The 144,179-nt window shown below is 37.2% G+C and overlaps 4 protein-coding genes and 1 long non-coding RNA gene across 6 annotated transcripts in view; 1 reads left to right on the forward strand and 4 right to left on the reverse strand.

The window, feature by feature from the left end:
• The first annotated feature begins 6,329 nt into the window (after nt 1–6,329).
• LOC133531183 (uncharacterized) lies at nt 6,330–117,404 on the forward strand. Its single transcript, XR_009801491.1, has 2 exons — nt 6,330–6,378; nt 117,259–117,404. It is a non-coding gene; the product is annotated as an uncharacterized LOC133531183 (long non-coding RNA).
• LOC133530996 (collagen alpha-1(I) chain-like) lies at nt 28,093–58,303 on the reverse strand. The gene is made up of 21 exons (XM_061869067.1): nt 58,006–58,303; nt 57,861–57,902; nt 53,993–54,022; nt 51,953–51,997; nt 50,212–51,153; nt 48,309–48,356; nt 46,416–46,481; nt 46,002–46,043; nt 44,171–44,212; nt 42,548–42,580; nt 41,029–41,067; nt 37,507–37,656; nt 37,016–37,042; nt 36,017–36,043; nt 33,552–33,578; nt 32,577–32,603; nt 31,491–31,517; nt 30,979–31,005; nt 29,912–29,938; nt 29,411–29,437; nt 28,093–28,298 (listed from the first exon to the last, which is right to left on the reverse strand). Exons 1-21 carry the CDS (start codon nt 58,060–58,062, stop codon nt 28,140–28,142), a joined length of 1,911 nt encoding a protein of 636 aa, XP_061725051.1. The 5' UTR covers nt 58,063–58,303; the 3' UTR covers nt 28,093–28,139.
• Nucleotides 64,481–92,103, reverse strand: LOC133531121 (uncharacterized). Of its 2 annotated transcripts, XM_061869237.1 has the most exons (13): nt 91,627–92,103; nt 80,031–80,102; nt 78,964–79,011; nt 74,942–74,968; nt 73,266–73,301; nt 72,791–72,826; nt 71,802–71,828; nt 71,624–71,683; nt 69,976–70,011; nt 68,892–68,942; nt 67,406–67,468; nt 66,558–66,602; nt 64,481–65,466 (listed from the first exon to the last, which is right to left on the reverse strand). In XM_061869237.1, the coding sequence occupies exons 1-13, from the start codon at nt 91,756–91,758 to the stop codon at nt 65,344–65,346; spliced, it is 756 nt and encodes a 251-aa protein (XP_061725221.1). In that variant the 5' UTR covers nt 91,759–92,103; the 3' UTR covers nt 64,481–65,343. The 2 variants fall into 2 exon arrangements, with proteins under 2 accessions (XP_061725221.1, XP_061725222.1); XM_061869238.1 differs by lacking the exon at nt 69,976–70,011.
• Nucleotides 117,405–133,845: 16,441 nt separating the features above from the next.
• Nucleotides 133,846–135,383, reverse strand: LOC133531002 (beclin-1-like protein). The gene has a single exon (XM_061869078.1). The coding sequence runs from the start codon at nt 135,193–135,195 to the stop codon at nt 133,912–133,914; it is 1,284 nt and encodes a 427-aa protein (XP_061725062.1). The 5' UTR covers nt 135,196–135,383; the 3' UTR covers nt 133,846–133,911.
• Nucleotides 135,384–137,092: 1,709 nt separating this feature from the next.
• The window catches only part of LOC133531097 (homeobox protein SIX6-like), a 15,841-nt gene continuing 8,754 nt past the window's right edge, over nt 137,093–144,179 (reverse strand). Inside the window, exon 7 of the mRNA XM_061869203.1 lies at nt 137,093–139,194. Within this exon, the coding sequence (XP_061725187.1) occupies nt 139,074–139,194 (121 nt within the window). The 3' untranslated portion in view covers nt 137,093–139,073. The remainder of the gene's footprint in view (nt 139,195–144,179) is intronic.

Below are 144,179 nucleotides of genomic sequence, written 5' to 3' on the forward strand. Positions count from 1 at the left end.
ATGAAAAATCTAAAAAAAATATATGATATACATTGCCATGTAAACTTCCACCGAAAATTGGTTCGAACGAGGTCTATTAAGTAGTTTTTTTTTTAATACGCCATAAAAATTAAAAAAAAAAATTTTTTTTCATCAAACCCATACGTGTGGGGTATCTAAGGATAGGTCTTCAAAAATGATATTTAGGTTTCTAATATCATTTTTTTCTAAACTGAATAGTTTGCACGAGAGACACTTCCAAAGTGAAAAAAAGTGTGTCCCCCCCCCCCTGTAACTTCTAAAATAACGGAATGAAAAATCTAAAAAAAATATATGATATACATTACCATGCAAACTTCCAACGAAAATTGGTTTGAACCAGATCTAGTAAGTAGTTTTTTTAATACGTCATAAATGGTACGGAACCCTTCATGGGCGAGTCCGACTCGCACTTGGCCGCTTTTTTAAATAAAAGATCAATTTTTGAAATCGGTTCACATGATAGAGAATTATATTACATAGCGCAAATTAGTTAGACAATTTCCCGATAGATGGCGCTGTACACAAATATACTTAGTATTGGTACTTGTGTTAAAGTCTTTCGCCTTTATAGTTACACGAGATAATGCAAAGTTTGTACGGAACCCTCGGTGCGCGAGTAATACGAACTCGCACTTGACTGATTTTTTATTTTAACTTTATTGCACAAAATATAAACAACAATGTGCAAATGGTGGACTTAATGCCAAATGGCATTCTCTACCAGTCAACTGGTGCAGAGATAAAATAAGTCAATGAATTAAAAAAGCAAACTAATATACTTATAAACTACATATATCACATAAATACAAACATACATACACTATAACTATAAGACATTCGTACATACATAATTACATACTATAGATATAATATTGATAAATGTTTTTGAACTCTTGCAAATGCATATATATTATCTTTATTTATCTTTTATCTTAGGTAAGATTTTTTTATACAATATGGATATAAATGTAACATATAAAAACACATAAATATATAATTATAACTATAGCTATTATATTATTCCCTTTATCAAAGTTAAGGTGAGACGCACTTCCGATTTAGAATTCTTAGTGAAAGTCGGGCTGCTGAGGTCCCCTTTGTGAACCGCGCGAAACTGTTCCGACCGCAAGGACGCCGGTATGCAGAAAGGCACTACTTATTAAAAAAAATATATACTAGGTATACCAATTTTGTATGTCACACCTTTCACCAAAGTCAATCACTTTTCATCAGCTATCTTGAGCATTTATTTTTAAATAAATATATGAACTTTTTAATAATTTTTCTTTTTTACTACTACTACTAGTACTGCTATTACTTTTACCTTTTTGGACGATAATTCTTAATCCAGGTTAGCACTATTTAGGCTTTCTCATAAATATAATTACTAATGATTGGTTGACTGATGGTAGAGAATGCCTTAAGGCATCAAGTCCGCCATTTGTTCCCTTATGTATTGTGCAATAGATTAAATAAATAATCAATTAAGTACATTTTAGTTGTAAGATATTATATAAAAGGAACGCCGATTTTTTTTAAAGTTACATACACGTAACATTTCACCGCGCAATTTGTCATGTTGGGTGCATAATTAAATTGCAACCCGAAGTAAACAATAGAAAAAATAAGGGTAAAAGAAAATGGCTCTTTTCAGCATAGAGTCGTCAAAACACCAGTTCTCAAATAGCGCCATTCAGGAAAAATTGGCGAGCTGTGACAGATATTCAAACCAGGCGACTGTTCCAATTCCAAGTGGCGTGTGCGTATATGCCCACTGTTGATTTGTGACACTGACAAAAGAAAAATATATTAATTTTGCGTGAAATTAATGCAACATAAATAAAAACTTGAACAAAAGTAATACAACAATATTACTTATTATATGCAGAGAGCCAGGATTTGAACAGTGATCTACGGTTTGGAAGCCACACGATTTACTGTCAGACTACAAGTACTTGGAAACTAAGAGCTAGGCCCGGAAAAAGAATACAATTTGTATTCAACGAAACCACACAATCGAGAAAAACTGGCTCCTTACCGCATAAAGTCGTCCAAACATCAGTCCTCAAACAGCGCCGTTCCGGAAAATTGGCGAGATGTGACAGATATTCAAACCCGGCGACTGTTCCAAGTGGCATGTGCTATATGCCCACTGTTGATTTGTGACACTGACAATATAAAAATATATTAATTTGGCGTGAAATTAATACAACATAAATAAAAATTTGAACAAAAGTAATACAACAATATTACTTATTATATGCAATGAGCCAGGATTTGAACAGTGATCTACGGTTTGGAAGCCACACGATTTACAGTCTGACTACAAGTACTTGTAAACTAAGAGCCCGGAAAAAGTATACAATTTGTATTCAACGAAACCACACAATCGAGAAAAACTGGCTCCTTACCGCATAAAGTCGTCCAAACATCAGTTCTCAAACTGTGCCATTCAAGAGAAATTGGCGAGCTGTGACAAATATTCAAACCCGGCGACTGGTGCAAGTGGCGTGTGCTATATGTTAACTGTTGATTTGTGACATTGTGTTACATTGCAGGGACCTTTCAGAAGTTCCAAAGTAAATTTAAACCGTGTTCTGGCAGGTATTTATCGGTGTAAGGCAGTATCCGTTTCTTGCCCCGTCCAATTGGATACCAAAACTGTGTTACTCGGGAGTCCATGTATTTAAAAGTACACGTGATGATATGGGAATAGCAGTAAAAAACAAAAATCTGAACTTCAAAAAATTATTATAAATATATAAATAAATGGAAAATAAACAAAATACAACAAATATTGAAGTGTATATGCAGAGCAAGTTTTGCCCTTTGTATGGGGGACAAGGATGCAGCATCATCTGGGCCTTTGAAGCAAATCGATTTGTACTTTTTTTTTTTTATACTACGTCGGTGGCAAGCAAGCTTACGGCCCGCCTGATGGTAAGCAGTCTCCATAGCCTATGTACGCCTGCAACTCCGGAGGAGTTACATGCGCGTTGCCGACCCTAAATCCGCCCCCCCCCCCCCTCGATGAGGTCTGGCAACCTTACTCACCGGCAGGAACACAACACTAGGAGTTAGGGTCTAGTGTTATTTGGCTGCTGTTTTCTGTAAGGTGGAGGTACTTCCCCAGTTGCTCTAGATCTGGAATGACATCCACTGGCACTTTATTTTATTTATTTAACCTTTATTGCACAAAAGAAAAAAAAACAGTACAAAAGGCGGACATAATGCCACTAGGCATTCTGTACTAATTTAACCAATATACAGTATAAACATACAATTTTCACCTCAGCAGCTCGAACAAGCCTATTTTCATCACTCCAGGGTGTGGGACAAAGTAACTTTTTAATATAGTGAAGGCCATGAATACAGGAATATTTCTAGAAGGTTTCGTCATAATGATGATGCTTTTCCTTTCATTCATGAATGTAAATAAGTGTGGTTAACCTTACTTGATTTTGAATTTAAGGTTATGTGTCACATGAGAGCAAAGTTATTTTACATCTCGTGTTTTTGAGTCCCTCGCTACGTTCAAGATTCTAACTTAGAATCTTTCACTTACTCGGGACTCAAAATCAACACTCGCAAGAAAAACCAACTTTTCTGTCTTGTTGCATAAATAACTATCGTATCGATGTGGGGGCAGTTACAATTGGTGTTATACTAAAAAGAAATATTCTTAGCATATTATAATTTTTTATTAAGTATATCTGCAAATGGGAAAATATAAGCGAAAAGCCAGTAACCATTAAGATTCGTTACTGAAAAAAAATTAGAGTTTTGTGATACAAAGTGTATAGTGTGTATACTCTAAAGGACTCGGTATCGGAAATAATCGAGTCTATTTGCAAGCCAGTTTGAAAGAGTAGTTATTTTTGCTCATTTCTACCATTTCAGCATTATCCAGTTAAATTTCTAATACCTTGGCTTTTTGCCAGACAACGTTATAACTACGACAGGTCTTTTACACCTCCCGATTCCAGATCAAATTACTTAGTTAATTGGCCCCGCGTATGTCCTTAAACTACGTCCAAAAGAGAGGTATGAGCGCTGTGAATGTCATCTCGCTTTGTGTGGTAGGGCACAGCCAGATGATGTCATTCCAGATCTAGAGCAGAGCCCAACTGGGGAAGTACCTCCACCTTACAGAAAACCGCAGCCAAATAACACTAGACCCTACTCGTAGCGTTGTGTTCCTGCCGGTGAGTAAGGTTACCAGAGCTCAACGAGGGTGCGGAGTTTTAGGGTCAGCAACGCGCATGTAACTCCTCTGGAGTTGCAGACGTACATAGGTTACGGATACTGCTCACCATCAGGCTAGCCGTATGCTTGTTTGCCACCGACCTTGTATAAAAGAAATTGGTATATACAAAACATATTACAAAGTTTTATGTAAAGGTAGATTGAGCATAGTCTTACATATAAATAAATAAAAAAATCCTGTAACATTTTTTAATTTTTTTCACTATTGAGTATCACCTATTTGTTTTTTTTTAGTATATTTTCGGGTAAAACACATTTTATAAATGGGTCACTTCTGTGTATAATAAATTAAAAATTAACGACTCTGGTACATAGATATCCCGTTTTTATTGTTTGAGCCTCAAGTACTAAAAAGATGTATCCCGCCTGTAAAGGTGCCGCGTAAAAATTAGCCTTAGATTCCTTTAAATTTACTATGAGAGTAAAGACGCGAACGAGTTTGCTATAATTATATGTCGACCCTTTTTTATTATTTTCTAAAATATATGAGTTTCCTTGAGTTAAAGACAATGTTGTTCCTTCTCTTGTAGTATTAGCGTAACTGCTTTTCGCAATAAAGTTAATTTGGTAACAGTGAGTGTGGGTAGCCTTCACATTGAGACCTCTTAATTATTGATTATTGTTTCCCCGAGGGGCTACAGTATGGGGTTCTTCAAAAAAGGAGTGTACAGGTTTTTAAAGGGTCGGCAACGCGCATGTAATACCTCTGGTGTTGCAGGCGTCCATAGGCTATGGTGTCTGCTTACCATCAGGTGGGCCGTATACTTGTTTGCCACCGAAGTTGTATAAAAAAAAGTTTTTATTGCGCGTTTATACATTTGCTACTTGCGTTTAATGGCAAATGTATAAACTCGTATTAAACACTTATCCATGTGTAAACAAACAGGCCCTAATTTGAAGGCGAAACTAATTTTCAATTTTTGGTCGTGTCGGCTCCGTGTTGTGAAGTGTATATTGGCCCTAATCCCATGGCTCAGCGGTTCAGTACTAACCCCATCTTTTGGTATTAACATAACTTCAAAAACTCATACCGAAATAGTTTTCGCTTTATATAAATTGAAAACATGAATGTTTATTTAAACGTTCACTGCGGTTTTCAGGGTTTCGTTTTTAAGATACATATTGCATTATTTACGTTTATTAGCTTTTGGATGGTTTCATGCAATAAGTATATAATTTTAGTAACCGCACCAATTATGAGACATTTAAGATTTATTTTATTTTATATTTCTATGGTTGACTGGTAGAGAATGCCTTAAGGCATCAAATCCGCCATTTGTACTTATTTTTATTGTGCAATAAAGTTTAAAATAAATAAATAAATATATTTTACCGGTACCTTAACCGGCGGCATCCACTCCTCATTAAAGTGCTTATAGACTAGAGAGTGTACTTAACACATATTATAGTATAAAATATTACTTTTCTACGGAAAAATAAGCTTTCAATTAAGGATCAAAACAATTCAGCCGAAGATAACTTTATCAAGGGATAATCATCTCACGTTCAGAATGAACAATAAATGAATCTATTTCAGAACATATCAATCCTTTAAACCAAATCTCAATAAAAACACTATCCATTGCTTCCAATGAACCATCTCTACGTATGAAGTTTTAAAGACAAGAAGCAATGTATGTAAAGTGCAGTGAAATCGTCGATAGCGTGTGAGAATGTAGGTAAGAGGACCAGCAAAATCATTACGAGAATTCCAAAATGTCTTGAGACAAGTAAAGTTGTATGAAAGTTAGTCTTTTTTGTGTTTAATGATAAATTTTCCCTTTCATCCGATTAGTCAAGTAATTGTACGAAAGGAATTGTCAAGGCAGGGTATTGATGGTTATCGTTTATTAATGATATTGTCGAAATGGGGATCGTAACGACTAAATATTGTGTTTCCTTAAATACTCGGAGTCCCATAGGCGGTTCAATTTATTGATCAATATCAGCCCTTTTGAATGTTGAAATAGGTATTATAAGGAAAGGATTAGCAATGTTTCTCGTGTATTGGCATTGTGACAAAAGTAGGTATTGGAGATAAGGAATGGAATCTCCATATACCAAAAAGTATCATCAAAAAACCTTAAATAGGTGGCGCTACAATACCTAGAATACTTGAAAAAAAAAAACATAGACAGCGCACTTCACTCCGTCAATAACGCCTAGGTACTCTAGCGCTACTCTGGAGAGATTTGGAACTATTATTTATAGCTGACCACTGGACACTTTTGCATAAGTTCTGCCTTTGGAGATTGCGTTCCTTAACTCTACCTTCCATAATGCAAGATTCATAGATGAGATTATAAAGATGAAGCGAAAGCCAGCTGTCACCGTAACCATTTGGTTTTTATGTACGATTAACAATGTGTAACCAGGTTGCCATGTCGATAAAATCATATCGATAAACTATCGATAATTCTTATTTTAATTTTACTTGAAAGTATTAACGATACCTAAAATGAACAGAAAACGCTTTTATTCTTCATCGTGGTTATCTGTAGGTACCCCCAGTGTAAATAAATTCGATTTCGAAACTTGACGTACGCGTTTGCGTTCAGTCTCATTTTGTATTGGATTTAGAAAGAGCGCGCCAAGCGGGACGTTTTGGAAACTCAAAATCCTATACAAAATGAGACTTAACGCAAACGCGTTCGTCGCGTTATGATGTCGATCAAATTTACACTAGGGGTACTGGTTAGGATTTTAACGTGACGACACAGGTTGAAAGTAAGGGAAAATTCGGATTTTTTATTACAATACATAAATAACTACATTTAGTAGTTATTGTGGCAACCTCAAGAATTGCGTTATTTTATTACAATATTATATTTATTATCCATTAGCATATCTATGATGTTCATTTTTAGTGAGGATATGGAAGCTTGAATTAATAATTTAATTCTGAAATAAATTTTATATTATTATTAATCACAATTCCGTTCCGCTGTTTACCATTTATCGATATTATATTTAACATAATTAAAATCGATCAGTCCACATCCCTAAAAACCCACACATACACATTTTTACGCACCCATACCACCACAATAGCTACGGCTTGAGTATTCAATTTTGTATTGAGAACAGACAACGTTGGGGCCTTGGCAAGATTGTAGTTTTCTTATATTGATTTTTTACACTTTTTAATCAAGAGGAAATGTCATAAAAACTGTCACACGGAAAATAGACTATACTTTCAAGAAAAAAACACAAAAAAATTAATAAATTTCATATTTTTATATCGTTACCCTGCGTAGCAATATAATACGGAATATTACGCAAAACTCTGTGCAGAGAGCGCCATTAGCACATACTGAGGGCCTACTGCGAAACACATGAATCGAAATTTCGTTACCTGCCCCTGACTTTTGCATGTTAGAGCGATAGACAAGCACATTTTTGCCTATCGCGATAGGCTCTCTGTAAACAAACCTTTTTTTTATATTATTTATATTTATAAATTATTAATTAGTAAATTTTGACATTGCTGCATTCTTTTTTGTCACTATTATTGTATTATTTAAATCTTTGACTTTGTGACATTACCTAGGTTGTCCGAGCTGTATTTTTTATTTTTATATTCTTAATTATTTTGTCAAATATTTCTATTTATATAAAGTGTTTTTATATTTTTTTTTTACTGTTTTATTTTATTATTGCTATTAATTAAGTTGTCTTATTATTTCTATTTTAAGATTATTATTCTTTATTTATTCCGATCCGTAGTTATTATTATTGTTGTTATTGTGTTGTGACGATCTTTTTGTGAATGCATTTTATTTTGACATGTAAAATATAATGTACATTTCCAGTAAGAAATAAATGAATCTAGTCTAATCTAAAAACTGCCTTGAAGCATCTATGTCATAGTGAAAACTTCTCAATAAACTGTTTAAGGCATAGGTTACTCTATGGTTTACAATATGTGCGAGTGCTGCACTCTAGCGGCAGGACATTGTACTATAAAATATTTAATGATTACCGAGATATCTGTCTAGCAAAATTTTTAACAGAAGTGTATTTAAGAGTAATTGAAGTAAAAGGTAAAATACCGCGTGATGGACATATTTTCTTACATAATTTCCTGACTTTACGCCCCTCTTAAGGATCTTATCTAGGAAGAGGTCTATCGTTCTTGAACAAACATAATATATTATATGTATAAATGCTCAAACTTCGTATTTAATTATAATTAAAGCAGACACATCCACAGCCTTTCGAACAATAGGCTGAGGTTCCTTCGATCCTAAGTGAAATTGTTCATTTCGGGTGCCAATCTATGGAACTAAAGTAGTAAGATTATTACAACAAAGGTTTCTATAGAAATCAAAGGGTAACTAAGGGTTACCGCCATCTACATTTAACGACAATAAACCGTAACAAGAATAGCCATGGACGAATAAAACAAAAAGACTGACAACGTCTATACAAGATTTAGGAGCAGGAGAAGGTTTAGGAGCGAAAAACAAATTCCATACACATTTTTAAGCACCTGTAAGTAGCATAAGTAGATGTGGTTAATATAAAAATCAAATTGATATTGTGTCAAAATATTTTCAATTTGATAATGTTAATATGCAGAGAGAAAAATGAAGACTGCTTTTGTATGTAAAGGCGGTTTCGGAGCGGTCGTCCACTTTCGTCTTAATTTCAATAAAATGAGTCTGAATATTGGAGAAACGCGATTTTATATAGAAGTTGTCAGTCTTCATGTTTTATTCGTCCAAGCTATTAATACCATACGGATATTGAAGTCCTGTCAAATGTCGAATATTCAATTAGATTAACATTGTACTATCATTCTATTGACGCCTGATGTCATTCATGCCTCCGTGTGAGTTAATATCATAACCCATAACACAGTAAGGGCATGGTTTCAGTTGGTAAAACATTGAAGATGCCAACTTTTGAATCAATGTCTATGGACAACCGGTCTGGCCTAGTGGGTTTTATTTTATTTGTGTGATGAACACAGATAATTGTTCCTGAGTCATGGATGTTTCCTATGTATTTAAGTATTTGTATATTATATATATCGTTGTCCGAGTACTCACAACATAAGCCTTCTTTAGCTTACCGTGAGACTTAGTCAATTTGTGTAAGAATATCCCTATAATATTTATTAATTTGTTTCTCCGTTTTAAAACTCTCGGGTCTTTCTAGCCCGGTCACTTATAAGGCGTGCGTGGGGATATAGATTCAACACGTAGACGCCATTTCGAGAGATTTAATGTCATGTAGAACGCCTGTTGAAACCCATTCACGGGTACATCATCAATTAATTTATAATAAAAATACGGTAAAAGCAAATTTATTCAATTATAGTTTAAAGTAAGCCTAACCATAACGTACTTAACGGAATTGTCATTCGATTCGAGAGGCACAATTTCTAGGAACTCTATAAATCACATCAAGTCACAAACGTTTTGTGAAAATATCGAAAAACATGTTTCTCTGAACTTACGTGGAAATATCATTTGTTTCTATTATGCGCTTTGCGAAAACACCATTAGGAAACCAGAATTTATTTTCCTAGGAACTCATGCGTGTTAAAAATCTCCAGTTCTCATTTTATACTATTTTTACGCAGCTCTTGTGAATTCAATCTTAATTTATTGATAAAATTGTCATTATGCTTGGGCAAATTTGGGCCTCGACGGTGAAGTCAGGGTTCCCTACGGAAGATACTTATGCCTGATTTGCGAATCAATTCAATTCAATTCAATTCAAATATACTTGATTTGCGAATCCTGATTTTTAATGAATTGTTATAATTATACCAGGGGATACTAAGGTTAATATTCTGTGGGTGGTTCGAAAGCCTTCCAGCCGGCGATCGGCGAGGATTTAGACCTTCATAAATACAATGCGCTGGTTCAGGTGCCGCTAATACTTTTGTTGGCGCCTCGGACATTCAACACCCGTTTCTTGGTGAAAAAAGATGGAAACTAAAAATAAAATAGATAAAATAAAGGCCCTACACTCACCCCCGTGGCGCTTGTGCAGGTCTTGGCTTGTTTTTCACTATGTAATTATTCCGCTTTCAATATTGAGTCCGTCTTCTAAATATTAATATATAAAATTCACCGCAAAATCTTTCTTGTTAAATAAATTTCCGTGTTCACAAATCAACGGCAAAATCAAGTCTCTCTGACATTTTCTTCTTTTCGTTTTATTTCCAATTTCAAAATCTTGTCTCCAAAACGCATGCCCGAACTTTCCCCGAACGAGATATATATATGATAAAAATGGTGTTAATGAAAAGGATGACAAATGTGTCGAACGAAACAATTTTGAGGATGCGTTCCGAAATATGATATTAAAAACTAAACAGTGGGGTCATGCCAAATTTCGTCTACAATGGTTTCGGGTTCGAATCCCGGTAAGGGCATTTATTTGTATGATGAACACAGATATTTGTTCCTGAGTCATGGGTATTTTCTATGTATACAAAGTATAATTATATTTATCTGTATACGTATGTATATCGTCGCCTAGTACCCATAGTACAAGCTTTGCTTAATTTGGTACTAGGTAGATGTGAAAGCGGGGCATTACTCTATTTAAAAGAGAAACTATACTCAAGATTAACATTTGATCGTAATTGTCAGTATCAATGGAAACAGGACAATAGCGCGAGGTGCCGGTATACTGGCGTGGTCTAAGTCATAAACTTATATGAAGTCCGCGAAAAAACGCTCTCTTCACATTTTACCAGCGACGCGCTCTCTATTTGTAGACGCTTTTTCGCTACATATGGAATTTCCCGTGTCGTCGGCTACGCTCGTAGCGCGTAGCTCACGCAGGTACTGAATGCGTTAATAGCCAATGTATTTTAAAGAACAAAATGACTAAAAAACATTATTTATCAACTGATTCTTGAAATTTTTGTAAAGAGGTTCGATAATTATATGGGTTTTTTTTTTGTTCGCTTACTTTAGTTAGAAATTGTTCAAATTGTGAGGATTCTCGAGGTTTGCAGCTTATATAGCCACAAGGAAAGGTGTATGATTCGAGTAAATTAATTCTAAATTAAATGAATCACTGAACGAAGGGAGGAAGGAAGTAAGTTTACATTCACACCAAACATTTTAGACTTACCGCCCTCACAGGTGTCATCTTTCCCCCTAAAGCATGTATCCCACTTCTACCCTATTTTGTTTTTGCAGAAAACTATTATATTTATGTGATTTTAAAATAAATATTCTAAGTGACTTCTAAATGTTAGATAGTTTTGAAAATGGATATTTCTATTCTCGGTGCGGAAAGCGTCAACTTTCGGCACGCTGCGCTAAACCATGCTAAACGAAGTTGCTGCTTTCGGGGTCCGTCGAACAGAAAAATAGAATACACACCTCGGCCGGTAAGTCATTTCTATGTAATAAACTTATGGTACCTATGTGTTAGGGTCCTACTGGACGTAGAAATAACAATGCGGACTGTATAAAAATAGGCTGGTTTATTCCTCCTTAATTATACATAAATCCCGGCCAAACAATTATTAAAACTAATTCATTATTCGTCCGTTGCCGGTGGAGTAGGTGAAGCCGAATGTATGCCGCCGCGATGACGTCACGCTCTGTGCACCGCCCGCGCGTTTCCTCCCATGCCTATGTCCAATAGATTACAGTATGTAATAAACTAATGACACAGTATGATTTTAACACCATTCTATAGTATGATTCAGAACTACCTGAATACCTATATTTGATTTCAAGTCATTATTTCATGTCTTAGACCACAAACAGGCTTTTATAGTAAACATAGAATTAATCTGCAGGATTGCCGTGGATTTCAATTTAGCATCAAGCGATGTATAAACGAGATATCAGCTGTAAGCTAATCCTTGGTGACTTAACTATGAGATGCATAACAATAGGCTTCTAGGATATAGGATAAATTAAATTGTTTCAGAGATATCTTGGAATACTATTTACGGAAATATCACTATGTTGTATTGTATTGTATTCGGGCGATTTTTCCGCAACTCGACGACTTGCGCCTATTTTGCGTGATATGTTGGGGGTGGGCTAGTCCTGCCAGCCCAGCTCCTCGAGGAATCCTATCAAACCTTTGATGTTGAGTAGGACCTCGGGGAGGTCTCTCGGAGATTCGAGATGTTTAGCCCTGTATGGAGTCACTCCGCTGCATTCCAGCACCACGTGAGAGGCTGTTTCTTCTGTCTCCATGCAGCCTCGGCACAGGGGACTGTCTGTGACACCTGTTGTGAAAAGATGTTTGTTAAATAGTCCATGACCTGTTATGACACTGGTTACCATACTCAGTCGGACCTTCCCTAGTTGCAGGAGCGCCCTTGTGAGTTTTCCGTTGATGCCAGGCATGGCTTCTTTTGCCTGTCTGCATCCAGTCTGGTTCAGCCAGTGTTCTGTGTGTAGTTTCCCTGTACGTGCCAGCAGCATTGAGCGTACCTTGCTAAATGGTATCGGAAGAATCGGTTCCGGACCAATCGCCCCCGCATTCGATCCTTGCCTGGCAAGCTCGTCCGCAGCATCGTTACCTCGGGATCCACTGTGTCCCTTGATCCATTGTAGGGTGATCTTGTTATTATGACATACCTCCATTAGTCGTTCGTGGCATTCGTGTATAAGTTTGGATGTAACTATATGGCTATTTAGAGCCATTAAGACTGCTCTACTGTCGGAGAGTATGCGGATGGAGGATCCTACTACCTTCCTTGCAGTGATGGCAGCCGCCGCGTTTATGATGCCCATGCACTCAGCTTGGAATACCGAGTTATGGGCTCCTAGCGGAGTGGTGATTGACATGTTCAGGTCTTCTGAGAAGGTTCCAGAGCCCGATCCGCTGTCTGTTTTGGACCCATCAGTGAAGATTCTCAGCTCCCGGGGATTGAGTCCTTCATGATTGTCGTCCTCATATAACTGTATTTTGTACCTTTTATCGAAGATAGCTTGTTTGTGAATCCGGTCCGTGCCTGACCTAAGCACTGGAAATTCGTCATACACCTTTTCCAGGCATTTTGTGTGAAGAGCTCCTGTGATGTTAGACCATATCTTGAGGGTTCGCAACCTGTAATGCTGTATGTGTAGGTGTAGCGGTGGAAGGTTTAGCATGACCTCCATGGCTGCAGTCGGGGTAGACCTCGTGCAGCCAGTGGTGGCCGCGCATGCGAGCCTTTGAAGTCTTTGTAGTTTGTCTCGTACGTTGCCTAGGTTTGTTCTTGGCCACCAAACCAGAGCACCGTAACAGAGTAAGGGGCGGATTATCGTCTTATAGAGCCAGAGGGTAATTTTCAAGTTGAGTCCCCACCTCTTACCAATCATCCTTCTGCACTGCCAGAAGACAACTCCCGCCTTGTCTATCCGTTTGTTGATGTGGTTGTTCCAATTGAGTTTATTGTCGAGAGTTAGTCCTAAGTACTTAACTTCATCGGACAGCTGTAGCTCAGTTTGGAAAAGTGTTGGTCTGGTAAAGTTGCCAAGCGCCCTTTTATTGGTGAACATTACCATTTCTGTTTTGGTGGGGTTTACTGATAGGTCAAATTCTCTACACCAGCGTTCTACGATCCGGAGAGCTGACTGGGTGAGGTCGCATACTGTACTGGCGAATTTACCTGATATTAAAATTGCCAGATCGTCGGCGTAGCCTATTGTGTAGAAGTGTTCCTCGTTCAGTTTAGTTATAAGGTTGTTAACGACTAGGTTCCACAACAGAGGTGACAGGACTCCCCCTTGGGGGCATCCTCGCACCGCCGCTACGGCCTGCGGTTGACCTGCATACCTTATAGTCCTTTTGTTTAGCATGTTCATGATCCACTTTGTTAGTCCGGGTTCCGCACCGTGGCTATCCAAGGCGTTCCCTATACTGGTAAAGTGGGTCTTGTCAAAAGCGCCCTCGATGTCAATGAAAGTGCCGAGGCACAGTTCCTTGTCATGGATGGCTCTCTCAATGCGGCTTACAACCATGTGTAGAGCCGACTCTGTGGATTTACCTGAGCTGTACGCGTGCTGGTTGTTGTGCATCGGTATGTTCTTCAGCGTTCGATCCCTCAGATCTCTGTCACACAGTTTTTCCAGTGTTTTCAGTAGGAATGATGTGAGACTGATGGGCCTGAAGGATTTGGCAGCTGTGTAGTCATTCTTACCTGGTTTTGGTATGAAAATCACGTTCACTTCCCTCCATCTCCTGGGCACGTACCCCCAGGCTAGGCAGGCTGCCATGATGTCGGTCAGGATTTCCTGGATGAGTCCTAGACCCCACTGTAGGAGAGCAGGGAAGATCCCATCCGGACCAGCCGCCTTGTAGGGATGGAAGCTGTCTATGGCCCACCTGAGTTTCTCGGCGGTGACGATCCTGTGCGCCATTTGCCAGTTGTTGTCTGTTGTGCTGTATTCCTCGTCCTGCTGGCCTTCATCGGCGAGACTTACGCATCCCGGAAAATGGGTTTCCAGGAGGAGGCGCTGGGTCTCTGCAGGGGAGGATGTGTATGTGCCGTCGGGTTTCCGCAGTGAGCCCAGTTGTGATGTGGGCTTGTGCGCTAAGGTTTTCCTTACCCGGTTGGCGTGGTCTAGTGTTTCGATGCTGCTGCAGAAGTTCCTCCATGATAGGGATCTCCAATACCGCAGCCTTTTTTTGTGCTTAGCCTTGGCTTCATAGTAGTTATCCCAGTCCACTTCGGCCGTTGTGTTCATGGCCCTGTTGAAGAGTCTCCTGGTTTTCCTCCGGAGTCTCTCCAGTTCTGGACCCCACCACTGGTGACCCGTTATGGCCGTCCTTGACGGTGGGTTTAAGGGGCACGCCTTGTGGTAGCTGTTTACTAGGGCATCAGTTAAGTTTTTTACCTGCTGTTCTATTTGAATCGGTTCCCGAAGGTCAACCCTCGGAGGAAGCAGGTCGAGGCTTTCACCTAGTGTTTTCTTAAAAGTGGTTCGGTCCGTTTTCCTAGGGTTCCTTCGGGCGATTGGTGTGTCACTAGATGCTAGTAGATTAAAGCGAATCCATCTATGGTCTGAGCAGGAGGCCTCCTGAGAGACGTACCATCCCATAACAAGTTCACTGATCTCCTCCGACGCCAGAGTCAGGTCTATAATCGTCCTGCATCGTTTGTTAACAAATGTTGGTTCGGCGCCTACATTTAGGATGTTTAGATTAGTAGTCACAAGATATTCAACAAGTGTCTTACCTCTGTTGTTACTGGTCTCCATTCCCCACAGCGGGTGGTGTGCGTTGGAGTCGGCCCCGATGATTATCGCGAGGCCTGCTCCCTCGCAGTGGCTGACCAGTCGTTGTAGTTCCGCAGGCGGCGGTTCGTCCTCTCCAGGCATGTACGCCGAGGCAAGGACTAGGTCGCAACAGCCTGTTGGCAACGGAACTTGTAGTTTAATCGCACACAGATCTCTGGAACAGAATTCAGTAAGCGGTTGTGCAGTAATATTGTTAGTAGTTAGGATACATGCCCTAGGGACGGCGTGTTCCGTGGAGTAATAGAGCTTACCTTTGGTGTCGGAGAGCCCACGTATGAGTCCGTTGCCCGTCCAGGGTTCTTGCAGGAGGGCAACGGCCGTTGGCAAACCTACCAGACAGCGCCTCAGTTGGGCCGTAGCGGCCACGCTGTGCTGGAGGTTTGCTTGTAGGACACTAGTCTGTGTCCATGTTGTCGGTGGTAGGGGCGCCATCCTGCATCTCCCCTCCCTCCTTCAACATGTCGGCCAGCCCCGACTCTATCCAGGCCGACAAGTCCACGCCCTCGGATGATGCCTCGGCTGGTCCCTCACCAATGCCAAGGAGTTCATCCTCCGAGAGTTCGGGTATCGCCGGCCTGGGTAGCAACGGGGGGGCAACTTCCTCCCCGGAGGCAGACTTGCTCTGCTCGGGGGTGCCCGCGGCTTGTTGGCTCGGGACCTGTGCACCCGTTACCCTTAGGGTGGAACCCTGCAGGGTGGGAGGCTGGTCCACGTATTTGCCTCCGGGACCCCTGAACTTGAGGTAGACATTGCCCACCCCACAGTTCAGGGATCTGCCCCTCTCCATAAAGGCGGGGACGAGGTCTTCGGATATTGTGAAAGCGACAAACCACCCCTGGTCTTGCCGCAGTATCTCAATGATGGACCAGGTACCGACCTTGGCCCATTCATTCTGGTACTTTAGTCCATCAGCTGCCTGACGGACGTCTTCCCAGGACGAGTTATCTATATTAGGTATTAGGAGCCCGCACCTAACTCTCCTTGCCATCTCCGACTGGCGAGTTGCCGTCAGGGAGATATTTGGTAAGGTTAGGGCCTGGACGCACCGCTGAGACCAGGCGGCCGAGTATTCGTCTTCTGCGAAGACCCTCAGCTGCCCCTCAGCGAAGACAGGCTTGCCCTTGAATTTAGGTGGCCTGGCTCCCACGATGTGTTTCCTTGCCTCCTCCACGATTGCTTGGTGCAACCCGCGGAGAACGGCGTTGGAGTGTTCAGCAGAGATCTTTCCCGACTTCGCGTCAGTAATGACGATCGTCAGGTCAGACGCCGCCGCTTGTGCATACGACCATCACTATCACCATCACTATGTTTCCGTATCAGGAATTTAATTTATGGATATTGATTCAGGAGACGTGAGCATGACCAACCTTACACGCTCAGTAATCGTTAATGAATTCGTATTTAACTAGGTAAAATAGGGCTGGGGCATGTGCATCCAATGCAACCTTCTCGTTTGCCGCGGCGTGTTTTACTTGGCGACATAGCTGATGCCAAAAGAAGCGTCGGTCGGCCAATGCTACGGCATAAGGACTGCGCCAAGCGAGACATGCACGCCTTCAACATACTAGTTCACAAATGGGACGAGCTCGCCGAGGATAGAGACAAGTGGCGCAAACTGGTGTTCGACGGGCGTAAAATTCAGGATGACGCTTGGTTTAAAACACTCGCAACTAAGCGAGCCAAGCGTCATCAAAGCGACACCTGTTCGCCACGGGCACATTACATCTGCCAGACTTGTGGGCGTGTTTGCCGCTCCCGTATTGGCTTACACAGCCATGAAAAACGTAGTTTCCCTACCTACTGTTTCTATAGTCTGTAATAGACTTTAAGGCCAATGATGATGAGGTAAAATGATGGGGTCGTGGGGTTGGATAACGATCGGTAGCGAAGAGTATCGAACGACATCCAGTCCAGTAAAATAACCACACATTGACGATCGGCCTGGCCGGTTGTGTAGTGACCACAGTGTACTAAAAATCCAAACATAAGTTATTTTTAAAAGTTGCTGAACAAATGTTTCTCAGTTTGAGGTGCCTACAGTTTAATGTAGTTCTCCTGTTACAGGCTACATCAGGTGTTATTATTATTAGTGACCAGATGTAAAAATTGTGAAAGTTTAAATCAGTGGCTAAGGACACACTGTAGGTGTATTTAAAGAGGTCACTCATGCCCTCCTCCCCGTTAAAAAGGGAAACATCGACTTTTTTCCTTTTAAAATACGTGAAAAACACACATTTTTGAGCAAAAGAACCTTTCATAGCTGTACTATACGTACATAGTAAACCAATGTGGTTCTAATCCATTTATAATTTCCCCAATCCAATACTCCCCAAAATATAAAACGGCCTTTTGCACGCGCGCTCCGTGAGAGGAATGGTAACAAAATCATCCATTTGCGGAGACTTAATTCAAATTCAGCCTGTTCACGCTTTAAGTGGATCATGCTGTGTTAAACTCGAGTTTAGAAGAGCTTAAGGAAGTGTAAATTTTTGAAGAAATCGCCCTTTTTGTAAGTGAAGCATTGTTTAAAGTAGATTCAGAAACACAGACCACAATTTTACGCGCAGTGATTATTTTTTCCTGCCTCAAATGCTCGTAAGAAATCAAATGAAACTTTTAAATTCTCTGAATAGTTTGGACCCGGGTACATCCTTAAACTACGTCCACAGGAGAGGTATGGGCATTGTGAATGTCATCCCGCTTTGTGTGGTAGGGCACAGCACAGCGGATGTCATTTCAGATCTTACAGAAAACCGCAGCCAAATAACACTAGACCCTACTCAAAGTGTTGTGTTCCTGCCGGTGAGTAAGGTTGCCAGAGCTCAACTAGGGGAGGAAGGGTTGTTAGGGTCGGCAACGCGCATGTAACTTCTCTAGAGTTGTAGGCATACATAGGCTACGGAGACTGCTTACTATCAGGCGGGCCGTATGCTTGTTTTCCACCGACGTAGTATTAAAAAAAAGTAACTTTTCCAAATGAGATGCTCGGCTTAGTGTTAAAATACCGTGCTACTCTCCAAGGACTCAGTTGCAATCCAGGATGCTAAAAGACCTAAAAGTGTTAAATACTTACGAGGTATATCGCTAGGGTTGTCAGGTAAATCGTTATAGATCGTGGCATTCATGAAGACGCGTGCCTTGACTAGTATTATAATGTTATGAAAAGTCAGATTTGAAAAATATGCGCGTCATCGTGGATGGCACGAACTATACCTATTTTAGGGTGAATAAGTTTTTTGTGTCACTCTTACCAGGGTTACTTTCTCTTGGGTCACGCTTAAAACCTTGGTTTAATGGTGTTTAAAATAATCAAACATGCTTATTAGGGTTCCGTAGCCAAATGGCAAAATACGGAACCCTTATAATTTTTCATTATTCGTCATGTCTGTCTGTCCGTCCGTATGTCACATCCACTTTTTTCCGAAACTATAAGAACTATACTGTTGAAACTTGGTAAGTAGATGTATTCTGTGAACCGCATTAAGATTTTCATACAGAAATAGAAAAAACAATCAATTTTGGGGGCTCCCCATACTTAGAACTGAAACTCAATTTTTTTTTTCATCGAACCCATACGTGTGGGTTATCTATGGATAGGTCTTCAAAAATGATATTGAGGTTTCTAACATCATTTTTTTCTAAACTGAATAGTTTGCGCGAGAGACACTTCCAAAATGGTAAAATGTGTCCCCCCCCCCTCGCACTTGGCCGCTTTTTTATGGCTAGTATGCTTACAATTAATCCGGTGACCCACTATGGAAAGGAAGTCCTAACGTCAAGAAAGAAAGTAAGTCTTTCTAGTTTCTTATTTTATGTTAAAATCTTATTAATAAAAACCGGCAAAAGTTGGCTAGTAGATATATCGCTTGTAAAGAAAAAGTCAAATATTGTGGATTATTAATTCATTCTGAACTGCCCCAAAAACCTATCAGAATACCCCAAATACACCTCATTTCAATTATCCTTACATAATTATTTCCCAGAAAACTGGTTTAGAAATAATTTTTCATATTAAGCTCTTCCTAAGTACGGTCGGCCTCGTTCTGCACTGTAAATTTAACACCTTTTATAAATTGTCCTTTTTTAAACTCTCTGTTCTCCCTCACCATACTGGTTTCCTAACGTCTTCTTTTGCTGTTCAAGCAATCCGTCTTTGGAATGCGCTTCCTCTAACGATTAGACAAGCCCCAAACAAGCTGAATTTCAAACGAATTCTCTACAAGCACCTGCTAGATACTGTCTAGTGGGACTACCGAGCTACCGAGATAGCATTTCTCCGAAAATTCATTCTGTTCCCAGGACTTCTAAATCCCTGCTCATGGCGTTGAATTTACAGTACGCGTTTGTATTACAGTACAAACGCAGATGAAGAGAATTCACTTTCACCTTCAGCAGAACCGGGAAACCTAAATCTATATGACGAGTAAAATAGCCGACCGGACGGATGTACTATCATCAACCGTTGGCCGATCGACGATATGTCTAATGGCTTAACAGAAAAAGAGATGTCTCTATATGTAAAATTATTTGCAAATATTTTGAGAGGAGAACTGTAGAATTTTTGTCTTTGGGAAAGTAATTGGAGATTATTAAATTATAGAAATAGGACTTAATCGTATATTTAGTTTTAAATTCACTGCCGACGTTACGAGGACGGCTTTGTCCCCGTGGTCAGAGAGAAGACTGGCTAAAGTTGACATCAACATCTTCCGCGCGAGTTTTTCGAACTACCCGCACTTGATCTTGTTTATCAACTTGGACGTTTTGCGCACTAATAATAAAAATCAAATAATTTGCGCATTAATAATATGTAAAAACCGTGTAAGTTTAAATCAAGTAATTGGAGGGTGGTGGATAATTTTGGCGCATTTTTGCATTTGCTATTCATGCTGACTATACAGAAAATGCTACAGCCAACTGTACCTACGTATTTTAATAAGAGCCTCGCCCAGCGGTGGAACAATTTTATTAAACAGAAACCAATATCGGAGTATAAATGGCATTCTTTACTGCCACGAAGGAAATTATTTTTCAATTGCATGCGTTTGTATTTCTTTCAAGGAAAACTATGTAAAAGCAAGCTGTGATTTAATTCAGGATAAAATAAAAATAGTGTAATTCCATTTAAAAGCATAACTGATTTTTTTAGGTTTTTTTTAATAAAAAATTGACGACCTCCGGCAAGACCTGAACTTGCGACCATTGTAACACTGGTCCAATCGCTGCTACCAACTGAGCTACGGAGGCTTACCAGAAAAGGAGACATACTGTAGAGATACATCTTTGTTTGGCGCACCAAACAACAACGCATTGTTTATGTTAGAATGTGTCTTCATAAACTGAAAGAATCTTATTTTATAGGTAACTGCATAAACGCGCGTGGAACAAGTTTAAATGTTTGAATAAAATAAACAGCTTTTGTTCGCGTGCGTGATGCCGTCACATTCTTTTCGACTTTCCTGCTAAACGGTCTAAATTGTATCAGTACTTAATCCTCAAATATATCTTCATATTCCACCAGTCATAGTTTCCTTTTACGCCCAGAGGGCCTACCGCGAACCACGTTCGACGTGTCACCTCTCTGTCGCACTTTTTAATTCGTACATAAGTGTGACAGGGAGGCAACACGTCGAACGTGGTTCGCGGTAAGCCCTCAGATCTATCAGGTTATAGGCCCAGCACGCTTCCACATTGATGCTGACTGAAGATTTGTATGTAGATATTTCCTCTCAAACAGGTATTTTATTGAAAATCAATACCTAAATAAGTAGGAGCTAATTTACTATATAGGATGTAACAAAATAGTGGGGATCGTTTAAAGGCATATTCGATGTTCCAATGGTCGCAAGTTCGAGTCTTAGCGGAAGTAGTGAATTTTTATATCGACCGGTCGGGCATAGTGGGTAGTGACCCTGCAGATGAAACCGATGGTCCCGGGTTCAAATTCCGGTAAGGGCATTTATTTGTGTGATGAACACAGATATTTGTTCCTGAGTCATGGGTGTTTTCTATGTAACACAGATCGACATAGCCCCAAACTAAGCAAAGCTTGTACTGTGTGTGATTGTGTGTGTGTTGTTGTGTTGTGTTGGCGACGATATACATACCTAAGTATACGAGTATAATTAAATACATACAGTATAACATAGTATTTGTATATTGTTATTGTAAATAAAATGTATATTTTCATTGTGAAATAAATACATACTTACATACATAGCTAACACAAAACAAACTCAGAAATTAAATACATACAGTATAACATAGTATTATTACATTGTTATTGTAAATAAAATGTATATTTTCATTGTTAAATAAATACATACTTATATACATAGCAAACACAAAACAAACTCAGAAACAAATATCTGAAATAAATTTCTAAAAATTAATTTTCTACACAATTAATTATAAAACGGGACTTAATCCCTTATAATTAAGTTTTGAAATTTACCTCCGATGTTTTGAGGACGGTGTTGTCCCCGGGGTTTCGGAGAAGACTGGCTAAAGTTGACATCAACATATTCTAGCCGCGCGAGTTTTTCGAACTACCCGTACTTGGACTTGTTTATCAACTTGAACATTATGAACCTAGGGTTGTCACTCGGTCGACACACAACACTAATGATATTCACTCCTAACAGCGATAACATCCACGATATTCATAATGTTCAAGTTGATAAACAAGACCAAGTGCGGGTAGTCCGAAAAAATAGTCAATAATAATAATATGTCAAATAATAAATAATAAAAAAAAAAACAATTTTGTTTTTATTAATATTTAGTATCTTTTTTTTTCTTTGTAACACGTATTATGTATTAAAATGTATTATATACTTACACTTATTTATTTATTTATTTAATCTTTTTTGCACAATACATGAAGGTACAAAAGGCGGACTTAATGCCTTAAGGCATTCTCTACCAGTCAACCAATGGGTTAAACCAGAAAGATTAAGTAGGTGCAGTGTCTTTTAAAGTAAATGAATTTGTAACCGAGACTATATATGAATATAAACTATATATTGATAAACTTACACATATACTTAATAAAAATAAACATACATACATAATTATACCAAGTGTGAATCATTAAGTTGATGAAGAAGAAAGTTTGTCAAGGAAATACTTGCGCAACATGCGCTTGAATGTGAATTTGGTCTGCGCTTATCTGATAGAAAGTAGGAGAACGTTCCAAAGTCTGATTGGACATGAAACCCGTTCGGTGTTGGGGGACAATGAGCTTAAGACTACGGGAAGAGCGAAGATCTGTGCCTGGACGTGGGGTAACAAATTTAAATTTCGAACGGAGATAATCTGGGGCGGACGGGTCAAACAAGATTGAGTAGAGAGTACATAGAATACGAAGGGACCTACGTTCTCGAATAGGGAGCCAATTAAGTTTTCTACGGAAAGAGGAGATATGATCATACTTACGAAGTCCGAACACGAACCGAATGCAGCTATTAAGGAGCCGGTCAAATTTATTCAAGGAATCTTGATTGAGATTAGTGTAACAAACATCAGCACAATCAAGGACAGGCAGAACAAGAGCTTGGACGAGGAGAGTTTTTGTGCTGACCGGGAGAATTTTTTTAAAGTAGATAATAGAGTGCTCTTAACGTGTTAATTACTCTACGACTGACGTCGGACACCTGAGGTTCCCACGTGAGCCCATTGTCGATTGTTAGTCCCAGGTTCTTCACTTGCGACGAAAGCGGAATAACTTCTGTTTCAAAGAGAACAGGTGCCAAGCCAATTCAGCAGTATTTACCAAAGCAAGTAAGCGGGTGCTGCCAAGTAATATAGCCTGGCATTTGGCTGGGCACTTATTACATTACATTTATATTTAGGTTTAATTAATTTTAGGCTCAGTGCAATGGTGTCGGTTGTTGTCAAGTTATTTTTGTTATAAGTTCTTATAAGATAATTCATTTATGTAAAAGCATGTATTCGTTTTGTACTCTGTATTATTTTATGTGTTTAATCTTTTACGTTTGTACCGGTAAACGAATTTAATTGTAATTCAATAATGCTCGGTAAATTTACCGTAAATTATTCAGTTGAAAGAGGCAACCCTGAAGCAGAGGATATGGATTACAGACAAGTCCAAGTAGACTTAGTCGCACTTACACCAGCCTTGCCACAGCACAGTTTACCTACAGCGGGGACATGGGTCTACCCTTCTAAGTCGTTTTTGAAGTTTTGAATTTGGAACTTTCTCATATTCCATAATAGTTCAACATTCTTTTGATAGGACATTGGGACGGGAGGATAAATTTTACAATGTTTTATAGGCACCTGGGGACCGATTCTTGAATTTCGAGCGCTCAATTTCGTCACTCGAAAATCTGTGGAAAATGGCGAAATGCTATTTTTTAAATGACCACTCGTTTTCAATTCCATTAGGAGAATTTAAATGCCTAGTAGCGGGGATATTATTGAACAAAATACACGAAATCGAGTGATCAAAATTCAAAAATCGGCCCCCTGTATTATATGTTGTCGAGTGTCCCTTCCTTCCTGATTAGCACATTCACACAGCCGCTTCTACTTTTATGTTCTTTTCGTGCTGGCACCAAAAACTGTCATTACACGCACTATGTAGACAGGTATAGGACCTAGATGTGTATGTGACATGAAACATGACATGATATTAGATAGAGACAAATAATATACTTTCCCGTACAAGTACGGTACCTACTCGTATTATTTAAAATAAACGTATACCTACTAAGTAGAAGGCGTCTTCCATCACCAACGCCAATCAGAAGGTAAATATTGTGTACATTGCAGGTTAAATAAAAGCTTGTAATAAAATTGTAATATAAGTTGGTGCCTAACTTCGCCCATTGAATTGGTAATAATTAGAGCAGCGTAAAAAAGATATCATGCAAAAGTCACCCGTCCCCATTTTCGCCGAATATTTTATTGTTGAAAATTACACGAAAACTTATTACAAACCTCTAAATGTTGAAATAATATACAGTGGTGATACAAGTTATAGTGGAATTAAGGGATTATGATTTAATGCTAGTTTACGTACTAATCGTATGTTACTTTTAATATGTATTTTGTACAATAAAGAATATACTTACTAATACTACCTACTAAGGCAAATTAGGGAACAAGATTTAATGATAAAATTGTCCTCTGCTGCAATATAAGCTGTGCGAGCTAAACCTGTCGGTGTAAGCTCTTAGCAGTCCCAGCATGCAACTACGTGCTGGGACGTTGGATCACGGCACAAGACTTACACGTGCAAAACTCGTTACTGAGCATTGAACTATTATTACTACCAACTAACAACTCCACGGACTGCTATCGACTCCGTTGCTGTCGCTGGTGTACTCGAAAGTAGCTGACGTAGCCGATCTTGTTTGTAAAAGTTCGCAACATTGCGGGCATGTGAGCACACTATTCATATAATTATATTTTGTCGCCGCAGGTGGCCTGGCTTTAATTTCGTCACGCTTGGCATCCAGCTCCAAGCGCCGCTGGGATTCAAATTCTGTTATCTTAGCATTTCTCGCAGCCCGCCATTCTGTACGTGTGGCTGCCTATTGCTCCCACTGCGAGGACTCTATTCGACACATAAGAAAATAAGCTATGATTCTATATAAATAATGTACGACTAAATAACAAAACTGTAGTGGCGATAATGTGGAGAGGTCAACTTACGTGAATTCACTAGCGCTTTTGAAGACCGTGTACTGGTCTAGTTTGGAAAATCCTCTGCTTTATCGACAATTGCACACGTCCATGGGTCATGCTCAAAATTAGTCCAGAACTATAAAACAAACCTAAATGCACTGGCTAACTCCAACAAAGTCATACTTAGATGGGTATCAGGGCACTCCGACCTTAAAGGAAACGAAGAAGCGGATGAACTTGCTAGAAAGGGCGCAGACACACCCCTGGTCGGTCCAGAACCGTTCTGTAAATAAAAAAAACGGGATGCATATTCTCTGCTCAGCAATTTAGAAAAAATAAGGGCAAACGATTGGTGGAAGTTCGTAAAAGGACAAGAACACTCGAAAGCTCTAATCAAAGGGTTTAACGGCAAAACTGCTAGGGAGCTTCTAGGGCTCAAAAGACACAAAGCTTGCGCGGTGACCAGAATATTGACTGGACACTGTAAGTTGAACAAACACATGTTTCAAATTGGAAAGAAACAAGATGCGACATGCAGGTTCTGCCATGAGTCACACGAGACTGCAATGCACATTCTCTGTTCCTGTGGACCACTAATGTCATAAAAAAGTACCCACTTAGGGCGGCACGTATTGCAACCCTATGAAGTACAGTACATTACGGCCCAAAGAATCTGGAAGTTCCTGGATTCAACGGGCATCAGTAATGAACTTTAAAGGGCTGTCACAATAGATCAATGCCTGGTTGACGTGACACTCAAAGGCCCACAAACACCAATAATAATAATAATACGTCCATAGTTGCACTGGATCAGGAATCACTTTTCTTCTGGTTTACACTTAACACTGCAGCGACGAACTCCAATTTTGATTTATTTTAATGGAACACGGCGTGGAGCATGCGTTTCTTTTAAAGGCAGGCGAAGTTATTTTTGTTTTTACTTCAATAGATGGCGCTGTATTGTCATCTCAAAATATGCCGCCACATACCAGAAAAATATATTCTTTCTTACTTGTGTTGCTTTGTACGTAAGAAAAAATACCTATTTAATAACATATAAGTAGAAATTAATTATACTAATCTGTTCCTCTACGGAACAAAAACAAATATACAAAAAATTATGTAATACTGTCTGTGTCCGTACGCAATTTAACAAGGCTTACTATGTATTTGCAATCTATCAATATGAATATTATCTATAATTTATTCCTTATCATCTAATAAATATCAGATGAGGGTATATATTTCTTTTACCGTATCTTACACTAGTCGCTAACGCTTGTCAATGAAATTTACTTATAAAGAAACAAGATATATATACATATTATATAACAGTTAAATACACAGATACATATTATAAGTAGATACTTTGAACACCCCTCTTTTCGCGTGGAGGCTTAAAAATAACAGTCAAAAATGTTAACATTATCTAATTAGCCTGAAACCAAGAATGTAATAAAACAAAAATTAAGGCTACAAGGAAAATAATTATAATTAATCTGTTTCTCAGTAATTCTTTGTAATGTAACTTTATTACTTACCATTTCTTTTCCTTTCATGTCGTGTACCAAAATGGGATTTCCAGGTATCATGTAATTTAATTTAATTACACGAATGAAGAGTCAGCTATAAAGATCCCATTTTCCGCGATTTGTTTTACTCAGGACTCATTCGGACAAACTTAAATATGTAGTATTTTACGGTACCTACATATGGTACTACTTTTCCGCACTAGTGCGTAACTTAGAACATTATGTAACTATGTCGAAAATTTAAAGGGTCATATGTACTGTAAAACGTTGTACGATACATGTGTGCATAGGTCATTCGCAACTCGTGTCGATTTAAAACACTCCCTTCGGTCTGGTTTATATCGCACTCGTTACGAATTTCCAATTTTTCGCACTTGTATCGTAAATAACTATTATACCATCATGATATAATGGAGAGCTTTTCAGTTGAGTACCTACTGTGTTAAGGCCATGAAGTGTGCTGAGTGGCCTTATTGAGTGCGAGATTGAAGAGCTTGATTATATTACTATAGCATACATTACTTTTTCTATGAGTCAATTGAAATAATACTTTAATCTAGTAGAATCATAAATAGGTAAACAAACCTAAATAATACAGTTAATATACGCGAGCAGCCGCGAACCTTCATCGCGCCCGGCCGGCCGGTCAACGACACTCTTCTCGTAACTCATAAGGCCCTGGTACTTGCTCCTTGCTAATATCAATTTTGGACAGTTTTATTTCTCGATTTTGGCCACTATGGCCTATGGAGACTCACATAAAACTAACATGATTTTGGTATTCCATGGATATTGCTATTTTATAGGTGTCACATGCGCATTACTAACCTATGAAGCCATTGGGTCTGTTAAAATCATCTGGATTATATAAGTAGTTATCTGATTGATTCGTTTAAGAAAAAAATATTCATGACCGGCCTGGCCTAGTGGGCAGTGACCCTGGCTATGAAGCCGATGGTCCTGGGTTCGAATTCTTACCGGAAGAGCATTTATTAATGTGATGAGCACAGATATTTGTTCTCGAGTTATTGATGTTTTCTATGCATTTAAGTATTTGTATATTATATTTATATCACACACAATCCTTTTTCGATTAACACCTACTTTTTCGATTAACTTCTCTATTTCCGCTACCCAAAGGTTGTCTGGAAAAGATCGCTTTTTAGCGATAAGACCGCCTGTTGTCTGCCTCTAAATTTAATCAATGGTTTATTTTTCTTGTATATTTTTACTGAGGTGTGCCAATAAAGAGTATTCTATCTATCTATCTAATCCTTCTTGAGTTTATTGTGGGGCTTAGTCAATTTGGGTATATTTATTTATAGTTATTGGGTCGCAAAAGCTTACGTTAAAAATAAAAATAACTCGTTTATATACTTAAGATCAAAGGAAACAAGTTTTTTTGTCTATTTTGTGAAGGTTTTTATTAAAGATAGAATTTACCCTATTCTAGTCCTTGGTCTAGGCGTTCACTAGATTCTAGGCCAAGCTCATCATCTTCCACAAGAGTCCTGGCGATAGGTCTCCGCTGATGCTGCGGGTTCAAGGTCATGCCACGTTTCTCTTCTCCATTTTTGGTGTAACGACATGACACGCTGTCACACTGGAACGAAAAATCATCAAGTAGTATACAACTATAGTAGATTGTTAACCAAGGGATGAAAGGCACCCATTTCTGTCTCTCCACCCGTGTTAAATACTCTACTTTTCATTTCGAATACGAGAAAAGTAAAATACTTGATGATACTTTCAATTAACAATTTAGGTAAAAATATTGTTATTTATGGAATGAGGAGTTAATTATGAAAATGGAAATCGTAAAAAAAAAACATTTAAAACTAAAATGTTAATTACTTGTCGTAACAAACCGGACAAGTTCGAGTCGGACTCGCCCACCGAGGATTCCGTACTTTTTAGTATTTGTTGTTATAGCGGCAACAGAAATACTTCTGAGAAAATATATCACGGTTCATGAAATACAGCCTGGTGACAGACGGACAGATAGACAGACAAACGGATGGACAGCCTGCACCCTTTGGGTACGGAACCCTAAAAAGAAAAAAACTTATTTAGAAAGTACAGTGCTCTAGAGCAGAAACGTATCATTTTCTGCACACTTTTTAGAAAAAGAACGACCCACTTTCAGAGCATTGATATATATGAATAAATGAAACACACACGTCCGGTCACTTACATATTTATTGCGAGACTAATTGTCCTGCAGAGGGCGCACGCGAATGCACCGCGATGTGACAAATACTATTAGGTAAGTAAGTACATACATTACATCACTCTCTTCTTAAAACATTATTTAAAGTTTTATTTTATACCCTTAAATACAGCTTCCTGAACACAATACCTTCTCCTTTCCTAGTACATGGTAAGTTTACTAACTAACAAGAAAAAAAAAAGTTCAACAACGCTATTGTTATTATTCCTCAGAACACTATTTTGAAAATACCAATTTTCTGTGATCTCTTCTATTTGCCGGTGTAAAGTCGACCAGCGTAAAACCAGAATTATTTATATTGGAAATGATAAGATAATAATAAGACTTTTTATTGCGGTAAGAAAGCCGTAGTCATCTTGCTTAGAAACAAAATTACAGCGGCTTGATTTTACAGTTTTTTTTCGGTACAGGTCTTAGTTATATAATTCAGTGTAGCAGCTTAGCACTAAAGAATTTTCTAGAAAGGTGTATAGCAAAAAACTTACATATGCTTCACACCCTTTGCCGATGCACTATTAAAAACCAATTAAGCCCAATTAAAGAAAACGTGGACGAACGAACGACGTGTAATAATTAAAAATTTGCGCTGTTCATACCTATCCCAAATTTCAAATCGGTAGCTTAGGACTTCTCAAGATATTTAGCAATGTGGTAGATAGATGGACGGACGGACAGAGTATAAGGGTTCCTTTTGTACCTTTTTGGTACGGAACCCTAAAAACACTTTTTAGTTAGCTAAGGTTATTATCTGACATAAGCATCTTCTTTTTCTTCCTTTCTAAATCCTGTCACCCAGTGACTCCGGTCCTGGGAAGCTTGGGTAACCTCCGGCACAGAACGGCTCCAAGTTAATTTAGGGCGACCATGGATACCATACAAATTCTCTATACATATAACTTGCCTCCTACATATTTCTCCCTGAAGATACTTCGGGAAACATTTTGAAACATTAATAAGTATAGATAACAGTAAAAAATAATACAAACCCGCGCATCACATGAATGACCTTTACACTAGAAAAGCAAAACAATCATACAAAACATTTTTACACAAACATTACAATTAAGCTTGCAGAAAAATATAATACTTAGTTCCTATATTGTCTGTCTTTTGGGAGTAAGTTTGAGATACTTTTAATGGCTGTCCGATGCAACTAAGATAAAATAAGGTTAATAATTTGTTCACAAAAAAATCATTTTTGATATAAGCTTTTATCGCTGACTTTAATTTTCTTTCAACGGGCAACTAATACTCGTCGACGCAATTCTACGCAAGGTTACGTAGCTCTGTCTCCATCATCAATTCATCATATTCGCTCGATGGTACCATAATATTGCATTGGCGCCCAATTTACATATATATGTGAATTTTGGCTCAATTTAATAATGGGAAGTCGGTCTAATTCAGCTTACAAGGTTTGATCCGAACAAACTTAATAATTACAATTTTTTTTTTAATATAGGACATTATTACACAAATTGACCAAGTCCCACAGTAAGCTCAATAAGGCTTGTGTTGAGGGTACTTAGACAACGATATATATAATATATAAATATTTATAAATACTTAAATACATAGAAAACACCCATGACTCAGGAACAAATATCCATGCTCATCACACGAATAAATGCCCTTACCAGGATTTGAACCCGGGACCATCAGCTTCGTAGGCAGGGTCACTACCCACTAGGCCAAACCGGTCGGTCAATTACAAACAAACAAACATTAAATAAATGGGGTTCCAGCGCGCACAAGTTTTATGCAGAAATCGCGAAGCGTCTGGGCACGTCTGGGTGACTTATCCGGTGACCGAAGAGCTGGCTGCTTCCTCGTACAACGTTCAGCATTGCTATACTCGTACAACGAGGTAATATCGCCAGCATACTTGATACAATGCCTCAAGGGCCTATTTTAGATTTAAAATAGTTATTAATTTAGTTTAGTATTTGTATAGTTACTTTAATAGCTCTGTATATAGCTATTATGTAAATAATAATTATCTAAAGATTGTAAAATTGTATGACGTATAAACAATAAATATTGAACTATTTACCTGTGTCCTACAGTTGTCACCGATGCACTGCAAATTTACAATAGAATTACCCAACAATGAGGAACAAAGTACAATGAAAGGTGAACATTTATCAGAAATTACGACCGCCCCGAAACCGCCTTTTCCTCGCTGGATATCAACATTATTGAAAATATTTTTACATAATTTGATATAAATCAACCACAGCTATGCCCCTTTGTTTGATTTGATTAGATTTTACGAATTTTTAAGTATTATAAGAGTGAGGAACATTTATTTATGGATTGTTTCTGTTGTAATAATAAAAAAATCTAAAAAAAGTATGGCAAATTGTGTAAACATCCATTATAATGTTAATTTCCAGAGAGGAATATGAGGACTACGTTCGTATGAAGAAGCGGTCGACCCCTTTCCTCTTAAGACTGAAACATTCGCGCACGCCAAAGGCAACTCAACCTCGCCCCAATTTCTAGATCCCCTCACTATTTTCTAGTAGATGCTCCAACTTAATAGAAAGATGAAAGTAGACTTACCATAGTTAAACACCCCGGGCCTTCACACTGTAAAAAATTGAAAGAGTTTCACAAAATGATGACAAAAAGTATGATTATTCAAAATATAAGTCACGCAAAGAAGACGAATGGGACAAATGATTAATGAATTACACGCAAAAAGCATGGAGATAAGAATTCTGAAAACGCTTAGTCGTTTCTAACGTGGGACGGCCCAAAAATGATTATATGTCAACTGTCGCGCTACTGACATATGTATTTAAATGACAGCTCTGACACGAACACCCCGGTCTGACTGCGGCAGTTTCGGTTTGATGTCAAATAAGTACGAGGGCAAATGAAAGTTGTTTTGTAAGTCGATATCGACAAAACTTCGACGCGCTGCGCAAATTTGCGCACTCCACACCTGCTAGCATGAGTTGCGTTGTCGCGCGCGACTCCATACATTTAACGAGACTTCGAGTATGGACTCGCGCGTGAGAACGCAACTCGTGCTAGCCGGTCTGGCATACCAAACGAAGAAGGTTTGTAGAGTGAAGATAGCAGTTCGAGGGTGAAGATAACGCTGAGTAACGTGACTTGGGGCCTAGCCAAGATGCCAACCGTTTGCGCGCAAAAGAATCGCTCATGTCTGTCTGTAGCACTAATATGGAAGAGTGGTAGAGAGACATTGGCGGTTCGTTCGCTACAGCACAAATGATTGGCATCTTGGCTAGGCCCCATGCTTAAGTAGAGGCCTGTCCAGAATGGGAGAAAGGCTTGGGACACTAAAAAAGGTTGGTTAGTAGAGAGACACGAAGCAATGTTGTACGGGGAAAAGAGCCTCAGCAGAGTCAGCAGCAAGTACCCGACACGGACCCGCGATTTGATCTGTAAGGCGCAAGCCAGGAAAACCATGAGGTGGTGGGAAGGTGATTATAATAATAGGTACCTATGAACTTAATTAATAATACATTTTAAACTTTTGTTGTAGTGACTGGAAACAATGTCAGATATTGACTATTTATAGTTTCAATAAATGAGTACGATTTGCAAGAAGTAGGTAATGTAGGAGCTGTCCGCATTACTTAGTTGTTTTTCTCAAAAATAATTTATATAATCGCTTACCATTGCTGTGCAAGATGATCCTATACACTGTAATGGACAAACTATTAGCATTATAGGTATAGACAATTATTTTATTTTTAACTGTCTGTAAACCAAAATTAGTGATAACTGATAAATAATATTTTGCGGCTGTCAATTTACTACATATTTCCGTGTCTTTGTAGCATTCATATTTTGTAAGACGAACGGCTATCGGTTCTTTAATCTTTTATCTCCATTCTGGTCTGCCGGGTTTTGAAAGAAATTAACACTTTTTTTACATTTTTTTAAATGTTGTCTAAAAAAACCCTTTTTTCGTTACTCAATTGCTGTGAAGCATTTTACATGTACGAAATCTAAACATTTGGGTTCGTCTTCGACGTCTCTAAAAACTGTACCCCTAGTGTAAATAAATTCGATTTCGAAACGTGACATACGCGTTTGCGTTTAGTCTCATTTTGTATTGGATTTAGAAAGAGCGCGCCAAGCGGGACGTTTTGGAAACTCAAAATCCTATACAAAATGAGACTTAACGCAAACGCGTTCGTCACGTTATGATGTCGATCAAATTTACACTAGGGGTACTGGTCAGATTTTAATTTTAAACTAATTAACACAAAAGTTATGGCCAGTAAACCACTTTTTAGGCCTAAAATTGTTCAACTTTGATGCCAAATATCTCAAAGACAATGACTTTGAAATAAATGTGTGACACTATGCTGCTTACGGCCGTTGCTGTTAATATGATAAGCTTTAAAAAACATTAGAAAACTAAGGAATTCAGATCGAAGGTCATTGGCGTTAGGGACCCCCTTAAGACTCATGAAAGCGACAACACGATTCGTTGTCAAAAATTGGATTTGTTAGACATTCAGAATTCTGTACATGTATAAATGTGCTATAGTATCTTTTAGTTTGTGACTCCGCTGGTGACAAATCGTAAGAGCAGGTAGATATGCAAATACTTAGATAGGTAATAGAAATAAAGCTATTCACCCCGCTCGCGCAAGTGTCGCCCCGGCACTGAAATCAACATTAGTTTACGTTAACGTATAGTGATGAGCATGTGCATCTCGAATCTTCTTTTTTTAATTTAATTAAATATAAGTGTTAAATTGTATTTAAGCCCATTAATAAATAAAATAATTTAATGCATCATTGCACTTGTAAGTTCCGCTATGAAATCTTGCAAATTTTGAGAAATGAAAACTCTCTTTTTCGGTTATGATATCTTTTAAAATCTGGACGGTGATAAATTATGATATGTTATAGTGTAAGCAGGTGTAATATATATTTTTTTATTTTATTTTAGTATATGGAAAACCAACAGCGCTATATTGTATATCCAGAACTTCCAATAGAATTACAGAGCATATATATACATTATCTTCGTATATCAAATCATAATTCGAAAACAATAAATTCCATTACAATTATCAAACATTTCAAATACAAATGCATAATTCCCCAATCCCTCTGCAAAGTTTTCGAATGTTACATATACTTAAGCACTCTTAAACTAAAAGTAACTCGAGCCTAAAATAATATTTTTTGTCATAGTTTCATTTTTGATACAAGCTGTTCCTTATCGGTGACTGTATTTTTTTGTCAACCGGCAACTAATACTAGGTAGTTGATCGAGACAATATTAAAACCCAAGCACAATTAGGTTGCGTTGTTTTATCACAGCGTTTCTATAGCCACCTCCTGTGCCCATCATTAGATCACCTCTATGTACCATACGTCCCTATGGCCACCTACTGTGCTGTATTAGGTCTATGGTACCATAATATTGCATTGTCACCCAACTTATGTATGTGAAGTTTCAGCTCAATCGAATAATTATTATTATTATTTATTTATTTATTTATTATAGACAACATAATGGTCCACATAATTGTTAGTTTTGAACTTAATCTACATGTTAGTTTACTAACGCTAACAATAAATTAATAAAAGTGATTTAGTCCTCTGGCTCATTTTGCACATAAGAGGACAATCAAACTTATTGGCTATCATGATTAAAATGCTGTTGCCACTCCCGCGCACCCTGTCAAGCAGTGAGGCAGTTTTCTTGCGCCAGACGGCATCGAAGCCATCTGTGCGCGCCTCCGCAAACATGGAAGACGCGCTGCAGAACCGCGGGAGTCTCAACAGCATCCTAAACGCATTATTGTATTGGATGCGCAACATAATAAGACCGAGACGCGAGTGGATCTAATTTAGCTTGCAAGATGTGACCCGAAGATGAAAACATAGTTACATACAAACTTTTCAATTTAAATAAATACTCACGGGTTGTCTCTGCCTATTCACAAACTCGAACTGTCGACTTAATTATGTAGTACATCCCTAGGCTGCGGTTAAAAATTGCCCAAGAGACGGTCTCAAGCAAATGATTGTAAATGACCATCGTTTTTCTCAAACTGGAGAAGTGCTTGTTTCCAGCCATTTTTCTTGACTATCTAATGGGCTAATATTTTATGTTTTTAGCGCGATTGGTGAATAACTTGGCTCTAAGTTCTGGTCAAGGAAATCTTAATAAGTGCGTGGGAGTAGTGAATGATCTTCTTGCGTTAGTGTCAATCAACTTATTTTTTCTGTTGTTCTGTCCCATGAGCCACGGGATAATAGGAATACAGATTGTTATAATCAGTAAGACATACATCAGTACCCCTAGTGTACATTTATTCGATAGCGAAACGTGACGTACGCGTTTGCGTTAAGTCTCATTTTGTATAGGATTTCGAGTTTCCAAAACGTCCCGCTTGGTGCGCTATTTCTAAATCCCATACAAAATGAGACTTAACGCAAACACGTACGTCAAGTCACGCTATCGAATAAATTTACACTAGGGGTTCAGACATGGTTATTAATATTTACTAATATTCATGATGTAAGGTCAACCAAGATAAATGCAATTATGAATTATGATTCAGTTGTCGGGTGTCAGACCGTCAACATCTCCAGCATCTCCCGAGGATGCCTCGTAGAGAGACGAAACACGTGTCGTATTTTGTACTTTTGGTGGTGGGTTGTTATATTTACTTTGCGTATTTATTTTTGCGGTGGGAGGGTGGGAACATTAACTGCATGTAAAAATACGCAAGTAAGTATTAGCACTGATTAACTAGTACGTTATTTTCTCGCGGATTAGCAAAGTAAAATTTCTTGTTTTAATTAAATGCAATTATGAGGTTACAGTGTTTTTGGGCTTATCATTAGATGACGGGAGCGCTTTGTCAAAAAAAAGAACTCATACGAAAAAACCCCATATAGTTTCTTTCAGCATGGTTAACTTTATTCATGGTTTGTATTGGTGGTTGGTTCATGGTTATTCATGGTTCTTTATTTATGGTGGTTTATTCATGAGGGCTTGGAGGGGATTTTCTGGTTTTCGCGTAGCATTCAATATAAACTTTAACACTTAAGGTTATTTTTAATATTTTGTAAGTTCTTACCGCTGTTTGACACTGATCTTTGTGGCACTGTAACAAAATACATAGTGTATACTAGATGATTTCGGAGTCTTGGTCCTGAATGTCAAAAATATAACCTTATGGACACCTTGAGCATATTATATATAGGGGTATATTTTTTCATGATTTTCATATCGATCTTATGGGAAATCTTGTACAGTATGATCATCTTAATGCGCTTTTGACATTCGGGATCACGACTCAGTATTAAAAGCAATAAGAAGAAAATGAGGATTGAGGGGCTGATCCTGACCGAATTTTTAGTCATATTTTTGGTTTATTTTTTTCGTAAACGATTCTTTTTTTGCTCTTTACAGCACAACCAAGGTTTGTACCCACGATGTTTATAGAATAAGAATAATAATAATTATTATTTATTGTCACAAACATACAAGAATACAAAGACGATAAAAGAAAAACAAACAAGTAGACACGTTGAATAGAAGAGCAACAATTAAATTAACATAATTTCTTAAGTCTATCCAAATTATATGTCACACTTGGATCTCTTTCAAACTGATAGGTGTTTGGTTGATAGGTGCTGATACGATCCAACAAAACTAGCATTTAACATGTGTTTGGGGTCGGGACTCGTTTTAGATCACTCAGTGTCATTTAACAAGTTGTTGTAAGCATAGAAAAAAATCACGACAAATTTGGATTCTAAAGTAAGTTTAGTGTAAATATTTTCGACAGCGAAACGTGACGTACGCGTTTGCGTTAAGTGTCATTTTGTATGAGATTTTTGACTTTCCAAAACGTCCCGCTTGGCGCGCTGTTTAAAAACCCATACAAAATGAGACTTAACGCAAACGCGTACGTCACGTTTCGCAATCGACTAAATTTACACTAGGGGTACTGAACACAATACAAAATTCGACTTAACGCAAACGCGTACGTCACGTTTCGCTGTCGAATAAATTTACACTAGAGGTACAGCTTGAAAATATTGAATATTTTTTTATTTCAAATTTTTGTTACCCTTGCTTGACATGCGTCTGCGTCACACTGAAACATTTAAATGAACCTAAGGTCAAAACAAATACAAAATAGACACATGTTACCTACACTTGATGTTAAGTATACCTAAAACGTTTTTAGGTAAAAAAGGATGCGTTATTTTTACTTAGTAGGTATGTCATGGCCTGCAATTGGTCTGTATTCAAGTGGTATAAAACCAAAGAGAATTTGAAATAGAGGTGGATTGTCAAAGAAAACTTTGTAGCCACGTAAATTTACTGTCATCTTTCGACACATGATTAATACTTTTAGAATGTCAATTGACTTTGATCCTTATTATTTCACTGACATGTGTTACTCGTAAATTTGTCAGTCAGTTTTCCAGTTTCAAGTTCCGAGAAGTCAAAAATTGGAGTAATGATCCATTACCGAGGCCAAGGTAGGTAGGTGTAGGTGTAGGTAGGTTTGTGGGTATTTTAGGCCTCGAAAAGACAAGTATTAGTTATACACACTGTCTCAGGCGCTCTTTTCTTATTCAAGGTCACGTCAAAAGCCAGCCAGTCTTCCGGCTTCAAGTTCCGAGGAGTCACGAACTGGAGCAATGATTCCATGACCGGGTCCGGGGTTGTGGTGAACTGGGTAGTGGTAGTTGTGGCTTCGGTCTGAAATTAATTAATTTAGGTAAGAAAAGCGGCCAAGTGAACATGACGTCCAACTTTCAATCCGGGGATCGCGGGTTCAAATTAAGCTTGTAGCAAGAGTTTTTTGGAACTTATGTACGGAATATAATTTTTTTTTTTTTTTTATAACGATAGGCAAGCGTTTGACCACGATCTCACCTGATGGTAAGTGATGATGCGGTCTACGGTGGAGCACGCTTACCTATGAGATACCTATTTACCCTAGCCTTGAAGAGACCCAGATTGTACTCATGCGGAAACACAGACTCGGGCAGGAATTTGGAATTAATAATTAATTTTGGAATTTGGAATTGGGAATTAGTATTTGGGGGAATTTGACAGTATTGCGTACATATGTAAAGTAAACCTGTATGTGAAGTCTCCAAGCTGCATTGGATCAACATGGGGACTATTATCAAAGCCATGAGAAGAGGCCTGTGTCAAGCAGTATAATGTAGATATATCGGCTGAATTACTAGTATTAGGTAAGGCACTTTGTTTCACGTAAATTTTTGATGAATCAGTCACCCCTGTAATTAATTGCAAATTAAATTTATTCAATAGTACATCTGAGCTCCTGTTTAAAATAAATCCTCATATGGCGCTTTTTATCATTCGTTTCTGTTTGTTTACACCAAAATTTATGTACTTACTCCGTAGCTGCCAAATTTGGAAATTCCCATCTATCCTTTCATCAGTTGACTCCTCCCTTCAGGCAACTTTAACCAAAATTCTTAACATTCATTTTGAAATTAGGTCCTGGTCCCAAGCGGTTCTCCCAATAAGATTTGGGGGGCTGGGTGTTCGCACATCCGCTAGCATAGCTCTACCTGCTTTCCTGTCCTCTGTATATGGTTCGCTTTCTCTCGTCGGTATTATTTTAAACCGATGTTCGATACTTGACGATGAGATAGCGAACCTGAAGGAGGCCAGGGAGGCCTGGTGTGAGTCGTGCCCGAGTGCGGATATCCCAATTGCCCGTCATTGCCAGCGGGATTGGGACTCCCCACGTCTTAAGATAGCCCATGCCTCACTCATCGAACACAGCCTGGACGATTCTGAACGTGCGCGTATTCTAGCAGTTTCGGCCCCCGAGTCAGGCCACTGGTTACAGGCTCTCCCATCCAGACAAATCGGCACTGTTCTGGACCCAAGTGGCTTAAGAATAGCAATATGCTTGAGGCTTGGGTCTAGAATATGTGTTCCCCATACGTGCGCTTGCGGCAAGGATGTGAACCAGTTGGGCCGCCATGGCCTCTCATGTTCAAGAAGCGCCGGCCGAATATTCCGCCACGGCACTATTAATGATTTGGTCCGTCGCGCGCTCGCCACCGTGTCTGTGCCTGCGGTTTTAGAACCCGTGGGCATGGCGAGGGACGACGGCAAGCGTCCTGACGGAGCCACGTTAGTGCCGTGGAAACTAGGAAGGGCCCTGGTGTGGGACGCAACGTGTGTCGACACCTTTGCACAGTCCCACATTCAGGGGACCCGCATTCGAGCCGGCGCTGCCGCTGACCAGGCCCAAGTACTCAAGCGCCGCAAATACTCGACGTTGCTCGACGACTATGAGTTTGCGGCGCTCGCGGTTGAGACTTTGGGTCCCTGGTCAGCCGACATGAAAATATTCATGGCAGCACTGTCGGCGCGGCTGGTCGACACCACAGGGGACCCCAGGGCTGGCGCGTACCTCTCTCAACGTATTTCCCTTGCCATACAGAGAGGTAATGCCGCCAGTATCATGGGGTCCATGCCGCAAACAGACCTGTTAGAAGGGGTATTCTCTTTATAATTGGTTCCTTTTTTTTTTTGTAGGTAAGTATATTTTATAGTAGATAATTTTATTTTATTTCTAGGTTTAATTTTAGTTTTAATTTTGTTATATTATATTTTAGTTTAGTTAGTCTTTCATAATAATGTTGTTGTTCTAAATAATCTAAATGTTACGTTTAATTTTACTCGTAAAACATCATTGCGAGAGATGGTATAAGAATTAAAACCTAAAGTAATTAATCTTAAGTTACACCCTCCATGACAGTTTCCGCAACCCAACCCGTCTAAATCCCGATGAGGGCTTTATTCGTGTGGTTAGGCAGGATTTTTTTGTGTTCTGAATGATGAATTTCTCGCAATTTAGCTACTGGGTAACTAAGAATAATTAATATAAATATTTACCGATGTGGTTGGGTGATAAATAACGGGAACGAAAACTGTGTCCTGAAATACAGATATTTATATGATTTCTTTTCTTATTTTTTTTATTTTGTAAGAACCAATTTCTGATCTGTGTAAATGTTATTATTTAGTAATAATAATATCAAAATCGATTTAATAATGAAATATCTGTAAAACAAAGGTATTTTATTTTACCTACATTTGAAGTGTCAAATGCCAACAATTTGATCAATGCCGCAAAAGTAATCGCCTTTTGAGATTCCCGGGTGCATAGCCAACGTGCCAATCGTTTATGCTCCGTAGCGAACGAAAACTGTCATTGTCGTATTAATATGGAAGAGTGATTGAGAGAGACGACTACGCTACGCTGCGGAGCGTTAACGATTGGCACATTGGCTAAGCACCCTGAACACTGATGATGATGATAATGTCCTTCCAGACGTATCCGTTGACTGCGACACCCGGACAAATCAGATATTTTGTACATTCTGACGTGCATGGGCTCGACTTGCGAAAACGAGTTTTGTTTTCCGAAAACTAAAGAGTCACCCTAAATTTAAAGCACAACGATTAGACGTAAACGGGTTTATAAATTTGCGAAGCATCTAAATGAAGTCAATTTGAGTCGAGAAGCATAAGAAAATCTTGTTAACCGCTTCGCATTGTCGTATTTTTTGTTTGACTTAGAAATGTAAGTTCTTCTGGAGAACGCAAAAGGCTATTTTTCAACAGAAATCAAATAACAAAACTCCAAACGCAGCCACAAGTAAAAACAGCAAATTACCATAAACGCTTAATAAAGTCCAAATTTTAACTACAACTTTTTTATTTTTAACCTTATGCGTGTCATAATAAGACCGGAATTCACATACATGGATTATGGAAATTAGTCCTTAATGTAAAAGGGATCATATAATAACGTCAACATTCCTACATTTTAACGGCACATATATTTCTCCAAATAATAATGTTATGTTGTTGTACTAATTAAAGCGCCTGAGGGATTCCGTTTGAACTTGAAAAATACAAAAGTAACAAAACTAATTAATACGTTCTATTTTGAATCTTAAATCTATTTAATTAAAGGCTATGATTCTTAGAACTTATATTGTCTTAATAATCATTGTTATCTTTTCTTTAAAATATCAAAAGATTTTGTTCTTTATTCGAGAAATAACTTACGTTTATTTTAGTCTGCATGTTTCTTCCAGTTTTCCTGTCCTAATTAACATATACTCGTATTATAAATACTTATATAATACACATCTAGTTTGCTCTGAAGAAAAAGTATAAGATAAAAATACAATTTTATATTATCTTCAAAGCAAACTAGATGTGAGATAATGAAGTAGAACGTATTATGTAGGTAAGTCTATATTTATAGGTATTTAAATAAAAGTAAACAAAAACCCTCAAACCTTACCCTCAGTGGCTCCTCAAGCCAATTGAAGGCTGTTGAAAACAAACCATGATCAAATAATGTACTCGTAGGTTAAAGTCACGTCGTTCAGTCACAGATCCAGGCGGTTTTGTATTTGGTTGGTCAACCAATAAATGTTATAACTACCCGAAAATGTACAAATTGTTTGTTCACTTTTATTTAAATACCTAAAAATACAGAGTATAGGTGAACAGTATACACTAAGGTTATGGAGGGTAGAGGTAAAGAGAACATCTCTCTGTTTATCTAAAAGTCTCCGTCAAAAAGCGTTAAATAGGTGGCGCCACATTAGCGAGATGACACTTTTGTAGCTGTATCTGTACGTATTCCATGAAATAGGTATATCGAATTACGGAAAAAAACAACAAAATTATTTTTATTATGTACTTATTTCTTCTCGGGATATTTTAACTCCTCAAACTTGCTTGTTAAATTGTTTATCAATTTTAGCAATTATAAAAAGAATAAGCGCAACTGAAGGAATGTCAAAGATTAAAAGATTTCTAGGGTTCCAATTAGAATTAAACCATTTTTGTAGAATCCTTTCCTTTAATAAAAAGTACTTGACAACTACTTTGTTCTCAAGTCAAATTCTTTTATGAAAAATTCTGAAATAGATGTCAACTAAAAAAAAAGTGCCAAAGCCCTCCGGTGGCTGAAGCCGGAACCGGATAGGTGTCTTCAGCTTACGGTGCTAGCTCCTTGACTACTAGGCCACCCGGTGATGGCGGTACATTACTTACTGCTGTGGCTCAGCGACCCGAAGCGGATCTTGGCCTCCGACACCAAAGACCGTCATGCTTCTCTGTCCAAAGCCGTTTCTGTCCAGTCGACGGCGCAGAGTTCGCTAAGGTCTTTTTACCTAGGGCGTCCGGTCCGTCTTAGATGGTCTTCGGCCATTTGGAACTCCAGAGTACGCCCTCCAGACTGCACGATCCTCACCCATCCGGACTACGTGCCCGAGTAATGATGACTTTGATAATGGCGGTACCCAACCCAAATTCTTGAGTATATGTAGGGTTGCCATAATTATTCAGAACTGATACGGGACAAAGGGGTAGGCTACGGGATGGGGAAGGGAGGCAAATACGTATTCTCATAACTTTTACTCTCATAGAGATAATGGTGACCATGGACGGGAAAAAAATACGGGACGTGATATATATATATCCCGGGACGTATGACAACCCTAAGTATATGCATTGTTGAAAAGGTTAGAAAATAAGGTAGTTGAGTAAATTTAAAATATACAAGACTTACCGTGACTCTGGCAAGACCGTCCTCTGTGTTAGCCTGAATCAAAGATATTAAGCGGTGCCTAATTTAATTGATTGAAATAATATATGTTTTAGGCAGTACTACGAGCTGGGTCATTTGTATTTTTTGTTACCATTTTTGCGGAAATAAATATGCATTTATTGGTATTAATTGTTTAAAATATATTTGTTTTTTTTTTTAGGTTTATAGAACTTTATTCTCATAAAGAATTACATAATTCACTTACATGAGAAAATTCACATGTTAAAACTAAGTCTAAGCATACAATGTACACAAAAAACATGTTATTAAATTCATAGTGGGTAGAAATGCATTACAGGTTACTTATTACTAAACGCTCGGAACATATCTTTACGTTACCAACTGAACACCAAACAGAACCAGCGATGTATGAGGCAGATAAGACGATGCGCTAGGATGGTTACATATTATATATATATATATATCATATATATCATATTATTTTATTTTATTTTATTTTTTATTTTATTTATTTGGAGATCCAACAGCTGTGACATTAACATAGAAAAATATAGTAGATACAGGAAGCCAATTATAGGAACTCACAGGTAGTGACATAATACTAAACTAAGATAACGCACTATTGCAACCACATATGTGAACAAAGCGAATACAAATGATACTTAATAAGGATAATGTGGGAGTTCAAAATACTAATTAACTTAGTAACATAATGAGGTCTAAGGTAAAAGTATAAATAGTAAATACGTAATTATAGGTATTCAAGAAGGCGACAACATTATATTATATATATCATAGATATTCGTTGGTTAAACAGATTTTAGATAAATATTTTGACGACCGGTTTGGCCTAGTGGGTAGTGACCCTGCCTACGAAGCTGATGGTCCCGGGTTCAAATCCTGGTAAGGGCATTTATTCGTGTGATGAGCATGGATATTTGTTCCCGAGTCATGGGTGTTTTCTATGTATTTAAGTATTTATAAATATTTATATATTATATATATCGTTGTCTAAGTACTCTCAACACAAGCCTTATTGAGCTTACTGTGGGAGTTAGTCAATTTGTGTAATAATGTCCTATAATATTTATATTTATATATTACTGTAATAAAGTAGAAAATACCTTTTTTTTCTTGCATGTGTTAGAACATTCAATAACTGAATACTTTATAAAGTAAGGACGCTAAGCACGAAGAATTCCATACATTGACCCGTTATTTCCTGTCTCTATTGCACGCGCATAATTATATCGCTGTCCCGCTTGCACAGTAGCATTGAGATAGGAAAAGGTGGGTTAATTTACGAAATTCTTTGTGCTAGCGTCCTTACTTTAGATAATTCAATAATTAAATATTTAACAGATACATTTAAATTTTATTACAATTTAAAACAGGGGCCAAGTATATCAATATATGTGTAAAAGCAGGGGATCATTTGTGTCATTACTTAATGAAAAGGGACCTTATTGTCGATGGCGCTTACACCGCACTGCATCACGCGGCGTTGTATTTAATATCGGAGTATCGTTAATAATGGCGGAAGCGCCATGGAAGCGGAGGTCCCTTTTCATAGATAACGTCACATTTTTCTGTCTGAAATGGCCTAAGTGAAGTTATATTTACCGAAGTCAAAGCCACCCACTCAATTGGCACACCAAAGTCATCCTGCAACATCACTTTTTTTTACAAAATGAAAGGTATTTTGTTACTAACAACATTAGAATTAAGGTACTTGACCCATGTAACGCCCAGTGACAAATAAAGCTCACTCTTTAAATAATAAGTTATTTTTACAAAAACGGTGGCTAATCAATGTTTTCTCTAAGCCAAAGTTACTATTAGTCTGTCGATGGTTCAATAAATGATTGATTAAATTTTGTTTTTTTTTCCTTAAAATCCATAATCTAAAATACACGAGGTAGGGCCTTACGTGGGTCGGTTACCATAGGTAATTTAAGAGGGAAGAAAAGCTTTGCGATCCTAACGAAATAACGGTACTTATTCTATGAAATTTCCATTTCGGGAGAAAACGGTTTCCACATAACAAATCACTATGATTTTGATGTCGATCGCTTCAGCATAATATATTCTAAGTTTATTGCTCTCGCTTTAACATTTTTTTTGTTTCATTTTGTCCATAACATAGGTACAGTCAGCATCAAAAGTAGCGGATCAAATAACGCTTCATAAGTAGATACTTACATTCTGTAACATCTTAACAAAAAGTGATCTATTTAATATAGAACAACTAAGACTGTAAAAGATACTTTTGAATGCGAATTTAAGAAATTTATCTATATTTGTAAAAGTTATCCGGAATATCAGATATTTTTGGCGCGTTGTTTCATCCGCTACTTTTGATGCTGACTGTACAAAAACATCATGAAGAATGGGAAAAATTAAAAACATTTTTCTCTTTTTGTGTGAACGAGTAGGTACGTGGTATACTACCCTCTTAAAAGACTGACAAATCTAAATCCGCAACGTAAGCTTCGTGGAGGGTCCAACCATAAATCAGCAACAGGCATCATCATTACACTTAAACAATAAACCTATCCGCAACAGGCTTCGTCAAAACAATAAACCTATCCGCAACAGGCTTCGTCAATACACATAAACAATAAACCTATCCGCAACAGGCTTCGTCATTACACATAAACAATAAACCTATCCGCAACAGGCTTCGTCAATACACATAAACAATAAACATATTCGCAACAGGCTTCGTCAATACACATAAGCGATAAACCTATCCGCAACAGGCTTCGTCAATACACATAAACAATAAACCTATCCGCAAAGGGCTTCGTCATTACACATAAACAATAAACCTATCCACAACAAGCTTCGTCAATACACATAAACGATAAACCTATTCGCAACAGGCTTCGTCATTACACATTAACAATAAACCTATCCGCAACAGGCTTCGTCAATACACATAAACGATAAATCTATCCGCAACAGGCTTCGTAATTTTCCCTAATACTAATTATATAATTAAACTATTAAGTATTTACTGTTACTGCTGTTCATTATTAGGTTAATTGATATACCTACGAATTAACCATTTATTGTCGCTAATCATACATAAGGTTGAAATCGGTAGCTCTTAAGGTTCTCATTGGCTTTCGTTTAACCCGTACTGGCCGCGTAGCCAACGTTACAATCGTTAACGCTCCGTAGCGTAGCGTAGTCATCTCCCTCTATCACTCTTCCATATTAGTGTGACTGTGACAGTTGCGTTTCGTTCGCCACGGAGCGTGAACGATAGGCACGTTGGCTACGCGGACTTAACATGACGGCGAAAGCCTGTATAACATTTCAGTAATACTTTTGATTCATTAACATTTTTGCGGTTAAACAATTATTTGTACACAGATCACGGTTGGATTACCCTTGTTGGAAACCTTTTTACTCTCCTTTTATTAGTGTAAAACTTTCAGATACAAACCGCTTTAGGCAAATCACGAAATGGATCAGGGGGCTTTAGTTCCTAAAAGAAGAAAAAAACAAATTTAGGATATTTTACACCCTGAGCTTGTGGAGTACCAATTAAAAGAATAGGGGAATGCCGCTTCTCCATACCAACGTAGACCCTATTTTCCTCCCTGAATATCGTCGTCATGGAAAATATGTTTATACTATACATGATTTCGACCACGGCGACTGTTTCAGCTCCTTTGTTGAATACGTTCGTGCGCTCGCATGTGGCTCGCGTACCCGAGTTTATTTGCGAAGACCCGTGCACATGACGGGCAGGAAAACATAGTAATAATAACTCGATAATTTTAACCAATGTACGGCGGTCGGCGTCAGCGTTAATTAACAACACAAAACAAGTTATATAAATGTAAAATAAGTTTACTCTTAATAGTTGCCTCGCAGACTCTGGGTTCCCGTCATTTGGCTGTTGTCGTGAAACGTCCCAATTCTGAAAACAATAATTCATTACCGATAAAAACTTTTATCGGGAGTTACATAGCTGACAAAGTATTAGATGACTGTCAAAAGATTGTGTTGTTTTATGGCTGTACTCTGCAATCTCGTCTCGCTGTCAAGAAGAGCGGGGAGTAGGGAGTAAAAGAACAGGTTAAAATTAGTATGAACATTTCATATTCAAGTGAAAAAAAAAAAACAGTCACAAAAAAGGAAGTAAGATACTTGGTATCAAAATTAATATACGAGTATTAATGATCTTTCCTTAACTGTCTCTGCTTAACATACTAGGTGCAATAAAAATGTGGGGATCCGTTTAAGGATACCTACTCGTATATATGCCGTTTCGTTTTTGATGAGGAAGAAGTAGAAGAAAAAATTGAATGCAAACAAATTGTCCGTTATATGTTGGTTGGTTGGCTGAGTTAAACGACAAGCCCCATAGAAAAAAAAATCGCGTCAAAAAAAAAAGTTTTTACTTTTTCTTAATTAAGGTACGATACCAAATATGCTCTGAAACGGAGCCTTAATTATTTTTGTACACACTGTATTAAAAGTTGGTAGTATGGTAGTCCCAACATCTGTTACTTATATAAAGTTAAATACCAGTGAGTGTGGGACCGGACCACCTTTATACAATAATGGTATGTATATTTACAACTTCTTTATCAAACTTTTTTTTTATAAGAGCATAAAGAGAATTTAACGGTACATCCATGTAAAATGGCAGCTACTTTGAGTTAATAGTGAGTTTTTATACAAAAATTACATTTCGATTCCATTTCTAAAATAAATATTTTAAAACATAGATGTTCTTATTTAAATAAGGGTGTCTAAATATTTATTCCCCAAGGCCTCAACATCTCAATTGTTGTTTTTTTTTATTCGGAGAACCAACAACTATCAATTGGTTAATATTTACCTATAGATATGTAAGTAATAGAGAGCCAATTATAGGTTCTACCAGGAGCTCTAAAAACATCTTCCTCTAACAACATATTAGAGCCAAAACACAAGTAAGTGTTGTGCTACGTCACAACGTCGTATCATGCCAAGACACGACGTCGCAGCATGACACGACGTCGCATTGGGACCCGACGTCGCAACGTGACACAACATCGCGTCGTGACATGACGTCGCAACGTGACACGACGTCGCATTGGGACCCGACGTCGCAACGTGACACAACATCGCGTCGTGACATGACGTCGCAACGTGACACGACGTCGCATTGGGACCCGACGTCGCAACGTGACACAACATCGCGTCGTGACATGACGTCGCAACGTGACACAACATCGCGTCGTGACATGACGTCGCAACGTGACACGACGTCGCATTGGGACCCGACGTCGCAACGTGACACAACATCGCGTCGTGACATGACGTCGCAACGTGACACGACGTCGCATTGGGACCCGACGTCGCAACGTGACACAACATCGCGTCGTGACATGACGTCGCAACGTGACACGACGTCGCATTGGGACCCGACGTCGCAACGTGACACAACATCGCGTCGTGACATGACGTCGCAACGTGACACGACGTCGCATTGGGACCCGACGTCGCAACGTGACACAACATCGCGTCGTGACATGACGTCGCAACGTGACACGACGTCGCATTGGGACCCGACGTCGCAACGTGACACAACATCGCGTCGTGACATGACGTCGCAACGTGATACGACGTCGCATTGGGACCCGACGTCGCAACGTGACACAACATCGCATCGTGACACGACGTCGCAACGTGATACGACGTCGTATCGTGTAATTGTATTGTGGCCCTTAGTTGTATTACAAATTCGTGTTCTTACCCATGTATCTGGAGGTGGACCTGCCGATCCTATGTATCGTAGTTTCGACTGAAATAAACAATTGTTAAAATTAAATAATTTAAATCTGCCTTTATCACGAAACAATTTAGCATGCGTTAAAATTTGCATCAAATTACTTTGCCAAACTTTTGGATAAAATAATCTTACTAATATAAATTACGACGCCCAAATTGCCAAGTGTCGCAAATATGCATTTTTAAAAAGTAATTATGTATTTGCGGCACTTGCGATTGAAACTTTCGGTCCTTGGTCGTCCGACACCAAGAAACTAGTAAAAGAAATTTCTACTAAACTAGTCTGGGTGTCTGGCGACCTACGAGCTGGCGCTTTTTTCGCACAAAAACTTAGCCTCACTGTGCAGAGAGGGAACGCGGCCAGTGTCCTGGGAACAATGCCTCAGGCTAATTTAGGCTTAGTTTTTTGATAATATAGCTATTGTAATTGATTATGTAAATATATAATTCCTTATCAATGGTTAAAAAAAAAAAACTTACTAATCATATTTGAAAAATAAATAGAATCTTTGAACTGAAGAACCGAATGGGCCCTACACGGAAGACCAGTGCTGGTTTTATAGTTAACATTTTGTTGAGTTTAGTCCAATTAGTGATGCACATACTGTTAGGAATTATTATATTTTACAGTTTACCGCACTAGTGCGATAATTAGCACATTACGTAACTATGTCTAAAAGTGAAAGACTCGTATGTACTGTATAACGTTGTACGATACATGTGCGAATAGGTAGTTCACGACCCGTGTCTATTCAAAATACTCCTTTAGGTCGCCACTCATAACAAATTTCCTATTTTTCGCTCTAGTATCGTGATGTACTATTATTTTTCAAATTGGCAATACCATTACAGTAATACCAAGGTTCTGCAAAAATACGAAATAAATGTTTTTCGTATTTGTTCGTATTTAAAAAACATAAAATACAAATTAAATACTGGATTAATGTTCTGTTTTTCTCCCATTGTTGTATGTCTGTATATGTTTTGTGATCGCCACGATTTTTTTTTTCAACCTTCCAAAAGGTAGAATATTAATAATAGTGTCTTATACAATGGTGATATAATAGAGAGCTTTCAGTCGAATACCGTCTATAGGCAACGAAGCTTGCTGAGTTGCCTAAGTAAGGTACGAAATTGAAAAGCTTGATTACATCACTACTGTATACAATACTTTTTCTACGAGTCATCTAAATTAATACTTTTTTTACTATAAAACCTAGTTAGTTAGTGCTTCTGGGCATTTTCCGCAAATCGACAGCCATTGTGCCTATTTTGCGTACCCGTACTATAAAATCTAAATAATTAATGAAAATTGTTAAGTATCTTAGAAGATAAAATTATAGACATTAGCGCGCGACTCCCACCCCGCGTCCCTTTAGTCTTTTCTTTTGGAGCGCGGCGACACGTGATTGGTCATTTATTTTAGCTGACTACAGCGTACCGAAATGAATTTTATAATTGAGTTGGCGATAGTGCTCCGAAAGGCTCTTTTTGTACTTTAAAAACTGATAAGAAAATTTCACTTTATCCGCAAGAGTTGCAAAAAGTAGATGCAAATATCGAGTTCTTTTCTTATGTTGGCTGGTTGAATTAAATTGTAAGTGATTAATTTGAATGATACATATTAAATACCGTTCATTTGGATTTATTTGTAATATTTAACAGTTCTCGCAACGCTCAAGATTCCACTTTTAGAACCGATCGCTACGCTCTTAGTTAAATTTTGGAATCGTTCGCTTGCTCGGATATCAATATTGCCCCCCCCCCCCCCCCCCACTGTAAAACAAACAACTTTTTTCATAATACTGTGAGTTTTGCTTTACCTCATTCTAGATATCAGTAAAGTGGAACAAATAAATAAAACTCACAGGTGGTTGATGTTGTGAATGACGTGGCGGTCCATTCTGGCCTCCTCTAGAGCCTTGTGATCCTTTAAGTCCAAAATGCGCTCCACTTCCAAGTCCGGAAGGTCCATATTGTGGTCCAGGTCGTCCAAATCTTGAACCGTATTTTCCAAGCGGCGGTCCATCATTTGGAGACCCGAATTGCTCAGGCGGGCCATTTGGTCTGAGAAGTGGTCCATATTGTCCAGATGAATCAAGCGGTCCACCAAAATTATATTGCCTTGGTGGTCCATTTTGTGCACCAGGTGGTCCATAAGGTCCCTGTTGCCCAGGCGGCATAGCACCTCCATACATGTCCTCAGGTGATTGCCCACTAGGTGGCCCAAAAGGTCCATAGAGTCCAGATGATCCTTGTTCCCCTGGTGGAAAAGCTGATCCGGATCCACGTGGTGGTTCATCAGGTGGTCCTTGACCAGGTGGACCAAATGGTCCATAAGGACCATATGGTCCTTGTTGGCCTGGGGGGACAGCCCGTCCGGGTGGTCCACGTTGTGGTCCATCGGGTGGTCCAAATGATCCATAAGGTCCAGGTGGTCCATATGGCGGTTCCGCGGGTGGTCCTTGTTCACTAGGCATTGGAGGTCCAGGAGGTCCATAGAGCCCTGGTCCATAAGATTCAGGCGGTCCATGTGGCCCAGGTGGTCCATATGGTGACTCTGCGTGTGCTCTTTGTGGACCAGGAGGTCCGGGAGGTCCATAAGGCCCAGGTTCCTGTGGCCCAGGTGGTCCATATGGTGACTCTTCGGGTGCTCCTTGTGGACCAGGGGGTCCAGGTGGTCCGGGAGGTCCATAAAGTCCAGATCTTAGTGGTCCAGGTGGTCCATTAGGAATCTCATGTGATGAAGGTGCCCAGGGTGGCCTGACATCTGCTGCTGGTGGTGACCATGGCTGTCTCGGTGGTTCGCCCTGCAAAATAAATAATCGAGCTAGAAGAATATAATATTCACCTTGATATTGTTAAGGCGCCGTGAGTTCAGGTTCTTCTTATACTCTCACTTAGCATGACCGTGAGCGAAACCGCTGTTCGTGCTCGGCATCGAGATTGTATGGAATTGTTATTTTTAGTTAACAAAAAAGTTATTTTTTTAAGAAATTTTCATATTTTAGCCTTTGTGCAAAAAATGGTGCTTTTTTGACCTATGTTCCTGTTTTTTTTCTATTTAGCGAAAGTTGTTTAATGAAGTTAAAGTTACTAAGAGAAAGTTGAGGCCTTTCTATCTATACAGGGAAGAATAGCTTTACAAATCTAACGAAATAACGGTATTTTTTCTATGAAATTCTGTTTCAGGAGAAAACTGTTTCCACTAACTAAATCTTAACAAATCACTTTGATTTTGATGTCGATCGCTTCAGCATAATATATTCTAGGTTTCGGTTTTTTGAAGAAAAAACTACTTTTTTTAATACATTTATTTAAACATTTTTCATTCTCCATGATTTTTAGTATGTTGTTGACACAATGAAAAACTAGCTTTATAGGTTTTCTTTTTTTTTTTAAATTTGCAAAACAAAAAAAATTTAAAGAAATGCGAAACCTTTAAACCTACAAAATATTAAACTGAAGCGATCGACATTAAAATCAAAGTGATTTGTTAAGATTTAGTTAGTGAAAGACGTTTTCTCCCGAAATGGAATTTCACAGAAAAAATATCGTTATTTCGCAAGGATCGCAAAGCCATTCTTCCCACTTATGCTTAATACTTACGACTTCTGAGTTTTCTGGGGAGGGTGACGATGGTCCAAATACTCCCTAGTAAAAAAATACTCCCTAGTTAGTCTTAATACAGATTGATTCATAAGTCGTGATTAGAAATGTGTTTCTTACTATGTACGTTTAGTATTAACCTAAAGCTTCTTACCTTGCCATGCATTTACATACTGGAGGTTTGACTATTTGTAAGAAAACTAGCACTTCCAGAACCTAAATAAACTATTTATAAAAACGGGCCCTATTACCAGTCAATAAAAATATATAATATAATCCCAGATTCTATTAAAGATGTACCTATAATATATTTCGAAATAAACTCAAATCATGGTTAATTAGTACATCATTCTATTCATATCAAGAATTTATGACATGTGATAACGAATAAAATTGTTAATTTCAATTTTTTATTTTATTTTTAGTTTCGTCTCAATATAATGGAATGATTTAATGAATTGACATTATTATTATTAAGCTAATTACACGCTAGTTATTATCATAACTTAGTGTTAGTAGGACATTTTAAATTCGATTATTGTTATTATTTGTTTATTGTCATCATTGCATTTTTTAATATTACATTTTTATCAGTATTGTTATTATTAGTATAGTTATTTACATTAAATAACTGCTATTTACTGTGACTGCAAAACGAATGATTGTATTTGAATGGTATAGATATTACGTAGACAATAGGTAATAATATGTTTTGTAAGGTAATTTTAAGTATTTAACTATTAAGGTTAACTCAGGGTCCATGTTGTGACAATTTAATTTAAAATAACATCTGTATGTACCATGGAATGCAATAAATAAATGAAATGAAATGAAAAAGACACTTGTACAAAAGAATGTGAAAAACATCTCTTAATGTGTTTTATTATAATTCATTATTATTTTTTCTTAAATTCACTAAGTCTCATGGTTACCCTACTTTTCACGGACTCATAGCATAGGAATCAAATTGTGACAGCCGATATCAAAAGGGACCTTACGGCGGTCGGCGCATACCTCGCGTCGTGCCGCATTGGTATTGACGCTCCGCTAATAACGGCTTAAGCGCTGACCGCCAAGGTCCCTTTTGATGTGGACTGTCACAATTTTTCAATTCAACCTCTTTGTATTTGCTGGCTGGTAACGTTAATAAAATTACATTAACAATGACAAATGTCAGAAGTCATAACACTACGAATACTACGATACAAATTGCAATTAAGTCACATGACTAGTAGGGTGACCATGAATTTTAATTAATAGGAATGTTTTTATTAATACTTAATTAAGGAGCTAATTAATTGTGATTTGTTCTTGCACTCCGCGTTAGTTTATGGAAGGTGTATCGGGAGATGTGGTTACTGGTCACGACTTGAAAATCATCCTGTATTGGTATCGCTCGTGTTTCGACTTGTTATAATAAATCGCACTTTTGTCGTGCACTAGGTTTTTTACTATCACACAAAAAAAATATTGTTTTCTATTTTATCCTGCGGGATGTATAACATAACTCACAGTCACACACACGAACGTATGTTAGTTAGTTAGTTAGTGCTTCTGGGCATTTTCCGCAAATCGACAACCATTGAGCCTATTTTGCGTGAAACGAGGTAGCGCTACTCTAACCACCCCAGCTCCTCCACGAAGCCTAGCAAAGTTTTCAGGTTGCTAATTGCCTCTCCTAGTGTGCACGGAGTCCCTAGGTATTTGTTCCTGTATACTTCTACCTGTTTGCAGTCTAGGAGAATATGTTTTGTTGTTTCTTCTTCTTCCATGCACGCTCTGCACATGGGGCTGTCTGTTTTACCCATATTGTGTAGGTGTTACAAACGTATGTTATTGTATCATTAAAAGTGCTGCTTTCAAATTTAGAGTAGTAAAAATATCCATAGTCTATTCATAAAAAACATATTTAGACAAAATATTTGTGCTGTTAACATTTATGATCTCACCTGGATTCATAACTTTCACGGGCAAAGCTACTACTGAGTAGGCTAAGCCGATCGTGGAAATAATATTATAAAAATACCAATATTTGCATACGTTTTCAAGCTCTTCTGGAGTTGGCGGAATCTGTAAAGTAATCAGTTTGTATTAGCCATCATTACAAAATAAACTATGCATTAACAAGATTTAACCCTTAACCATACTCTCATAGCGACCACATAGAACTTTTTTTGACGAGCAGGGTTACCGCAAGGACCACTTATTTAGTGGTCTACTGGACAGTGGTCCAGTAGACCACCTAAAACGTCAAATAAATTTGAAATCTGACAGTTATACTATACGTAAATAGTGATTTACGTATAGTATAACTGTCAGATTTCCGAACGCAATAAAAATTGATGTGTCAAAGCAAATTTATTTGACGTTTTAGGTTGTCAAAATCAAATTGCTAGAAAATGGTCGTTTTTGTGCGTTTCCACCGCTATACATTGCTGTCTTACGGAAAAAAAAATACGTATTGTAATTTCTTTGTTTCATATAAGAAAATGTATGTGTAGTACAGTCAGTATCAAAAGTAGCGGATGAAATAACGCGCCAAAAGTATCTGATATTCCGTATAACTTTTGCAAATGTAGATAAATTTTTTTTAATTCGCGTTCAAAAATATATCTTTTACAGTCTTAGTTGTTCTATAGTAAAGACATCACTTTTTGTTAAGCTGTTACAGAATGGTAGATACTTTTGAAGCGTTATTTGATCCGCTACTTTTGATGCTGACTGTACCTATGTCACAACTTATCCCAGTTATTGTTTTTGGTAGAATGTTCGCTCTTAAAGATTGTGGTTTGTATATGACCCTCTGCCCGTTCAGGATCAAGACAAGTGTTTTGTATGCGGTCACTGCTCTGCAGTGAATTCATATGACATTTAAGGGTTAGACTATTACTATTAATTAACCGCTTTTTTATTAGCATAATATAAGTAACTTTTATTTTCGGACCTCATTTGACTGTGTTCTAGTATAAAAACGAATGGCTTTATTTTACAACTTTTACTGTGGTTTAATTATGTCGATGATTACGTATACAAATACCTGACTAACCCTTTATACTTTTATATATGGCTAGCAGGGTAGTAGCCACATCCAAACCATACAGGGTGACCTTAGCCATTGGACAAACCCTGAAATCCCACATAGGGTTACTTCTCAGGAATGCTCTGACGTTAATATTTTTTTAATTAGTACAAAAGATAAAAAAAATAAAATTTTCGAAAAAAAGTTATTTGCAATAATCGACAACAAAAAGAAACACAATGTGTTAATCTTTGGCAGTGTTTTTGACAATTTGTTCGAAATATTTGATAATGATGACATTTTTCAAAAGTCAGAAGCTTATTAAATTAAATTAAATTAAATTAAAATTAAAATTCGTTTATTTCGAGTAACATAATGACTCATACATATTAATTTGGAACACTAGACTTAAACACTATACTACAAATACGAGTACACATGCATTAATACCTACAATAAAATTATACAAAGAAAATTAAAGTTTTTTAACACATTGACAGTTATCACCTATCTCAATGTGTTAACCACAGCGCTGCTGGGCGCATGGAGTCCACAGCAAAATGTCATGTACGGGCAAAACTTGTCCGCAATCATTGCCAGGACGCTGTTGGAGCTGGCGCGCACGCGTCGCACCAGAGATGCGGCTCGCAAGCGCATGGTAGCTTTAAAACACGCCACCTGCGCCTCCGCAAACATCCCTGATGCGCTGCAGTATCGCGGCAGCCCCATCAGTGCCCTGAACGCGTTATTATATTGTACTTGTAGGGCGTTATTAGTGTCATAAATAAAAAAGATAATCAAAAAGGTTGAAGAAGGTTCCAAACTGTTCTTTGAGGATATTACCTTAGGAGCTACTAACACATACAGGCTGCTCCAAAGTAAAAATTGGTAATTTGTTAATTTCTTAGAAACCGCTACACCGGCTGTTATGATACTTTGTACACTGGTTCTAAATACCCTAATGCATACCTTTCGACTTTGTCCAATGGCTAGGGACACACTGTATAGTACCGTTGGTAAGTATATCAACCACAAGATTTTTTTAATAAATATGAAAAATAAAAATAATTCAAGAAATTAATATTATGATAACAGTGTTAATAGAAAAATGATGATGATGATATGATTAACGATAAACGATAATCTTGATTTTTGATTACGTATAGCTACCGTAATCAAAAATCAAAATTAAAAAAGGGTCAAGCCTGTTTAAGGGTTAAATTCGAAATAATATAAATGGTTTCACGTTTTCAGTCACGTCAAGGCCATTAGCGAAACGTGTTTTTGATCCCTAAATTAATAGGAGCTGTGAAAAAAACTGTAATTAACCACAGATTCGTTTGGAATGTGACCTCCTCTTTTTTTTCAGGTTGTCATTTTAGACATAAAAACTTTATTCGACCACAACTTAGATTATGGAAGGTAGAGGCAAGGAAAAGAAAACTCTTTAGGCAGAATTGTTGCAAAAGTGTCCAGCTGTCAGCTATAAATAATAGTTCCAAATCTCTCCAGAGTAGTGCTAGAGTAGCTAAGGACCTAGGCGTTATTGACGGAGTGAAGTGCGCTGTCTATGATTAGATTTTTTTCTCAAGTATTCTAGGTATTGTAGCGCCTATTTATGGTTTTATGTTGGACACTTTTTGGTATATGGAGATTTTGTTACTTGCCTCTACCTTCCATAACTTAGATGCTTAGTGACACAAACAATTAAAAGACAAAGGAAAGAAAAAGTAACATAATTATAATTTGGTAAACCATTTTCGTCAGTAGAAGTAGGCGGAAAATTTAAAAAAAGTCGGCGCGCAGTTGTTTTTCCATAAAAAATTATCATTTTGTGCGTTTTTCTACTGACAAAGTGGGTGCCAGAATATACAAAATACCGCAACAGTAATAATAATAATGATTTACATAATTATTTTTACAGTACATATGGTGCTACTTTACCGCACTAGTGCGCAAATTAGTATATTACGTTACTGTGTCAAACATTTAAAGGGCCATATGAACTGTAAAACGTTGTACGATACATGTGCGAATAGGTAATTCGCAACTCGTGTCGATTTAAAACACTCCCTTAGGTCGTGTTTTAATTTATCGCCACTCGTTTTGAATTTCCTATTTTTCGCACTTGTACCGTAATGTACTATTAATAGCCCTAAGGGCCAGCCATACAAACAAAATGTCCAAAATTTGCCACTGAAATAAGAACCTACAATATAGGAAATAACATATCTTTTTTGATTTGTTTTAAATCTAAAAGAAACCAGTGCATCTCTGTGTAATACTGAATAAGTACTATAGGTAGGAACGTGAGCCTGAAGGATATAATAGTCGCTGACTCAGCAAAAATGCTGCAAAGTTCACCAACTGATCTTCAGTCAACAGGTACATTAACTTTGGCTTAGGGCCAGTTGCACCAATCCCACTAACGCGGGGTTAACCGGTTAAACCTAGAGTTACCATGGTTACCTGTACAACTTGATACTGGGTTAACAGTTTAACCAGTTAACCCCGGGTTAGTAGGATGGTGCAAGTGGCGCTTAGTAGCTTAGAGTATACGGTAGAACAGTCATATAAAAAAAAAGATATTAAATTACTAAGATTGTCACACTGGAAAGTTTTACTGGAGTCAGACTAAGCTAATGCAGACTTGAGCTCTATAAACTAATTACAGGCATAGGTATATCTAATACCTCATGTTATTGCATGTAGAAAATTTGATTACAATCCAAGACGTAGTTTTAGACACAAAGACGAAACTCCGTTAGTAAGGGAAGGTGAAATTCGGTTGGGGTTTTAAATGAGCGCGTTACTTGGATTGCATGGGAGCACATTTTGCGGAATTAAATAAGAAAACTTATTTCATTAAATATAAATATGAACACTTACTTCATCAGCCGCCTCATGGCTATTTGCCCAATAACTTGCCAGCTGAGAAAAGAAATTTAGTATTTTTTTACAGAACATATGAACGCAACTTTTGCCGTCCAAGCGGCAGCTTAAAACCTAACTGATGTTTAGCAGAAAAACTTACCCCCGGACTTGGGCCAAAAACTTGCTGTAAGGACATCCACAAAATAATTAAAAACATAAACACGTTTTTGGCAAAAAAAAAATTGGTACAAGCTTTTATCTCTGACTGTATTTTCCCACAGGTTTCTTATACTCATCGAGACAATTCTAAAAACCCCAAACACAATTAGGTTGCGTTGTTTTATCACAAAGCTTCCATGGTCGCCTCCTGTACCCATTAGATCAACTCCATCGTGCTTTCTTATGGTCTGACATGCTATGGTAGGACATTTAAAACTTATTTATCCAACTATTAGTAGACAAAAAAACTAAAACTCGCTGTAAAAAAAGTGACTATGAGGAATTATTTGTGGAATGCCGTATGTTGCCGGTGCATGAGGAAGTAGGGATGTTGCTGGCATTAGAGCAGTTCAATAAAGATGAATTTAAAAACTATATTAATCGCCCTAGATTAACAAGAACAATAAGTAAAAAAATGTTAGAGGTTCCGTCGTGCCGTAATAATTATTATGGAAAAAGAAGTAGAAAGTATCTGGTCCCCAAATTGTATAATGAAATACCGTATGATATAAGGGAATGTAAATCATTTAGGATGTTTAAATGTAAATTGAAAACGTACCTATTAAACAAAATTAAATTACCACCACAATAAACTATAAGATGTACCGTACTTACTTATTAATTAACTAGGCAATAAGCTAACCCATCTGTATTTAAGGGAGTTCCCTCTGCCAACAAACTGTCTTACAGTTTGGCAGAAGAAAATAAAATTGTAAAATCAGGGTTTTTTTTACCAGAATAAATGTTTTTTTTATTTTTTTTATTCATTATTGCAAAATTTCAGCTCTGTGGGAAACCGAGAAGTGGGTCAAATTATTTTCCTAGATTTGACCACAAACATACATACATACTAGCAGTGCAAGTTAAATAAAAGCTTGCAAAGACATAAAAAGCAAGTAGCGAGTCGGATTCGCGACCTGATAGCTCCAGCGTACAGCTTAAGAGGGAAGAATAGCTTCGCGATTCTAACGAATTAACGGAACTTTTTCTATGGAATACCATTCCGGGAGAAAACGGTTTCCATTAACTACATCTTAACAATCACTTTGATTTTAATATCGATCGCTTCAGAATTTTTAAGAAAAATTTTTTTAGATTTTATTCTACGACTTTGTCGGCTTTATTGATTTATATATCCATGCCAAATTTCAGCTTTCTAGCACTAACGACCACGGAGCAAAGCCTCGGACAGACAGACAGACGGACAGACGGACATGGCGAAACTATAAGGGTGCCTAGTTGACTACGGAACCCAAAAAAAAAACGCAATTTTAGTTTGGTATACGAAACCTTAATTCAACAATTACAGTCGACGATTAGAAAAAAGTGTTTACTTACTAACTTTACTAACGTACTTTCATTCTCATTACAGTTTTGGGTCGAAGTAGCAATTGGGAGAGCGAAATAGAGCATGGCAACCAGAGCACCTCTTCTCCACACATCTTAGTTTTTAGTTATAAGTTTTTTTTTTCTTAGTTCCTAATTAACATAGTTTTAAGTTTATACTAATAGCCGTTATGGATTAGTCATCTGAAATAAACGGTTTTTATTTTTATTTTTTTGGATTAGCTTGTGTTTGTATTTGATAAGAATTCTCGCCCCCAAAATACGATTATTGTTATCATAAAATAGACATGACACTGGCAATCAATAGTAAACTATAAAAAATTGTACGGACGAATGTAATGTGAGGTATCGTTATAGGGAGCGTGCATGAACTGTAGGAGGCAGCACAGGAGCCGTCAGATTTTTGGCGCGAGGCGTAAATGTGATGTTTATTGTTCCGATGTAGCCCACAAGATGACAGAACCTACTATGCACAAGAAAATACGTGACGTGTAAATGTACATCTTTATGGTTCCGATTCAAGCCACAAGATGGCAGACCCTCCAACGCGCACGGGCCCTATAAAACACTCGCATTCATTACATACTCCATAATTTTTTTGTATGTTATTGCAAAATAAAAATAAAAAATTAATGCGAAACCTATATACCTAGAATTATATTGCGATGAAGCGATCGACATCAAAATCAAAGTGATTTGTTAAGTAGTTAGTAGAAAATGTTATTATTGTATTTTCATGTGTTTTCAAAATCGGTCGCTTTTTGGTGAAGGAAAACATCGTGAGGAAACCGGACTAATCCCAACAAGGCCTAGTTTACCCTCTGGGTTGGAAGGTCATATGGCAGTCGCTTTCGTAAAAACTAGTATCTACGCCAAATCTTGGAATTAGTTGTCAAGCGGACCCCAGGCTCCCATGAGCCGTGGTAAAATGCCGGGATAGCGCGAGGAAAGAGATGTGTTTTCAAAATAAATATTTACTATAAAATTGATTACCCATAGAATTTTAAACTGTGTTTCTTGCTCGACACTTGATAATAGTTCTCGAAGACAAGTATCAAGTATATGGCATCCCTAACCACAAAGGGTCTATAAATCGATCATCCCAATACACGGTCAGACCACAATCCGGGGACCCTTCGTCGTTAGTGTGTGTGGCAGCACATTCATTATGTCTTCCACAGAATAGATATTCACTAAAGTAGAGTAGACATGCAGCGTAAGGTTACATGAGCAAATTGGGTAATTGACACATGTTGAATATTATAACAAAATTTAGCTAAATGGATAATAAAAATGGAATTTAGAAAGACATATTGAGGTTATACAAAATGCAAGGCTCTAAAAAGTCTCAAAAACATTTTTATTTTCAACTTTCAAAAAGAAAACCATTCGATTCCTTACATTTTATTGAAAAATAATTTGTATGTAATAATTTGTATATACATAAGGGCAATATTTCAGGGTCAAAACAGCTATGTTCCTGATCTTCAATGAATAAAATTATAATGTCGTTTTGTACACTCCTCAATTTTTTTTGGTCTTAACCGAAATCGTAAAGATTTCGCAGCAGATTCTCCTTGCAAACGTATTTACAATGCTCTCATTTTAAAACAACTAGTTAGGTTGCTCTGAAACTTTGTACTTACAAGAGGATAAGGTATATCTAATGCCTGTTATTAGTTTATGCAGCTTCAGATACCAGTACCTGCGCGACCGAGCTTTGCTCGGTTATAACAACTATTTATTGTAATATGGTGGTGTATAGGTGATAATCTTAACTACATTTTTTTACTAAATTAAACTTGTCTAAAACAATAAAAATTAAAATATTATATATAAGCTTGAAGAAAAAAAAAAAAAAGTTAGTCACCGTGCGGGATTCAAACCCGTAACACTGGTTGTTTTTTGCCGCCCGCGTCTTAACCCGCTGGACCAAACGGACAGTGGCCTGCAATACGAAATTAGCGACCACATTCGGCGTCGAAAGAAAAACGCATGAAAACTCGAAAACACGCGTTTTTCCCAAACATAAGACTAATCTAGATCGATTGTTTACCCCCAAAAACCCCCATATACCAAATTTCAGCGAAATCGTTAGAGCCGTTTCCGAGATCCCTGAAATATATATATATATATATATATATATATATATACAAGAATTGCTCGTTTAAAGGTAATAAGATAGTAAAAAACAGCGAATTTAAGTTTTTCATACTAAACTTGTTTTTGCTCTATTTCATTGGTTTTATAAGCTGGAGCTATACAAAACTAATTGCAGGCAAAGATAGGTATACTTCATATCATTGTATGTGCAAGGTTTCATTATAATCCAACTCGTAGTTGTAAAATGAGAACGAAACCCCGTTTGTATGGGAAGGTGAAATTCGGCCGAACTTGTTGCAGACTTAATTACTCTTTAAAGTATATTTTTTTGTTACGAAAAAAAGGACAAGATAAAATTTTCTTGAAAATTGCTCACATGTATATTTATCATACTATCTATTGGCTACATAAATACATAAATTGCGAATGTTCCCTTTTAGGGTCCATGATGTACTTTCATGAACTTTGTAACCAAGGCTCAGAGACCGGTTAAATTTCCAAACCGTTATCACGTACTTGGCGCAAAACCTTTTAATTTCGATTTCATTCGTAAAACCGATTTTTCACCGATTGACGGCGATTTGGGCCAAATTTTTTATCTTTAGTTTAAGTTCTTAGTAAGTTTTATTATGTTTGTTTATTTCTTTGTTTTTGGATATTAAAATATACTTCGTCTTTAGGAAAACATTTCCATAAAGTTCTTGTCAGATTAACCGGTTTAGAACAATCACAACCAGTTTCTTCCTATATTGGTGTCTTTGTTTACGCGGCACACCACCAGCGGCGGTATTATGGGCACATTTTTATCACTTGTCATGTCATGCGTCACTTTCGCACTTACATACTTGTTAGAACGTGACAGGCATGATGGCAAATGATAAAAAGCCGACCATCGTAGCCCTGCAGGCCAGCCGGCCGTCTCGTCGCTCGTCGAATAAACCGGTTTATTAAGGTTATAACAAAATTCTTAGAACGTTCTCGGTCTTATGGAAGTTCAGAGTAATACCGAAATAAACCGATATTCACCGTTTTTTTTAATCCGGTTGTGAGCCGTGTTTGTAACAACTCGTTTTTACAAGCTTTTATTTACTTTCACCTGACCGTTTTGTGTTTGTAATCATGCAAGTTAAATTTGACCCACTTCCCGGTTTCCGATGAAGCTGAAAATTTGCATACATATGTAAGTCGGGTGACAATGCAATATTATGGTACCATCGAGATGATCTGATGATGGAGACAGGAGGTGGCCATAGGAACTCTGTGATAAAACAACGTAACCTAATTGTGTTTGGGGCTTTTAGAATTGTCTCGATGAGTATTAGTTACTTGTGGAAAGAAAAGTACAGTCAGCGATAAAAGCTTGTACCAAAAATGAAATTTTTGCCAAAAACTTATTGTCATAGTGCAATAAATACAGAAATGAAATGATTGTCACTAGCATTAAGTACTCTTGACTTCGTATTTGACGACCAGTTTGGCCTAGTGGGTAGTGACCCTGCCTACGAAGCCGAAGGTCCCGGGTTCAAATCCTGGTAAGGGCATTTATTCGTGTGATGAGCATGGATATTTGTTCCTGAGTCATGGGTGTTTTCTATGTATTTAAGTATTTATAAATATTTATATATTATATATATCATTGTCTAAGTACCCTCAACACAAGCCTTATTGAGCTTACTGTGGGACTTAGTCAATGTGTGTAATAATGTCCCATAATATTTATTTATTTATCTATTTATTTATTCGTAGAGTTGTGCAAGGTCGAAATTGAGAATATCATAACCTTGAAACCTTCATAAGAACCTCGCATTTGATCGAAGAGTCACTGGACCAAAATAATTGCTATCATCAATCTGTAACACATTGATACGGGTGAGAGAATAAGTGACATTTGATCAAGCGATTTAGGTAAAATAGCTATCAATTTTGTACAAACTGATTATGGGTAAAGTTCCCTTCGGCCGCGTACGCAACCAGAGCTTCGTAACCAGATGCGATCGAAAACTATTTCTGCCTTGTACGAAACCGGTTGCGATCAAAAACTAAATTCGTCTTACCCGTAACCAGTTACGATCAAACACTTCTCGTTCTTATACGAAACCAATGTCTGGGTCATCTAGCTATAGGTTTTTTTTTTTTCAAATATTTTGTCATGATACTCATAATTTCTTATCCTGTGCATTTTTTGGAAACTATTGATTTAACAAATCTCAATATAACATATTTAGATCTCACATGAAACCTTTACAGTGGGTAATATAACAAATCACTGGCCACTTAAACATTACTTCAAGTGAATTCTAATCTGATTACTATGTTCTGATTTTTGACTAGATATATAACGTGTACAGTACTTATACTGTATAACAAGGTGTATAAATATAATCTCAGCTGACTTTATCAACGGTCGAAAGGTTTCGTACAACAAAGAAAAGTGTTCGATCGTAACTGATAACTAGTAAGACGGAATTAGTTTTTGATCGCAACCGGTTTCGTACAAGGCAGAAATAGTTTTCGATCGCATCTGGTTACGAAGCTCTGGTTGCATACGCGGCCGAAGGGGTAAAGTTAGGATCCAAGTCAGATAAATGAGTTGTAAAGGGATTTCGAATAATACGACTTTAAGCTAACATGGTAATTTACTTTATAACTGCAATAAATTTCAAAATATTTGCCAGTAAATTTAAAATAAGGTTACCGATAAATTATATTATTTGGTCTCTGGAGCCGGGTATACTAAAGAAGGCAGTTAGCAACCTAAATAGGTAACTTGATAGGTTTCGTGAAGGAGGTGGTAAGAGTAGCGCTACCTCGTTTTTCACGCAAAATATGCACAATGGTTGTCGATTTGCGGAAAATGCCTAGTTAATTATGACGACCGGTTTGGCCTAATGGGTAGTGACCCTGCCTACGAAGCTGATGGTCCCGGGTTCAAATCCTGGTAATGTGTGACGAGCATGGATATTTGTTCCTGAGTCATGGGTGTTTTCTATGTATTTAAGTATTTATAAATATTTATATATTATATATATTGTTGCCTAAGTACCCTCAATACAAGCCTTATTGAGCTTACTGTGGGACTTAGTCAATTTGTGTAATAATGTCCTATAATATATATTTATTTAAACTAAGGAACTAACTCTGGTAGCCGACTCTAAGACAAAATCGTGAGATGATTTGTTATTTCCCTTGACATAACACTCACAGTGCATTTCACGCATACCACTAAGCGCGAGCAATCGTATCATATCAAAATCAAATTCATAAGAAGTTTGAAAAATTGAAATATCGCTCCTGTTCTGAGACAAAACGGTAAATATAGAACCTTGATGATACAGTGCCTTGAAGTAACAGTGCCCTAAACAATGGAAAATCATTGCCCCACACATTAATTGTTGATATTATACACGTGCAGTAAATATGTAATGAACACATACGTGGTAGCCTCGGAATCTGTGACATAAGCTGCAGGAAAGTAGCTTAAAATTTCTTAATTTAATTAAATTACTTAAAAATCGCGAAAAATTTAAATTTGCTGTATTTTTTTAACTATGGTATCTCAAGCTACATAAACTAGTCACAGGCATAGATATACCTTATCTTATTGTAAGTACAAAGTTTCAGAGCAATCTAGCGAGTCGTTTTAAAATGAGAGCGTACCTACGTTTGTATGGAGAACCGAGCTTGATGGGGACTAATTTGTAAGAAGATTTGTAAGAAATTGCTAAGGTTAAGAGAAGAATTTATTACCCATTACGTTTAAATACCGAATAACCACAGTTTTGTTTATCTGGTAGCGTAGGGTGACTTTATGAATGTTAGCAAATATTAGTTAAAAACTTACATCTAAACTTCGACGTCTTCCATTTATTCTAAAACGCGATCTTCTATGGGTGTTTTTAGTTTCCGTTGCTGGAAATGTATCATTTCTCAGTGTCTTGGCCATTACTGCATTCTGTAAAAATAAGAGGAAGTAAGGGCAAAACGGGTAGATGCTAGTGGCCTTCACATTGGGGCCTGTTTACACAATGATTAGTGTTTATTATAAATTCATATTTGCCACAAGTAACAAATTAAGAACTCGCAATAATAAATACGAATTCATTGTGTAAATAAGCCCCTATGTGAAGGTCAGCCATACTTACCTATATGCCACACTTATCCTAATGACCTTACTGAAATGGTCAGCCAATATATTTCGGTCAGAGAATGGTCAGCAAGGGTTATGATAAGTTAGACTTTTGCTGACCAACTGATTCTTCTGCTGACCAGTAAAATCATACCCAAAAATAAATTGTCAATAAAATAAACATATATATTTCCGTTATTGTTAAATATTGGGTACCTGTTTTATTATATATTTTTTTCTACGCTAGCCCTTTTCTTTGTCGATTAAATGACTGTCAATGAGATCGAAATGAACATCAACTTAATAAGAAGCGTATAAACGTCTATATGATCATAACAGCAGTGTTGTTAGGAATATTCATATAATCAATTATGCAACTGTTGTTTTTTTTTATTTTGTCTTCTAGGCAATGGTGTGGTGGTAATTGATTTTTAGATTTTTAGAAAAAATATTGGGTGCAACAGTTTCATTAGGTCTTAAAATTCAAAGGCGGAAGTTACAGAACGCAACGAAGAACCCTTATTATGTGCCTGTTACATAAAATACTATAATTTAAAATTTTAATTAATTGATTGGCCATAGTGATTGTTCAGAAAATAACGAGAAAGTTGCATTTTATCCACATTTGGCCCAATCAGATGCAAATTTTGACTTGTTTCCTTATGTTAGCTGGTAGGATTGACTTTTAAATGATTTAGAATGAAGTTTTGAAGACATACCTTAATTTTTAGCAAAAAATAATTGAAAAACAGTCACGGACTTTAATACCTGAACCATTTAGGGTTTACTTCAGATTGGACATTTAATACCGTTATTATTTTATATTGGACATTTCATACCGTTAATATAGATAAACAAATTAGCTTGAATTCTAAATGGCTGAACAATTAATGTCCGTGTATATACTCTATACTTACCTCCATTCTTTGTATTGCCATTTCCATCATTTGAGTGCCTGATATCTATAAAACAAGTACGGGTTAGTAATTGTATTTTTTTTTTTTGTTGAATAGAATATCAATATAATGCCAGTAGCACATCGCCGCGAAATTCAAATAGCGAAACCGCTGAGGTTCCGCTACCGTTTATCCGCTATAAGACGAGCGAAACATTAGCGAAACTGCTTGTTCTAATGCGTTGAATTGAGTATCAATCTATCCCTTTCCCCCAGCATATCGGCGAGCTGCTCTGACGCCGCTCACATCTCCGCGTTCGATTCGCTATGTTGTTTAGTTTCGCGTGTGTTTCGTTATCGATTTGTGGCTGTCGACAGTTTCTTTATAGCGAAACAGTTAAATATAATAAACATAATCGGACAGACAGACGGACATGACGAATCTATAAGGGTTCCGTTTTTTGCCATTTGGCTATGGAACCCTAAAAATGGATGTTGAATATACGGAAAAACTTATCCAAGAGGTCAGAATCTGGCCTATTATATATTTACTTAATGTTAATGACCACAATAATATGTCTTCTTCTTCTGACTCCGAAAGCGATGACATTTGGCTTCAGTTGCTATACCAACACCCTGAGGGCCTACCACGAACCACGTTCGACGTGTTGCCTCTCTGTCGCACTTGTAAATTTGTACGTAAGTGTGACAGGAAGGCAACCTGTCGAACGTGGTTCACGGTAGGCCCTCAGCGTAGGTTCCCTACTCAATTCGCGGCATATCGTATCGTTTCGCCGCGAAATTAATGTTGCGGTTTCGCGCTGCTGTTTTCGTGGCGGAGGTGTGCTAATGGCATAAAATACAACATACCATTCGCTGTTGTTGTAAATCAAACCTTGGTTTTTGTGTTGTAAATTGTTGGTTAATATTTTCCTGAAAATCGAAAATGTATATTATCATAATAGTTGCAACACAATAAAATGCAAGTCCCTCCAGATCTTTTCAAGTGCTCTGCGGGTTAGGTTTTTCCGTTGTCTTATGAGGCGACATATTGATATACTGTTTTGAATCTTTGGTGATAGTTGAAAATTTGTTTGCCCTTATCTTTTGACCTAAGTATTTGTTTTTAAGGAATTGCTTAAAAAGCAATAGGGTTGTTTCCAATTTTTTGAAACGCTTGTATTACATTCTATATTAAAAGTTGCCCTAAAATTCAACTTTTATACTAAAAACGGCTTTAAATATGTTAAATTAACAAAATATATTTTGACAGATGCTTTCGCGCCCAAAACGCTCTTTGAAAATTGTGTGACGTCACAGTTTACGGTTTGACACATAACTACATACATACGTAGAAGATACGAACTGTCAACTGACATTTGTCATTTGTTGTTAATCGCCTAACTGTCAACAGTGTCAATCCGAGAGTTGTGACGTCATCAGAATCTTCAATGATGTTTCGAGCTTGGTCACGTGACGTGTGCCAAAAGATATTTTAAATTCAATATTTACAAAAACATGCTCATTACAGGTCCCCTAAAAGTAGTTTAACATGTTCTTATAATCCAAAAGAATTTATTGGGATACAATTCTCCCCTTAGATTTGTAGATGGAAACAAGTGAAACAACCCTATTCAACAACTGCTAGGTAATGTTATTGTAGGGATTTCAAATTGTTTGTAATATTGATACAGATACACCGAATGGGGACCGTGCGCGTTGGAGGGTCTGCCATCTTGTGGCCCGAATCGGAAACATAAAAATGTACAGTAGGGTTCAAAAGTGCATGGAAAAATTCATTCATAATCTATCCATGGAATTTTGCAGCTCACTGTACATTGGCACTTCACACCAAAGCAAGTGCTGCCATCTTCCGTGCTCGTACGTTTTCTTGTACATAGAAGGTTCTGCCATCTTGTGGGCTACATTAGAAGTATAAACTTCACATTTACACCTCGCGCCAAAAATCTGACGTCTCCTGTGCTGCCCCCTACAGCGTATGCACGCTCCCCATAATTCGGCCGAATATTCGTATTCAGCAAACTATTCAGCCCATCTCAAGTTTATATTAAAAAAAAAAAACCTACTACATTTTTTTTTATAAGTCCCAAGTGTGTTGTGACTTAGACAACGATCTATTATAATATATAAGTACTTATAAATACTTAAATACATAGAAAACACCCATGACTCAGGAACAAATATGCGTGCTCGCACGAATAAATGCCCTTACCAGGATTTGAACTCGGGATCGTCAGTTTTATAGGCAAGGTCACTACCCCCTAGGCTACTAATAGAATTTTAAAAGAAATACTAAAATATAAAAACTAATAGAATTTTTAAAAGAGGTTCTAACCTGTATCCCAAGATTAGTTCGCAGTACTTCAGGATTCCAATATGGTGAAAACTAAAAAAATACAATACCAGATTTCAGACAGCATGTTTATTTTGCATTTCGATTGAGAGGAAAATGGACGTCCGCTTTTCCATACAAATGTATTTCCCATTTTCCTCTCTGGATATTGACACAATGGAAAACGTTTTTACATAAATAGCTATGTCTCTTCGTTTGAGTTTTTTCGATTTTTTTTAATTATTATAAGAATTAGGAGCGAATAACAGATTCTATTTGCACACCTGCATGCAGGTTGAATACGATGGCCCTATTTAAAATTTTAAGATCTCTTATTGTACCGGGTTCATGTAAATAAATAATTTTAGATTTTTGATTGATTTTTGCAAATTTTTAAATGGTCCTAAGTCTTATAGTAATATTTAAAAATTAAACGAAGGGGCGTAAAAGTGATTGATATACATCAAACTAAATCAAAATAATTTTAATAATGTTTATATCCAGAGAAGAAAATTAGGACGATATTATATACGACGATACAAATATGGAAAGGCGATTTGCCCGGTCGTCTTTCAACTTAAGGCCAGAAACACCGGGACAGACGGAACAAATAATTATTAGGCTTCCTTTCGCCATCGCCCTACGCGAAAACATTTCCATCCTCACCACTTAGATGGTTGGCAGTTCTCAACTGTGCGTTTCTCCAGAAACTTTCTGCGTCGCACAGCTAAACTGTGGAATGACCTGTCGCCTGCGGTATTTCCGAACAGATACGACCTTCAAGCCTTCAAGAAAAGAGCTCACTCCCATCTTAAATGCCGGCAACGCACTTGCAACCCCTCTGGTGTTGCAGGTGTCCATGGGCGGCGGTAATCGCTTACCATCAGGTGATCCGACTGCTCGTTTGCCTCTTGTATCATAAAAAAAATCCTCATACTTTTTTATCTCGCCCCATGCAAAATTAATTGTGTTTACTTACCCCACATATTAAATTAATTAATATCATAAGCAGGGTCACTATCGACTAGGCTAGACCGGTTGTCGAAACCATATGAACTTATACCTTATTTAATAAAATAATACCAACCCCAGAACTAGGTTGCTCCGGTATTTTTGGCTGAGACTGAAAACAAGTTGTTAAATTATAATCATCTTAGCGTATCCCAAAAATACAATAATGATTCATTCAAATAAAAAATAAAAATAATAAATAAATTAGAAATATTGGGGGACTTACACAAATCAACCTAGCCCCAAACAAGCAAAGCTTGTATTATGGGTACTAGGGGACGATATACATACTTGTATAGATAAAATACTTATATACATAGAAAACATCCATGACTCAGGAACAAATATCTGTGTTCATCACACAAATAAATGCCCTTACCGGGATACGAACACGGGACCATTGGCTTCATAGGCAGGGTCACTACCCTCTAGGTCAGACCGGTCGTCAAAAATCCTCAGATATCAACAGGAGTGAAAACTACTGATGCATAAGTAGGTACATCATTAGCTTAGTATAGTTCGTGTCTTTTATACTACGTCGGTGGCAAACAAGCATACGGCCTGCCTGATGGTAAGCAGTCTCCGTAGCCTATGTACACCTGCAACTCCAGAGGAGTTACATGCGCGTTGCCGACCCTAACCCCACCCCCCTCGTTGAGCTCTGGCAACCTTACTCACCGGCAGGAACACAACACTATGAGTAGGGTCAAGTGTTATTTGGCTGCGGTTTTCTGTAAGGTGGAGGTACTTCCCCAGTTGGGCTCTGCTCTAGATCTGGAATGTCATCTGCTGTGCTGTGCCCTACCACACAAGGCGGGATGACATTCACATTGCCCATACCTCTCTTTTGGACGTAGTTTAAGGACATACCCGGGTCCAACAGGGTGTCATTCAGGATGACGCACAGATTTGTCAAATCTAACCTTTAATAACATGACATTACGAATTAGCACGCGTCTTTGTGAATGACACTATATATACTTATTATTTCTTAAGGAGCTCGAATCAGATTTAAGAACTTGTTATGGTTTTGAACTGGTTTGACGACCAGGAAGATCGCTCATGCTGATTGGAGCATGCGAAATGAAAGAAAAGTCGTATCTGAGATGCACGTCAATCACCAAGACGATAGCGATAGTCAAGGTCTTATCAAAACTTGTTCAAAACAATAACAAATAGTTAAATCACATTCGACCTCCAGTAGTGAAAATATATCGAATTAGATTTTTTCGAAGAATTAGTTCTCTGCAGGCTGGAAATCGTTTTAATACCTTCATTAGGTCCTAAAATGCATGTAATTCGAGTTAGTGCAATCCCACGAGGAGTGCATACATTTTTGCTCTTTTTCAGTTTTTTGCTTGTACGAGTAGATCGAAGACGGTAAGTACGAGTACGTCAGACGAAAAATTTGTTCGAATAATGATACATTTTTTATCAGAGGATCCGAAAGGTACCTTAAAATGAATGTATAGTCAAAGTTGTAAAAAATGTCCGCCATTTTGAATTTCTTTATTTTTGATATGATCATGTTAGAAATATCGTAGATAGATCTTATTGGGATAACAGCGGAATCGTAATAAACGTAAATTTTGAAATGTCGTTTAGTTATCGATTTTTTAAAGATCCAAGATCTTAAACCTGTCTTAATCATTCTTCGAATCGGGCCGTTTGCTAATAGGTATTGATCCGTAGTATAACTTAAGGTACAAAATTTCTCAAGGTACCCTTTCCTCTTGTTCCCTCATGTCACGGGCGTGCTGTATCTTCACTTGTCTGACCCATTCCTAAACATAGACAAAAATTTTATGTAATTGTCAAATATTTACACATTGTTTACATAAATCAGCATCGAGTCAAAAAAAAAATTATCTTAAAGTTCTAAGTATCCGGACGAGAACTTACGTTTAAATCATTTTTCAGAAGTTGCTTCTGAAATTAAAATATCCATTAACTAATATATGTTACATATGAAAGAAAAGCCTTTAAGAGATTGTATGCACTTGAGAAAATTCGGGAACAACAGATTTATTGAATACTTATAATCATTAATTGCAGGTTATATTTGCAGGTTCTAGAACCCATGGAGTCGCAAACAATTTTTTTTTCAAAGTTAAAGTAAATATTACATGTATATTTATATGTTAAAATTACGTAAATGCTAGTAAACAAGATAAACGTGTGGGGTATGGGGTAGGAGAGTTGTTTTTGGAACATAATTTTTTTTTTCTTTTGCCATCGTAAAGAATGGGTTTAAATAAGTATGTTTTGTTAGATACAGTTTTTTCTCCGATTAATATTTAATAAGATATTGGGGTTCTTCAGTATATCTTGGGGTTCTTTAGTAAATATTGCACGGAGATAGAAGTGAACATAACATGTTCACTCTTATTTAAACACATTCTTTACGATGGTAAAGATTAAGAAAGACGAAAAAAATTTTTGCATCAAAAATTTTCTTCCCCAAAACCGACCCCCTACCCCATACCCTAACCGTTTATTTAGTTTTCCAGCATTAACTCAATTTTTACATATAAATGTAATATTTACTCTGCATTTGAAACGAATAATTTTTTGCGACTCCTTAGATTCTAGAGCTACGGTATGCTACCAAACGTCCTAACAGCGCGGCTTACGTGGGCGATGACTCGCGAATGCGACGCGGCGTGGCGCGGCGCGACGCGGCGTGGCGCGGCGCGGCGCGGCGGCCCAACGGCATTCGGAGATCGCCCACGTAGGACACTTCCATAGGTATCAAAGGATTGAATTCACCCGCGCCGCGCCGTTTCGCGTTCGCGAGTTATTCGCTCAGGTAAGACACTGCCTAAGCCTTCAGATTAGGTAATAATATATTAAATTTGACAATATTTTACAATACTTTGTATAATACGTACATGGTAATCGTCTTTAGGACTATCGGCGTATTTTTGCTGCAAGTCAATAAAGTTATTTTTACAAGATTTTATTTAACTTGCCCTGTTAGTACAGTAAGTTGGTAGTTAGTGAAGGTCAAATCTTAGAAGCTGAATTTGACCCACTTCCCGATTTCCCATTGAGCTGAAACATTTCATACATACACGGTGTGACATGAGGAAACCGAAAATTTTTAACAGTGTATTCCTGATCACATTTAGAAACTAAAATGTCATATAAACTTTTCTCTATTTCGCCTAGTTTCAGAGTTAATACCAATTAAAGAAAAACTTCTTATTGTAACTTAGTGGAAATCTCCTTATTGATAGATGTCAAAAAGTGACAAGTAACCTTTGCAAATACTAGGTTTTACAGAAAAAAATCGTAAAAATTCATTTTCTTAAATACATTCGAAATACCTTCCATGGGTGAAAAAAATAATGATATAAGACTTACCCGTAAAAATGTGCTTTCTCTCCGAAATTCACCCCACTAAAGAATAATAAAAATAAATAATAAATAAGCCATTTATTCACACTACCTAAATTTGGTTAACGTTTCTATGTTTACATTTATTTCTTTTGCTTAGTGGTGAACCCCTCTTTGGGTGAAGGCCTCCTCCAACTCAATCCATTTGCTTCTGTTCAAAGCTATTTCCATCTATTGCTTTCCCACAGCGTGGGTTAGGTCGTCAGCCCAAGGTTGCTGCGGCCGGCCAGCCCGCCGCTCCCCTGGTGGTCCTGTCCATTTGGTTGTTTCAATGGTCCACCTTTTGTCAGTATAGCGTATGTGGCCAGCCCAGCGCCATTTTTGGGATAGAGCTTGTGTGAGAGCGGCAACTACTCTGGTCTTTTGCCCAATTTTTGTACTGTTTATTTTTTGTATCTTCCTTATTTTTAGAATGCTACACTAAAAGAATACCCAACATAAATTACTATCTCAGGGAATCGTGATAGAAAACGCCAATCAAAACAATAATAGTAGTTTATACAATCGTGTTATAATAGGGATATTTTCAATCGAGTACCGTGTTCAGACAACGAAGCTTGCTGAGTTGCCTAAGTAAGGTACGAGATTGAAAAGCTTGATTATATCACTATTGTATACAATACTTTTTCTACGAGTCATTTAAAATAATACTTTTACTATAAAACTGAATAATTTATGAAAATTGGTAAGTATCGCATTAGACAAAAATGTAGTACAAAAGACATAAATGCGCGACTATTGTCATCCGTTTAACTCTTTTCTATGGAAAGTGCGGCGGCACATGATTGGTCACTTTATTTACAGTTGACTACAGCGTATCGAAATAAATATTATAGTTGAGTTAGGAGCTCATACATGAAAAGTACGCAATTATAATTTGACCTTGACATTTTCTATGGGAGAGTAATTTTTTTTCGCTACTATGGGATTGGTCCCATAGTAAAACTTGCTCAATATGACCAATATATTCACCCTGTAAATTATTGCAGGTGACTAAATAAACATCCTGTATGAGGAAATAGTCACTTGTTGTGACTTTTTCAATTCGGTGCCTCTAGTGTAATTTTAGTCGATAGCGAAACGTGACGTACGCGTTTGCGTTAAGTCTCATTTTGTATAGGTTTTTGAACAGCGCGCCAAGCCGGACGTTTTGGAAAGTCAAAAATGTCATACAAAATGACACTTAACGTAAACGCGTACGTAACGTTTCGCTGTCGAAAATATTTACACTAGGGGTACAGTACCCCTAGTGTAAATAAATTCGATTTCGAAACGTGACGTACGCGTTTGCGTTTAGTCTAATTTTGTATTGGATTTAGAAAGAGCGCGCCAAGCGGGACGTTTTGGAAAGTCAAAATCCTATACAAAATGAGACTTAACGCAAACGCGTTCGTCACGTTATGATGTCGATCAAATTTACACTAGGGGTACAGTTTTAAATATTTATTGCCATAAGAATATAATACATGTTCACTGAAATGAGAACATACAGACAGATTTCTCTATTATTGTAAATACATTGGTAGCAACAAGCGACATCTTTTCGTTTGGTGTTTGTCGATGTCCAATTGTCATCTTGACATCTTGATAGACCCGCAGGTGCCAAAAGTTGTGTCCAAAATATTGAAATATAAAATAATTACCTTATCCAGTTCATTTAATGTCGAATACTGAAACAATCAACAAGTTATTATGCCATGTAATTACTATCATTTTTGAAGTAACAAATAAAAGCCATTTCTGACTTGCCTATCAAGCCAATTCGAACGTAAACTCATAGCTGAATGACATCTAACTGATATCATTCAGTTAAAGTGCATTTCGCTCATACTTGGCATGATGTATGTGGGATTTTGATAGGCCTCTTAATAAAAACCAAAAAAAAAACACTTGACTTGCTTTATTTTAATAGCAATAATTAATTTTAAATAATATTTTAACACCTTAACGCACGTTCACTCGCTCACCATTCAAATCTTTCTGCCCGTCCCTTTCGCACCTCCTTTCATCCTTCTCTCTCCCTTACGTTCCGTTTCACGCTATCCTCTTACGTTCCATTCCGACATGTATGTAGATATATCTATTAGTTTTATTAGGTATTACATTAGTTCGTTTTAAACATTCATAAGTTACTACTTAGTGCATTGTAACATGACTATGTTAACGGCACCAATCATGGGGCATTTAAGAGAAAACTTGGTGTAACACGTGCATAATTTCTACCGCTCTATGCATTAAAAGTTGAATGTCCTATTCGTCCTTCATGTTTTCGATGTATTTAATTATAGATACTGCAATTGGTTTCAATATTATTAAGAAAACTATATGTATTTACTCATGGGATGTACAGTGCAATTAATTTTAAAACTAACTGGCGTTGAAACTCTAGGTCCATGGGGTCCCAGCGCGCACAAGTCAAAGTCAAAGTCAAAGTCAAAATATTCTTTATTCAAATAGGCCTAGCAACAAGCACTTTTAAATCGTCAAATTTTACAAATATCATCTTAATCTAAATATCAGAGCAATTTATTGATGCAGTTATTATTGTTCTAAAAAAAACATTGAACTATTATAGATATGGTAAACTTAATAACAAGAATTTCACAAAAAGATCGTCAAACATCAAAATTGTATAAAAATACTAGTCTAGAACCTTTCTAGAATAAAATCTAAATGTCAAAAAATACGGTATATATATATACATTGAATTATCAATTTCATCATTAATAACATAACAATAAATAATTCATTCTTTACAATCACACTTAATCCCACGGTGTTTCATCATTCATGTAGTCTTGTGTGCTATAATAGGTTTTAGAGATAAGCTTACGTTTTACATAATTTTTAAATTTACTAACAGACAATTCAGTTATAATATTAGGAAGTTTATTGTAAAATCTTACACAATTACCCATGAATGATTTCTTAATTTTATGGAGCCTAGTGAAGGGCACTGCGAGCTTATGCTTATTTCTAGTATTAATATTATGTATTTCACAGTTTTTCTTAAAACTGGCAACGTTTTTATGTACATACAGAATATTCTCATAAATATATTGACAGTGCACTGTCATTATGTTAATGTCCTTAAACTTATCTCTAAGTGTGTCTCTATGGTACATTTTATATATTGCACGAATAGCCCTCTTCTGCAGAACAAAAATGGTATTTATCTCTGAAGCACTACCCCATAGTAAAATACCATATGACATAATGCTATGAAAGTAACTAAAGTAAACTAATCGAGCTGTTTTCACGTCTGTTAACTGACGGATCTTGCTCACTGCAAAAGCTGCAGAACTCAGTCTATTCGAGAGATTAGCAATATGGGGACCCCATTGTAGTTTAGAATCTAAAGTTATACCAAGAAAAACTGTGCTATCTACTAGTTCCAATTCCTCATCCTTGACAATGACACCTGTTTGCTCATTCCTTATGTGACTTGTAACAAACTTAATGCACTTAGTCTTTTTCTCATTTAACAATAAATTATTAACATTAAACCAATTTACTACTTTAGAAATAGCATTGTTTACATCACTGCAAGCTTGTTGCTGTCGTTTGACTTTGAAAATAAGTGAGGTATCGTCTGCAAACAATACTATATCATGGTGGGTCTTTACAAGGTAAGGCAGGTCATTAATGTAGATAAGGAACAGGAACGGCCCCAATATTGATCCCTGCGGTACACCCATAGAGACCAATGACCCCAGTGATCGCTGTCCACTCACATCAACCCTTTGTATTCTACCGTGTAAGTAAGACTTTATTAAATTCAGTGCCGAGCCTCTTACTCCATAATAGTGCAGTTTCCTGATCAATGTTTCATGACAGACGCAATCGAAGGCCTTAGATAAGTCACAGAAGATACCTAAAGCTTCCTGTGACTCCTCCCAGGCATCGAAGATCTGTTTAATTAGCTCAACACCAGCGTCGGTTGTTGAGCGACCCCGTGTAAAACCAAATTGTTTGTTGTGCATTAGATTATTAATGTTAAAATGTTTCAATAACTGACTCAAAACTATTTTTTCAAAAATTTTGCTGAATGTTGGTAACACTGATATCGGTCTAAAGTTAGTGGGGTCGGATGTGCTACCTGATTTAAATAAAGGAGTGACTTTACTATGTTTCATTAGATCAGGAAACTCACCGCAGTCAACACTGTTATTAAATATAACTACCAGGTCAGGCGCTACAACTTCTATTAAGGATTTGACAGTATGAACGGAGACTCCCCAAAGGTCACTAGTTTTTTTTACATTAATTGATTTAAACGCCTTTAATATATCTGAGGCACTCACATGTTCAAAATTAAGGTTTCTAGTACATTCTGGGACATTCTCTTCTAACAGTGTAACGGCAGAAGTTTTTTTGAGAAATCGCGAAACGTCTGGTTGACGTAACTGGTGACCGAAGAGCTGGCGGCTTCCTCGCACAACGTATCAGTATTGCGATACAACGAGGAAATGCCGCCAGCATCCTTGGTACAATGCCTCAAGGGCCTATTTTAGATATAAGCTAGTTATAGTAATCATCTGTATATATCCATTATGTATATTGTTATTGTCAATAAATAGAAAAAAAAACGAACAAAAATCAATAAAAAATAAAACGTAAGCATCGCAATGGTTTATAGTAAAATGCTGCCAGTTTTTTTTTTAATTTTTAGGACATTATTACATTTATTACACAAATTGACTAAGTCCCACAGTAAGCTCAATAAGGCTTGCGTTGAGGGTACTTAAATACATAGAAAACACCCATGACTCAGGAACAAATAACCATGCTCATCACACGAATAAATCCCCTTACCAGGATTTGAACCCGGGACCATCGCCTTCGTAGGCAGGGTCACAACCCACTAGGCCAGACCGATCGTCATAGTTTAAAAACTGATGATAAATATTTGTTTAACAGGATTTGTCTATACCATCCCATTACTGGTACCAGTCCCATTATACAGATGGTTGCTACATATAAATTGAGGAATGACTTTCACATTCATAAAACAAACAATATATATAGGTATCTATCCTAACCGAAGCCATTGTCTCATATTTCATATTACTTAATGTGAGCCACATTAAACGCCACTTAACACGGCTGGCACTAATGTTCAATTATGGCACTTAATCACCCCTCATGTTGCCTTTTTCGTTCGTATCGGACTTTCATTCTTAAGCTACGCAGTTAGCCGTTTATTATGAAACAGTGTCTATGTAAACTTTTCAGACCACTCTTCAGGGTGTAACCAGGATTTTGAAATGAGGAGCGTAAGGCATTTAATAAATCAAATGATTTTTTAACACATTAAGCTTTTAAATTCAATTCAATAATACTACATAATAATTGCTACATATATAATGAATGTTGTTATTAGCAATGAGCTTGTGATACATGTATAGGTTATGTTAGTTATAAGTTTGTAAAATCCACTATATTATGTTAAATAACTTTGTAAGTTACTTAAATTGTTTTGTATTTGCTACACCCTATTCAGGGTCCATGTGATACCGTAAGAAATGTGTAACTACTACCTAAAAATGTACCATGGAAGCAAGAAATAAATGAATACTGAATACTGAAATTTAAAATGCAAACCTATAAAACAAGAACCGCCATAACTCCAAATTAAAAAATAAATGAAAATGACCAATCTTACCAAATCACGGATATTATCGCCTTCCGGTTCCGGTGGAGTCAGTTTTGGCTGTAAAAAATATTTTTTTCTAATTTCCATATTCATACCCATGTGTATGCATTCGTACTGACAAGTGCAAAGTTAGCGTGGTCAGTGTTAAACTGGGTGATTCCAAAACAATTCCACGCAATGTGCGAGGACGCGTAGTTGAAACTGTAGGTCCATGGGGTCAGCGCGCACAAGTTTTTTGCAGAAATCGCGAAGCGTCTGGTTGACGTAACTGAGGACCTAACGCGAACCACGTTCGACGTGTTGCCTCTCTGTCGCACTTGTAAATTTGTACGTAAATGTGACAGGGAGGCAAAACGTCGAACGTGGTTCGCGGTAGGCCCTCTGGTGTCCGAAGAGCTGACGACTTCCTCGCACAACATATCAGCATTGCGATACGAGAAAATGCCGCCAGCATCCTTGGTACAAGCTCAAGGGCCTATTTTATAATCCTCTGTATTAAATGACTTGTCAAAGTCGGACTAGGCTAAGTTTTCATGCCCAGTGCTATGTCATATATAGAGCCAAAGAGAATTTGAAATTGAGGTGTATCAACTAATAAATGTTTTTTTCGTGTTTTTTTTACCAAGCCAGCTTATTTAAGTAGAAGTTTTTGTTTGAGTTGTGCCCTTACAAATATGTAGCAATGTATGTGTAGCAAAGTAATTTAATGCCAATTTCGAGTTGTTGCCTTATGTTGGCTGGTCTAATTTACTTTTCCATGATAAATATTTAATAACGTTCATTTGGATTTGATTTTGTTTGATGTTTAACAGTTAGTATTATCCTCGCGTTGGTGTGGTGAAAAAAAATGTGTTTCACTCATTGGCAAAATTTGTTTAACCCTCGCAACGCTCAAGATACCACTTTACGAACCCCTCACTACGCTTGTAGTTCAATTTCGGAATTTCTCGCTTGCTCGGGTATCAATATTAGCACGAGCGGTTAAACAACAACTTTGCCCCCTTGTAAAACAAGTATCTATAAGTACTCCAATTTGCCCCCTCTTAATAAAGTATGTATCATCTAGCATTACTTACAGGTCTATGGTGGCCGTTATTATAATAATCATCGTATTGGTGATCATCGCTCTTTACCCATGAAACCCAACTCTGAAAAAAAACAATAATATAAGATCTACTGGATAAGACTTGGGGGTGGAGGGAAATGACCGAACGAGATCTTATGGAACTTTCAGTAGGAGTAGCAGAGAAAACGCTATTATTATTTATCCTTGTCATAGTCTCACTTTTCATTTCTGCCTACTTCTAAAAAGTCTTAAGGTCCACGTCACAATGGTACGTCGGTAGACGTAGTAGGTCCCCTGAACGCACCTTATGATCATCTTCTTCCTCCTGCCCTTATCCCACGTTATGTGGGGTCGGCACAACATGTTCTTCTCTTCCATTCTCCTCTATCTTTCGTCACCTCAGCACTCACTCCTTTCTTTCTCATATCCTCTTTCACACAATCCATCCATCGTTTTTTGGGTCTACCATCCGCTCTCCGTCCATCAAGGAAGCGTCGTTTTAGACCCAGTAGTTCAACTCCGAACATTTTATAATCCTCGTTCGAAATTCAAAATCTCAGATGCGTCTTCTTGCCGGCGACGATCCGCTCGAGCGCGCTCCTTAGCAAACATGCATATACGTACAGTCACGTCTGAAATATCGATACGGACCAAGTGCCAAAAATATGTATACACTTCCTTATTATATGGGTCGTGTATACATATTTTTGGCACTTTGTCCATTTCGATATTTTCAGACGTGACTGTACCTGCTTAAATCTGTCGCGTCGTCACTTGTTTTTACCCCAGATCCGCTCATTTTTTTTTGTTCTAAGATGGACTACACGGTAGGTATAAATCGGTGTTCACTGGTAAAAGTAACCGAGAATGCAACGTGGAAAACTTTGTTAAATTTTCAATTAAGAGAAAAACAGGATAATACAGGATTTTAACCAAAATATAAACAATTTATCGATATAGGGAATTGAGTAGTAGGTATCAACAATATTCCTCACAGAGCGAAGAACTTCTTAGAGAAAAATGCTTTGAGGCTATTTTTGAACATGTTTCTACCCGAGTTTCGATTCACTGGGCAACCTATTGAAAAACGATCAAAGAATTGAGTAGGTACATTGAAACGAGGAAACACACAAACACTCACTAGTAAATAATTTTTAGCTCTCAATCGTTGTAAGGCTTTGGCTGTTTTTATACAGAGGGTCAGAGAGAAATAAAATCATAACAAGTCTTTGCCAAAATAGTACATTTCGATGCTAGTGCAGAAAATATGTCATTACTTCACGAGCACCGAGATATCTTGCCACGAACCGTAGGCGAGTGGCAAGACTCGGGATGAGTGAAGAATGACATTTCCGTACGTGTATTGAACGACGGTGTTTAATGCAGTTGCGAAAAAATAAGAAAAACAACAAGTATTTTTTTATTGCATGTTCTATAAGACAGAAACAATTGTAAATATAAAATATTATACTATTATTGTCTAAGTATCGTTATTTACGATTATTTGTGTATCGTATATTTAAATTGTATGAAAACAATATCGAATATTGCCTTTGGAAACTTAAAAGTTTCTTGCAGTAAGAAAAAACGCCTCTGCTTTGACAGGCGAGGCGTTTCGGCAGCTATTCAATATTTAAAAATAAACGTGTTATAATGATGAAGAGGTAAGTAATAAAATATGAAATATGCTTATATTTATTATTTTTACATTAACAGTAGGTTTTTATGTTGATTACGACTTTTAAAGGAAACTAACATTAACACTCATCAATAAGTAGCCATGAATTGGAACAAGTGGAAAAGTAAAAAGCACTAGTTCGCGAAATGCAACTTTTCGCACGCTAAACAGCTACGTAAAGTAGCACTTTTTGAGCAACTGTATTAACAATATGATTTTTGGTACAAACTTTTATCGCTAACTGTACTTTTTTACCACAATTTTAAAAACCCCAATCACAATTAGGTTGCGTTGTTTCGTCACAGAATTCCTATGGCCTCCTCCTGTCTCCATCATCAGATCAGCGTAATATTGCATTGTCACCCGTATCTATGCAAATTTTCAGCTCAATCGGAAATCGGGAATGTAAATTTTATCTTCCAAAATTTGACTCACACTAACTAACAAATCAACTAACATACATAGTAACAGGGCAAGTTAAATAAAAGCTTAAAATATATTAAAATTGTCAAAATTGCATGAAGCAATATACCAGAATATGCTCAATTTTTTTGATTTTTTTTCTGGAAAGTTTCATGAGAATTTTCTCATGAAAGTTCTACTTAGAAAGGTCCCGTTCTGATTAGGGATTGTTACTAAATATTGGCATCAACGGAAAGCTTACAAGGGCGCTCCTTCAACTAGGGATGGTCGACTGAGTATGGTAACCAGTGTCATAACAGGTCATGGACTATTTATCAAACATCTTTTTATAACAGGTGTCACAGACAGATGCCGAGGATGCATGGAGACAGAAGAAACAGCCTCTCACATGGTGCTGGAATACAGCGGAGTGGCTTCATACAGGGCTAAACATCTCGGATGCCCGAGAGACCTCCCCGAGGTCCTAATACTCAACATCAAAGGTTTGATAGGATTCCTCGAGGTACAATACAATACAATACAATTAAATACAATACAATTAAATACAATACAATACAATACTCCATGTTAATAACTGTTGACAACGGTTTCATTTAACATTTACGTCACTCATTGGCGTCTATTTCAAGTGTCATAGAAACCAAAACTGTAAAGATTATAACGCACTGTGATTAATATCTTGCTGTTTTAAGAACCGCAAGGAAAGTTTAAAAAGAATGAAATAATTAATCGCAGTGCGTTCTAAGCCTAAGAAGGTTTGGCAATAAACGTGCAGAAAAAACGCCGAGACCATTTCATGGGAACTTTGCAAAACGCCGAGACCATTTCATGGGAAGTTTGCAAACCGCTAAGACCATTTCATGGGAACTTCGCAAAACGCCGAGACTATTTCATGGGAACTTTGGATTTTTTGAAAATTCGATTTGACTGTTGAGCTATTTAGGGTTCAAGCTAATTTGTTTGTCAATAGTAACGGTATGATATGTCCAATGTAAATTAAACCCTAAATGGCTCAGCAATTAAAATCCGTGACTGTACCTAACTACTTAAATGTTAGTAGTTAGGTACCCATTAGTGATGTGAACTTCATAGTTTGAACATAATTCTGGATCGTAACCCTAACTTGTAAGGTAACAACACAAATCTCAGACCCTTGCTTTAACGAGGGTTCCCAAGTTACAATGTTGTTCGAGCAGTTAAGGTAGCTTGTGAATTTCTAATTGGGTAATAAAAATTATACGATAGCCTCTTGTGAAATTATACACTCGGGGCCGATTTAAACCGGGAAGTAACCCGTTTTTATTGCACTGTAGTGTACAATCATTTACAGAATTACCTGACGCGACAAACTTCTATACACAATAGTTAATAGTAAACGTCATAATCAAAACATAAAATAATGTATGGATCTTATAACGTGACATTTCCTTCGCATCTGGGATCCCAATTAGGGAATACAAATCGATTATAACCGTAACCGAAATAATCGGTTATATCCGATTATTTTGTCAATATTTCATTACCAATTATTAGAAAATCGAATAACTGGTTACGGTTATTTTCAGTTGTTTATTTATGACTATACTATACTATACTAAATACTATGAATGAATCTTCTAATGGGGATCAAGGGGGATCAGTCAGACGTAGGTAAATGCAATCTCGAACACACGAGATCTCGAAACTGCAAGATCTCGAGCGAATTTACGAGATTGAATCTCGTCGACACGAAGTCTCGATTTTTGCAATCTTGGTCGGGCCTCGGTAAATATATTCAAGATCTCGAACAATAGTGAAAGATTGCAGTGTGTGAATTACTGTGTAATATTTTTGAGCTTAGATTCATGTTGTTATTCAACCAGCGCTATTGTGTGCGACCGGTTGGCAGTCAATAAGAGCGCTGTCGTTGACTCTATGCGGACGAATGGGGCGGTAAGTCCGCGTTCAAGTACTTATATGATTTTGGCTCGTTTACCCTATTTTTTTGTAATTTGCGTGTTGTTTTATTTTATAAATATAACACCCAGTAGGTACCCTAAATAATACTGAATTCCTATATTGAATTCTGAGGAAATTTTGACCAAAATAACTCATACGTTTACTTTGTTTAATCTCGATCGCGTCGAGATTTATCTCGATCTCGAAAGCCTGGCGGTCGAGATCTCGAAACTCAAATCATAATCATCATCGGCCCGACATATAAGAAATCAATGGTAATTAGAAAATAGTATACGTTTTAAAATCGAAGGATAAAAAATGCAACTTAGTGTCATTTAATAATGATTTAAGTTTGAAGGTCATTTGTATTAGTATTAGGACCCTGGGATTCTAAAGGATAGAGATAGAAAAAAAAGGAAACTACGAGAGTGCAATGAAACTATAATGTATAATTAATAGAGAATGCCGTCTTGTAACAAATAATTAATCCGCGACTCGCAGACATAGACAACGTCAAAAACCTCTAAGTCCCAAGGGATGTTGACTTTTCACGCATTTTATTTATACTTTATTGCACATAATATATTAAGTACAAATGGTGGACATATGCCTCAAGGCATTCTCTACCAGTCAAACACTGGGTCAAAAACTGACGTTTGTTGAATTTTGTATAAAATTGCGTTCAGAGGCCGCCTGGGGGCTTACCCAAGTTGAAAATCGTTGTTACAAAACGCCAATTGACACTTAAATAATGTAAGAAAATAATCACGTGACTTTTTTTATACTACGTCGGTGGCAAACAAGCATACGGCTCGCCTGATGGTAAGCAGTCTCCGTAGCCTATGTACGCCTGCAACTCCAGATGAGTTTCATGCGCGTTGCCGACACTAAAACCCCTCCCACCCCTCGTTGAGCTCTGGCAACATTATTACTCATCGGCAGGAACACAACACTATGAGTAGGGTTTAGTGTTATTTGGCTGCTATTTTCTGTAAGGTGGAGGTACTTCCCCAGTCGGGCTCTGCTCTAGATCTGGAATGACATCCGCTGTGCTGTGCCCTACCACACAAAGCGAGATGACATTCACAATGCCCATACATCTCTTGTGGACGTCGTTTAAGGACGGACTCGGGTCCGACATTTCGTACCATCTGTCATCTCGATAAGTATAGCGGGTTATTAGCATTGATTGACTAGCACGTTATTTTTTCGCGGATTACCAAGGTAATATTTATTGCTTTCATTCTTAGGGACGTTGATTAATGGTAGTTTATGTGACTGCTACATAATAAAAGGCATTAAAATACACGAGTGTGGGTTTAAGAAACGATCGAAGTGAGTTTCTTAAAAAGATCACACGAGTGTTTTAATGCCTAATACTGTATATGTCGCTGGAATAGAGGCCTACCTAATAAGACGACAGCTACGATGGTGCGGTCACGTCTCCCGCATGTCCCAAGACCGAGTCGCGAAACGCATCTTCTACTGCGAACTGCAAGATGGAAAGCGCAAACGAGGCGGCCAATTCTTGCGGTTCAAAGATGTGTTGAAACGGCATATGAAGAAAGCTTATATAGAGCCAACGAAGTGGGAGAGTCTAGCCAGTGACCGTCCACGTTGGAGGCATATTGTGCAGACTCAGGTGCGTCAGTTTGAAGCCAGGCGGCTCACAGAACTCGACGCTAAGCGCGACGAGCTGAAGGCCAGACCACCTGCGGCCATACTTTACAATTATGTCGGAGGGGTGCTGACTTGCAACGAGTGTGGTCGTACATTTGCTGCAAAAATTGGCTATATCAGTCACCTGAGAGCGCACCAGCGACGCTCTCAGCGGTAGAACGCAGTCGCTGTGGTCGAAAACGGCTAGGAGATGATGATGATGTACAGTATATACACTATTTTATCTACACACATATTATAAACTTTCTATGAAATATTCACTAACCCAAATTACAGCCACCGTTGGCTGCCAGCAAATCGTGGCTCTCTTGGTGGAACTCGCCGATATGTGCTGGCGTCACCGAAATATTTTTATAACTTATTTTACACGAAACTTTTGCTATAGTTACCGTAAAAACAACAAAAGATATTCATTTTATACTTAAAACTAATTAAAAGATAAACTATACGTCAAATTGCGGTAAATGAAAACTTTTTTCACGCATGTAGTTTTTTTTTAATTCAGAGACAAACTAAAGTCGGGGGCCTATTTCCGTATCATTCGATACAAACTAACATGCGAGATATGTCAAAATCTTATGCAATGGACATTTCATTTCGAACAAAAAGGCATCTCGACTGATATTAGAATAGAGGTCAAATCGAATTGCTTTTTTTTTCGGAGATGTTCCAAATTTGAATGCATAACCAAATCGATTTTGATGTAGTTATGAAGCTATAACAACATTATCACAGATAAGAATTTTTTTGTAACAAAACAGTTTATCGTAATGTTGGCCATTATTAACGGATTTTGAAGGCATTATAGAGCGTTTATGATATGTGTGTAGATAAAAGTACTAATAATATGACACTATTCAAAAATTATTTAATTGACTTTCTTTACTTTTATGAAATTTTGTGTCGTCTATAAAGTCAAAACTTATGAACCGACTAGCCATCCACTCTTTTTAATTCAAGCCCATTTTTCAGACCGGTTTTGTAGTGATCGACTTATCGCGTAAAAACACCGTTAAACTGAAAAACCTCCTCATTTTGAAGTTCAATGTGTTGAGATATTTAAAATATTTACCATTTACATAAATAATTAAATATAAATGCAATTCATTACATGCAAATACTTTCAGTTTCACCGCACTTAAAAAGATACTTATGAACAATTCACGCCAAATAAAATAAAACCAGGAAATCTTTATCGGAATCTGAGAATCTCCTCTCACCACGAACAACATCATTTCAACCACTGAAAAGCTCATTTAACTGTGAACCTTAATTGTATGCAATAAATTCCAAATTTCAATGGTGGTCTGGTGATAAAATACAACGATTGGAAAAAATTGGATCAGATGTGTTGTAAAAGTACTCTCGAATGGCTCAATTTCAACACATGCCTGTCGGGGATTGTTAGATGCCAACGTCATTTGTGTCTGATAATTCTGATGTACATGGCAGGTTTAAGGGTTGTTTCAGGGGTTTTTCGAGAAATGCCAATTTGATTCTCATGGAATGACAAATGACACTTGAAGACTCCTTCGAAGCGTGAGAGATGGCGGGAAGTCGTTACGCAGGCAAATGATTTATGCGTGAATGGACTATAATGAAATATGGCGATGTATACATATGTCCACTGGAACAATTTCGTCGCTGTATAATTTTGACAAAGTATAAAAATGTCCACGTGTATATTAGACGAAATATAAATATGTTGCGACAATAGACTAAAATAAACATGATTGATAGATGATACAATACTATGATTGTAGACATTTTTATACTTCGATAATAGTCATTTTTATATTTCGGCTGGACTAGCCTTAAACGTTTTGATATAATTATTGTCTTTCTAATAATCGGACAAATTTATGTTTTAAAAATAGTCATTTTTATACATCGCCATGTTTCCTTATAGTCCATACACGCATGAATCAGGCAAATGAAAATGTGCCGAGATTCGAGTAACGAACGTGAATTGTTAAAAACACACATTTCTATAGCTATAGAAGGAGTATGGAGGATACAACTTGAAGTTTTTTTTTAATTGGCAAGGTACAATCTGCTGCAAAAATATGTATCGAGAGAATCGTCTCATAAAAATGGTACTACGCTCTTATTACACTGGAATAAGATGCTATGGGACATATTTTTGAATAAGATCTGTATCCCCATATTTTTACACTTGACTGTAGGAAGTGGCGATGACTGTCACAAATACACATAATCTTATGGAATGTCGTATATCAATGCTTTATTTTTAGTATTTATTTTTATTATTAGACGACCGGTTTGGCCTAGTGGGTAGTGACCCTACCTACGAAGCTGATGGTACCGGGTTCAAATCCTGGTAAGGGCATGTATTTGTGTGATGAGCATGGATATTTGTTCCTGAGTCATGGGTGTTTTATATGTATTTAAGTATTTATAAATATTTATATATTATATTTATCGTTGTCCAAGTACCCTCAACACAAGCCTTATTGAGCTTACTGTGGGACTTAGTCAATTTGTGTAATAATGTCCTATAATATTTATTTATTATTTATTTAATGCTAGCGGCAGCCGTTCGAACTAATTTTACAATTTTACCCCATAAGATTTAAAGTAGAAAATCCCACAAAATGAGGGCAGCACCAGTCGTTCACCTACCAAATAACAAGTTGTCACGAAGTACAAGAATCTAGTAATTTGTAATAGTTAACTTATATTGCAACATTTTTAATGAAATAGTCAGTTATTTTGCCCGCGGATGGCTCATTTATTTTTATTCGAAGTTTCACCAGTCGTGCAGTCGTTGTGAACTTGTAAATGGGTAATGGGGTATACTATGGCGGTGCGATGTGAAATCGCACTCGTTTTATGGAAACCGGATACAAATGGGTACTTGACACCCAAGAGGTGTCATGTAAACTTTTTATAGGGAGTGTATTGACTGCTTGGTAAGACAATACGGTGCATCAAATTAACGCCCCCATTCGAACTTTAAGATAGGTACGTGGAATAGGTATTAGTTCATTCATTCCTTTAAAATTATGGCTTTAGTCCAGTGGAACTATTTCGCCAGTGTCAAGGTATTAGGTGCTTTAAATACAATTGTACGGTTAGTAGAAGACAGTGTACGGTGATTATATTATGTCTTGTAAAGCGATAGCTGGACTTTACAAGTAGCACGTGGACTACCGGTCGTTGACTCCAAAATGGTATTTAAACGCGTTTCAAGATTAACTCTCCATTCACTACACACTACAACTCTAGTTTACTGTATAATAAGCTAACGATATTACACTTTAAACAATATGAATGAGCAAAAAACAAAGGAATTAATCACGAGATTTGTTTGAAGAATGAGAAATATACAAATTAGAACCACTTCATAATTTGGCAAAGCTTATGCTTACTGTTGCTATAATAGAAAGTCCTTCTTTCTAAGTCACCCCAGAGGTGGCAATTGGGAGAGCTAAATAGAGCAGGGCGTCTCCCAAATACCTAGTTTTTTTGTGATTAATAATTAATTTTTAGAGTCAAACCAAGATAAGTCGGCAGTAATTTTGATAGCCCAGAAGGTGCACGGGTTTCTATAAAATTATGACGTTTACTTGACACTTGTACCGTCTGAGCTATGCACTGCCAACTATACTGACTCTATTGTTATTTTAATTTTTTATTCGTTCTTTTATTTTTATCTTTATTTTTTAGTAATTAACACAGCTTTTAAGTAAATACTATGAATCAAAAATCTGAATTAAACGGTTTCTATTTTATTTGTTTAAGGACGATGATATTAACAATATTATACTATGTCGTTATTTACTTAGGACATTTTATAAACTGCCCGCAAAATTGAAGCTAAGTAGGGACTTAGGTAATTGCAAAATAAATACTAGAATTCAGAGTTATAAGCACTGTGCGTATTTGTAAAAGGAAAAAGGGACTTCCAAATAAGCAAAGCAAGCTACGAAATTAATTAACTCAGGAAGGACGAGGTTATTGCTTGGGTCAACATCCTTCTTGACGGGTTATTCCCGGCTTCCACCAAGTGTTTGCTACAGAGCGGATACGCCAAACGAAAGAAAGATTCTAAATTCAATTTTTTTTCTGCATGGATTGCATGGGCTCTTTTACAAGTCAATACCAGTGGGGAGACACTAGAGTCCTGTGCTAACCACCGTTCAAATATTAGCCCGTATTAGATTTACACACTGTATAATATGTTGGCATAACGTTGTGGCAACGGCTAGAAATTCTTTCTCACCTGTAACATCTTCGTGGTAACTTCTGGAAATACCTTCTTGTGTACGCAGACTGATTCCATAATCCTTTCCACGTGGCTACGACCGTAAAGTTCGGTCGTGAAATTTTAAATGTCTTACCCATAAGCCGTACTAGCGTTTATGTGAAGAATAGGATAATTAAAAGGTTGGTTAGACATCGGCCATACAGAGCAATTAGGTTCACGTCTTCAGCTTAATTTTCGGAATGAATTACATATACTATTAACTAACACAAACGGGACTTAATCGCGTGTTAAGTTTTAAAATTTACCTCCGACGTTTCGAGAACGGCGTTGTCCCCGTGGTCTCTGAGAAGACTGGCTAAAGTTGACATCAACATCTTCTAGCCGCGCGTGTTTTTCGAACTACCCGCAATTGGTCTTGTTTATTTACTTAAACATTTTGCGCACTAGGGAAGTTACTCTGTCGACACACAACACTAACGATATTCGATTTATCGACTGTTGATATTCGTTCTCACTTACATATACTAATGACTGGATTCTATGTGGATGAGATCGCCAATCCCTCGTCCCGATTGAAATACCAATGTTTTTTTATTTGTGCGCAAAATGTTCAAGTCAATAAACAAGACCAAGTGCGGGCAGTTCGAAAAACTCGCGCGGCTAGAAGATGTTGATGTCAACTTTAGCCAGTCTTCTCCGAGACCACGGGGACAACACGCACACAACAGTTTTTTGCATAAATCGCGAAGCGTCTGGTTGACGTAACTGGTAACCGAACAGCTGGCGGCTTCCTCGCACAGTATCAGCATTGCGATACAACAACGAAATGCCGCCAGCATCCTTGGTGCAAATTAATAGGAATATATGTAAATAATATGTACAATTTTAGAATAGATTAGTATGTAGCCCTATGTGGAACTATGTTGCTGTGCCCTAACAGGGCGTCACATGAACAGCCTTATATTTAAGAACACCTGTACCTGCTATGTGATATGCAATAAATGATTTCAATTTCAATTTCAATTTCAATTTCAATTTCAATTTCAATTTCAATTTCAAATGTCTCAAGGTCCTATTTAAGATTTAAGCCAGTTATTAATTTAGTTTAGTATTTTTACAGTTACTGTAATACCACTGTATATATCTATTATGTAGATAAATGTATTAAATTGCTGATTTAATTATCCAATATAAAGTTTATTTTTGAAGTAAAGTTTGGTGGAAATCGGCCCAGCATTTTTAAGATTATCGGCATTTTTCCGTTTTGTGAGCATTATCGCGTTATTTTACACGATATACATAAATAATAATAATAATTCCGCCTATATACGTCCCACTGCTGGGCACAGGCCTCCTCTCATGCGCGAGAGGGCTTGGGCTGTAGTCCCCACGCTGGCCCAATTCGGGTTGGGAACTTCACATACACCTTTGAATTTCTTCGCGGATGTATGCAGGTTTCCTCACGATGTTTTCCTGCACCGAAAAGCTAGTGGTGAATTTCAAATGATATTCCGTACATAAGTTCCGAAAAACTCATTGGTAGGAGCCAGGATTTGAACCCGCGACCTCCGGATTGAAAGTCGGACGTCAAGCCCACTAGGCCACCACCGCTTCACGATAATATACATAACATACCTAATACTTTAAAAAAAATACCTTTAAATATGGATGTTCTGGCGGCTCCACAAACGGCGCACTTTTCGCGAAGTCCGAATTTAGAGGAAAATTCTTGAACGGTTGACATTCCCCCAAAATAAAGATAAAAACAGCGGCCTTGAGTAAATACATGGGGCATACTGGGACCGGAGATAACCGAGTTAGTTGAGGTAATTGCTTATTTGCGAATAGATAAGACTGTAATAGAATGATTCGATTTTATGGGCGTGTTGGATACGCTTTAAGTCGATGACTTATAATCAGGGATGTCACGAATGTCGCATTTTTCACATTCGCGAATTTGAATGCGTTCGAGTCCGAATGCAAATACGAATGTTAGGGAAAATGTAGCTATTATAATCATTTCTAATTCGAAAAAAATCTAATAGTACATAAGACATAAGTCACCTTAGAACGGGATGTTATAAAGTGTTGAAAAACGCTGTCTACTGGTCAAAATGCATTACTTGAAAACAGATTGCGTGCACTGCCCACACGCGAGTCGACGAGACAGGACACGAACTGCGCACATTCGCATTCACAAAACATTCGCTTCATTTGATGCGAATGCGAATGTCGATGCGAATATTCATGACATCCCTAGTTATAATGAAGAAACTGCAACCATTTCATTTTTTTATTATTGTAAGATTTAGGAACGATAAACGAATAAGCAGCATACAATTTTTTAAAAGCGTAACGAGTGATTTGAAAAGTGGTATCTAGAGCATTGCGCCTAAACGTACAAAGTTTAAACAAATTTTGCCTTGCATTATTATTTCATATAGGCGAAGCCATACCAAACAATGAAATTGTCGCGATCGCAACCTGTAGGAGGGGAGCGGGGGGTGAACCACACGACCAAAACGTCGTAAGCGCCGTTAGGGCTCCTCTACACGATGGCCCAGCGTAGGCCAGTCTTTAGGACGCAGCTATGCGATGAAATAAGATAGCAATATCACTTGCTCCCTCTAACGCATAAATGCGATCATATATTTCTGGTCGGGCTTTAGGCGTACTATAATTATCATACGCCTGGCAACACTGCTAGGAAGTTTTAGTAGTCATAACGTCTTTATTTGTTACGACCCCGGGTCAAAGGTCACTGTTTATCACCTGACATTATGACCTTATAATGTTCCTATTGCATGCTCGAAGTTGAGTCAATCGCTCAGGCGGATTAGACGATGATGGTAGTCTATTTTTTTGCAGGTAGTGGCACGCGCCGTTTTAGTTAACAATGGACAAAGGATAAGCCGTTGGGGGCCAGCTACAAATCTATCAACTATACACAGGCAGACTAGCAATAGCGCCGCAGAAGCGCACGCATGTTTGCTGTAGATTGCGCGCTTTAAGCAGTGTCCAGACAGTCCAGACACGGCAATTTTCGGTACAATCTGATAATTGTCAATATATAGTTCGTGGCATCCAGGATGACGCGCAGATTTATCAAATCTAACCTCTAATAACATGACATTAGGATTTAATGCTCTTTAAGAGGCTGTCAACACCCAATGTCCTTGAAATTGATGTTACTTAACTTACATCAATGTACTTAAACAGTTTTTTAAGAAAGACTATTTGTTTTAGACAAGTAAGAAAAATATATGTTTATATTAATTATATTTCAAAGACCGTGGTTGTACTCGATACATGATTGAACGAACTCGGCTCGATGGAAAATAATTGCAAAGATTCGTCTTAAAATCACAATCAAACGGTTCTATGTCTTTATTGTTTTGACTTATGGGTCTGCAATTAAAATCACAATTACAAAACATTTATATCTAAACCGCTGTTGAGTAAAATATTACACTAATAATCCACTTTTTTTATTTAAATATTTTTCTTATTATTCCCTGGCCCAGGCCCAGTAACATACGACAGTGCTATCTCATTTACTCCGATACAAATAGACAGTGTGCGCGCTTTAGGTATTGACAGCCTCTTAATAAGGTAATCGACTCAATATATGTAGGTTTACGAGCATTCTTTTTCGACTCGGTAAGCAATTGAAATATATATCCTCTTTTCTAAACTTCATAATAAAGAGACTAAAAACACATAACTGTTATCAGTATTCATAAGTTTTACTCCATTATTCTTCTGAAATGCCACCGGTCGTGTCACATTTTCCGATACATAAAATGACCACGTTTATGAACTATGTTTTATGATGTCAGTGGAGACGAAATAAATACCTAGGAGTGAAATTTTAAACGTAGAAGTACTAGGATACCTACTGAATACCTAGTAAGGTAAAATCTAACTTAAGATTATAAAAATATATAAAAACTCCGTAAAAGTTAATTAAATATAAATTTCTAGATGGGAGGGTGTCATCAAAAAGATTGCAGGCTCACTCTGGAGAAAAGAAGCAGATAATCGAGTTTCTTGAAGGAGATTTTGAGAGGTGTCCAACAGTGGGCGCATACTCGATGAGAGGAAATCTAAATTTAAGGAGTATTTAGAATCTATCCTTTCGTCAAATCTTTCCTGCTTGGTTGCTGCCAGAGAAAATTTGAAATATAGAGGTGGATTGTCAAAGTAAATTTTGTAGCCACAGTAAATTTACTGCCATATTTCGACACATGATTAACATTTTTAGAACGCCATTTGACTTTGATCCTTATTATTTCACTGATATGTGTTAAATTTGTTGAATACCAAAAAGTGGTGCCATATTACCGGGCATCGACTAAAGGTTGTGGCGTCATCGCTCGAAACGATGCCGCCACACTTTTGGCTTTTTGGATCTATTAGATGGCGCCACTTTTTGATATTTGACAAATTTAACACATATCAGTGAAAGAATAAGGATCAAAGTCAAATGGCGTTCTAGAAGTTTATATGAAATCGATTTTGTATGAAGTAGAAGTGCCATAGTCATTTATTTTTAAATAGTAGTAAAACTGGCTCCTACATTTTATATCTAAAAATCATCGAAAGTGCAAAAGTAAGTAAAGATTACATAAAGCTCTTTATTTTCGAATATGAATTGTTTTAATAATAATTAAAACAAACAGGTTACGAGTCAGTTATTTTCGTCTTCTTAATTACAAATTAATTTCGATACAGTTGAGCATCACTTAACAAGCACACATGTTGGTCCATTAACTTAAACTAATATCTATCTGCATTATGACATAGACTAGTAAATATTCAAGACCTCCATACAACACTGCGTCCCACACGTGCCTTATTTTTTTGCTTTATACGTACAAAATCTGCTTCCTTTGCTTTTATGACTTTCAAACTTAAAATACAACTTTTCTGGGTACTGTCCTATGCAAAAAAGTACTATTCAAACATTTTAAGCTTCACCATCATCATTTTAGCCTTCAGTCACCCACTGCTAAGCATATATTTTCTTGTACGCCACGCCACGTGGGGCATATATTGTATGGGGGCTGCCAGTCTTCTTTATTTACTAGGCTCTGATTATGGTAAACTAATGTAAATGTTATCTGCTGGACTAATCAAGCGACGGAATGGTTCCTAATCAGAATAATTTAATATAGGACTACTGTTATACCGTGAACTTGGCTGGAAAGTTAATGGTAAAGGTACTTTTCTCATCATCATCATGTTGGGGAGCTTCATTTGGGGAACCTCGGTTCACTTGAGGAGCATGTGGCTCGATAACCATATCTTAAAAAATTGGCACGGGCACTAGTACTTCAATGTATATGCAATAAGGTCGTGTATACATATTTTTGGCACTTTGTCCGAATCAAGGTATATTTTAACCATAGAGAAATAAGTAAGCATATGTAGAGTGCTCACTCCATACATCAGTATCCCTAGTGTAAATTTATTCGATAGCGAAACCTGACGTACGCGTTTGCGTTAAGTCTCATTTTGTATGGGGTTTAGAAACAGCGCGCCAAGCGGGACGTTTTGGAAACTCAAAATCACATACAACATGACACTTAACGCAAACGCGTTCGTCACGTTTCGCTGTCGAATAAATGTACACTAGGGGAACAGTTTTCTTATCAAAACTTACTATTTTCGTAGTCGATACGAAACGAAAAATCGAATGCTTAACAAGTGTCAACTAGGTAATATTATAACCGATATTTTCAACTCCTTCTTGTAATATTAGTTGTAAATTGTTGAGCAATACACTTTTCGGCAGTCACGACACTCGTGACATCTAGTATCACGTAGCGGTACTGATAAATCCGCTACTTGACGCTAGATGTCACAATCGTTTTGGTAAGAAAACTGATGTATGGAGTGAGCACTCTATGCTTACTTATTTATCTTAGTTTTAACTAAAAAGTGATGTGAATAAAATATGTATATATTATACTGTTTAAAAGTTCATGGTAGACTTTAAAAAGTGCGAGATTACGAAGTAATGAAGGTAACTTAGTTTGTTTCCATTATTTGCAATTTATATCAAACTTCACTGTACTAAGTACAGACTTTCCTTTTATATCTGGGTAAAACAATTTGGCATACTAAGCAAGCTTAGGTACGGTATTATCGCAGTGACCTATAAAAGGTCGAAAAATCTGAACAGAACAACAGTGTAAGCACATTGGAACGAACGAGGGTCGCATAAATAGACCCTTTAACTAATGCATTACACATTCTGTGACCTTACTTTCCTTAGTAGGGCTTCTGTTAGGGCCCAAAATGTTTTCCCGAAAGATAGTTATACAGCTAGGTATTGACTTGTATTCCGCATCACTTTGGTCAAAATTCTTGGGCGTATCATACTAGGGACAGCAGTTGACAGCACATATGAATGAAACACGATGTTCAACTCACAGTCTTTCTTTCGGTTATATTTCTTATTCCCAGGAGCCGCCACCGACGTCGTCTTCTCCCGTTTTCGTCTGAAGAATGATTGATAGCATAACTTCAATTGTTTTGACAGCGCACTCTATGATGCCTTGGCGGAACTGCGTCGAACGCCACTCAGATGTAATGTAACACCCTAGCTTGCTCTATTTGTCAAATATGGCGAAATTAATCGCATCGTAAAGGCGATAAATGGCACGATTCAGTCGTACTCTGACAAATAAAGAAAGTTAAATGCTATAGCATGTCTTTCTAACTGTAGATTATAGTTCTCCTGAGAAAACCCATACAAAAAGCCCCACCCCGTCATATTTTTTGGGGACAAAAAACAAGTCAACAATAATAATTTTGACCCACTTAAGGTATCGTTTGGATTCCGATTACATCAGCATTACTGCAGCAGTATTGCAGCGCGTCATTACTGCCGACTGCACTGTAGTTGAAATTGTCAAAAATCCAAGCAGCAAGAAATAAAAACAATCATTTTATTTATTTCCACAAGAACAGTTACAGTATACCAGTTATACTTGCTGTTAAATAATCAAATAAATAAATAAATATTATAGGATACATATTATTACACACATCGACTAAGCCCCACAGTTAGCTCTGGTACTCAGACAACGATAGTATAATATATAAATACTTAAATACATAAAAAAAACACTCAAACCCATGTGCTTCATAGACAGGGCCGCTATCCACTGGGTCAGAACGGTCGTCGAAACCACAGAATCTAATAACATAATAGGGTTGTTTCCAATTTTTTGAAATGCTTGTATTACGTTCTGTATTAACTAACAGTTGCCCTAGAATTCAACTTTTATACTAAAAACGGCTTTAAATATGTTAAATTAACAAAATATATTTTGACAGATGCTTTCGCGCCCAAAACGCTCTTTGAAAATTGTGTGACGTCACAGTTTACGGTTTGACACATAACTACATACACACGTAGAAGATACGAACTGACATTTGTTATTTGTTGTTTATCGCCTAACTGTCAACAGTGTCAATCTGAGAGTTGTGACGTCATCAGAATCTTCAATGATGTTTCGAGTTTGGTCACGTGACGTGTGCCAAAAGATATTTTAAATTCAATATTTACAAAAATATGGTCATTACAGGTCCCCTAAAAGTAGTTTAACATGTTCTTATAATCCAAAAGAATTTATTGGGATACAATTCTGCCCTAAGATTTGTAGATGGAAACAACCCTATTGCGTTGCACAAATGTGGGCACCCGCCAAACATGATTTTGGGTGTGTCATACTCAGGGCTAACACAGATTCATTTCTGTGAAAAAGGTGTGAAAACCGGAAACTGGAAACCATTCTCGAACCAATAGTGAAGCCCTTAAGCCACACCCTATTTCAAAACCAGCCATGGATCTTTGAACAGGACTCAGCTCCTGCACATAAGGCAAAAACAACTCAAGCCTGGTTTCAAAGGAACAAAATTGACTTTATTGCCCACGAAGACTGGCCGTCCTCCAGCCCGGACCTTAACCCCCTGGATTATGCCATATAGCAGGTTATTGAGGAGAAAGCCTGTGCTAAACCCCACACAAATCTTAACTCCCTCAAGCGGGCCATAGTTAAGACAGTGACGGAATTAGACATGACAATCGTGCGTGCCGCTATTGATGACTGGCCTCGTCGTTTGAGGGCCTGCGTCAAAGCCAGAGGAGGCGATTTTGAATGATATTGTCATATGTAATTCCTGATTTTGTGTACTTCATTTTAATATATACTTTATTAAACTTTCGTTGGTATATTTTATGTAGATAAAGATAAATTTATAAATTTCTTTTGCAGTTTCCAGCAGCAATGCAGTCGGCTGCATTACTGCAGCAGTATTTCAGTCTCATACAGTTGAAAAGTCACGATGTTAAACTTACCCAGTCATAAGCTGTCGGAAAGTCTCCGAAATTATGGTTTTATCGGATTCGAAATTTTCCGTTTCCGAAATGTAAGATTCCTTAATTTCCTATAAAGATTTACTGAAATTTCGGAACTTTATTGAAACTTTCCGCAAATAGCACATCTGAAGTTAAACTGCCAGCGGCAGACAAAGATACAGTTTTCCTGATAGTCTTTTTGATGCAATGCTAATGCTAGATGCTATGAATACCTAAACGTATGCAAATGAGCAAATTAACATAATATATGCATTGACTAGAAAATGGTTTCTACATTTGTCTTTGTGACATTGTTGCTCCTATAGCTAACCATTATCTACTGATAGGGTAAAACCCGGATAGATGCCGAACTTTTCGAAAAAGTGTTATAATTTCAAAACTTTTAATCTTTCGTTAATAATGCTTAGGTATTATACATTTGTAATACTTATCTATAAACTCATACGAATACGAACCTTATAGAAAATATATTAGTTTTGGAATAGGTACAATATAATAATATATTTCAAAAGAAACTCACGTATATCTTGGTGTATGAATTATTAAATCTCTAAAGGCAACTATACCCCAAAAATCGCGGCAACTATCATTTTTGACATGGATGCCTTTTAATTTTTCACTAAATCGAAACGTGAACTTCATGCACTAGTGTATCGATATAATTAGGACAAAAAAATAATTTAATTCCACTTCAAAAGATATATCACCGTTAGTACTAGCACTAGCACCCGAAATTGTGAGGCGTTTTATGCACTCGCCGCGGAGATCATCGCAAAAAGAATGCAAACACGTTCAATCCTGGACAACGCCTTTTGGAAGGCTTGTGCTTAATATTTTAAACTTTTATATTTTCTTTCTAATATAGGGAAGTTAAATTTTTTGAAAGTTAGGCATCTATCCAATAAGGAATCTATCCCGGTTTTACCCTACTACTACTAATATTATATACATCGCTTTATTCATTAAAAACAGTTTTTTTTTGTTATAGGTTTAAAAAGTGCCAATAAAGACTACTTTTCTAAAATAATAACTAATTTAAAATCTATAATCTATCTTAGTAGACATAGACATCTGTATAGTGTACTGAAACTACCATCATGAAACGTGTAGTGTACTAGAAGAGAGGCCTATGCTCAGCAGTGGGCGATAAAAGGCTGATATGATGATAGTGTACTGATTACTGCACGTAAGGCTAATAAAAAGATGGAATAATAAAGCGCCTAACTGCAATTATTTTTTTGCAAACATCCAAGGAATTATTACACTTTAGATCAATTTGATCGGGTCCCCCGAGGACCTCCTGTAAGAAGCGATGCACGTCTAGACTAAATTTAGGGATATAGGAGAATGTAAAATACACTGTTTCGGACGAAATTTGAATTCACTCCGGAATACCAGGCCACTGCTCTACCATCTAAGCTACCGTAACACACGGAAAAAACAGTTATGTTAAATTTACAGATAATTTGTAAAATTTACAGAGATATGTGTTAAATTTACAGATTTCTCTGTAAATTTTGCAAATTTTCTGTAAATTTTACATAACTATTTTTTCCGTGCAGGTTTCTCGTCAGTCAGACTTTGTGATTGAATATCATTCATCAGCAAATCAATAACAGATTTTAATAGTTGGTGTTACTAGTAATTATTTTCAAGTCGAAACTTATAAACATTGTCTGTTGTAAAATTTAAGTAACAATCATAGTCTTGAAACATATTCTAGAATAACTTTCAGCGAATTACTTATATTCAATTTAATTCATTATCTTTGTTCACTGTTTGAAAAGCTACTACAATTCCTAATCTATCAATAATTGGAATACTTTTAGTGCATTATTATATCAGAATTTATGCAGCATTGCAATTCATAACCTTTGCCGCCGGATCTACCTTATCAACTCAAATTTTACGACTGAGATAAGACCTATTTTTTGGTTTGAACATTGCAAGGTTGATGCAGAAGCACTGATAAGCTGCCATACTATGTAACCTAGCGGTTTCAAAAGTCTAAGATCATGTCACCAATTTAAATTATCTGCATTTGTTAAATACGTGGACATCTTGTGCTAATTAGTCGCTTAATTTAAGAAGTCTATAATGTTAATTTTGGTTTATCATGTGCAGAATTTACAGGTAGTTTTGTTTAATATAAATTGATGCGCACCTAACCTTCGTGTTCAACTATCAAGATTTTAAATGTCAGAGTTCAAAAATGTAAGGAGCAAAATTTGGAAAATTAGTTGAAATCTATATTTATAATGACTTTCAACTGAAGCTCTTGGGTGATCAAATTATCACTTAATAAGCAGACATGTTTATTTAGATTTTGACCAATGTCAAGATTTTACGACTTTCGTGAACTTAGTCAGTTATCTCCTAGAATTTTATTGATCGTAAAATTTTATCAAACTTTAAAACTAAAAACAAAGTTGTCTTCATTAGACTAATGAAGATCTTAAGCAGTCATTCACGGAGTATCTGGCACCTAAATAACATGTAAGTAAAAATCTCGTACCTAGGATAGACCTAGTTCGATATTTCATATAATTTTTCTACTTTTAATTTAGTATTATTATACCAGCGCACGTTCAGTGATAAAGAAAGTTAACGTGATTTTGTGCTAATTTTCCTTGGATATTTGTAGAAGTATTCGAATAAGAAATGGACGTGCCGCCACCTGTCCCACCGAGACCTACAGCTTCCAAAATCGATGCGATTTTAGGAAGGTCACCATCTGGACACGAGAGAAAATCTGAGACACCATCAAAACAGTGAGTAGAGTGTGTATTATGTAAATAATTTCGCACAATTTGAAAACACATCGTCCCCTTTCTGAGTGAACTATGTAACCACATTTTTGTCGAAATTGAGATTAGTGAAAAACCCTCCTTAACACTTCTGGTGAATGTTTTTTATAGTATCCCAAAAACGGCAATTTTGCAGAAACGTGGTTCACGTGGTTCACGTAGAAATTTTGAATTTTACGTTTGCTTGGATATGACGATCCATTTAATCTTATCATGGAGTCTTTGCTCAAAAAGAAACTCATAGAGATTCGAACGTAAAACAATTTTTGTGTTTTTTGAATTTGTTCATGTCTACAAATGTGTTAACTCTGTCTCGCCAAATTTGATCTAAGAAATTGATCAATTTTAAATAATTACAGGTCTTACACGGAACGACCGGGCACGTCTCGTCCGTCGAAGCCGGAAAAGTACAAAACAAATATGTTCGGCTCGTCGCAACCTCCCCGCCTGCTTCCAGCAGCGACTGCAGAGACGCACATGTATTTATACTTTGGGAAGTCTCAATCGTCTCAAAAGCCTCCCAGGAAATGAATAATTTTAATTGTCATATATTTTTGAAATAAATATATCTTGGGTATTTTGAGATATCAACAGCAACTAGATATCGCCGCCTCTATTAATTGGGTTACATGTTAATTGTTTGATAACCTTTTTAAAAGCAGAGATAAACTCAACTCATGTTTATTCAATTTCTTAATAATTAGATAATGGTACCAAGTTCTTTTAGAGATAATTAGCAGAGCAATTTATTTAAAACTAATTTGAAGGCACAATCACTAATAATTATCCAATGATTTATTAATTTACGATTGATAAATAATGAAAAGCTGATACATTCCAATTATGATAAGAAATAAGATACTTCATAACAATATGTGGAGGAAATTTTGAACTAAGTTCATTATCAACTGACAACAAACTATATACATTTGTCTGCCAAGTAACACAATATTTTTTATAGAAAAACGAATTTTTAAGGCAATAACTTCAACGATCTTCAATTCCACTGATTTGTGATTAACAAACAAATTGAATTTAAATAAAATATTTTGAAGTTGTCAAGTCCTTTTGAAATTATAAATTTCGACTTCAAAACTGTTCCTAGTTACGCGAAATTATAAAGGTCTTCAAACGTCCAAAGTAAGAAGAATTTCTAGCAATTCTAATCAATCGCCCAAATAAGTAGTTCACGTAGGTATTAGATATGCATAAGATTTTCCCCAGTCCCAAACATGTTAAAAAATACGATAACTATTACAAACTTATCTATTCCGTTGAAAGTGTCACTATCATCGATATATTCTTAACAACTGGTATGTGGCGGCATTAGTTCTAGGCTTGGCCACCGGCAGAATCAACTTTGTGATCCGTAGACCTTTACTTAACACCCTTGTCGATTGCAGATATCGTTCAGTATGGAAATTAAAGAGTTGGAAACCAATTTTAGAATAATATTTAAGTTGACGATATCCTTACCTAAGTCTATTGAAGTTGTTCCCTGCCTGTATTTATTTGGGAGTTGGAATAGTATGTTACATGCTTAGGGCAGTAAAGTAAGAAATGTATATACTATTTTTCTTTTCGACGGAGCCGGAAAGAGGCAAATTCGTTTAGCGCAGCGTGTTGAAAGTTGACGCTTTCCGCACGGAGAACAGAAATCACCTCAAAGCCTCATCTCATTACCTCTCACTGCCTTATTTTGCCTTTATTTATTTATGTATATGTATTTATGTTATATATATTATTATTATTTAGTATAATTCTTCAACATATATATTCATGCTGGATATGTGATGCGGTTTCTATTAGTATTATTCTAATCTCGTATCAGCACTACCCGTTCATTGTTGTAATTTATTGGTTTCCTGCTACCCAAAGGTTGTCTGGAAAACATCGCTTTTGAGCGATAAGACCGCGTGTTGTTACCTAATGTAATGTGTGTTCTTTTTATGTATTCCCTTTTCATTATGTGGTACGCAATAAAGAATAACTAACTAACTAACTAACTATCGTGGCGCAGTGATCCAAAGAGGGTCTTGGCCTCCAAAACGAGAGAATGCCACCTGTCCCGATCCTGTGCCACTTCCTGCCAGTTGTCGGCTTTGAGTTGGCACAGATCCGCCTGTACACTGTCGCTCCAGCGGTATCTGGGCCGACCCACTGGACGGCGACCAGTCGGTTGTCCCAAATAAGCTCTCTTAACACCTCGATCCTCACCCATCCTCAGTAAATGGCCGAACCAGCGAAGTCTGTGGCATTTCGTTTCGCCGATGATATTGGGTTCGGCCACTAACTCCTCGATTTCGGCATTCTTACGGATCCTCCAGGTGCAGTCATCTCTTTTGATAGGTCCCAGGATCTTCCGTAACACCTTTCTTTCCGCTACCAGGAGCTGACTCTCTTCTTTCAGTGTTAGTGTCCAAGCTTCGCAGCCATACATAAGGATTGGTCTTATTATAGTTTTATATACCCGTAACTTAGTATTTCTGCTGAGAAGCTTGGACGCTAACACCTTATGGAGGGCTGCGCTGCATCTCAGGGCGTTTTGGATGCGTATATTGATCTCCTCCTCTCTGGTGTTTGTGTCGGTAATCGTGCATCCGAGGTACCGAAATTTGTCAACTCCACGATAAACGGTGCCTCCAACATGAAGACTGTCACGCTTGACGCGTGTGTTTTTGTACCGTTTCATGTGGAGGTATTCGGTTTTCGACTGGTTGATCCTGAGACCTATCATACAAGCCTCTCGTTCCAGGACACTAGCTGCTTCCGCCACTTGTTCACGGCTTTCCCCTAATAAAGCGCGAGTTGTCAGAGGAATTCACGGTGACTACCGGTCTAAAGCAAGGGGATGCTCTATCACCTGTGCTCTTCAACCTAGCTCTTGAACATGTTGTCCGAAAAGTACTAGAATTGGACATAGGAGTTGAGTTGAACGGCAAGCACAAGGTGGTAGGGTACGCCGACGACCTAGCAATAAAGAATATATTATTATTATTGTATCTCCTTGGATTTCACGGGCCTATAAATCCCGGTCTTTAATATATTATTATTATTATAGTTATTTACAATACATGTGCAGAAAATAGGAAATTCGCAACGAGATGGCGAATGGGAGCGGTGGATTAAAGGTGTATTCTTGACCGCATTTAGAAACTAAAATGTCAGTTAAAGGTGTATTCTTTTCCGCATTTAGAAACTAAAATGTCAGTTAAAGTTTTCTGAAATCGGTCGTGGTTTAGAGATAATGACCATTCTTGAGAAAATTTGTTGTGTGAAAGGTAAAAAACGCATTTTTGACTGCGACACTGCTACTATGTGACTTGGTTTAGACATACCTACTGACAGAAATCAAAGTTTCAAAGGGAACTCGTATATTATTAATGTTTAATATTTGTGGTAATTTTTTCGCCAAGATGTAAAAAGATGTAACGTGTCGTGTGAAAAAAACACACACACACACACAAACCCAAAAAAAATGTCGAATTGGACCAAAATTTTTTTTTTTACTCCTTATTACCTCAGGAATGCGTTGTTAACATCTGTCGGGTTACTCGTACCCACCGTGTATATTTCAGCGACCCAGTACAAATTAACAATCACGGTTCAATAGCCAAAGGATACCGTACAATTGCAAACTTTAACGACCTTCAACTACGCTTCTCATTGTTTATTTCAACTGTTTCACCATTGTAATAAAGTAGTTTTTCACATGCACTTTTTAAGCTATACAGACCTAGTTTTAAGGTCAGGGATCGGTCCTAACCTAACAAATGTCTCAACTCAAACACTATAATTAAGTAAGTTCGTGGACATTCTTTGAAGTTACAACAGTTGGTAAAAGGCTTGTTATTCTGGGCCTAAGGGCAATGAAAAGGCCGTTTAATGTCTCAATAGAGAGCAAAAGTAAAGGTAACTTACCTGGAATAACTAAATTTCATGTTTAAATTCCAAAGGTGAGGAAGACAATCTAAATCATTGTTCACTTTTCCATATATTTTGTTTTCAGTGGCTTGCATCTTGTACGATCAATGAGAGAACTGCCAAATTTTTCATACACATCTTTTTTTTTTTAACAACAACCAGTGTCTATGTCTCAAAATTAACTGATGTAGGTATCTTCATATATGTACCTTGGAATTAGTCTCAATAACGGTTCAAGAATAAATTCTCAAATCAAGTAGAAAGTCTTATGAAGAATATTAAATTAAAACTGACTTTTTTATTTCATACAAGAAAGTAGTTCCTCATCTTATCATAATATACTAGTGAACCGCCCCGGTTTCCCGGTTTCGCACGGACCTAAACAAATTATGGCCTAAACCTTCAAAGAATCAGTCTATTTATCGGTGAAAACCGCATGAAAATGCGTTCAATAGTTTTTGAGTTTATCGCAAACATACAGACGTACAAAAATAGGTACATTGTATTTCATGGGGGACGAAAATTTCGTGATTCTTTATAAAGAAATGCGAAAAGATCTCGAAACAAAGACTTGTCGTAAATGTTCATAATTATCATGTAATTAAAACATGTCGTCTTAAAATGAGAGCATAACTTTGATTTGATGTGAGAGTCTTCTTAGCGATGGCTTAGTGTGAATCTTGTCTTGGTCTCTTAACACGTTCATCGATACAGCGCCATTCTCTAAATTGCCTGCTGTGACACAGGTAAATCCCATACATGATGTTTTCCTGTCTAAGGACGGACTGCCACATTGCATTATCTATAAAAGTTGTGCCACATATTGACAGCTCAGTTTATAAACATCTTTATACATTGAAGATGATAGTCATACTAACATTTGATGTCAACTGCTTCATTGCCGCTTTGTTGTTTACTGTCGTAATTATTATAGTTATCTCAGTAACTTAACTGTAGTTGGTAGCTGCGCGCAACTTCGCTCCCTACAGGTGTCCACGGATGACCAACGTCAGCGTACTACTTCAGTAGGACCTGGCATTATGCTGAGTGTTCACCTTTTTCAGTATAATTATATACAGTGTACAAGTTAGTTATAAGTCATTTTTTCTCTTTCTTTCTCTATATTTATTGTATAACTGTGTACTTATACTGAAATAAATGATATTCTATTCTATTCTATTCTAAGAGGCTCGTGATACGGCATCTCATCTATAGCCGTAACGTCCTCCGTCGTGTCGTGCCGCAGCATGCGTCATGTCCTTATTTATACTGGTGGTGCATTAACGTCGGTAAGTCACTCTGAAGATTTTGCTGCGACACTAGAAAGCCTTTAGATGTGCCTAAAATGGCACAAGATACTTGTCTTCATTATACTCTTATGAAAACTCGCCGCCTGGATAGCGGTTTTGTCAAAGTAAAAATGATCGGCTACAGACGTGGTGCCATATCATGAGGCTCTCCATTTACGTCTCTCGGCAGACTGTTCGTGAACGTGTTAAGTTTATTCTGTACCATACCTTTCCCTTTACCTATTCCATCAGACTGAAAATACAGGTTTAGGGCAGAAACATTTGTGCAATCAACCTTTAACTAATTGAATAATGGCGTCCGTAACATCGGTTTGAGTTGCAAACGATGTAAATAAGGGACGGAACCGACAGACATCGCCAAAGGTTTGTTTCCATCAATTAATTCAAACTATCGATTGGAAACGGTATTGTATCGTAAAATCTATTGCAAGTCACACGAACATTATGATGGCATATGCTGTCGGTAGTTGGGATTAAATTTACTGCCATCTTTCGACACATAATTAAAACTTTTAGAACGAACGCGATATGTGTTAAATTTATTAAATATCAAAGAGGCGCCATCTAATAGATCAAAGGCCAAAGATATGGCGGCATGGTTTCGAGCGATGGCGCCATAACCTTTGGCCTATGTCTGGTAAGATGGCACCACTTTTTGATATTTAACACATATCAGTGAAAGAATAATTATCAAAGTCAAATGGCGTTCTAAAAGTTTTCATGTGTCGAAAGATGGCAGTAAATTTACTGTGGCTACAAAGTTTTCTTTGACAAATTATATTTGATATTATTTTTATAAATACTTTGACGCATAATCTGATACGTTACTTTGGCTGACTCAACAACACACTTGTTACAAAGTGTAAGGCTTCATTTGAAATCGTTTGAAAACGAATCTCTCCCATTAATTATCTTATGCGAGAGAATTAATTGTTCGAGGCGTAATTACGCTGCGAGCGTACTTAGTAACATATTGGATAGCGAATATCACAGATAGAATGGCCTGTTTACTTTTGTTTAAATAATAAACTAAAAAAAAAGTTTATTGCAGGTACAATCGGGGACATTCGAGGAGTACCAGTTTAGGTTTTTTTTTTGCCTCGATCCTTACGAGTGAGCTAAACTCCGCCTCCCATAGAGATAACTAATTACGATGCATTTAGAATTATTTATCTTAATAAAGGGTAAAAGCAGTTGATTAGTTGTTTAGGCTCAACTTCGCCATTCCTTAAAGATAACCAATAAGGATGCGATTAGCATTCCTTATCTTAGTTTGCAAATGGCCGGCATTGCACTACAAAGACAATGGACGACAATAAACTTTACCTGAGCTAACTTTTTTCCGACACCCACTTTTTTAAGTGCCATACTATTGGTTATTACTTGTGTGTTATCGCCTCAACGCCTACAAGACGTTTAAAAGATAGCCTTTAAGGTGGTTCACCGCGAATGTCCCCGATTGTACCTACCTATACGGTTCTCTCCCTTTTCGCCGAAAATTGTATTGCCGAATTTCACTTGCCAACCAACTTTTCGCAGAAATTTCATTTGGGCGAATTTCATTTCCCGACTTCACATAATCCAATCTAACCTAACCCAACCTAGTACGCAATTTTCATTTCCCAACTATGGAGTTGGGAAATGAAATGGTTGCGAAATAATTATTTGGGAAAAGTTATTCTGCCAAATGAAATGTCTGCGAAAAGTTGGTTTGCAAGTGAAATTCGGCAATACATTTTTCTGCAAGGCAGGATATCTACCTTACCTACCTATACATTTGTGGAAAACGTTTTATTTAATTTGTGGCTATTATTTAATTTGATAGGAATGGAATCGATTGGCATAAAAAATAGCATGTGATATTCATCAAAACTACCCACTTTGAGAGCATGAAAAATGCTAAATAATATTTTAACTATAATGAGTAGGCGGCTCTCTTTGTAAAGCAAAAGTAGGTTTAAAGCTGCGAAAATGGGAATTGTATTACTAGACGTTTGAACTTTACTCAGTTAAATGCAATAACAATTATTCAAATAGAATTAGTAAATCTTTGCAAGTATTCAAGTTAAATCTTACTATTAAGAAAGAAATGGTTAGACAAGAGTAAGTATGTGAAATTGAAGCCAACTCGAATTTATATTGAGATACCAAAATCATGTCGTTTTATTTTCATTCGCGCGTGCATTTTTTTTGTTATACTACGTCGGTGGCAAACAAGCATACGGTCCGCCTGATGGTACGCAGTCTCCGTAGCTTATGTATGGCTGCAACTCTCCGCACCCTCGTTGAGCTCTGGCAACCTTACTCACCGGCAGGAACACAACACTATGAGTAGGGTCTAGTGTTATTTGGCTGCTGTTTTCTGTAAGTTGGAGGTACTACCCCAGTTGGGGTCTGCTCTTGATCTGGAATGACATCCGCTGTGCTGTGGCCTACCACACAAGGCGAGATGACATTCACAATGCCCATAGCTCTCTTTTGGACATAATTTAAGGACGTACCGAGCTGTACGAACCTACTGGTTAAGCCATTTAGGGTTCACTTTACGTTGGACACATCATAACGTTAGTATTGATAACCAAAACAGCTTGAACCCTAAGTGGATTAACAATTTAAGTCTGTGACCGTACGTGTATTGGCGCGAGCGAGATGGGCAAATCATAACAAAATGACATCATTTTAATATCAAAATATAGATTCGATTCAGCCTCAATGTTGAGCTGTTTGAACAAGAGTCGTTAAAGTGAATACTCAAAGTTTAGTAATGATAGTACAATGCTGTCGCCATTTATTTAAAATTATGGCGTGAAAATGGGGTTGAAAGTTTTTAAACAATTTCTACGCGGATACTTATCTTGACTAAGTATACAGTACCGTAAATCCCTAGTTAAATAGTCCATGACTATGTTGAACAGTAGAGGACTTAGTGCCGAGCCTTGGTGCACACCAACTTCAATTTCGAAGTCACCCGTGGCGCCTGCAGAGCTTACGACGCGGGTCGTTATGTTCTGATACAAGTCCTGTATAATGTTCAATTGTTATACAAAGAAAATAGAACCAGTAGAAGTTTTGAATGGTAAATATAAGTATATCTTCATGTTATTTCAGAATGTTGTTTTAAATGAACCATCGATTGTATGGCGGCGGTTAACTTCGCGTGACTCTTAACTAGGTGTAGCTAACGTCAGTTAATTGTGTACGATTGGCTCACTGTAGACCGTCAGGGGAAATCAAAGTTTACGGCGACGAACGTGGCGGAGCCAAGAACGTCTGGGCATCAGTTTTCGTTAGCGCGAGTAAAGTTAAGCGTATTTATTTGCGTTTTATCAATAACATATCGTTGGGCGGATAAAGTGGAGGCAGATCTCCGTGAGCTCGGCGTCGGCGAAAGCTGGCGTGGTACCGCTCTAAAAAAAAAGGTGGTTAGTGGTGGTAAAATCGAAGCTCACGAATTGCGGGCATCTCTCCCTGTCACTCTAATGACGCCATCATGGGAGAAAACTTATTTTGGTTTGAGTCTAGTATTAGGACTTTTAGCCCCAAGAGCATAGTTCTCAACCTAATACAAATACAATTTCAGCAGTATCGGAACAGAGGCTTTAAGTTTTGTATCAACGCAACACATTATTAGTCTGTGATTAGCTTCACCTGGGAAAACCTTTACGATTGAGTTTCAGATAATAATAAGAAATGGCAGGGGCTAATTGCTTAATCTGACGGTTACAAGTTCGAGACACAGTATCACATTGTTGTCACTTTCTGAGTTCGTCACTTTCTGTTTTCGCCACTTTCTGAGTTCGTCACTTTCTGAGTTCGTCACTTTTTTAGCATAATATAAACTGTATGGCATTCAGGATGTTTTTTTCAGTGGCCATTGAAGAGAAATGAATTTATAGACGATAACAGGAAACTGTCTTAAGAGGAAAGGGGACTGCCGCTTCTCCATACAAACGTAGTCCTCATTTTCCTCTCTGCATACTGATATAATAGAAAATATTTTTGCGTAATTTGATGTATGTTAACTATAGCTATGCCCCTACGTTTGACTTTTTTCGGTTTTTTGATTATTGACAAAATTAGGAGCGAAAAATTTCATGCAAATGTTTAGATGCTCCTAACTCTTATAAAAATTCGAGAAATATCGATCGTAGGAGCACAGCCATGGTTGATATACAATCAATTGTGTAAAACTAATTTCAATAATGCTATCCAGAGAGGAAAATGAGGACTGCGTTTGTATGAAAAGGCGATATCGCGCGGGGAAGTTTCGTCTTAAGGTACCGTTCGGATCCAGACTGCAACAGCATTACTGCAGCAGTATTGCCGTATTGCTCCCGCAAATGTCAAAATCGGTTGCTGCCCAGATTCATCATAAGAGAGATCTACCTAATCTAGCAAAAAAGTTGTAAGCTATAATCATAACTGTTGAATATGCACGAGCCAGAAAGCAGTCATTTAAATGCATTGAAAACGAACAAGCGCCAACAACGCACATTGTTTGCCGGCTGCCGTGCGTACTTGAGAAAGCAATTTTCATATTTAACAGAGGTGATTTGCAAATGCTTTTTAATATTGGTACTGGAATGGTGAACTTAAAAACCTCAAATATCACAAAATAGTGGATATTACTAAGAGGGAAGTGCCGTAAAATGGGTTGAGTAGGGATGACAGAGGGGTGAGTAGGTTTTTATAGGCTACTGCTACGTAAATTATATATTCTAATAACAAATCAAGCTGTTATAATGATCATAATCCCAAAGTGTCTTTGAAGTAATATTTGTCGATCCTTAATACAATAATTGCGTAAAAAATAAAATTGTACTTACCTCAACGTACGACAGATTGGTATGATGAATTCCATGAAATGATTATACCAGGTACCGCTAAAAACGTTATTCTTATTTAATTTCTATAAGCCGGCAACTATTCAACTTTTTTTGAAAAACTAACCAAGATTATTTACAGCAGTGACTAAAGCGTTCGTCAATCTGAAAGTCACACTGCCGTGTTCTGGTTTTATCCCGTGTACCGGTTTGGACTAATCTCCCCTACAAATAACATACAAACGTAATGCAATTTTGCATTATTTTTTAGGTCTGCAGTTTTTTTTAGTTTATCGTAGGTATGTTCGGTTAAAACCGGACGGGGTGATACCAGATAGTCCTGGTTCTATAAAAGTGTCTTGTTTTTACAATACACGTAAAATGCGTGCTTGGGTACATTTTTACTAAGGGACAAATTCGAGTATTGGTATACCCGGTTTTGGATAAGGTTTGGGATAAAACCGTACGAAATAAAAGTTGGTTGTATTTTCAATGTCTGATAATGAAAATAGTGACCTCACATAATTATTATGTTGGTAGTTACATCAATTTTAAACAGAGACTAGTAAATTTGGTAGATTTGAATAAAAGTGTTTATTTAAGATGGCGAGGACCTTTTCGTCGACAGCCTTCTTTATGCCGATGACGCAGCTTTTGTTGCTGCCTCTGAAGGTGAGCTTCAGATGATGATTAATCAATTCTCTGAGGCATGTTCCCTGTTTGCCATGTCTATTAACACTAAGAAAACAGTTGTGTTGGCTCAGGGCATGGCTGTAACCCCAACAATTTTGCTCAATAACACGCCGTTAGAGGTAGTTGATCGGTTTTGCTACCTAGGTTCGACAATAACCGACAATCTTTCGCTCGACGCAGAGGTTGACGTTCGCATCGGTAAGGCAGCTACTACGTTCGGGAAGCTTAGTACTCGTGTATGGCAAAACAGACTCCTGACTACTAGCACCAAGATGCTGGTCTTTCAGGCTTCTGTGTTGAGCATACTCTTGTACGGGGCTGAGACCTGGACCACGTATGCCAAAGTCGAACGCCGCGTCAACTCCCTCTATATGCGCTGCCTACGAAAGATATTGGGCATATCATGGCAGGACAGGGTGACAAACCAAAAGGTTCTAGAAATCGCACAGCTGCCCAGCCTGACCGCGCTTCTCAAACAGAGGCGACTGCGTTGGCTGGGGCATGTGTACAGGATGGAACCTTCTCGACTGCCACGCCGTGTTCTTCTAGGTGCGGTAGCGAATGCAAAAAGAGATGTTGGAAGGCCATTGCTTCGCTTTAAAGACTGCGCCAAGAAGGATATGGCAGCTTTTAAGATCGAGCACCGAAACTGGGAGAAGCTTGCGGAGAAGCGAGCGGAGTGGCGCAAGTGCGTTGGAGATGGTCGCAAGTTCTGCGACGACGCCTGGTTTGCGGCGCTAGCAGACAAAAGGGAAAAAAGGCACCGTAGCGAAACGTCACAGTCCGTCGCGAACTTCCCTTGCCAGCTCTGTGGCAGAGTATGCCGCTCTCGCATCGGTCTTTTCAGTCACCAAAAAAGATGTTTTGCGGACATTACACTATAGATCGTCTGAAATAGACGCTAAGGCCAGTAGTAGTCCCCTATAGATTTGCGATTGTCATTTTTTGAAAGGGTTTCTACGGAAGACCAACCGACAAGGTATCCAAAAGGTACCTTGACCCCAAGCTGAATGAAAACCTTTTCTGCTAGTTAAGTTTTTGTTTTTTTTTTTAAACTAAGGTTTATTAAGGTTAACCCCACTAAATATGTTGATCCATTTATAAAATTAAGCCGTGATACTATTTTAGGCTCATTGTGACAAGGTAATAAAGCATAATTATAACTTTACTGTAAACTCTTTAAAGTAATATTTAACCATAATGGCGTATAAAGGTATTCCCGTGTTCGCTCTTACTCGTACAGCGACAAGGTTTCTCGGAGTTACCTCTCATTATGGAGAACTTTTACACAGTCTATTGTGTACAGGCGAGGAGAAAAGTCTTAACATAAAGGCCAGCCCGCGTAGCCAACAAGACAATCGTTAATGATAACAGTTTTTAATGATTCACGGTTAGCTTCACTAGACTTAAATCGACCGGGATATAAACCGTGATTACCATTTATATTTTTTTGAGCTCCCGATATTTCGACGCAGTTACATGCATCTTGTTCACGGGTAACTGGAGATACATCTCTAAAGAATTTTAATATTTATTGTTTTTTTATCATAGTTTTTTTGGGTAATTCGACATTTAGAAACTGTATACATATCTAATAAAGTATGTAATATTTCATTTATTCCAAAGTTGTAATTGTATTTTGTTATTTTTATTGATTGTAAAAAATTGACACGTAAAAGTGCCGCTGTGGCCTATTTGCTGTAAATGTTTGTTTGTTCGGTGGGACTAAGTCGATTTGTGTAAGATTTACTCTATGGAAGGTACAATCTCCTTAGGCAGAACTGTTGCAAAAGTGTCCAGCGTCAGCTATAAATAATAGTTCCAAATCTCTCCAGAGTAGCGCTAGAGTAGCTAAGAACCTAGCCGTTATTGACGGAGTGAAGTGCGCTGTCTATGATTTGATTTTTTTCAAATATTCTAGGCATTGTAGCGCCACCTATTTAAGGTTTTTTGACGGACACTTTTTGGTACATGGAGATTGTATTCCTTACCTCCACCTTCCATAATTTACTCATAATATTTTTATTAGTTACGTGCGCGACTGTACTTGTCATAACGCAATCTTTAGCACACATCGTCGCGAATGTCTCGTATTTTATGCAAAGAGCATCTATTCTCGCGTTACTGCGACACTGGTTTCGGCGTGATTCATAAGAGGTTATTTATTTTTCATCACACTTGTCCGAAAAATATGTTATTTCATGCAGGTATACTGAAGGACAAACGGATGTGTTGTTCCCGCGGGAGTTATGGATTGTGAAAAATTTGTTTTTAAATTGTGTCACTAATTCATACTAACTAATTAGGTATAAATGAGTTTTACTTTTAAAATACTGACGTTAATATTTTATTTATAATTTATTTTTATTGTTTATCTTAAAAAATATTTAATTTGAATAATTTAATAGGCATTTTATATATTTTTATCGAATTTTTAATCGTGGTTGAATGCCAGATAGGCTTTGCCTTCGATGCCTAACCTGTCAAAGAATGACAATATGGCGGATGAATGTTTGAAATGTCACCGTATTTAAGAATTACTTCGCTTAAAATTTAGGTTTTTCTTCGCAAGTGTGATGACAAAAATTGTGTGTAACTCCAAGGGTAAGAATATTGCAAACAATAACATTTTTTTGCAATGGGCCACCGTTTACGAGTTCTTTATGAAAATAAGAAAGGGACCTCCCATTAATATCGTTTTAAACATTGATTCTAAAGAAAAGTGTTTTAAATGTTTTTTGTAAAAAATTTAATGTAGATTATTTATGAATTCGGATATTTTTTTGCTATAGGCCACCAATCACAAGTCATTTACGAAAAACTAAAAAGGGACTTTAAAATTGATTATTATTAACATTCCCGCTTTAGTGTCTTTTTAAATATTGATCCTAGCGAGAATTGTTCCACATCATGTTTCTTGTGGGAATTTTTATGATTATTATTTATGTATAAGCTTTTTTTGCTATGGGTCATACTTCATGAATTATTTATGAAAAACTAGAAGAAAAGGAACCTTAGGATTGATTTTAATTAACTTTCCCTCTTTAATATATTTTTTAATATTGATCCTTGCGAAAAGTGTACTGAATCTTTTTTGTAGAAGTTTTTGTGTAAATTACTTACGTTTAACAACATTTTTTGCTATTAAAAATTAACAAAACTTACCATAGAATTTATTTTAATTAACTTTCCCGCTTGATTATCTTTTTAAATATTGATCCTAGGGAAAAAATGTAGTACAGAATCTTTCTTGTAGGAAATATTATATAGATTATTTGCGTATAAGAATTTTTTTTGCTACGGGTCACCGTTTACGAGTTATTTACGAAAAACTATAAAAAGGGACCTTTAAAACCGAAACTAGGTTCGATTTTTTTAACTGAAATTATTGAAATGAAATGTAATGAATGAAATTAATTTAATCTAGAAAATTATTTCCATATACATTTACGCATAATTTATTCCGTTATCTTCCATAATTTGGAACCTAGCCCACACGACATTATGAGTATGATTTTATGAACTCGCGTAGTAATGGCAAAATTCATATTCCCGCACCTGTGTTGGCTTGAGAAACTTTATTCCGCACTGTAGTTGTTTTTGACTTTTATAAGAAAAAACTTCTTTTTTTTAATTTCAGTTTTGACGCTTGGGCGTTTCTTTTTTTGACACTATTTTTGAAGTGACCTTTTTTGCCAGTTTTGTGTTATTTCTGCGCTGCGTGCGTTCGTAAGTATGTGTGTGTTACCAAACATCAAGTAAGCGTTATGTCTTAATGTACATATATGACTGCCCACTGCCTCTACTTTTTACTACCCTGGTACCTACTTATGCACTGCGCTATCTGAGTCATAGAAATGGTCATAAAGTTCCCTTACAAATATAAAATAAATACCTACCTAATAATTCACAATAAACCACGGACTAACCTCAATTTATAGCAAGACTGGGTTTAATATGATTTACTGGCCATGGCTAGACAATACTTAAACCGAAATCTATTGTGTTCTGTGGAAAAAGATATTATACCTGCAACTTTTTGTTATGATATAAGAGGCAAACGGGCAGACGAATCGCCTGATGGTAAGCTATTACCATTGCACATGAACACCCGCAATACCAGAAGTGTTGTAAGTGCGTTGCCAGTATTTAAGATGGAAGTACACTCTTTTCTTCAGGCTTTGAAGATCGTATCGGTCCGAAAATACCGCAGGCAAATACAACGTAATTACACAGTGCAAGCAAAGGGAATTGAAATAGAGGTGGATTGTCAAATAAAACTTTATAGACATGATTAAAACTTTTAGAACGCCATTTGACTTTGATCCTTATTCTTTAAATTCACTGATGTGTGTTAAATTTGTTAAATATCAAAAAGCAAGCAAGTTAGCTAAAAGCTATAGGCAACCTATTGTATTAGTTGTGTGTGAGTGTCACTCCCGCCCGAAATTCACGAATCTTTTGCGATCTATTTTAACCCATGCATTATGCATGGAATTAAAATATTCTGCAAAGTTGCCTGCACTGTCAGCTTAGCGTTCTTACGAACAGAGTAGTCACTACGAGGGTTTTTTTTTTTCGTTTGTAGAGTCATTGGTGTGAGTCAATCGGCCCTCGCTAGAATTACGGGCGGCCGGTTGCTCTTTGTTTCGTAGGTACTGTCTATTGTTGTGGTTATTGGTGACTATGTAGTAGTATTTTGGTGAGACTGGCCCCCGATGTTACGGGCGGCCGTGTCCGAAATTTTCAGCTAAAAGTGCGATCTGGTATGTTATGTTTCTATGTTTTGTTGAAGGTCTTTAGTGTGTCTATTACATATTTAGTATATTTTATAAATGAGTCTAGCGTGTCTTCTTTTTCAATTATTTGTTTTATGTTGAAGGGATCTATGCTTTGGTACCTATTTTCCACAGATTGTCTCGTGGACGCATCTGGCATATGAGTATCTTGGACAGTATTTCATCAAGTTTTCGATGGTTTGTTTGGTGGAATCGTAGTTATATGCTCATTTTTAGACACCTTGCAAAGTAAGCCAGAGCGGCCAAATCCGTTTGAGGGGAATTCCGTACACGAGCGTATTTTTCTTATTTATTTTTTTCACTCGTAGGCATCAGAGCACTACTTACTACGACTGCAGAAACTAGAAGCAATCGCTGCTTTGTCAATGAAGATAACAACCGTGTATTATTGTTTGAAAAAAAATGCGCTCATCTGTATGTAATTTTGCGCAGACGGATTTGACAGCATTCCCGTAACGTAGCATTTTTGGTTACGGAAGGTGGAGATAAGGAATGGAATCTCCATATACCAAAAAGTGTCAGTCATAAAACCTTAAACAGGTGGCGCTACAATACCTAGAATACTTGAAAAAAAAATCAAATCATAGACAGCGCACTTCACTCCGTCAATAACGCCTAGGTTCTTAGCTACTCTAGCGCTACTCTGGAGAAATTTGGAACTATTATTTATAGCTGACCACTGGACACTTTTGCATAAGTTCTGCCTTTGGAGATTGCGTTCCTTAACTCTACCTTCCATATTTTTGGTTACCCACTTATGTCGGTCAAAAAGTTGACAACGTTGCACCTCATTCTTATTTAAAAATGTGCTTAAGCAATAGCTTTTCAGCTTTTCTTTTCAAAAATTTCATTATACAGTGTGTAAAATTGTAAATCCAATACGGGGGATACATTAAACTAAATATAGAGCTTGGCCCTGTAATCATTAAAGAAGATTATTAAGTTACTTTATTATGACCCCGTAATGAATAATGATATAAGATTTATTTACTAATAATACAAGAAAAAAAAATAACGGAATTATACAAAAAAGAATTGTATCACGGAAAAAACAGTTATGTTAAATTTACAGATAATTTGTAAAATTTACAGAGATATGTGTTAAATTTACAGATTTCTCTGTAAATTTTACAAATTATCTGTAAATTTTACAAAACTATTTTTTCCGTATTGAATTTACACATTGTAGTACAGTAACGGCTGAAAATATATATACGGACAAAGTGCCAAAAATATGTATACACCTTAATATATGGGAAATAATGTCGTGTATACATATTTTGGCACTTTGTCCGAATAGATATTTTCAGACGTGACTGTAAGATCGGCGGTCCTCTGGAGCAGGGCAATCATGGTTCCATTTTTATCGCTTGTCACTATTATGCCCGTCACTTTCGCACTTACATACGAAACAGGCATAGTGACAAATGATAAAGAGCCGACCATCTTAGCCCTACTGGACGCATTTCTCAACCGATTTTCGTTAACAACCAGTTTCTCGGCAACGTGGGGACCAAACTTTTTTCTAATCACTAAGCTGTGTCTTGGTATAAGAGTAATCTGGTTAAAGCAGGCAAAGGCACGAGCGCAGTTTATCTTGTTAACCCTTGCCCTGCGATGCCCAAAACAGCCGTGTCTTCACTAGCTACCTACTCACTTACGGCGTTTTTGTTTAGGACTTGTACCGTCTAAGCAGAGTAAAAGGGCTCTTTATATAATAAGTTTATGTGTTATTTTGTGGACATGCTTTGGGTAATTTTATTATATTTTCAGGATTATACTAAATTCCCTAACCACACGGCAGGTCAGTATGTTTTCAAAGACTAAAATTGAAATCATACCTAATATGTTTATTAAGATTGGGTGAATTGAAAAAAAAAACATAATAAAGCGTAGTTAAGAAGCTGTGGTTAGTTGCGATACGAAAATTAACCATGTAGTTGTTGACGACCGGTTTGGCCTAGTGACCCTGCCTACGAAGCTGATGGTCCCGGGTTCAAATCCTGGTAAGGGCATGTATTCGTGTGATGAGCATGGATATTTGTTCCTGAGTCATGGGTGTTTTCTATGTATTTAAGTATTTATAAATATTTATATATTATATATATCGTTGTCTAAGTACCCTCAACACAAGCCTTATTGAGCTTAGGTACTGTGGGACTTAGTCAATTTGTGTAATAATGTCCTATAATATTTATTTATTCGTTGTATTGTATTGTATTTATCGTACTTAATTCATAGACATTAAGTCTATAGCATACACTTACACACTCATGCATATAACTTTAATAGAAATGGCTTAGTTGTCGTAAGAAAATGAAATCAATTTACTTTTGACTAATTCCTCGCGGGTTGTCAAGTATGTATTTTTTTTTGCAATTCACAAATTTATTTACCCGAAAAAGGAGTTTTGACTCCAAATAAGAAGGTTCTAATTCGTCGTAATATTTTTTTTATCATAATTTAACTAAATAAAACTTCTCAGGAGACATTCTTAAGAGATGGCGTAAAGCCAGGATATTATAAGGATACAAATTAAAAGATATAGCTCGTCGCGCGATGCTTACGACAGAAGGTATGGCCGTCTCGCGGGTTTTCACCTTTTATCTCAAGTATTATATTTATATATTTAAAAAAAAATATATATATATATATATATTTAAAAGTTTGCTCGTCTGATCCCTCTGCTACCTATATCACTAGCTATTTGTGGTTTTCCAGTACAAAAGGGTTATCCTTCAAGTGCGATAAGGAGTTTTTCGTCTGATATTCCAACAGAATTTCCCTTCTCTACCCTACCCTTCTCTCATGGAAAGCCACATTTTTGAAAATAAAACAACCCTATTGGACATAGACCTTACACCCTATTTTCCCAATTCTGCTTGTGTGTCTTTTTTTATTTTCTTATTCGTTGCTGTATTTGCTAATTTTTTGTGACAATAAATGACTTTTTTAAATGAAAAACAATTCAACTCTTGGTCACACCACAAAATAAAAAATAAACAGAAGGTCCGTTTCCGCCGTTCTTGAAAATACATACCTAAACTTGCCCGACTCACTAGGGTTGCTTCTGTATTAATTTCGAATTTTAAAAAGGAGTAGGTAATATAAGTTTACAGACATACATACATCGATTGGTTTATACAGATTTGATGTTAAAGAATATCAAATATCCATTACAGGTCCCGACACCACACGTGACGAAGACTGGAGCGTCACAACTTGTTACAACTAACTCCTAACAAGATATAACTATGATAGTGATCCCACTAAAAAAAAACATAAGTAAGCAACGCGTGCACAGCCCGACTAAGCTCTGCCCGAGAGTGCCCGAGAACGCCTGTAAATGTCATGTCTGTGTGCGTAAATGTCACGTCTGTGTGCGTGCGGCGAAAATGGCACTTTGTACTGAGCGGACTCTGCTCCGGCGTGCGCCGCCGATATTTACTTTGTGGTAATTGGCGGAGCCATGGTCAGGTGGAGCTGAGTGGACTGTAGGTATTTATAGTTAAAAGATGTACTAGGAAAATAAAGATTTATTCCAGCTGAAATAATGGGAGCACGTTACATTTCGAAGGTATTATGAAGAGTGTTTCTATAGTAACAAAAATCAATAATGTCATAGTTTTTAAATAAAGAACATTTAGTTTATTAGGGTTCCGTAGCCAAATGGCAAAAAACGGAACCCTTATAGATTCGTCATGTCCGTCTGTCTGTCCGATTCTGTCACAGCCACTTTTTTCCGAAACTATAAAAGCTATACTGTTCAAACTTGGTAAGTAGATGTATTCTATGAACCGCATTATGATGTTCACACAAAAATAGAAAAAAAACAATAAATTTTGGGGGTTCCCCATACTTAGAACTGAAACTCAAAAAATCTTTTTTCATCAAACTCATACGTGTGGGGTATCTATGGATAGGTCTTTAAAAATGATATTGAGGTTTCTAATATCATTTTTTTCTAAACTGAAAAGTTTGCGCGAGAGACACTTCCAAAGTGGTAAAAAGTGTGTCCCCCCCCCCCGTAACTTCTAAAATAACAGAATGAAAAATCTAAAAAAAATATATGATATACATTGCCATGCAAACTTCCACCGAAAATTGGTTCGAACGAGATCTAGTAAGTAGTTTTTTTTTTAATACGTCATTAAAATTTAAAAAAAAATTTTTTTTCATCAAACCCATACGTGTGGGGTATCTATGGATAGGTCTTCAAAAATGATATTTAGGTTTCTAATATCATTTTTTTCTAAACTGAATAGTTTGCGCGAGAGACACTTCCAAAGTGAAAAAATGTGTGTCCCCCCCCCCTGTAACTTCTAAAATAACAGAATGAAAAATCTAAAAAAAATAAATAATATACATTGCCATGCAAACTTCCACCGAAAATTGGTTCGAATGAGATCTAGTAAGTAGTTTTTTTTTTAATACGTCATAAAAATTTAAAAAAAAAAAAATTTTCATCAAACCCATACGTGTGGGGTATCTATGGATAGGTCTTCAAAAATGATATTTAGGTTTCTAATATCATTTTTTTCTAAACTGAATAGTTTGCGCGAGAGACACTTCCAAAGTGAAAAAATGTGTGTCCCCCCCCCCCCCTGTAACTTCTAAAATAACAGAATGAAAAATCTAAAAAAAATATATGATATACATTACCATGCAAACTTCCACCGAAAATTGGTTTGAACGAGATCTAGTGAATAGTTTTTTTTTAATACGTCAATAAATTAAAAAAAATTTTTTTCATCAAACCCATACGTGTGGGGTATCTATGGATAGGTCTTCAAAAATGATATTTAGGTTCCTAACATCATTTTTTTCTAAACTGAATAGTTTGCGCGAGAGACAGTTCCAAAGTGGTAAAATGTGTGTCCAAAGTGGTAAAATGTTGAACAAGATCTAGCAAGTAGATTTTTTTTAATACGTCTTAAATGGTACGGAACCCTTCATGCGCGAGTCCGACTCGCACTTGGCCGCTTTTTTTTTTAATGTTGCTAACAGTAATACTCCTTTGTCTTACTTAATTTCAACCGTAATAACTGGATGGTGTATTAACTTCACAATTCACATTGTTTCCTAAATTAAATTTATCCGTATTAAATGAGCCTTCCGCTTTCTAAATGGGTTTACTTTGTTAAAAGATATTTCTAGGTTAGGAGTGGGCTTCTTAAATTAAAGCTGCACAACACAGAGGCTTTTCAGTCGTCAGTGTCATTTTAACAGAAAACAGGTATCTCTTGAACATTAATTGTTAAATTATACTGAGATACATTTATACATGTGACCACGATCATAGGGAAAATGTAAAAATTGATTTTATGTCTAAATTTTGGTGCGCTTCCAGAAACACTGGAACCTTTTATACATTGCTCACAAGGTCGGAGGATTGCCAAAGCCGCGTATCCACTAGAGGCAGGCTGCAGGTGGAGCGGCTGCCTCGCTCCGAGGCCGCGCGAGTGGAGAAGCTGCCTCAACCAAAGGCGCGCCGCGAAACGAGGCAAATTCGTCGCCGCAAGCCGAGCCATATTTTGTCGGTTTTTTTACCGTCCTCAAAGGAGCTTCATTTCGCGCCGTGTATTTGATGGAGACGGGTGTATCGCCTCAGGCCACAATGGACAACAAGACTTCAATTAAATTTATAAAATAATACGAGTGTCATCGTGTTCTCTGAGATCCGTTAAATAAAATGACTGTTGTTAAATCTTCTGGCGCGTCGGCGTCGCCTGTTCGCCTGTTAGTGTCGCCGCAACGTGCCTTGAGCCTATGCCTCAGAGCGAGCAGCCTCAGACTGAGGCTGTTTGCTTCAAGTCGAGGCTGCTCTAATAGTGGCTTAGCGGTAGGAGCGTACGACTTTCAATCTGGAGGTTGCGGGTTCAAACCCCGGCTTGTACCAATGAGTTTTTCGGAACTTATGTACGAAATATAATTTGATATTTGCCAGTCGCTTTTCGGTGAAGGAAAACATCGTGAGGAAACCACACTAATCCCAATTTTACCCTCTGGGTTGGAAGGTCTGATGGCAGTGTCTTTCGTAAAAACGAGTACCTACGCCAATTCTTGGTATTAGTTGCCAAGCGGTCCCAGGCTCCCACGAGCCGTGGCAAAAAATGCCGGGACATTGCGAGGGGAAGATGATGATGACAAGGTCGGAGAATTGATGACTTTTTATTTGTATTTGTGCTAGATTAACACTAGGTTTAAGTAATTATGATTGCTAAAAATGTATGTATGGATATGCTTCTGAAATAACTTATTTGAATTGTAGTGGTCGTAGAGAAACTTAAATTAAACAGTTGTTCGTTTGTACATACTTTATCAAATATACCATTACCTATATTTTTGTAGCATTAGAAAAATAATACAAAATCTTGACGTGCCTTCATTGAAAAACACTTTTGAAAAAAGTCACAGCAAATATGTAACAATTATACACCGTGGGCCAATTAAACCCAACAGATTTAAACCACGCAATAATGAGGTCCTAAGGAGCAAAAAAAATTTTTCGGGGTTGGTCCCATAGTAAAAGTTTCTCAGTAAGACTTATATATTCACTCCGTAAATTATTGCAGGTGACTAAATTAACATCCTGTAGAAAATTAAAATGTCGGACGCCTCGACCGGACCCGGACCGTTCTAGCGTGAGTCATCCTTAATTCGACGTTTAATCTTAATCATAATAGTCTCTGATTTTCACTGACTACTCCTTTTAGATTTAACACCCTGTATATCTCTAATTATACAAATAATCGACTAACATGCAATATTATGTTCAGGCCATTAAAGCGATCATTTACCGCTATCGCAGTAATACACCGTTAAGGCGCCCCTAAGTTCCTGGGGGCCTACCGCGAAAACCGAAAATCGGCTATTGCGGGGATCTTTCTCTTTTACTCTTATTAAGACGTAATTAGAGTGACAGAGAAAAATGCCCGCAATTGACGAACTTCGATTTTGCGGTTATAACCCCGGCCCCGCAGCATGGTTGCATTTTTATCGGATGTCACTATGCCTGTCACTTTCGCACTTACGTACTTGTTAGAACGTGACAAACATGGTAACAGGCGATAAAAATGCGACTGTGTACCGCCGCAGGTTCTCTCTCAGAGCGTGATCGAGACGGCTGTTCGTTAGTGGAATAAACGGTAAAAAAACCCACGGGACAGCAATACATATATCTAATTCGCGTAATATCGCGATAAATCATAATCGTCGCGTAATTTCCTGGCTTTTAAATTGTTTGCCAATATATTTAAATTTTATTTTGGCAACAAGGCCCATAATACGAGTAGGTACATAAACTAACATACTTAATACAATTAGAAGTATTAGAACAAATTAAATTATTTTCAGAAAATATTTCATTTGTTTTTTTTTCTTGGTTTTTGAAATTTATTTCAGTTTATACTTAATACATATAAATTTCATAAACTTAAAAACTAAACCCTATTTCGGCGATAGAACAGCGTGGGTACTCGTACATTGAATCTGCTCTTGTATTGGATTCGGCAGTTTGCCACGGAACCTCCGATACACGACACCCTTCGGCCAGAAGTCGGCGCACTGGACGGTCCCCTACACCCTACAGCCGTCGCGGCACGCGCACCTCAAGAGTTAGGCGCTCAACACACGGCGCGTAAGCGTAAGAGACGCGTAAGCATATCGTAATACGCGCGTAGAACGAGAGCACGTACAACTTCAAACAAGTCTGCACACGAAGCGTCGTCGTAGCGTATGACATTTCTGTCTTCATTACGACAGGCGTAGCGTAATACACGAGCAAAAATAAAACTTCTGACATAATCAAACAATAAAAAAATCTTCATCTGACGAGAAAGATCGTAGATACATCCGCCAAATACATCTGACGCCAGCGGCTACATGATTTCACTTATAAAACGATTACGATTACGCGCGACGCTTGGTGCACCGAACTCTATGCGTCTCGTACTCGTAATGTTTTTACGATACGCTTATGCGACGCTTACGCGGCGTTTACGCTTACGCTCCGTGTGATGAGGGCCTTAAAGTACACACAGTGCAAGTGTAATATCACTTACGGTTGTTTCAAGGGGCAGAAATGCGCCGTGAGTGATCAATTTTTAAACCTCAAATTTTTACACTTTTTTTTACACAGGAGAGGTCTCCTGTGTAAAAAGCCTGGTTCGCGTTTTTACGCTAGACCTAAAACAAATAGGCAAAAAGCTAGGCATTTTCCTACCTAAAATAGCCCTATAAGTCAAGTCATAGGCAGACGCTAGTAAACCAATAACCCCATTTTTAGGGTTCCGTAACGTCAACTAGAAACCCATATAGTTTCGTTATGTCTGTCTGTCTAAGCTCAGTGATGTTTAGTACTGGAAATCCGAAATTTGGTATGGGGATTAATCAGGCCGACAAAGTGGCAATAAAATCGAGAAGAAATATTAAAATTATTCTACTTATACACTTAAATGTCCCCAAACACGTAGGTTTTTCAATAAAAAGGGATCTTCAAAAACAATTTTTTGATAAAGTAATATTTTTGGGAAAACGTCGCAACAGATTAGTTAAAAATACTTTTTAACTGTAGCTCTGATTTAAATGAGTAAAAAAGACTTTAAAGAGCAACAAACTTGCTTGTTGACCGAGCGAAAACCAAGGTCTCCGTTTCAGCTTGGGCAAAAATTATTTCGTATATCCGGATGTCCTCTTCTTCAGGTCGCATTATACAACCACTTGTCTTGAAATTTCGTATTTCGATTTTTCTCGTCGATTCAGCTATTTGGATTTTTTTCAATAGGGGTTGTTGAGATCTACAGCTCACAAAGCCGCTGGTTATAGTTATATCCATATATTATTTTAAATAACCTCCTTTTAAGTCCGCCGTACAGACGTACAACTACGGACTACGGACTGAGCATGGCCCGACATGGTACCGGCCGGTTTATTATCCAAAAAATCTGAGGCAGATCGGAATCGGCGACTATTTTATTCAACCTTTACTGTTATGGGGCTATTAAGGATATCGTTTGGGACATAAACCTATATAAGAGAAGGTTATAAAACTTAATGGCTTTGTACCTTTTGATGGCTTTACCTGTACATGGGAGTTCTTGTACCTAGTATAGGTATCTGATACTATAGAATAACGTAGGTACTAAAGACGGTGATGCCACAATCCATTATATAGTGAGTTTTTTTAGCATTTTGATATTTAACTAATTTAACTCATATCAGTAAAATAATAAAGATCAAAGTCAAATGGCGTTCTAAAAGTTTTCATTATGTGTCGATGGCAGTAAATTTACGTCGCTACAAAGTTTTCTTTCTAAATTCAATCTTCTTTGTTTCATTTTTTTACATGGTTTAGAAATAAGACATTTTAAAACTGATTATGAACCTTGTAGCTTGCAATAAATGTTTTTTTTACGATGTAGGTATAATATATGTACCTGGAGAGTATTTTTTGTCCTTAAAAGTGATACAAAAACCCATAACTTCGATACTCCCGAAAACTTTGTCTGGACTTATTTTAGGTGACGTGGTGTAAACCAGTACCAGAAATTAGGCTTTACGTGCCTTAATTTTCTGGGTACAGTTTTTGTTTTTTTCTGTCAGTACCCTTTATATATATATAAAGTACCTAAGCAAAATAAAGTCTTAAATTTGATTTTAGGGTTCCTTACCTCTAAAGGAAAAAAACGGAACCCTTATAATGGGATCACTTTGTTGTCCATCCGTCCGTCTGACTGTCAAAACCCTTTATCTCGGGAACGCATAGAGGTATCGAGTAAAGATTAAAAAATCAAACTTCAAAATTAACGTAAAAAAGATACGGCAGTTTTTGCCGCAAAAACGTACATTTCGACACTCTCACGGGAATCAACATTGAAACTTCCCATTAATCTAGAACTATGTAATTTGGCAAGTAATATCTTCTTCACTACAAATACAGTGGAAAATCTTTAAAAAAAAACTGTAAAAAAAAGAATAGTTAAATAAGTACGGAACCCTCGGTGGGCAAATCCGACTCGCACTTGTCCGGTTTATTTTTATTTTTAATCCTCCACAAACAATCGATCAAAACACGGAAACCTGTATTAGACAGTGATGAGGGTACTTTTCATCTTTTCCTGTCTACAACTTTATTTATCCTTTAAAACATCAGTGAGGCCCATTCGAACGTATTGACATCAAAATAATATTTGAATTATGCCATTTAGTTATCCTACGTCTCGCTCGTGCCCGTACATGTACGGACAAATACGAGCAAAATGCACAATAACTAACTGACATCATTTAGATATTTACGTATAGATATCAGTGTACCTTTGAACAGGAGACCATTGTTAGGTTTTGCAAATTCCAGCGCCTGAGATGGGCGGGTCACGTGGAAAGGATGCCCGATATGAGAGCTCCAAAAATTATGACTAGGTGGACGCCACAGCAGAAAAGGCCTAGTGGTAAGCCTAAGAAAAGGTGAACTGCTGGTGGTGGAAGAAAATCTTAGGAAGATGAGGAAAGGAAGTATACCAGCTGGAGGAAGGTTGCCAAGGATCGCGACAACTGGAGGAGAATAGTGGAGGAGGCCAATACCCACAAAGGGCTGTAGCGCCATCGGAAGTAAGTACGTTTGAATTGACCCGAGTGACCAAATTTGTTTCCTAATTGTGTGGGCACTTAGGAGTAATTATTTGTCAGGGTTTCATCGCGTGACAATTTCTCCGTTCCTTACAGTGACAATTGTCAGCAAACAGTGACAATGCGCCGTACATCGCTGGCCCTAAATGCCGCCGTTACTTATTATTTAAAATTAATTATTTCACACCATGCGCGAAATAAAGCACTAGGCTATTTAATTATTAGAAAAATATAGCTAGCATGTATTTTGGCACAATTTCTATTGAATAAATCGGATGGAACTAAAACAGGAGGTGTTTTGATCGTGACTTCACTTCTGCAGTTTTCATATCACCGCTGCTCCGCGCACTGACGATGCTCAATGAGCTCCTGATGGCCGCACCCCAGTGTGATCTGTTTGCGTCTGGATGGGCATGTGTGTACCGTAAATGCTTGAAGTAATTTGAGATGATGGATGATAGGCTAGCTAGTACCTGTATGTGATATTATTTTTGACAAATCTGTTTCCATATCTAAGTTTCTTATGTTTTGTTTCATGTATTCTTATTTTGTTCATTTGTTAAAATTTAGTTTCTCGGTGTATCGGTGTGAACTGTAATGCCGTGTAAATAAATGTGTCAAATAATATATATATATATATATAAATTCAATATTGGCAAATCGTTTCGACAATTCTAAAAAGAAACTAATTTGACATGAATTTGACTAGTAACAGTCTTTGGCAACTCCTTTGTTGACAAGAAATGTTTGACGATAGAGTTCCCAAGTTGACAACATACCGGACGGGAGCCAGAAATATCAACTTAACATTAATACGCACATACGAGCGGCAACCATTTTGAAATATAAATCCAACTGCATTGATTCGTGTGTCAAATAATAACAAATTTATAACGTTGAGATTTTCTTTTCCTTTATATTATTGTGCGTGTCCGGACTGTTTTAATATAGTAAAAATGGTTGGCAAAAGCCGATATTGTGAGATATGCGGCGTGAGAGAAATTTTCAGAGAAGGCTTCTTTGCCAAATTTCCCAAGGATAAACTGCGGTAAGTCAACCAGTTCCTAATTACAACTAGGGAATAAATCAATTACTTTATTAAACATTTTGATTTGTTAGTCGCGTAAGCTGAAGGCGGTTCGAATCCGCCACTCCGTAACTCCACTGTTAAGTGTGACCTTAATTCATAGTTAGTTCCTACTTCCTTCCTACAGTTATATTTGTATTTACCTTTATAGTTATTTGTTTTACAAGGGGGCAAAGTTGTTGTTTAACCGCTCGTGATAATTGATACCCGAGCAAGCGAAAGATTGCAATTGAGCGTTGCGAGGGTTTCAAGGCACGAGGGTCAATCAAATTATGCCATCGAGTGAAACACAACATTTTTCACCACACCAACGCGAGGAAAATAATAACTGTAAAATATCAAACAAAATCAAACCAAACCAAAACCAAATGAACGTCATTTAATACTGTATCATTCAAAATCATCCTTTAAAAGTCAATTCTAGCAGCCGACTTAAGGACACAACTCCAAATTTGCATCAGATTGCTTTGCCCCACATGTGGATAAAATGCAACTTTCTCATCAGTTTTTGAATATTCAAGAGAGCCAGCTGGTGTGGTGAAATATATATTGATTCTAAGATTAATATTTTTTATATAAAAGCTTTCCATTAAGAGATTTTGTAACGAGTACAGTGAATCCGTTTTTAAGTTTTACCACAATATATTATGTACAGTTCAGCGTGTAAAAATATAGGTACAGCATACATATGGTACATTCAGTATTCAAATTGTGCAATAATAACAAATATGTATATATCAACTTAAGAAATTAATAAAGTTTGTTATTAACTCACTGGTGTTTCATTTTCTATGATAAAAAATATCATAATTTAGGATTACATTCTTCACACAAGGATGATTTTTATCGGTTGGGGAAGTCACTATATTCGGTTTTTCGCAGCACTACTTTGTCATTTTGGTTTTTATCGTTTCGGGATCTCACTATTATCGATTTTTCACAGCAATACTTTTTATCATGTTGGTTTTTATCATTTCGGTAACTCACTATTTTTATGGCGCATTTACATTCGCGTGAGAGTTTACCGCGAATGTAAATTCCATAAGCTAATTTTCATTATGTTGGTAGGCATAACTCTCGTTCGTCAGACGTCAAACCAAACCGTTTGACACTTAAGTACGTAGTATGAAGTTCCGTCTCTTAGAACGTAGTGATTATATGCTCTTTGACTAGTAGGAGAATACCCTATTGCAGTGACACTCGCCTGTCACACCTGTGTCGATTCAACTGAAAGTGTCAATTATGGAAAATAAACTATCTTTATTGTCACTGTGGTGAAATAGGTCCCAGGATGCCAATAGTCAAGCCTGCCCGCACGTGAAGAGATCAAGACAGAAAGGCAGAGTTACTTTCGCGATTACTATCAATAATATCATAAAGCAGAGACGCTTTCCATATACGTTTTCGTACATTGAATCGCTTGTTGCTATCTAGAACTAGAAATAGTCGGACGCGCTTAAATATATATTTTACTGTCAAGTTTGCACAGTGACATTGACAACCGCCATCATGAGCTTTTAAATCTAAACATTGAAACATGACATAATTCTTCGCGCCAATGATACTGTGCTGCCGTCAAAGAGAATTTGAAATAGAGGTGGATTGTCAAAGAAAATTTTGTAGCCACAGTAAATGTACTGTCATCTTTCGATACACGATTAAAACTTTTGGAATACGTCTCTGCTTTAGTAGGGACATCCAAAAACAAACTTTCACATTTGTAATATTAGCAGAATCATAGAAAAATAAGTAAGCATAGAGCGCTCACTCCTTAAAACAGTTTTCTTACCAAAACGCTTATTATTTTTATAGTTGACATCTATCGTCAAGTAGCAGATTTATCAGTACTGCTACTTGACAATAGATGTCGCAACGAACGAAAAGACTAATGTTATAAACGGATTAACCGGAAGTCTATTATCAACTCGTTCTGCTTGTAATATTAGTTTTTTTTTATACTACGTCGGTGGCAAACAAGCGTACGGCCCGCCTGATGGTAAGCAGTATCAGTAGCCTATGTACGCATGCAACTCCAGAGGAGTTACATGCGCGTTGCCGACCCTAACCCCCTCCCGCCCCTCGTTGAGCTCTGGCAACCTTACTCACCGGCAGGAACACAACACTATGAGTAGGGTCTAGTGTTATTTGGCTGCGGTTTTCTGTAAGGTGGAGGTACTTCCCCAGTTGGGCTCTGCTCTAGATCTGGAATGACATCCGTTGTGCTGTGCACACAAAGCGAGATGACATTCACAATGCCCATACCTCCCTTGTGGACGTAGTTTAAGGACATACCCGGGTCCATTAGTTGTAAATTGTTAAACAATACACATGTGATCAGTCGCAACACTTGTGATATGTAGTGTCATAAGTAGGGGTACTGATAAATCCGCTACTTGACGCCAACAACAACACAACAACAACACACACACAACCACAACAACAACAAAAATAATCACACAACAACAACAACGAAAATAATAAGCGTTTTGGTAAGAAAACTGATGTACGGAGTGAGCACTCTATGCTTAATTATTTTTCTGTGGTAGAATTCCGAAGCAAACTCGCAAGATCAACAGCTTACCACATAATCAACTGTACTTACTAACACACGCCTGATCAAAGTTAGCAGCAGATCAATAACGCAACTTTGATAGAATCCGCACCGCTAGATGAGCAAAGTTACCAACTTTGGTGACCTTTAGCTGTCGTGTGGGAAAAATTAACACTTAAAGAGGAAAATGATTATACGAGCAGATCACATAAGTGGCCAAGTACTTGGCCAAGTACAAATTAAATTCGAGGTTTCAACTGTCACTGTGTAGTAGTGTGTAACTCAGGCCCTGTGCCTATAGAAATGACACACAAAGCGTTTTTGGGTAAACCGCAGCCAAATAACACTAGACCCTACTTATAGTGTTGTGTTCCTGCCGGTGAGTAAGGTTGCCAGAGCTCAACGAGGTCGGCAACGCGCATGTGACACCTCTGGAGTTGCAGGCGTCCATAGGCTACGGTAATCGAAGTTCGTCAATTGCGGCCACTTTTCTCTGTCACTCTAATTACGTCTTATTAAGAGTAAAAGAGTAAGATCCCCGCAATTTGCGAATTTCGGTTTTCGCGGTAGGCCCTGCCGCGAATTCGGGTCTCGTCCGAGAATTTTTCGCAAATTTCCGCCAGCAATTTTCGCAGTGAATTTTTAAATTTTTTCTTTATTTCTAAATTTAGACTGGACGAGGACTTATGCATCGGGACTCGTATCTAGGTAAAGGTAGGTAAGTATGAGTGAGATGTACGACGAAGTAAAGTAAACAAAAAATTTTGTTGACATCAATTTGTAATTTCGTATCAGCCTCCGACGGTAGACGAGCGCATGACGAGACTTATTTGGAGTACCCTAAAAAGGTTTTTTTTATACTACGTCGGTGGCAAACAAGCATACGGCCCGCCTGATGGTAAGCAGTATCCGTAGCCTATGTACGCCTGCAACTCCAGAGGAGTTACATGCGCGTTGCCGAACCTAACCCCCTCCCACCCCTTGTTGAGCTCTGGCAACCTTAAAAACTTCTGGGTTAAAAACGAAATTCCAAAAATTAAATTTTGCGCCATCTGTGAACAGACTTTGGTACTTTTTCACTTCTCACGCTGTGGTTGCGGGTGTGGAATAGCTACATGGGATCATCTCTGTAAGTTGTCACTTACTTGCATATTGCATAGATGTCGCTTTTATTAAAATCGAGTTAGCAAATTAAAGGACACTAATTTTGTATTGTGTAAAAGTTTCCCTAAAATTTCCAACGACTTTCCAACTTAGAAACTTTCCGATACACATTTGTATCAAGTAATAAAAGGGTGCAAGCAAATATACTTATTATTGAATTTCTACATTCCCAAATTCACAAATAAATTCAATAGACTCTCCGAATACAATTTAAACGCCAAGAAACCTCAAATAGTAGTTGGAGGGACCACACTTTCATAAAAATGTCTTTTAATTGCTGGATTGTACCAAAGAGAATAGGATTGTATCAAGACTATTGGCGTGAAAAAATGAAGGTCGGGTTAAAAAAAAATAAGAAGCTAATTATTCGATAATATTTCGCATTTGATATTTATTTATTTTCATAACAAGCCTCTTACAACAGTCACAGCTAAATTATGTTCATAATGATAATGTGTCTATAAATCAAAGGCATTTTTCAACCATTTCTGTCCTAATAACAAGTTAACTGCCCACATCTGCTATAATTACCACAATACTCACTGACTACTGACATGATAATGCTATCTCCATTACCCTTGCTAAGTTCAACCAATAGTGAAAGAGATGACAATAAGACATCAGCCGCCAGATGGTATTGCGGCTACTATAGCAGCTTCAATCTCAAAATTGAATCTCTAATATTAAGGTTCAACTTACACATTGAATAAATACAATATACACATTGGAGTTAATTATATACTAATTATTGGAATAGCAATACAAAAATATCAACTAAAATAATATGCAAGTCACAAATGGACTAAAGTTTTTTACATACACTTCTGTCACTTGTGAATTGTACCGAAGTTTAAAAAAGCGGCCAAGTGCGAGTCGGACTCGCCCATGAAGGGTTCCGTACCATTTATGACGTATTAAAAAAAACTACTTACTAGATCTGGTTCAAACCAATTTTCGTTGGAAGTTTGCATGGTAATGTATATCATATATTTTTTTTAGATTTTTCATTCTGTTATTTTAGAAGTTACAGGGGGGGGGGGGACACATTTTTTCACTTTGGAAGTGTCTCTCGCGCAAAATATTCAGTTTAGAAAAAAATGATATTAGAAACCTAAATATCATTTTTGAAGACCTATCCATAGATACCCCACACGTATGGGTTTGATGAAAAAAAAATTTTTTTTTAATTTTTATGACGTATTAAAAAAAAACTACTTACTAGATCTAGTTCGAACCAATTTTCGGTGGAAGTTTGCATGGCAATGTATATCATATATTTTTTTTAGATTTTTCATTCTGTTATTTTAGAAGTTACGGGGGGGGGACACACTTTTTACCACTTTGGAAGTGTCTCTCGCGCAAACTATTCAGTTTAGAAAAAAATGATATTAGAAACCTCAATATCATTTTCAAAGACCTATCCATAGATACCCCACACGTATGGGTTTGATGAAAAAATATTTTTTGAGTTTCAGTTCTAAGTATGGGGAACCCCCAAAATTTATTGTTTTTTTTTCTATTTTTGTGTAAACATCATAATGCGGTTCATAGAATACATCTACTTACCAAGTTTGAACAGTATAGCTTTTATAGTTTCGGAAAAAAGTGGCTGTGACAGAATCGGACAGACAGACGGACATGACGAATCTATAAGGGTTCCGTTTTTTGCCATTTGGCTACGGAACCCTAAAAACAACAATATTATGTAACATTTATTTACTAAAATGTACAATAATACAAGCTAATATCACAGCAAATTAAGGTACTATTGATGTTCTATCTTATCCTCGCTAAACTGAGACGATATCCAAGTTAACGCCCATTTTAAATTTGTCAGCATATATTTCAAAGCTTTCGTCCAATGTTCCTCCGAGTTAAACTGTATTTTGATAGAATAAGCATGAGGCGGAGATGCTGTGTCCTCAATCTTTCCCTTGTCAATTCGGTACGGAAGACAAAAGCCCGTATTTCCTTTTTCAACTTGTTCCTTAAATTGTTGCAGGCAATCCAAAAAAGCAACCATTGCGGCATCAAATTTTGTGTCCCATAGAAATCTGAAGCCGCCAGAACCATATAACGGCAAGACCTTTTGGTCTTCTAATACTTCTATGTATGAATGGTTCCCAAATGGCACAAGCCGGTATCGCTGAAAGCAGAAATTTATTTTCTTGGCTAAAGATGAGAGTAGTAACACAGTTTGGCCCCAAGCTGCATTAATTTCTGACCAGTCAACTGGGGCAGTAGGTAATCGTCCAAGTCTAAAGTTATTTATTATACCAAACTGCCCTGAATCCGAAATATGGAATGTCGCTTTGAAAATATTCGTCTTTTTAAGCTTCTCCAGCTGAGTTTGAGTATAAGCAAGCTGGCATTCGTAAAACTTCATCTGATCTTCAGTAATCATCAAATCTTTGCGATATCTTGTATATTCCCTCCAATAGACATCCTGCTCTTTTTCCAATCTTTCTTTCTCTTTCTCTTGAATCTCAATTTCATCTTTCATAGCCTTTTCTTCTTTTTGCAAAGACGATAACTCTTTTAAGAGCCTGTCTTGTTCCTGCTTCATGTCTTCAAGTTCTTTTTCAAGCCCTTCCAAGTTTAAATCTTCTTTATCATTCTCCAGCTTTTTTAAATAGTCGTTATAGTCTTTCCATTCGGCTTCAGTTGATCTCAACTGGTTGTCCATAAGCTCTAGAAGCGTGTCTGTGCATTCGTCACACAATGGATGATCCACATCTGAATTGTTCGATAAGCAGTCAAATAAAGTCGCTTTTACGTGTAACTGGTGGCCTGCTGAGGTAGTTTCCCAACCATCCGATATCACCATAAACCCGTTCGCTCCATTCCCTGACTCGGACATACGAAATGGGGGCACGTAATGCTCCAGGCTCGATGATTGCATATCCAAATCAGTCTCATTATTGCGACGAATCTGCAGCGTCAAGTCGGCAATAGTATGCTCCCCCAAGTTGTTCAAAGACTCATCCAACTTTAAAGGTTGAAGACATCGCTGACAGGAAAAATTTACGAAAGATTTAGAATCGCTCATCTTTGATTTACTTCCGCAATTGCGTCATTTAATCAAAATGTCCGCTGATGATAAATTAAACTATTGACTATTGTAATAATTTCGTCTATCGTGTCGTTAGTGATAGTTATTTCTATTATAACTAGAATAGATTTTCCAAACAAAGGAAATTAGCACAGCAAATCTGCAATTTATTATGACATTTCTGGGTAATGACGCAAGAGTGACAGGCTGACAGTTGACGCATGTAGGTTTGTTTGAGAAAACGATAATACTGATGTACTCTCGCAAAGAAGTAAAATATCCATTACGTACAGGGACGCATTTTTTTAATAATCATAGAACAAGTAAATATAAAAAAGGCATTTTTCTCGAAATAAGGTAATAAGCAAGAATCTTTTCCAAAAATGGAGTTAAATAAAGACTCACTATGTATTAATAACTATTGCTGATGTTTATAAAATCTGTTTTATAGTATCTACAGACGGCCGCACCGGACCGCGACTTTGGTGCGGTGTAGCGCAATTTCGAAAGCGTATAAACTGGTCCACCGCACAAAGTTATTATTATTACCATGTCCGGTGATCCGACGGGCATGCACGTCGTTCCAACTGACAAGTAATAACAATAACGGTACGCCACCGTGACAATAGGGTTGTTTCCATCTACAAAGCTTAGGGCAGAATTGTATCCCAATAAATTCTTTTGGATTTCAAGAACATTTTAAACTACTTTTAGGGGACCTGTAATGACCATATTTTTGTAAATATTGAATTTAAAATATCTTTTGGCACACGTCACGTGACCAAACTCGAAACGTCTTTGAAGATTCTGATGACGTCACAACTCTCGGATTGACACTGTTGACAGTTAGGCGATAAACAACAAATGACAAATGTCAGTTGACAGTTCGTATCTTCTACGTGTGTATGTAGTTATGTGTCAAACCGTAAACTGTGACGTCACACAGTTTTCAAAGAGCGTTTTGGGCGCTAAAGCATCTGTCAAAATGTATTTTGTTAATTTAACATATTTAAAGCCGTTTTCAGTATAAAAGTTGAATTTTAGGGCAAGTTTTAGTTGATATAGACCGTAATACAAGCGTTTCAAAAAATTGGAAACAACCCTATTCGCTCGTATGTAAGCTGCGTCGCACCGTTTGACAGCTGTTATTTTCAAATTATGACAGTGGAAAATATCAAACTGGTTGGAAATATAGCCAGTTGATGAAATAACAAAAATGCGGTAGCAGTGCCTTAAAGACGTAGATTTCTAAACATTTTTATGTAAAAAAATGGACTATATTATCTTAGGCCCTTCATCTACCTCTTAAAAAGCAGGGCCGATTAACTTAAAGTAAATCGTAAAGGAAATTCGTTGAAAAACACTGATATATGAGACACTTGCAAACTTGTAGGGCTGTCTGTAGTGAAGGATCGCACCGATTTAATGGTTCGGCACGATTGTGTGGAAGTCCACGCTAGTACGCGCTATTCCTAGAACCACTGCATGGTCGCGGGCCGGTGCGATCGTCTATGATGGCTTTAAAATTTTAAAGATTTGCCAAGTTTTGGCTTAAAAATATATTTTTACTTTTTTCTGACTTTTATTAGATTAGAAAAAATAAGAGCAAGTGAAAATACATGAGTATAGTGAAACACACCTAACTTAACAGTAGAAAATGGCGCCAAATTTAAATTTTCTATAGGAAGTCAACTCTCCGCACCTACAATTTTTAAATTTGCCGCCTTTTTGTCGAATGTGCCAGAGTATAGTTATTTAGGTAAATCATTGACAAAAGGAATAAAAAGTGTCACTGTGAAATTCTTCTATTTCTATTAAATAAGTAGGAGTTGGTGAGTATTTTTAGGAGGTATAATACTTTGTAAATTTTGTTTTTCATAAATCAAACAATTGATAATTCTTTAAGAACTTTATTTTACTTGTAGACTAGAATACATGTAATCATTTGAAACATAAACAGCACCTTAAAGTTCACACAAATTATTAGCATACATAAGTGGCCTATTTCCACATTTTCCGTGACGAATAACCAATTGTGGCAATAGAAAAAGGCGCGAAAAATAAAAAAATAAATGTAAGTATAGATGTTGTCCCAACCTAAGTGTCTACTTTTGTATGCAGCTATTATGGCAAAGTGGGTGCTCAAGTTGGGGCACTTACCTACAGTAGGTACTAAATTGAACTCAATCTTCCACGCCTGTTTTTTTTGTTTTTCTGCCCTTTTCTGTTGATAACAACTAACAACCGCTTACCGTATTAAAGCTAAGGTCATTAACTATAAAACGTGTCACGTACGGATAAAACAGTGTAATACAAAATCATTATCATTACTGTATTAGACCAGTCTGAAATTACCTGATAAAAAAATATAAGAAATAGAGATTTAAACGAAAGATATAAGTAAATAAAGTGAAGACCGCCGTATAATCAAAATAGACACGGAATGCTGACCGTAGAGGGTCTACCGCGAAATTTCGATTAACGTGGTAGAGCCTCAGGTTTCTAGCTAACCCTATTAGAGACGCTCAAAGGCCTATCTATAAAATCGACATTACTAAAAGCCATAACGACAGACACACGGGACCGCCACCTTGGTGCTGTCAGAATATCTCTTTCTCGCTCTTACTTATAGCTGCGGCCTTGACGGATGTACGGTGGGCCACCTTTCATACGATCGGACAGGCTTCGGAGCGGACCAAGATCACTTTCCAGTACGCCCGTCTATTATAGATTTAACGTTGCGGTCTCTACATTTACTTTACAGTCTCAAATAATTCCATTTTAAATGTTCTAGTCATATAAAATATAATTGTAGCAGTAGGTAAATAGTATGTCAGAAAATATATAAACTTACAAGCTAACACTGGAAGGTACTAAATGAGGTAAAACATGAGAAATAGTAGGATATAAACTCTCTAATAATTAAATCAGTTCTATTACTTAAATGAGTTAACAAAATAAAATCTTTTTGCTTAAAAACTAGTTTAAAATATTTACAATAACGCATTGTTTTTGCATTTTTACAAAGTTCTGAAAAAATGGCAATAGTTTACATTGAGGCTTCGTTTAAGGCTTCTACAGACGTTACAACAAATGGCACGCTTATTTAAATAGGTATACTCTGGCAAGCCAAAGAATAAATCGCGATTCAAAATTTATACCTATAGGAGATCGATCCTTCGCGCCTACATTTTTCAAATTTGCGGCCATTTCCTGAAAAAGCTGGCTTGCCAGCGTGTAATTGCCGGCTAAGTAGGAGCAAAAGATTCAATCGATCGATAAAATGCCGCAATGTATACTCTGGCAAACCCACTTCATCAGTAGAAAAAGGCGCGACATTCAAATTTTCTATTGGAGGGCAACCTATCGCGCCTTTTTTTTTTTAATTTTGCGCCTTTTTATAGTGACAGTAATAGCTTGCCAAACTATAAGTACCTATTGCAAATCGCATGCGACTATCGGTGACGTTTGTAGATGCCTTAGTCTTTCAGTAATCAATTTATATCTTGATTTTGAACCAATAAGGACATACGCACTGAACGATCCAACCCGATAAGTTGCCATTTAGGTACCTGCACCAAATAAGGCCCAGTTCCAAAATGTCATACTTTTATAAAGCCTGACCAGTAATATATGATCACGCGCCATGTTGCGGAATTTCATTGGAACAAAAATTTTCATACTAAACTGAACTGTCACCCTATACATGAGAATAACAGCGGCAGCGCCCTCTTAACAATGATCATATATTTCTGATCGGGCCTAAGCCACTCGCGGCGCGATAGCCGAGTTATTATTGAGCTGCCAGGCTGCCTTGAGTACTAGGATCTCTTTTAAATGGAAGGACCGGATATTTGAAACACGCGATAGTCACCTTATACCCCATTGCTAAGATAATGGGTAGGTTCTTGTAGCTGATGGTAGTAAGAGTTAGGTAGCAGGGCAGGGGTGAGGCCGCCTTGTGGGCCGGCGTACTGCGCTGGTACTAGCATCTCTCTGAAATAAAAAATATTATTGTTACATTTATTTGGTCATGATCATGATATGATGTGCTCTACCACTCCTGATGGGCTTTATAGACGTTTCAACAAATCGCATGCAATTTAGTTATCTTGTCGTCATTTCACTTAATTAATATATAATACATTCTAGTTAAATACAAGTTTTTTTTCCTTTTTTTACTACGATGGTGGCAAACAAGCATACAGCCCGCCTGGTGGTAAGCAGTCTCCGTAGCCTATCGACACCTGCAACTGCAGAGGAGTTACATGCGCGTAGCCGACCCTAACACTCGTTGAGCTCTGGCAACCTTACTCACCGGCAGGAACACAACACTATAAGTAGGGTCTAGTGTTATTTGGCTGCGGTTTTCTGTAAGGTCTGGTACTTCCCCAGTTGGGTTCTGCTCTAGATCTGGAATGACATCCGCTGTGCTGTGCCCTACTACACAAAGCGAGATGACATTCACAGTGCCCATACGAGTACCTCTCTTTTGGACGAAGTTTATGGACATACCCAAGTCCACAACAATTTCTATACAAACATCTAAAAATATTTCTTCTGTGCTTTCTTTTGCTTTTTGCGCTGTGGATTGATATTGTACCATTGTACCTATACCTACTTTGTAGAATGAAGTATAAATAAAGTTTCTTATATCATTTATCAAAAATACCTACCTAAAATTCTGAATGTGAGAAAGGTAAATTTAGAGCCCTAGAGGCATTTTCAGGATATATGATACCAATTCGATTAAATACGCATATTGCTTAAAATTGTACAGTACCTGCTCCTTAATTAACGTATCGAATAGTCTAGGTGTACCTCTACAGGGTACATGACCCCAAAACGATGAAATAAATAAAGCGCTCAACGAAACGGCACGTCCCGCACATAAAATTCCGGTAGGTAACATAAATTATACACAATACCCGAAAAAAAAAACATTCGATATTCAAAAGTGACCAATAATGGCCATTGGCTGCAGGTTCTTTTTTACCAGCCAGTCTGGTTTTGTTTCTGTTTTTAGGGGTCCGTAGTTAACAAGGGGCCTACCACAAAAACTGAAATTCGCAAATTGCGGGGATCTTTCTCTTTTACTCTCACTAAGACGTAATTAGAGTGACAGAGAAAAATGCTCTCAATTGGCGAACTTCGATTTTCGCGGTTATAGCCCAAGGCAACCATATCTGTAGAAAAAGGCGCGAAATTCAAAATTTATATGGGAGGTCTATTCTTCGCCCCTACTTATTTTTTATTTTATTTGGCGGGTTTTTTTTAATGATGCAATTTGGCATAGACAGGTTTACGCAATTATTGAAAAGTGTTTACCTAGTCAAAATTTAAAAATAGTACCTATCTGGATTGTTTTTGTTGCTTCAATCCCATGGTGTTCTGTTTCATTATAGGTCTTTCTAAAATACAGGTGTGTGGAAACCTGTTTCTAATCACACATTTCGTAACATTAACTTTTAGCGAAATATATATTATTAAAGATTACCTATAAGTAGTTCAAATTTTTGTTAAATTCAAGTGCATTTGTATTTAGAATTATGGCGACATTCATTCACTGAATGCAAATTAAATATCTAAAATGTTTTTACAGGGTCAAAAACATTCGGGGAAACATGGTATCTTTCCTGTGGATTTGGGTCCATTTTCGCTTTTGTCATACAGCTTTTAAGAAGTAGAAGGTCGGCACCTGTCTATATAAGTCCGACGAAAAAAATAGGTTTTACAATCCATATATTTTAGGGACAAACACATAACCTTAACTCAACAATTATTATATAAATTAGGATGTTCTCCCTTTAGTCTTAATGTATGTATACTAATCATTGTATGTTTGATTGCAGCATACTTTTTTATTATTATTACTTTATGGTACAGCGAAGGCATTAAATAATTAAATTACTAATGATAATGTAATTTTGCGACTTTGACTGTACCCGGATAAATACATTCAGTTACAACTCAGATCTGTTTGTTTAAAGTATTTATACATATAATTAGCTATTGTATCTTTAATTAAGGAAACTATAGGTTTAATTTAATATTACCATATATTTCTGTTCAATTGTACAGTAGAATTCATTTATAACGACGTCGCTTATAACGACTAACCGTTTTTAGCGTCGATATTATTTACTCAAGTTCGGTCCAATACATAATTACATACATGTATGTAAATATCCGTTTTATACGTCATCCGGTTAGTACGACATAATATCGCCGGTCCCTTGAAGGTCGTTATATCCGGATTCTACTGTATATGTATGCAACCGTTTGTTTCTTAGTAAACAATAAACAACAATACTTTAAAAAGTTTTGACCCTATAGGGTAGGGGCGTTAGATTCACCCAATTATAGGAGTTGCCAACGTTGAAAACCGAAAAAAAAAAACTTAAAGTAGACTTACTTAAATTTATTGTATTTATTTGTAGCAATTATATTGTCCATTTTAGGTAATATTGCCCATAAATAATATTTACGTTTTCTAATAAAAAATATATTTTTCAAAAGTTGTGATAAGTATAATAGTTTCTGTCCGCCTATGAGCTAGTTTTCAACCACTGCATTATTAAGTTGAAAATCGATATATTTCGATGAACAAGCTAAATACCGTTTGTGGTGAAAAACGTTTCAGATCTTTTTTTTATATTTCTCAAAATAAAAGTCCAAAGCACCCGGTCTTTTCAAAAGCACATGTGGTCAACCAAACCCAATGAAGTGTCTCCTTGATAAATGAGTTGCCGTTTGAAACAATGGACATTGACGATCGAAAAAATATCGTTTGGAGGCGGGAAAGAAATTTGTTTCTAGAATTTACTTTAAAGTTTTAAACATGTGTTTGTTAATGAGGTTCATTCACGTACGAACAAACTGATTTGTGACTCACCATTAATTGTTTTCACAGTAAGTGTCATTAATTTTATTTTTTAAATCAACGTAATATCAGTGACGTAGAGTCAGACCAAGCTAACTCGGCAGCGATTTTGATAGCACAGACTGTGCATTTGTGTATGCGCACGTGTTTTTTACGTTATTAGTCGATGCAAAATTTTAAAGGAGGAAGGTATTAATTCGAAAAAATCTTTTCACCACACCAGCTAGTAAAGGCTCTCTTGATTGTTCAAAAACTGATGAGAAAGTAGCATTTTATCCACATGTGTGGCAAAGTAATCTAATGCAAATTTTGAGTTATTTCCTTATGTAGTAGAAATGACTTAATGGTGATTTTTAATGATAAATATTCAATAAAGTACATTTGGATTTGATTTGGTTTAACTTTGTTTGATATTTTACAGTTAGTATTTTCTTCGCGTTGCTGTGGTGAAAATATTTGTTTCACTCGCTGGCTAAATTTGTTTAGACCTCGTGCCTTGAAACCCTCGCAACGCTCAAGATTCTGCTTCAAATTTTGGAATCTTTCGCTCGCTCGGGTATCAATAGCACGAGCGGTTAAACAACAACTTTGCCACCTTGTAAAACAAATAACTATTTATTTTTATAAGGCAAGGGTATGCATACTCGAGGTTGGCTTAGAATCAGTTCAATCAGAATCTGGTGATGGAATCGTGGAGACATCGAGTGCACGATTCAAATAAATTTGTAGGACCATAGGTATATAGTAGTTTGGGAATTTTTATATAACCTCTTGCATTTGCTCTCGGGAAATGCTTGTGAAGAATATAAAATGCATCTAAAATGTTTTATGAAGACGGCTCTCATTTGTTAATTTTCTTCCAGAGTTCTGGAACTTTCTGGCTCCATTAAAAGCACTACTACTGCCATGGAGATGCAATGACAGATCATCCTTATCATTCAATAACTAAAATGTAAGGTGCCGGCAAACTTCTTGAACAAGTGACCTTGCCTTTAAGCAAGGCTGGGAACCGGTTTTTAAAACATCTGTAAATACCGGTTTATTACAGTTTTCCTCCGAACTTTTATAAGAGCGCGAACGTTTTAAGAACTTTATTGTAACCTAAAAAAACCGGTTTATTCGACGAGCGACGCAACGGCTGGTCGGCCTAGTGGTGTGCCACGTAAACATAGACACCGGCATAGGAAGAAACCGGTTTTTATTGTTCTATAAACCGATTAATTTGACAAGAACTGTTTTCATAAAAACCGGTTTAAAAATAACGGGTTTACGAGCGAACCGAAATTAAAAGGTTTTGCGCCAAGTACATGGTAACGGTTTGGAAATTTAACCGGTTTCCAAGCCTTGCCTTGAAGTTCGTTTAAACCTATTATTATTTGCTCGACAGATGGAAATACAGTACAACAGTGTAACTTTGTACTGTATTTCCATCTCTGTCGCGCAAATAATGATAGAATTAAACGAACTTAAAGGCAAGGTCACATGTTCAAGAAGTTTGCCGGCACCTGTTCCTATTACTTGACAAAAGTCACATGCCATTTGACTAAAAACAACATTTCAGAGACCACCTAGGCTCTTAAATAATTATAATAAACTCAATAAAAAGTAGACTAAACATTAACAATCTAGCTCGGCTTCAAGCCCGCCGCCATCATAACCAAAAAGTTCGCCTTATCGATATTTCAAATTAAAATAATCAAAACAAAATACTGCACGCCCAAATAATCAACGAAACATTAAAATATGCACTTTAACGCAAGGGAATAAATTTCAAATTTACTCCTAACGAACCCATTGAAGTATTTCATAAACATAACGTCTTTAGAAAACAATAAGGGCCTATAAGACCGAAACTCATTCAGTTTTGAACTTAAAGCACTAGTGATAAGATTGAATTTAGAATGATGTAGGTTTGAACCTGTAGCATATTTGTTTTTTTTTTTAATGTTGAAGTGACCTCTACGTGGACCGACAAAGGATAACAAGGGAGCTTTCAAAGGAAGTCATAAATTTGACTTTATTTGTTTTTAACTTTTGTTTCAGGCAAATAATAGTTGGTGGCCGTATAGTAGTTGCAGATACTAACAAGTTGTATTCA

This window comes from Cydia pomonella, chromosome 24 (assembly GCF_033807575.1).
Source record: "Cydia pomonella isolate Wapato2018A chromosome 24, ilCydPomo1, whole genome shotgun sequence".
NCBI classification, from domain to species: Eukaryota; Metazoa; Arthropoda; class Insecta; order Lepidoptera; family Tortricidae; genus Cydia; species Cydia pomonella.

Excerpts from the sequence above, each read along its gene's own strand:
- LOC133531002 (XM_061869078.1), bottom strand. The coding sequence starts at position 135,195 with ATGAGCGATTCTAAATCTTTCGTAAATTTTTCCTGTCAGCGATGTCTT.
- LOC133531121 (XM_061869237.1), bottom strand. The coding sequence starts at position 91,758 with ATGTATTTACTCAAGGCCGCTGTTTTTATCTTTATTTTGGGGGAATGT. Across the intron at positions 80,103-91,626 it reads CAGAACATCCATATTTAAAG|AGTTGGGTTTCATGGGTAAA; the intron begins GTATTTTTTTTA and ends GTTTTTTTTCAG. Across the intron at positions 74,969-78,963 it reads GCGATAATATCCGTGATTTG|TATTCGACATTAAATGAACT; the intron begins GTAAGATTGGTC and ends TGATTGTTTCAG.
- LOC133530996 (XM_061869067.1), bottom strand. The coding sequence starts at position 58,062 with ATGTTTTTAATTATTTTGTGGATGTCCTTACAGCAAGTTTTTGGCCCA. Across the intron at positions 32,604-33,551 it reads GCGACACTTGCGCGAGCGGG|TGTATAGGATCATCTTGCAC; the intron begins GTGAATAGCTTT and ends TGTCCATTACAG. Across the intron at positions 31,518-32,576 it reads GATCATCTTGCACAGCAATG|TGTGAAGGCCCGGGGTGTTT; the intron begins GTAAGCGATTAT and ends AATTTTTTACAG.